This window comes from Salvelinus alpinus, chromosome 18 (genome assembly GCF_045679555.1).
Source record: "Salvelinus alpinus chromosome 18, SLU_Salpinus.1, whole genome shotgun sequence".
Lineage (NCBI taxonomy): Eukaryota > Metazoa > Chordata > Actinopteri > Salmoniformes > Salmonidae > Salvelinus > Salvelinus alpinus.
The window spans coordinates 19,753,358-19,857,391 of NC_092103.1; the positions used below are offsets into that span (position 1 = coordinate 19,753,358).

Consider the following 104,034-nt stretch of genomic DNA (forward strand, 5'->3'; position numbering starts at 1 on the left):
GCTAACATTGTGGTTGATAGAGGCCTACAGCTAACAGTGTGGTTGATAGAGGCCTACAGCTAACATTGTGGTTGATAGAGGCCTACAGCTAACATTGTGGTTGATAGAGGCCGACAGCTAAGCTAACATTGTGGTTGATAGAGGCCTACAGCTAACATTGTGGTTGATAGAGGCCTACAGCTAACATTGTGGTTGATAGAGGCCTACAGCTAACATTGTGGTTGATAGAGGCCTACAGCTAACATTGTGGTTGATAGAGGCCGACAGCTAAGCTAACATTGTGGTTGATAGAGGCCTACAGCTAACATTGTGGTTGATAGAGGCCTACAGCTAACATTGTGGTTGATAGAGGCCTACAGCTAACATTGTGGTTGATAGAGGCCTACAGCTAACATTGTGGTTGATAGAGTGTTCTGTTGTGTATAGTGTACAGTTGAACCATTGTTTGCGCATGAATTACACTTTTTCTACATGTATTTATTGTCTGTATATGTCCTTTGTCTACGGTATCTCCGATTATGTGTTATGTATGCACAGAGCCGGAACCCAAATTACCCCATGGGGATAATATAGTAATTATCTTATCTTTACACCCTGCCCTCATTATTCAGCTTCGTCCGAATCACTGTCACTTGTCCGTAGTTCAACATTTCTGATTGACGTGATCTGTAGTGAAACATAACATACACGAAGAACCATATTAGTAAGCAATAAAAACACTTCTGCTTGATTTTTCTGGTCCAAACTATATAGCACAATTAAGGTCAGCATCAAGCCAAATGCGATTAATTCATTTTGTGTGAGCTACTGCTATACTGCTAAACAGGGGTCAATAATCAGATCTCAGAAATCAAACAGGTCATCAGATAGGTTGTGATGGCTGATATGCTATAGATGCTGGGATTAGGTTTAGGTATAGAGCTGAGGTTGGGTTTAAGGTTAGGGTTCTGGATAGTAGGTAAGCAATTTGTTGATAGTTAGTCGAACATTTAGGCACAATCCAAATACTGTAAAGAACCTTTTTCAGTGTTTAAGTTTTAATACGTCTACATGTAGCTAAGCCTTTGTCTGTGTACATACCGATTAATTGCTGCACTTCTCTTTTGGGTCTCCCTGACAACGACCTGGTCGTGTTGGATGCCCTCCTCCCATTCAGCAAATGTGTTACCAACATTTGGACCAGTGGTTACATTATAAATGGGTTTACCTGATTTGGACCTAGTAGGTGTATGGATGAGGACGTTCAGTGTAATGTGATGTGGGCTACTGATTTCAAGTCCTGATAGCTGAATGCCTCTATATGCTGGTGTTAGTACATCCATCTATCTACAGTACACCTTCAGTTGCCGTATCATGTGACTATGGACTGCTGCTGGCATCACGTTTACATGGATTGATTTATCCTATGTCGCTGAAAATGGCACACATTTTGTAAATTACTCATAAATTGAGTAATAGATGGGGATTGACTGTCAAAGAAGAGGATTATTTCAGCTACTTCTACAGGCGTTTGAATCAGCAACCTGGAGGATAAACAGTATACAGTACAACACACTGCTTCAAAATTGAACACTTATTCAGACAAGATCAGAGCCATTTCCATGGATACTGGTAGTAACTTGGCAACGACCGTGTCTGTCTGTTGTCATGGAAGCATATGTCTCATTACATCTGATGTACGCTGCTTTTTCTGCAAGTAATGACTGGGATACAACTCAGTCATCGTCTCTCTCGCTCTATCTCTATCGCCTCTCTCTCTTTTACACATACGCATGCACGCACAAGCAAGCTTGTGTGTGCATGTGTGTGCATGAACGTGTGCATGCATGTGTGTGTGTGAATGCAATAAATGTATGTTTCACCAACTTGCACTTTAATATATCACCTATTCCAATACATGCACTATTAAAGCAGTAAAGGGTAGATGACGTACCTTAGATTAATATGGCACAACCAGCTCTTCATTTGGGAACAAAGTACCAGTCCCATTTCAGCTTGGGAGCTCAATCTCTCCAGGACACTTTTATTATTTTCTCTAAGAGCTGAGAGCTATAAACATCACATTCTTCTGCTCAGAAGCATAATTGAATCTGGGCTGAGTAGGACAAATTGATGATGTCAGCAGCATGTAGCTACACTCTGGAGATGGGGATTTCCCTGCTGTGTCTCGTGTCTAGTGATGTGGGGGTGGGGATGGATGGATGAATGGATGGAGAGAGGGGTATCCCACCATCCAGTGTTTGATGTATCCTTAGGGCTTAGGCTACTACTGAGTGGATGTGGTCTGGGAGCTCAACTCAATCAATGACTGGATGTCTGAGAAAGAGTTGTAGCAATATAGAATAATGCAAAGAAGGCCAATGTTTGGTAGCTAAAACTGGCTACTACTGTAGATACAGTGTTACCATAATATCTACACTGGGATGTGTACTGTGAACACGTCAAGATGGCCTAAACACAAAGACCTAAATAACCAAATATTTACATTATGTGGTGCGTTATGGAAGAGTACCAACCTTGAATAGATTCAATGTATCCGCATATAATTTTTAAATAATGGATCAAATATTGTCGTAATGACGTCACTGCCACTGGAAACTAGGTGTAGTGCGTGCTGCAGCTGGGACTAGAGAGCTCTGTCTGCTCAGCTTCCATTCGGCGGTAGACGGTTACCTCGCGCACCACTAAGCGCTTTTTGTTGTGAGACGCAGAGGGTTGCGGAGTCATGGGTAAGCTTAAGGAATTCGATATTACTTTCACCAACAACAAAGTGGTCTACAGCCCTGGCGAATCCATAAGTGGGTCTGTGAAAATTACAACCGGTACCTCACTGCAATATAAAGGTAAGATTACATCTTTTTTTGTATGTATCACTGGCTCAATGAAGCGCATCAGGGTTCGATTTCGGTGGACGAACTGAACGGGAGGAGAGGAACTTTTCCTCTCTTTACATGGCCTAAACAGAAGATAACGTCCTTAAAGTGTTCTATTGTTCGTTCTATTTGTATTTTGTCATTCAAAATAGGATTGAAGTAGCCTATATTTATGTTTGATACATATTGCGCATTGGTGCTGGGTTAAGTGGACATGCCTGTTCTTGACTGAGACAGCTGCTGATTTCAGATGTTTACGGCAGTTTTGCTAAGAGATCAAATCAGACAGTAGGCTACATACTGTAACGTTACCGCATCCTGTTTAGTTCTAGTTTAGTATGACCTGTAGCTTAGTGTTCACAGTTTCACATCTGTTGCTAGTTATAACGGTATGCCGTGAAGCAAAACCACGATCATAGAAAGTCAACAGGTGTGGTTGTGTAGTGATTTTCTCATTTTAATCTGGTCAATTGTTACTAAAAAATACCGAATATTTTAGGACTTGCATAGATATGCTGTTTTTGATATGGTAGATTTGGACCAACAGTGGATGAACAGTTCTAGAGAAGGTAGGTTAGGCAAGGTGGAGGGCAGCTTGTAAGGTTTCCATGGCGTTACACAAAGAATCTATTGTTTATATTGTGTGTGTAGAAGTGATCTTAGACTGGATTCATGTCAGATAATAGGGGAATGCAATCAGTCTATAGCCAGAGACACCTTTCACATAAGGTCTATGTACAGTTGAAGTCGGAAGTTTACATAGACTTAGGTTGGAGTCATTAAAACTCGTTTTTCAGCCGCTCCACAGATTTCTTTTTAACAAACTATAGTTTTGGAAAGTCAGTTAGGACATCTACTTTGTGTATGACACAAGTAATTTTTCCAACAATTGTTTACAGACAGATTATTTCACTTATAATTCACTGTATCACAATTCCAGTGGGTCAGAAGTTTACATACACTAAATTGACTGTGCCTTTAAACAGCTTGGAAAATTCCAGAAAATTATGTCATGGCTTTAGAAGCTTCTGATAGGCTAATTGACATAATTTGAGTCAATTGGAGGTGTACCTGTGAATGTATTTCAAGGCCTACCTTCAAACTCAGTGCCTCTTTGCTTGACATCATGGGAAAATCAAAAGAAACCAGCCAAGACCTCCAAATTGTAGACCTCCACAAGTCTGGTTCATCCTTGGGAGCAATTTCCACACGCCTGAAGGTATCATGTTCAACTGTACAAACAATAGTACGCAAGTATAAACACCATGGGACCACGCAGCCGTCATACCGCTCAGGAAGGAGACGCGTTCTGTCTCCTAGAGATGAACGTACTTTGGTGCAAAAAGTGCAAATCAATCCCAGAACAACAGCAAAGGACCTTGTGAAGATGCTGGAGGAAACAGGTACAAAAGTATCTATATCCACAGTAAAACGAGTCCTATATCGACATAACCTAAACGGCCGCTCAGCAAGGAAGAAGCCACTGCTCCAAAACTGCCATAAAAAAAGCCATACGGTTTGCAACTGCACATGGGGACAAAGATCGTACTTTTTGGAGAAATGTCCTCTGTTCTGATGAAACAAAAATAGAACTGTTTGGCCATAATGACCATCGTTATGTTTGGAGGAAAAAGGGGAATGGCTTGCAAGCCGAAGAACACCATGGTTACTTGAAATGCAAACCCTTCCCAGAATCCCCATTAATGTAGTCTGACTAATGCAAAGTATTCTGCAAGCATCCATCATATGACTTCCCAAGTTCTTCTTCAATCTATGTTTGCTTTCTTGGTGAGCACTTGTACATGGATCTGATCCAAATTTGAAATCACATTATTCTACATGTGTTATTCAGGTAACTTATTAGTAAGTTTGAATACGAATGTTTTCCTGTCTGAATCATGTTGTGTGACATGGTGAATTCAATCCAACATTTCTTAGTGTCCTTGACTGTTTGAGTCTGACACACCTTGACATGTCTATGTATGTATTACTGGATTAAGGACCGTCCTATGTTTGCAGACCTGTGACAGATGGTATTACAAGAGTTGTACAATATTTACTGTGATATGTTATGTGAGGTCATATTAGACCTGAGTGTGCACTTGACATCAGAGGCACTCACCATGCTCCGGCCCGGCGAGCACACATCCCTATGATGACTGATGGGACTAATAAGGGCGAACTCTGAGGACACAGACACTTAGGGGGTAGTGTTAGTAGGGAGGTGTTGTCATCAGCCTAGCACCCTAACCCTCTCATGTCACCCAGCGTTGTTGGCCTAATGACCTAATTTCACTTTTATTTAACCAGGTAGGAAAGTGGAGAACAAGTTCTCATTTACAACTGCGACCTGGCCAAGATAAAGCAAAGCAGTTCGACAAAAACTACAACATAGAGTTACACATAAACAAACGTACAGTCAATAACTGTCACGCCCTGACCTTAGTTATCTCTGTTTTATTAATTTATTTTGGTTAGGTCAGGGTGTGACTAGGGTGGGTATGCTGGTTTTGTATTGTCTAGGGTTTTTTGTATGTCTAGGGGTTTTGGTAGTCTAGGTATATGTAGGTCTATGGTGGCCTGAATTGGTTCCCAATCAGAGGCAGCTGTTTATCGTTGTCTCTGATTGGGGATCATATTTAGGTTGCCATTTTCCCTTTTGGTTTTGTGGGTTCTTGTTCTGTGTTTAGTTGCCTGTCTGCACTATCCATATTTGCTTCACGCTTCGTTTTGTTATTTTGTTCGTTTTGTTCAGTGTTTCGTTCTTTAATAAAGAAGAATGTACGCTTACCACGCTGCGCCTTGGTCTCCTCCTTACGATGGCCGTGACAATAACACTATAGAAAAATCGATGTACAGTGTGTGCAAATGTAGAAGAGTAGGGCGGTAAGGCAATAAACAGGCCATAGAGGCAAAATAATTACAATTTAGCATTAACACTGGAGTGATAGCTGTGCAGATGATGATGTGCAAGTAGTGATACTGGGGTGCAAAAGAGCAAGAAGATAAATAACAATAAGGGGATGAGGTAGTTGGGAGTGCTATTTACAGATTAGCTGTGTATAGGTACAGTGATCGGTAAGCTGCTCTGACAGCTGATGCTTAAAGTTAGAGAGGGAGATATAAGACTGGATCCAGCTTCAGTAATTTTTGCAATTCATTCCAAGATACCTCATTGCTTCGGCAGTTTTAAGTAGATAGTCTATGAATACACACAAAGCACTCACATTAGACTTCTACTGTGAAACACGTGACCAGACCATGGTATCGCCTCAGTGTGATATATGGTACTTCCTTGCTGAATGCAGACTCTTTAGGTTAAGATATTCTGGCTCCATTTCAGGCTCTTTCTCAGCCAAGACATCATACTTTAATGTAAATGTTTAGCTATGTGATCAATGAAATCATCCTTTTAAATGCAATGGCTGCCCTATTTGATTTATGGCATCATCATCCGTTAAATGCCTTGGCTCTAAATTTGATCAATGACAGACTGTTTTAAATGCCCTGTCTGTGACCTGAGAAATTGTCTTGATTTGCTTCCAGTAGTAATGCCAGTCATGTTTTTCTATACAGTGATTGGTGAAACATTGCGACCTGATGAATAGGGTCCAGGAATACTCTGTGTTCCTATCAGAGGCTGTACATTCAGAAGAGTCCTATTCCAATCCCCTCACTATCCATCTCATAACACCATAATAACCTTTTTTTTAATCCAACCAAATCCATTTAGATTAGTGAGAGAAATACATGATGTTTTTCCTGTGTCCTATCCTTAACATTGAGATTCACATTAGGAATGCCAGTGTTAAAATGTATGACACATGTATCCCATCTTCTCTTGATATGGTTGCTGCTGCCCTACTCTAAAGCAATGATAATAACCCTACTGTCCATTGTGACAAATGTCAGCACTCAGTCTTATCTCTCCCTCTGAGTTTTTTTCCACTATGGATGTTGCCTATAGAAGCTCCACTCCTCAGAGCGAGAGGAGGGAAAATTGGGTGAAATTATTCTCTTTCTTCTTGCCGCACCATTGTCCGTGAGCTGCCTATTTTCTACACAATCAGCCTAGTCTCCTCTCATTTAGTCAGTCTGCATGAAGTCTGTGAGGCCCTAGGAGACAGTCCTCAAGAGCTTTTAAAAAATTATTCTGCTGATGTGTAGCCAAGTCTATTTCGCTAGCCAGCCCTAGCAAGCCCTGAATCGTGTTGAGGAACATCAGACACTGGTTCTTGTATTTCATTATGCCATCGTCACTATAGGCAACAGGACTGCTGTGAGGATATTTTAGGAGATCGATCTGATTAAAGTCACATGGGTGCGTCTTTTCTGTGGGTAAATATGTGTATCTGTGTGTATCAGGCACTACAGTGTATGCTATATGTGTACCATTATTACATGCATTACTTCATCATATGAGCTATATGGATTTGCTCCATAGCCGCCATGTATTTACATTGTGATCTGAGTGAGGTGTATACAGTTACCCAGTATTGTACTGCAATAAATAGAATAGTAAGTTTGGTGGCGTCTGCAGCCCCCCGTGTGTCTGCTATAGTTCGTATGTAGAGCTGGACAATGGATGATGAGGGAGATTAAGTTGCCAACTGTATTATTGATGAAGAGTAGACCATTGGTCTGTATTTCCATTGATTAGCTAGCAGAGGAAGACAAACACAAATAAACACACACAAATAATGCACCTGTTATAACAATTTGTTATTATTTAGTTGTGCATTTCTAGCCATATCTCCAAAAAACATTAGGTCTGATTCTTTGCCATTAATTCAGCACAAGTACACATACAGGCTAGCACCGGTACACCAAGGCTTTACATTTTTTGGTGTATTAAACTTAGCATTCATTCAGTGGCAGGGAAACCCGCGGAGTCAATAATAAGAGTGTGACCTTCCCTTTACAGATCTGACGTGGTGGCTGTGAGAGTCAGGGTGTCTATTCTATTAATTGTGCTGTTCTGTGTTGACTGGAGCTTCCTCTGGGTGAGCAGCATAGTGGGCCCCAGTCTGAATATAGACATCTGATACAGTAAGGTAACACCACTGTATTGATACTGCTGCTTTCAACAGAAAACAGGTTGTTGTCAGAATATATCATTGGCTCTTGCAGCTGATCCATCTGACAAGGCCTGATTTCTGCACTTTCAATGTGCTGTTAGTAGTAGGGCTTTAGCGAGAGTAATACTTAAAACACAGATACATAGTAAGGAAAAGAATGTGTCCAAAGGTGAGGCTTGAAGGAAATGAAACCTAACATTTCAGGTAAAAATGGCTCTATCAGTCTATCTAATCACCTCTTGGAACTAGGCCTACATAGATAAACCAGAAACAAAACAATGCAGGCCTATAGTAGTTACTAGCATCTGGAATGTTATTCTCCTGGAGTGAATAATAATGCCTGTTTGGGTTAACTGTACAAGCCTAAGCATACTGCAAACAGCAAGGTGGGGAAATCAGGCTTGGACCTATTCAGCCTGTTTGTTTGTAGCTGGCTGATAATGGATCTCGGTTGAGCTTGTGCAAACAGAAACAGACAAACATTTACAGTAACCCAACGCTCATGAACCGTACCAGAAACCACTGCCCTCACTAAAAACACTCTTTACCTTTCCATGTCATGTGGTCCCGTGTGACTCAGTTGGTAGCGCATGGTGCTTGCAATGCCAGGGTTGTGGGTTTGATTCCTAAAGGGGACCAGTATGAAAATGTATGGACTCACTACTACTAAGTCACTCTGGAAGAGAGTGTCTGCTAAGTGATTAAAATGTAATGACTGACTTGCTTGTTTCAGTTTGCCCTGTAAGACCCACAAAACACAAGGCTTTCAAACACATGTTGTTGGGATGGTGAGGTCATGTAATCAGTTTGAACTTTTATGGTTCATTCCCTGGTGAGGAGTAGTTGGCTGGGTAACCACTAACCAGCATTAACCTTGATGACTCCCGTCTCACACCCACTTCAGCAAACACTCCCTGCCCCTGCATTCCTGGCTGTAAATGGTTGTGAGTCACAAAGAAAGACTTCCCCACAGGACCAGGGTCTCAGTTTCTCCCTGGTCTGTCTAGACTGAGGAGTTGAACTAAATCATGATATAATCATAGCTAGGTCTGGCACAATTACTGTATAATCATGTAACCAAAGATTATGGATGAAGACCATCATGAAAATACAATAACCTCCAATAACTGTAAAAAACAAACACAGCCGGGCATTCGTGCGGTTGAGTCTTTACAACCTGATGAAACTTTGTTGCGGCTGGCTGAAACAAGCAAGGTGTTGTAGCGATGCCCCCTCCCTGCAGCAGCAGCACATTCAGGGCCTATTCCTCTGCCCAGGTGTTGCTGACGCTTGCCAAATCTTACAACACCTGGATAGGTATTTTACCTATAAGCTAACCGCATCCTATGTTATAGCAATCTGGTGTCCAACGGCACAGTCGACGATGTGGCACGCAACCATTGGTTGATGCATGCAACGTCTTTGCAGGGGATGGGCACCTATGTCAGGAGCGGAGGCGATAAGAAAATGTACGTATTTAAAAAAACAAATGCTATTCAAACTATTTTAACGGTGACCACGGTCATTTGTCAAACCAATAACCTATGATTATTCTATGATCGTTACAGCCCTAATCATAGCCCTGAAGGAGTGTGGAGGGAAGGTTGTTGATGATTAGCTAGATGTGTCAGACTTTTGAGGCAAAAGGCCCAAGCATTGCTTTGCCTCAGACGTTGATGGGATTACTTACAATGGTTAAAAAAGCTTCATACAATATTGTTTAATTGCTCAGTCCTGGCAGCATTAACAGCCACCATCCACTACCTCCCCCTTTGGCTTAGACATATGATTGGACCTTTTCTGACCTGCCTACCCCAACTCCCTCATAAACCTCTACTCTATCAGAAGCCCTCGGTGGAAGCCCACCCCTTCCTCACCTACCACGCTCCTTTCTTTTCTCCTCTTCCCTTAATCTCTTCCTCTAACAGACAGCCAACAGGACTTAGTTCCCTAAAGTTATATTTGCCTGGCTAGTCTACTTGGCTGCACTGGAGACAGGGGTTTGTAGTTGATTTCCTTTCTTGACAAGTGTAAGCAATAAGCTGATGCCAATCATTTGACTGGCTTTAACTTGTTCAATTGTTACAGATCAGTGCAGACAGGTAGCTAAAGATCAGACTCTTCCTGGGTGGGGATGGATGAGCCACCTACCACTCATGCATTGTGTAAGAGGCAGGAACATTGGTATCCTGCTTTGAGATACAGATTACATTTTTATTGTCATTATCTACCCACCAGCTAGAGTTTCCATTTAGGGTGTACTGTTATCTGTTGTGACACAATGTCACAGGCGATTGGCTGTTTTATTGTTTACTAGTACTGTATAAGCTCACGAAACTAACTGATTTCCTCTAACTGACTGGTTTCCTTTAACCACCCCCTTGTTGTGGGTGGTGTGGGGCTGGAAGCTCCTCTGGAATGTCACACATTCCACCGTACCACTCTCTACTGCTGGACACTGAGTGGAAGGTTTGATGGGTCTGAGCTGACTACCCAACACACAAGTCCACTACCTGAGACAGGTCAGAAGCCTGTGTGTGTGTGTGCGTGTGCGTGTGTGTGTGTGTGTGTGTGTGTGTGTGTGTGTGTGTGTGTGTGTGTGTGTGTGTGTGTGTGTGTGTGTGTGTGTGTGTGTGTGTGTGTGTGTGTGTGTGTGTGTGAATTTAATGTGTTGGTTACCATGCCAGCAACTTAAGATCAGTGGCCACTGGAGAGAGGGGGTTTCTACCCTCCCTCCTCGCCTCTCCACCTGTAATAGTCTAGGTTAGTTTCCAGGTGCCCTTTCTCACTCTGCCCCTCCCCTCCCCTCTCCTCTCAAAACAAAGGCTCCTCTGGCCTCAGGAGTTTCTCCATCTCCCTCTAGGTTACGTCATCTCACACAACAGTTTATGCTACTCATATTCAGTTGTTTGGTAATGGAATCATGTTGGAAATCCATTTATCAGGTCACAGATTTCTCTATTTGACCTAGTTTGCTGTGTCAGATCAAGTGGAAAAAGGATTTAAGGATTTATCACAAAATGACCCAAACTGATTATGGTTATTTCCTATTTGGCACATGGGTAAGCAAGAGTAACAACATTCATATCCCCCGTGTTTGAACTGCTCAGGATTCTAAGAAATGCTCTGAAGTAGTTAAACAAATTACTTTAATGAGTCTTTGAAAACAGGGCTTAATATAGAAACACATTGATGTGCATAGATTTCACAGATTTCCACAAATTACAATCTAATCCTTCCACACTAATTCAGCAGATCCTCCAGCTCAATAATGTGTAAAAGGACCAATGAGCACCAACATGTGAAGTTCATAGGAGCATGTACAATTCGGTGTCAAATGAAAGCTAAGAGTTCATATTCTTGAGAAATTAAGGCAGATCTACATTTTCCAACCATTACATCCTAAAAATCCCAAACATTTGGAATAAGCAAAGGCTCTGATTTCTGGTCTAACAGATGGAAAAGGGAACTTAGAAAACATCAACTAGAAAAAGTCTTAAAAGGTATTAGAAATACATCAAAACATAATGTTGAAGTAAAGACCCCGGCCAACTAATATCAACACTTATATTTAGTTTTGGAGACATTTGTCTGCCTTCTGTAAGTTTAAGAAACATTGCCTTGTGCCTTCAAATTCAGTTACCAAAAACCCACGTATCTTTCAGATATTTTCACATTTCTCTCCCTGAGATAATGAATGTTCACAGAAGTAACAAGTTAAGGTAGACCTATCAATTAGTTATAGTGTTTTTACTGGTATCAATTTTGTTAATTAATTATTAATGATTAACTTCTGCAATTGAATTGGCTACAATGCGAAATCATAGTAGTCACAAATCACAGTTGGGTTCACAAGTTTGGACAGCACAGTACAGCACAGTAGAGTGCAGTAAAGAAAGGTAGAGTACACAGTAGTTCAGCAGAGTAGAGTTCAGTACAGTACAAAGTAGAGCACACTAGAGTTGAGTACACTATAATGTATTGTACTGTACTGGACTCGACTGTACTCTACTGTGCTCTGCTGTACTGTACTAAACTCGACTGTACTGTACTGAACTCTACTCTACTGTTCTGTGCTGTACTTTGATGTCTATGATTGGTTCAGATTTGGCCCGGTCTTGTTTGGGGGCAGAGCTCATTAAAATAATAGCCAGTGTGTAGAATAATACCCGAATATGCAAAGGAGACTATTACATACCTTTGTGTACCTATTTAGGATACAGCATCATGAAGAGAATGACATTCATATCCATAATTATGCATTTCTGTGTAGTACAGATCAGGGACCTGTGATGAAATGCCATTAATGCAATTCTATTACTGGGTGTAAATCCATTTCACTTACTGTAGTTCAGTAAGTCAATGTGTCATTTCATAGCTGACACCCCATTCTTTCTGCAGACATCGTTGAATCTTAATTCGGAGCAGATATTTAATAGACTTCATGGAAAATGTGGACACATAAATCTGAGGGAGATTTTACAGATATTCTGTAACCAAACTTTGCATCTGCACAGTTCTTCCAGTAAATGTGTTTTTGTAAAATGTTCAGTGTAAATTGTTAGAAGTAGTCCTTGTGCATAAAGTTGTATGGTTTATTAAACTTTGAAATTAATAGGTTTTGGTTAGCATACATTTTAAGTGAAAAACCTGAGTCTCTAACTTCATTCATACTGGACACAGGGACATAAAAATGGTGTCCACAAGTTCATCTGACTCTGGGGAAGTAGATAAAGGGCCTCATTGCCAAAAACCTGATGTATCCCTTTAATATTAAAGAGATAAGCAGATAATGGGAATCAGTAACAATACAAAAAAAAGTAAACTGTGCCTTTTGGTGGCTGATTTTACATTAGGAATACTGAGGAGGAAAGAGATCTCAAGGCCATCACTGGGGCATATACTCATCCTTCTGTTGGCTTATCTTTATGTACACAATCAAAGCAGATGTCCCCATATTTCAAATACATGTATATTTCTTACAAATAGCCCCCATAAGCAGGTGTGAAAGTAAGCAGGAATAGTCGGGTACGGAGTACCGGCAAAATAAATAGTGGGGGTACACCGCAAATACATGTATATTTCTTACAAATAGCCCCCATAAGCAGGTGTGAAAATAAGCAGGAATAGTCGGGTACGGAGTACCGGCAAAATAAATAGTGGGGGTACACCGTGCCGGTAAAACATGAGCCTGTAGGCTATTACACTATTTATCATTACCACATGTACTGTAAGTCGCATGACAAATATACGAATAAACTTGAAAACTTGGGGAATACACTCCAAAATGCGGTGTGGTTCAATGATAACACTGACATTTTGCCAGAGATGAGACGGAGACCCACGAGGACAGCAGTGTACACATCAATTCAATTTAAAAGACCTGTGTGGGCCTAATGAATGACAATCACCGAATGTCATTCATAACACTTTTGGGTGTTTTGTAAGTGATGTCTGTTTGCATTATTTTAGAGTGGAGTAGTCTAATAGTTGGAATAGTAACTGAAGTCTGGACACGGACTGCAGCCTGTTATAATATTAACTCCTGCAGAATTAAGTGTTAATCACAGTAAAATGACAGATCAAATGTTAATTTTGTCTTGGAAACAGTAGTGGAGAAATATTATTTCTTTCTTTCAGCATTTTGAGAGAATACAAATGCGAGCTTAGGGACCTGTTGTGTTGACTAAACGTGTAATTTATTTTAATTTATTTTAGCTACATAAAAGCGGACAGTATTTCATTTTCAACTACATAAAATATGCATCCAAGACGTGCTGAAATACTATCAGAAATATGTTTGATCGTTGTCACAGCTTTCCATTTCCTTAAAACTGGTCAAACTGATGTCATTTGTGGGCCTCCCGAGTGGCACAGCGGTCTAAGGCACTACATCGCAGTGCTTTAGGCGTCACTACAGACCCGTGTTTGATCCCAGGCTGTGTCACAACTGGCTGTGACCAGGAGTTCCATAGGGCGGCGCACAATTGGTCCAGCGCTGTCCGGGTTAGGGGGGGTTTGGCCAGGGGGTGGCTTTACTTGGCTCATCATGCTCTAGCGACTCTTTGTGGCAGGCCAGGCGCCTGCAGGCTGACTTCAGTCATCAGTTGAACAGTGTTTCCTCTGACACATTGGTGTGGCTGGCTTCCGGGTTAAGCGGCAGGTGTTAAGCGGCGCGGTTTGGCATGTCATGTTTCAGAGGACGCATGACTCGACCGTTGCCTCTCCCGGACCCGTTGGGGGAGTTGCAGCGATGAGACGATCGTAATGGGAAATTATGTCATTTGGAAATCCTCGCTCCGTGAGAAAAGCAGAAATGAAAGAGAAAACTTTACCGATGTAAACTAGATTGTTGATGATGCGTTGATCATTCTATAAATATATGACATTATTCTGGTGATCAAGGCTTTATTTATACTGAACAAAAATACAAAAGCAAATTGAAACAGTTTCAAAGATTTGACTGAGTTACAGTTCATATAAGGAAATCAGTCAATTTAAATCAATTCACAAGGCACTAATCAATGGATTTCACATAACTGGCCAGGAGTGCAGCCATGGGGGGGCCTTGGAGGGCATAGGCCCACCCACTTGGGAGCCAGGCCCAGCCAATTATAATAATTTTTCCCCCACAAAAGGGCTTTATTTAACGACAGAAATAGTGCTCAGTTTCATCAGCTGTCGGGTGGCTGGTCTCAGACGATGCTGCAGGTGAAGAAGCCGGATATGGAGGTCCTTGGCAGGCATGGTTATACGTGGTCTGCGGTTGTGAGGCTAGTTGTATTGCCAAATTCTCTAAAACAACATTGGAGGCAGCTTATGGTAGAGAAATTAACATTCAGTTATCTGGCAACATCTCTGGTGGACATTCCTGCAGGCAGCATGCCAATTGCAGGCTCTGTCAACTTGAGACATCTGTGGCAATGTGTTGCGTGACAAAATTTGACATTTTAAAGTGGTGTTTTATTTTCCCCAGCACAAGGTGCACCTGTGTAACGATCATGCTGTTTAATCAGCTTCTTGATATGCCACACATGTTAGGTGGATGGATTATTTTGGCAAAGGAGAAATGCTCACTAACAGGGATGTAAACAAATTTGTGCACAAAATCTTGAGAGATGTAAGCTTTTTGTGCGAATGGAACATTTCTGGGATTTTTTTTCTCCAGCTCATGAAACATGGGACCAACACGTTACATGTTGCGTTTGTATTTTTGTTCAGTGTAGTATTTTAGGCACATAGAGATCTACTTAGGCACATACATCTACTTTCACCCCTGCCCATAAGTATTTCTCCAGTGGTGTCTTTGCTAATAATCTCAGTGATCACTGTCCAATTAGAGATACCAAACAGATTAACACTGATTCTCATATAATTATGAAGAAAAATGTTCCCCCCACAAGCTTTTCTTCATGATATGTATTACTCTGACTTCTCCTCTATCAGCTGCATGCCTGACCTTGAATTAGCATCTATTTTTATCTCTCTGGCAAACACGCTCCCTTTAAGCGCCTTAGTGTATAAAATAGAACAAATCCTTGGTTCTCTATAGAACTTTCAGATGTTGTTATGATGAGTAATCAGGCCTGGGCCAAGGCTAGAAAAACTGACTCTGTAGCTGATTGGCAGATTTTCCAGATATTGAGAAATAGATGCACTTCCTCAATCAAGAAATTTAATCTAGCTACTTTCTAAGTTCTTTCTCAGACTCGGCTGATGTTAAACAGTTAATGCGCTGAAGCGTGGAAATTCCTCTCCTTCTCTGGCTAAGCAAGTTGTGTCAGACTCTGGCATCATTACTGAGAAAAATGTGATAAGTGATTCTTTGTAATAAGCATTTTATCTCAGCTTTTTCTTTTAAAGAAATGATGGTTTAATTGACCCTGGTCAGCCAGTCGGCTGCTTGCCCCTCTCCCATTTCAACAACTTTGTACTTGTGATGTGTTAGACGCCTTGCCCAAGACTGAAAAGAAAATCCACTGATTTGCTTGATAATTTCTTGCAGCAGCTTTCTGCTCCTCTGATTGCAGAATCTTTAACAAATATTTTTTATCTTACAATTCTTTCTGGTACCATCCCCAGGGTCAGGAAAGCGGCCCATATACTCCCCCTTTACAAAGGAGGTGGCCCATGTGACCTAAATAATGATCGTCCCATTTCCAAACTCTTTTGCCTAGCAAATATTGTAGAATCCTTTGTAAATATCAAATAACATTTTATTCGTCATTTTCGGTGAAACATAAGATATTACAGTTTTTAATGTCCCATTGGTAGGATAGTCTCGAACTTAGATCATCCAGTTTATTTTCCAGTGATTGCACATTGGCCAATAGAATGGATGGTAGCTCGGGTTACCCACGAATTCTAACAAGGCAACCCGATCTCCACCCCCTGTATTTCCGTCTTTTCTTCACACGAATGACAGGGATTTGGGCCTGGTCTCAGAGAAGCAGTATATCCTTTGCTTCAGACTCATTAAATAAAAAAATCTTTGTCCAGTTTGAGGTGAGTAATCGCTGTTCTGATATCCAGAAGCTCTTTTCGGTCATAAGAGACAGTAGCAGCAGCATTATGGACAAAATAAGTTACAAACAATACAAAAAAAAACACACAAAAGAGCACAGTTGGTTTGGTGCCCGTAAAACGGCAGCCATCCCCTCCAGCGCCATTGTCTACTAAAGTTTTGAAATGCTTTAACTTCGAAATGTATTCCTTTTAATTGACCTGTCTGAAGCCTTCGACACTGTGGATCACCCATTATTTATTCAGAGGCTTTCATCAACTGGCCTGGACCAGGCTGCGTGTAGCTGGTTTGAAAATTATTTAAAGGACAGAACACAGTATGTATTTACTGATGGTGTTAAATCAGGTTTTCTGGACATAACAAAGGGTGTCCCACAGGGATCGATTGTTGGTCCAGTTCTCTTCTGTAACGTACAGTGCATTCAGAAAGTATTCAGACGCCTGCCCTTTTCCACATTTTGTTACGTTGCAGCCTTATTCTAAAATTGATTCAATAAATATTTTTCCTCATCGTTCTACAACAATTCTACACACAATATAATGACAAAGTGAAAACTGTTTTTTTGAAAACAGAAATACGTTATTTACATAAGTATTTAGACCCTTACTATTAAACTCGAAATTGAGCTCAGGTGCATCCTGTTTTCATTGATCATCCTTGAGATGTTTCTAAAACTTTATTGGAGTCCACCTGTGGTATATTCAATTGATTGGACATGATTTGGAAAGGCACACACCTGTCTATAGACGGTCCCACAGTTGACAGTGCATGTCAGAGCAAAAACCAAGCCATGAGGTTGAAGGAATTGTCTGTAGAGCTCTGAGAAAGGATTGTGTCGAGGCACAGATCTAGGGAAGGGTACCAAAACATTTCTGCAGCGTTGAAGGTCCCCAAGAACACAGTGGCCTCCATCATTCTTAAATGGAATAAGTTTTGAACAACCAAGACTCTTCCTAAAGCTGGCCGCCCGGCCAAACTGAGCAATCGGGGGAGAAGGGCCTTGGTCAGGAACAAGAACCCAATGGTCACTCTAACAGAGCTCCAGAGTTCCTCGTTGGAAATGGGAGATCCTTCCAGAAGGACAGCCATCTCTGCAGCAATCCACCGATCAGGCCTTTATGGCGTTCACACCTCCTCTGAGCGTCGTAACCACTCGTCCACTGCAGGGGCCCGTCTGGCTCGGAGTCCATGGAGCCAGGACCGGCTGATATCCCAGGACGCCCTGGAAGGTAGTCAGCCCGGTGGAGGAGTGAGTTCTGGGCGTATTCGGCCCAGGGAAGGAACCTGGCCCACTCCCCCTGCCGGCCCTGGCAGTGACTCCTTAGGAACCTCCCCAGCTCCTGGTTGGTCCTCTCCACCTGTCCGTTGGAGAGGGATTGGATGGTGCGGGTGATACCTGGGTGTCCAGCGGCGAGGGATGTGTGTGCCCAGGTCAACAGCCAATCTCTCACCCCGTGGGGACGTAGATGCGCTCTGGAGGGCAGGTAGCAGGAGCGGGTTCCCTCTCCAGAGCCTGGCGGATATCCACATCTACGTCCCAACACACAGGGCCAACAATTCAGGAGGACAGATTGATAGACTGGAGGGGACTCACAGGACCCTCCACCAACGTGGGTGCGGGAAAGCAGGTCCTCCGGGAATTCTGGTCCCCAGGCGGTAAGTTTAGGGAGGAGGCAATGGCCTGGTCGATGAAGTTCCCAGCGGAACCGGAGTCCACTAAAGCTTTAGAGATAACACAGCCAGTCAGTGAAATGGGAACCAGAAAGGGTTTGGTGGAAAACGATGATAATGGAATACTCATGCCTACCATGGGAGACGGATGGTCATGGGGCCACCTCTCTGCTCTAGTGGAACCTGGGTTGGGACACACTGGACACCGCTGAAGCTGGTGCTCCTCCTGGCCAAAATAGGGACAGAACCGCAGCTGTCTCCGGCGATGCCCCTCTGCCGCGGAGAAGTTTGGCCCCTACCTCCATGGGTTCAGGCTCTGCGCCAGGACAGCCAAAGGAGGGAGACGAGGGACGAGGTGGACACCGGCGCTCCCGAAGAAGGTTATCCAGACGGATGGCCATCGCGATGAGAGTTTCCAAGGATATGTTGTCATCCCGACATGCCAACTCCTTCTGGACCTCCTCGCGCAGTCCACTGTGGAATAGAGTGCAGAGCGTCGGCACATTCCATCCGCTGCCACAGTCCGAAAGGTGAAGGTGTACTCTGTAGCGGTCTGGGCACCCTGCTGGTCGCTCACCTCCCTCTCTGCCCTCTGGAGGATGGTTGAAGGCCGCCCTGAACAGAGCCATGAACCTCTCATAGGAACCCAGCTCCTCCTCTCCTCTGTCCCAGACGACCGTAGCCCACTCCAAAGCCCGTCCGGTCAGCAGGGAAATGACCGTGGCAACCTTGGACATCTCAGTGGTGGAGGCTCCTGTCTGATAGGCGAAATAGAGGGAGCACTGGAGTAGGAAGCCACGGCATTTCGATGGAGTACCGTCATACTTCTCCAGAAGGGACAGTCGGGCATGGTTGACCTGGGCAGACGGCTGGGTAGGCTGGGGGACTGGTTCACTGTGACGACGCGTGGTAGGAGGCCCTCCATCATAGGTATGGAGAACCTCGCTGGTGGTCTGGAGGCGGTGGAGAACATGGAGGAATTATTTAATGGTCATACCCAGTAGAGCCAGCTGGTCGTGGTGTTGGTGTAGATGACAGGCAGTACTCTGTATTGTATACGCAGGGAGTCAGGAAGCAGATGCAGAAGGTGGGTTTAATAACAAGAAACATGAAGATTAAAAAAACAGGAGTAGCGTACTGAACGTAAACAAAACCAATACTGCCTGAAGACTGAGGCTGCTGAGGGCTAAATAAAGGGGAAGTAATCAAGTTAATGATTAAGTCCAGGTGTGCATAACGATGGGGAGCATAATGTGGATAATGTGGGCTGCCAGGTTCGGTGGTTAGTAGACCGGCGACGTCGAGCGCCGGAGAAAGGGAACAGGAGTAGGCGGGACATCTTCACTATTTACATTAACAATATTGGTTCATCTGTAAAAAATAAATACTTGTATGCAGATGACACTGTAGTGTATTCTATTGCCCCCACAGCTGAAAAGACTCTGTCAGAGCTTCAATCTTCCTTTATTGCCCTGCAGAAAACCTTTGTTTAGTTGAAATGGGTACTTAATGCAGTTAAAACCAAGTATATGTTATTTTCCAAATCACGTAAAAATGTATCTGATGATTTATGCATACGTACTTTGGATGGTGCCCTCATTGATCATGTCCTATAAATAGTTGTGCATCTGGATGGATGAAACGCTATCTTTCAAAAGGCATGTTGATGAGTTGGTTAAGAAATTAAGAATTAAAATAGGCTTCTTCTATAGGGACAGGTCCTGTCTTTAGTTAAATAGCAGAAAACAAATCATTCAGTCAACATTCATTCTAGTTATTGACTATGGCGATATAGTCTATATGAATGCAGCTGCCACTGTATTGAAGCCTTTGAACAGAGTTTATCATAGCGAATTTGGGTAACTACAGGTTCAGTACACATCATTTCATTTTGTATCAGAAAGTAGGCCAGCCCTCCTTAAAATCTTGTAGATCGATGCATTGCGCTCTTTTTGTCTATAAAGCTCTCTTGCATAAACTTCCGCCATACCTTACCTCTTTGTTAACCTTCAGACGTATAAGTTACCAGACCCGGACTCAGGGGTGGCTAACCCTGAAGATCCCTTCAATCGCCACCGAGTCAGGTAAATCTGCTTTTTGTTTCTTTGCTCCTTTCATCTGGAATGATCTCCAAAAGTCCTTAAAGTTGGTGGAGTTGGTGCCTCTAGGGAAATTTAGGGGGATGTTAGAGGTCCTTTTACTGAAGAATGTGTTTGTTTCATGTGATTCTGTTTTGTGTTTGCTTTTCATGTATTTTATAATAGACATGTAGAGCGTAATAGTTGTTTATTGATGTGTATGGTGGGCTCATCTGCAAAAGAGAACGTGGTCTCAGCATGACTCCCTGCTTAAATAAAGGTTAAATAAAATAAAATACAAATTATTTGAACTCTGCAAGATGGTTGGAGGCAATGTACAAGACCTCTACATGGTCTTAAAAGGAGGCCAAGAGTTTATGGTACATCGTATGTGCTGGCAGTAGTGGTGACTTGGTGAGATGCTCTGTGGGCTAGACGGTGGTTCAGACAGAGGATGTATGTTAGGGAAATGTGTTGAGGGGAACTTCAGGCCAAACTCCTACGGTAATGTACTGTATCTGTCTGTCCTGCACTGGTGGATGTGAGACTGACTGGACAAAGGAGAAGACAGACAAAGCAGCTTTTCATAATGACTAAGCATAAACAGCCCTCTGTTGAGATTATAGTGGTCAGTAAGTGCTCTCTCTCTCGCTTCACTCCTAACTCTGACTCCTTGTCTGGGTCTGGGTCTAGGTCTGGGGCTAGGTCTGGGTCTAGGTCTGGGTCTAGGTCTGGGGCTAGGTCTGGGTCTAGGTCTGGGGCTAGGTCTAGGTCTGGTTCTAGGTCTGGGGCTAGGTCTGGGGCTAGGTCTGGGTCTAGGTCTGGGGCTAGGTCTGGATCTAGGTCTGGGGCTAGGTCTGGGGCTAGGTCTAGGTCTGGGTCTAGGTCTGGGGCTAGGTCTAGGTCTGGGGCTAGGTCTAGGTCTGGGGCTAGGTCTGGGGCTAGGTCTGGGGCTAGGTCTGGGGCTAGGTCTGGGGCTAGGTCTGCTAGGTCTAGGTCTAGGTCTGGGGCTAGGTCTGGGGCTAGGTCTGGGTCTAGGTCTGGGGCTAGGTCTGGGTCTAGGTCTGGGGCTAGGTCTAGGTCTGGGGCTAGGTCTGGGTCTAGGTCTGGGTCTGGGTATGGTGCTACAGCGGGAGCACGCAGAGAGAAAACGATAAACCTGTAGCATTATATAACCTCCCCCAGGCTAAGCCTCTTATGCACACTAAACATGCAAGCACACACGCATTCACACACATACACACACTTTGAATGCAAACACAATGATTCGTCACCCTACTATACTAGTAGGAAATGGTGTATGCAAAATACCTTAAGACACAATCAACCATCTGGTAGTACCTATTACGCTGAATAAAGATGCTCTTGGTTACTCTAACCAAAGGCTTATCCAGGAGGAATTGAACTTTAAATGCAAATCCTAACGACTGGACTTGTCTTTTGAGAGAAACTACCCCAAGTCCTGTGTTGCCTTAGCTGAACCAACAGCTTCTGCAGTCCTGTCGGTGCAGGACTCGCTTACAGGCATTTTCACTTCTAAATAATTAGATAAACTGTCTGTGTGCTCTTTGAGTGTTACTGAGAGACAGTGAAAGGGAGTAGGAGGGAGAGCACTAAGAGGAAAGCAAGATTCTCTCTACTTGTTTGCAGCGCTTTAAGATTTAATGGGGATAGTGAGTGTGGCATTGTATTACTGGAGTGTCTGGATGAGATGTGTTGAGAATGCCTACAGTAAGTAGTGTCTGGATGAGATGTGTTGAGAATGCCTACAGTAAGTAGTGTCTGGATGAGATGTGTTGAGAATGCCTACAGTAAGTAGTGTCTGGATGAGATGTGTTGAGAATGCCTACAGTAAGTAGTGTCTGGATGAGATGTGTTGAGAATGCCTACAGTAAGTATGGGTGATCTCTGCACTGCTAATAGGCCTAATTTAAAACTGGAGGCTACCAAGGTTTTCTTTGTGGTACCTTTATATGTGACATATGCTGTGCATACAAACATTAAAGTCATCTCACCAGGGCTTCAGAAGCTGTCCTGTAGTATGTTACACTGTTATGAGCACAGCAAACACCACTATGAGTGTGGTAAACACCACTGTAGCTAAGGGGAGTCACTATAGATTTGGCTCCGTGAAAGGTTACACCCTTTTTATCTAAGGGTGCTTTATCTTAGAGGAATTTATGTGCATGTGTCTATTCACTTGTGTGCTGGTGTGTAATGCTACTGTTGACGTCAGGTTCCTCTGAGACCATCCATGGAATGTTCTTCCTGGTTTCCCAACAGATTCAGCAGACGTTCTTAATCTGCTCATTAATACTCCTGGCCCAGTTGTGATGAAACCCCAGCCTCTGGACAGGCACAATCTTCCCCTTGTCTGAGCCACTGTGTCCGGCTGTCTGCCTGCTCCATGTTTTGACTGGGTGATAAAGACCTACCTCTGTCTGTATTGTTCTCTTAAAGGCCGGACATTAAACAAACTCGCTGTAGCTCCTCTGTTTTTAGCCCCACCAGTTGGAACCCTACTCAGGGTGCACGTAAACAAGGAAATATCGTTATCAGAGGGTTAGTCTGTCTATCTGCCTCCCTGCCAGTTCCTCCTGCCTGGCTCACATGCTGACTCATTGTTGCCATGCAGTGATGTCACTAGGAGTCATGTTCTGTAAATGCATTTCTTTATATCATTGCCCTGATTGGTTACACAGTAAAGGCTAGGACAACCCTCTATCTGTTACCAAGGAGTTTTTTCCCCCATTAAAGATGTTTGGATTGCCCTCCTAGGCATGTAACAAAAGATGAACTAGGCCTATAGCATGAAGCAAATGTTTAAACAGCCATGTCCATTCACAGGGGCTATAGTATCTTAAGTTAGAAAGAACACAGACACATTATAAACAGTAATGCAAAATTGCATAACAGTTTCCATGAAAGTGTCTGCTAAAGATAGACATTCCTGTGGGAAGAGAAGAAAGGTTGGAATGTCAGGTATGAATAGGCCCTTCATACATAGACAAAAAAAGGTATTTCAAACCTACAGGAAGAAGTGTGAGAAAAAGAATGAGTGAAAATGCGAACTATTTGAAGCTCTTGACTGAGAGTGGATATAGTAAAACTGTTTGTCAAAGGTCCTGATCATATTAATAGTCCCAGTATTGGAGAGATGGAGTATCCTATGCTGTCTGATCCTTCTGGGATCAGCTGTAATAAAAGAAGCTGGTGTTCTCCACGCCTACAGCCATGTTTCTCTGACACACTTATTGAACCGTGGAAGGCTGAAGAGGCCTTGGAAAGACTCCAGTGTATTTGAGTGAACACAGACACTCAACAAAGACACACTTTTTCAAATCTCGTCGCTCCCACCCAACAATGCATTCAATGATCATTCTTCGTGGTTGTTTGACATGCAGAGGTTGTAATACTTCATGGGTAGTCTGGTGAGAGATGACTTAAAGCTGCTAAACTCCTGTTCACATTACTATGTGTGAGTGATCCCTGTGGGCACTGCTTGTAGGTGTGTGAAGGAATATAGTTCTGTGGACAATAGACATGCTGTCACTCACTGTAATTTGATGACAGGAAGTCATATGATGCCTAGTATGCAACGTAGCTAGCTGCCTTATCTGAGTTACGGTGGCCTGTTCATTAGACACGTGTAACTTCCTGGCATTGCAAACATTTGAGGGCAAAGGCTTGACTTGCTCTAATGCTTGAAATGCTACTGTAAATTCCCCCTAAACTTTGGTTTAACAGCACTTTACTGTAACAGTAATGTACTGTTAAACCAAAGTTTCTCAGGGATTTACAGTAACATATCGTACCTTTTTACAGTAACTTTTAGGTAACTAACTGGCTTCCAGTAAGTTACCGTAAAAACAACAGGATGTTTTTACAGTGCAGGTTAGTGATGGGAAAAACATTTACATATCGTGATATTATTTTTGACAATATATCATATCATTTTGACAATATCACAATATTATTTTTGCGCTTGTTAGCTGTACCTGTACTAAGTATTTTTCCTTCATAGCTTGATCTCCATTTTCTTTTTAAATAGGGAGCCAATTTGTTTTCAGTACTTTTATTTCCATGACTGATCAAAACTTGTTTTCTCATGGCTCTCTCTTGTCCCTCTGCAGCAGACATATGGTGAGCAATATGTTTGTAACATGGAATCGCAATAAAATTACAGTATTGAATCGCAATACATATAGAATCGTGATAATATCGTATTGTGAGGTCCCTGGCAATCCTAGCCCTAGTGTAGGTCCGAATACAGTAGCTGGCTTTTGTAGTTTGTATTGAAGATGAAGATGAACAAAGAGGGGGGAGTTGGAAGCTTTATTACTCTTGAATGATCCAGAAGGAAATCAAACCGTTTTTTAAGAGCTTGGGCCTGTCTTAGGTCCCCTTGACTTGGTGTTGGAATAGTGCTTCAAGTCTTAGGAAGGCTTCAACACTGCCTGATGTGAATTTAGGCAGCCGGCATCTGCTACATATTAACACATATTGTGGTCTCTGCCTTAATGCCTTGTTCTCCTGTGTCATGATACCATCAGACAGACTCACACAACAGCTCCATCTGTTTCAGAGTGGCACTGGAGATACCGATCCATTGCAGCCATCCAGCTTCTCTGCCAATCTGCCCCTTCTCTTACCACAGGGTTATTCACCATTCAAACCAACTGCTGCCTGACAGTCTTTCTGCTGTGGTGATGGGGATAGCAGATTAGAGAAAGCTAGCTAGCTAACTCTACTGTCAAGAGTGATTACCCAACCTTTTACTGCCATTTACTATATTTGTCTCTACAGGGGTTTGTAAATACTGGCCAGCTGCTGCTGCTAGTTATGTTTGTGTACAGTGTACAGATATTTAATGCCCCTCCCCTTTACAAATGTGACCGACCAGCTCAATTCGGTCTTATGTAGCAACATTTTAAATTTTATTTTTTACATAGGATAAAAGTAGAGACTCAGAGCTAGAAAACTGTATATCATGCACTGCTGTTAAGGAACAATGGAAAAGTAATTCTGCTCTGAAAGTTTATAAACTTGTAACCTCACTTTTGAGAAAATGGACCTCAAATGTTTTGGTAAACCTACTGGAGAGCTCTTCTTTGTCTACACCAGGGGTGTCAAAGTCAAATGGACGGAGGGCCAAATAAAAAATTTAGCTACAAGCCGAGGGCCGGACTGTTCGAATGTTCATTGAAAATTTTTTAAATGACGCATATAGTCTAGTGAACCTAATTGAACCTACTGAAAACCTAACAAATATATTCCAATATGATCAGATAAATAAAGCAATATTTTCTTATGGCTCTGTCAGTAATCTTTAATTTTCAACAGACACAAAAGACAAATTTCCTTTATATAAAAATCCCCATAACATGAACATTAAATGAAAGAAACCGGTATTCAAGGCACCATCAGTAGCCTATATTTTCTATTTTAGCAAAAGTGGGCTAAATTTACATCAAAGAAAAAAACAATAATAGCAATTTTCTATCATCCACTCAACTGAAATATTTTTAAAATATAATTGGATTGAAATACAATAAAATAAAGTGCAAAAATATATTAATCAAAAACAACACTTTGTTTAAGGAGAAGTAACATGCAGTGAAAACAAATATTAAACTTTAACTTTTAAACTTGAACTGAGTAAAAACTCTAAATATGTGATTGCACAGTAATGTTCACTTGTTTGAGGTTGAGGGTGATACTTGGTGGTGTCCCATCTTTTCCACAAGTTCATCAATGTTCGGGGTAAGGCTCTGAGCTGAGGAAATCCTCAGAATTGAGTGGAGGTGTTCAGCAGTAAGTCGACTTCTGTGTGATGTTTTGTTCAGGTTCATCAAAGAAAACAGTTGTTCACACAGGTATGTGCTGCCAAACATAGACAACGTTTGAGCAGCCTGGATGCGCAGCTGGGGCATTGTGTCGGGGAGGAAACGGGCGAACTCCGCAGCACCCACTGCCGCATATTTTGCCCTCAGTGCATCATTGCATTGGAGGTCAATCAACTCCATTTGGAGGTTTGGTGGTGAGCTTTCCACGTCAACAGCAAATGGGTTACCGAGCAGTTCCAACCTGCTTTTTTGTGCTTCAAAGTCAGCAAATCGGCGTCGAAAGTCAGCGGCAAGCATACCTATTTTATCAGCCAACTGTGCGCTCGGGAACGCACTGGTAGAGAGCTTCTCTTTCATGGTCTGGCAGCTGGGAAAGTGGCTCAAATTTTCTTTCCGCATCTGCGTCTCCCACAGAGTCAGTTTGGTTTTAAATGCCTTCACTGTACTGTACATATCAGAGATGACATGATCCCGACCCTGCAGCTGCAAGTTCATTGCATTCAGATGACTCGTAATGTCACACAGAAAAGCCATTTCACACAGAAACATTTCGTCTCGGAGTTGTGTTGTGTCTTTCCCTTTGCTGTCCAAGAACAGACAAATCTCCTCACGAAGCTCGAAACATCTTTGAAGCACCTTTCCCTGGCTTAGCCATCGCACCTCTGTGTGATAAGGCAAATCACCATGCTCCGTTTCTAACTCCGTCAGAAATGCCTTGAACTGGCGGTGATTCAAACCTTTGGCTCTGATAAAGTTAACTGTGCGCGTGATGATGCTCATTACATGCTCCATTTTCAAGGCTTTACCGCACAACGCTTCCTGGTGTATGATACAATGATAAGCTGTCAGCTCACCTGTCGCGTTTTCCTCTTGCATCTTTTCCCGTATCTTCGCCACCAGTCCGCTCCTGTGTCCACACATCGCAGGTGCTCCGTCGGTTGTCAAACCCACGAGTTTTTCCCAAGGCAGCTCCATCTCATTTACACAGCAGCCTACTGCTCGGTGCGTCACCGTTGCATTGTGGGAAATGTAGTATTGGTGCGTGTAAAAGATCTGCGGGCTGCCGGCTTGCTGCGGTCTGCGGGCCGGTTCTAATAATAAATCAAGATCATCCCAGGGGCCGTAAAAAACCTTCTCGCGGGCCGGATGTGGCCCGCGGGCCTTGACTCTGACATATATGGTCTACACCAATTCAGCATTATTCACACCCTCTTAAGCCTTAGCCCCACCCATCTCTTTAAGGATTCACATGTGCTTAAAGAGATGTGCTAAACAGAGTAAGGTAGTGTAGTAAATAACCTAAGATTTCAAGACGAAAAGTGGTGAAAGTAGTAACAAAAATGCACTTTATCTAGTCCTATATCCTAATCTGACTTTGGTGCAGGTCATGTTGTTCTTCACATTACCGGTAAACACACACTATATCAAATCAAATCTAAGTTGCACATGCACAGGATTTTATATTTAACCAGGCAAGTCAGTTAAGAACAAATTCTTATTTACAATGACAGCCTACCGGGGAACAGTGGGTTATTTGCCTTGCTCAGGGGCAGAACAACAGATTTTTACCGTTTCAGCTCGGGGATTCGATCCAGCAACCTTTCAGTTACTAGCCCAACACTCTAACCACTAGGCTACCTGCTGGCCCAGATGGTGTAAACAGTACAGTGAAATGGTTATTTGCATATTTGCATAGTAGCAATATCAAAAATAGACAGTGTCCAGATAAATATTGTATAAATATTTTATAATTATTAGATGATTCTTACCCAGACACACTTGTCAAAATTAATGGTCCATGTGAAAGAAATGCTATAACCACCCCCTCAGCCACATCCAGCTAAGTGGATGGGTCACTGTTGTCTAGACATGTACAGATGTTCATGAAATACAATAGATTACCGTAATCACCCACAGACACACATGGCTAACTTGATGGGTCATGTAATCATCTGGCGAAGCAGAGTCTTTTGTTGAGACATGTAGCTTGCTAGTTAGCTAGCTAAACAATGAACCTAATGGTGCTTTCAAGACAACTGGGGAAATACGAGGTCAAATCATGACGTCAGTGATTTTCAGGTCGGAAAGTTGTGGCTCTAGAAAGAGGCCCGAGTTCCTGAGTTTGAATTCCGAGTTAGATTACTATTCAAAATTATTTTTCCCAGTATTTTTCCAAGTTCCCAGTTGTCTTGAACGCACTGAAGTCGGAAGTCAGAGATTTCCAAGTTCCAGAGTTCCCAGTTGTTTTGAATGCGCCAATAATCCCAACCCATGCTACTAGCAATACAAACTGATTGTCATAGCTAGCCACCATGCATGAATCTGCAGGTAGCTAAAGCTAACCAACTAGGTTCAATGTTAGCTAGCTAGCTAACATTAGGCTATAATTAGCAATGCAAATGGTTTCATCCATCTCCTTAGCTATCATACTCTGCTTCCACTGGGCATTCCAGTGATTTCAAAACTCAGTCAAGTTCTTCCGTGACAACCACACTGTTGATCGCCGTTTCAGAAGACTCTACGATGTACAATGCCAATTTCTGGTTAATTGAAAATGTTTTGACCTATATCAGGGATCGCCTGATTCATTTTCAGTCAGAGAGAGTCAGCATGGTAGGATCGTCCTCCAGAAGCTGGAGAGCTGTAGCAACACTTTTGCAGTTCTTCATGATATCTTTCAAAAAAGGCGCGGTAGAAACGATTACCTACACATTCTGAGTAGCTCATGCTATAGACAGAAGCATGCTACATGGCAGACCAATCGGAACTCATCTCTCGGCATGTCCAGCCCACCCATTATCTCATGGCTAGCGAGAAGGTTCCTGGCTTTTCCGTGGCTAAACCAACTAGGCCCTTAATTTAACAATGTTAAATGTATTTACACGTTTGTTATTAAGGCACATGAAAGTTCACATGTTCAAGAAAGCATTTCTGCCCAAGAATGCATTTTGATAAAAAAATATATATGTTTTGTTCGAATGCCTTTCCTGTGAAGTAGGAACAGGCTCCCGATTGGCACAGTGGTCTAGGGCACTGCATCTCAATGCTAGAGGCATCACTACAGACCCTGGTTCAGGTCCAGGCTGTATCACAACCAGCTGTGATTGGGAGTTCCATAGGGTGGTGCACAATATTGGCCCAGCATTGTTATGGTTTGGCTGGGGTAGGCCCTCATTGTAAGTAAGAATTTGTTCTTAACTGACTTGCCTAGTTAAATAAAATAAATAAAAATGCCTAGTTTCTTAAACAAATGTGTTGATATCAAATGGGGTGAGGGTGAAGAGAGAAGTGTGTAAATGCATTATGCTAAATGGGGCAGATAGATTGAGAAACAGATTGCATGGTTTATTTAATGCCCACATGATGGGCCGTTAGTTTCAAGGGCGCTGGTCTTTTCTGTGCACTGTGAATTTTGCTGTTGTTCTCCCAGAGCAGAACAGAAAAGCTCTGCCAGTGGAGGGGAGCCATCTGCTACTTGTGTGTGTCTCTGGTGCCAACGCGGGCTTCTGCATGGGTGTGGGTGTGAGCCTGTGGTCGCTCGGTCACACAGTCCATAACTGCACAGTGTCATATGCCACCACTTCCGTCCCCTGCACAGATCTCTCTTCTCTAAATCTGACCTCTCTCCCTCCCTCAATTTCTGACAATGTGATGCCATGAGGGAACATGATGCTATGGGGATGCAGGTTTCTGTAAGAGATGAGGAACGTGACCTTGTGTGAACATCGTGTTCAACTGCCCATTATCAAAAGGTTTCAGTTCCTCCTTAGAGAGAGAGGAAGGGGGGAGGAGAGACAGATGATAGATAGATAGATAGATAGATAGATAGATAGATAGATAGATAGATAGATAGATAGATAGATAGATAGATAGATAGATAGATAGATAGATAGATAGATAGATGTAGATGCTGTAGTTGTGTTTGGTGAATTGTGGCTTCAGACAATCTCCCAGGCTTACCCAACTTGTTACATAATCGTCTCAACACTCAAACATGGCTGAACACAGCAGGCTGATGATGGGTTTAACAGTAGTTAAACAATACATTTTGTTTTCCAGGATGTTTTTTTCTAACCATCATTGAACACAAAATGGCGGCCATTCGACACCGGTTTCACATGAATATTGGCAGCACTGATACTGTTTCTCCTCTTTCCTCCACCCTCTCCATCTGTTGATAACTACACAACACAATCAAGTGTCTGTTTTCTAAGATTATTTATGACCAAGAGAGAATAGAGCTCCTTTGCCCAACTGCAGCAGCCGCCACTAATGACCAAAGTAAGGCATCATGCTTTGTGAGGGTCTGTGGTGTGCCTCGGGTAAGGTCATTATGATGCTAATAAGTCTGCGGCATTCGCTGTTTTTCTCTCCAACGGTATGGAACTCAACACAAAGGCCTTTAAACCACACAGACCCTCTCCATACATCACCCCACTGGGCACAGACATCAATTCAACGTCTATTTCACATTGGTTCTATGTCATTTCAATGAAATTACATGGGAACAACGTTGATTTAACCAGTGTGTGCCCAGTGGGACGTCATATGTTTTGTGACCGCTGTGTGCAGTCTGATCAAACTAACCCTCTGGGTCATTCTCAATGAAGGAGATAGGAGCTTATCACAGGACATCAGATTAGTAGTGGCTGCATGTATGCTGCATCATGAAACATGATCTAATCTCCTGGTACATATCTAGGTTGACCTTTACTTACATAATGATAATATTACCCAGGAAACATCTGGTTCATCTGAAGTTTGACGTAGATGTAGAGTCTGCCTGTCCCGATGGGGCAAGGCTGGCTGGCTCGCCCCATCAAGGCTAGCTATTGGATTTGACTTGCATTAGCGTCTCAGCAACATAATCGATAGCCCCATCGAACAGGTGAGCGGCGAGGCTAATACAGTCTGTGATTCAAATAACTCTACAAACCCATCACTATTGAATGTTGAGTGCTGCTGTTTTTATACAACACAGTGAACACACCAGGACTAAGGGTATTCTCTCTAAAGGGAATACTCTCTGAACATTGGGCTTCTAGTCAACAGAAAAACATATTTATAGACACCATTCATTGAAATCTCTGGTATTCGGTGTTTGTAGCATCCATACCATTTATGGGCTCTGTTTTTTATATCAGCTCATTGCTTAGATAAAAAACCATAGCGAAAACTACCATTTTAGAGAGCAATGGATGATAGACTAAGTTAGTAAACTGTGTACGGTTGATTGACTCTTTTCTTTCTTTCCATTCCAGCCATTAAGGTGAACTGCCTGGGATCATGTGGGGTCTCCAACAAAATGAACGACATGTCATGGACACTGGAAGAGCAATACTTCAGCAGCACACTGTCTGTAGCTGACAAAGGTGAGGACTATGGAAGCCTTTTTGGGGCTACTGATTCAACATGTATAGAGTATAAGGTATAGAATGAGAATCTAAATAGAGGCTCTTCAGTGGCCGTGTTGCAGCCCTCTTCATTTCTGTTGATTATAAAATGTATGATAATGTAGCTTTCTCCCTCTCGATTGGGTTTTTGTTCTCAAGAGCGGTTTTGCATTTATATTGGTGATCACTCTAAGGGATAATTAACATTTTCCACAGCTCTTGTGACAAAACTAGTGTTCCTGCACTAAATGTTCTGTCTGCCCTCTCAGATGAGAAACATGGCTGTGCCTAACAATTACTGATCAAGAGAAGAGATGTGCTGTGCTCCACAGATCCCATCTGTTTAACTGTCTGGTGGTGCTCTGTCCTAGTACTGGTCAGGGAGTTCAGTATGTGATCTGTGGAGAACGTAATTTATGCTGGTTAGATTAACGTACCACCAATATGTTGCTTAATATTTAACTCCACCACCTCTCTCACCTATAGACCCAGTGTTTTTACCAGAGAGCAGTCTGTTCAACTCTGTTTTCTTTCTTCCTGTCTACATATATAGTATAATCCATAGTCTTTCCTTGTTATTTTTATATATTCTATATCCATACTGATTCATTAACCCATAACTTGTGTTGAAAGCACTTAGCTCCGACAACCCACTAAGCCGTCTGAACCGCACAATTACAGTCAAGAGAGCTGATTTAATCTTTTTGATGTTATTTAATAATACAATCGGGGAGGTAGAACTTCTAGGCAGAATTCCTGTGTCCAGTGTCTGTGTTCTTTTGCCCATTTTAATATTTTATTTTTATTGTCTGAGATATTACTTTTTCTTTGCAACTCTGCCTAGAAGGCCAGCAACCCGGAGTCGCCTCTTCACTTTTGACGTTGAGACTGGTGTTTTGCGGGTACTATTTAATGAAGCTGCCAGTTGAGGACTTGTGAGGCGTCTATTTCTCAAACTAGACACTCTAATGTACTTGTCCTCTTGCTCAGTTGTGCACCAGGGCCTCCCACTCCTCTTTCTATTCTGGTTAGAGCCAGTTTGCCCTGTTCTGTGAAAGGAGTAGTACACAGCGTTGTATGAGATCTTCAGTTTCTTGGCAATTTCTCGGCATGGAATAGCATTCATTTCTCAGAACAAGAATAGACTGACGAGTTTCAGAAGAAAGGTCTTTGTTTCTGGACAAAAAAAATGTTTTTCTTTAAAAACAAGGACATTTCTATGTGACCCCAAACTTTTGAACGGAAGTACTGTACATATATATACAGTATCAGTCAAAAGTTTAGACACACCTACTCATTCAAGGGTTTTTCTTTATTTGTACTATTTTCTACATTGTAACTATGAAATAACACATATGGAATCATGTAGTAAGCAAAAAAGTGTATATATAAAAAATATATTTTAGATTTTAGATTCTTCAAAGTAGCCACCCTTTGCCTTGACAGCTATGCACACTCTTGGCATTCGCTCAACCAGCTTCACCTGGAATGCTTTTCCAACAGTTTTGAAGGAGTTCCCACATGTGCTGAGCACTTGTTGGCTGCTTTTGCTTCACTCTGCGGTCCAACTCATCCCAAACTATCTCAATTGGGTTGAGGTCAGGTGATTGTGGAGGCCAGGTCATTTGATGCAGCACTCCATCACTCTCCTTCTTGGTCAAATAGCCCTTACACAGCCTGGAGGTGTGTTTGGTGATTGTCTGTTGAAAAACAAATGATATTCCCACAAAGCGCAAGCAAGATGGGATGGCATTTCGCTGCAGAATGTAGTGGTAGCCATGCTGGTTGTGTACCTTGAAAACTTACACTGGCCACCACTTTATCTGTCTGTGTATGTCTGTCTGTCTAAATGTGATTTTGCTTGTCTGTCTGACCAAGTGATCTCTCTCTTACAGGTACCCTGGCAGCTGGCGAGCACAGCTTCCCTTTTCAATTTCTCATTCCAGGTATGTTTGGAATTAGTCTGGAAAACCTGTTGAATTGCATTCCACCATACTGAGGTCAATAAAAAAAAATAACATCTTTACAGTATACCAGAACTGTTGTTAGTGACGTTGAAGGAAACTGGTAAAACAGATAACCACTGATAACGTGAAGTTTCTGAACAGGCACAGTGTTTGTTGCCTTTGTAGTATTGCCTAATGCCCTTGGCTCTTTGTCTAACAATGAAACAATTGGACTGAACATAATATATTATTGTGAATAGAGAAAGAACATTCAGTACAGTTTGTTCAGGTAAATAAAGAGATGCCTTTTCATATCACAGGTAGAGCACACTATTGACTCTAATGTCTCTGCCCTTGTGCTTTATGCACTTCACCTTAAAGGGGGGCTGAACTTCCTGATTTAGCCTCGGTTTCAATTCCCCTCATTAGGAAATGCGACTGAGAATGAGATTTGGGTTTTGGAGGTGTGCTTTGATGTGGGTGTCTTGTGTGTACGGTCAAACATGGGAAGTGTTTGTACGGTCACTGACAAAACAGTACACAGTTACAGTCACTCACCCTTCTCAATAACTTGAAACAGTTTAACCAGGTCTTGTGTCTGGAAGTAGCCTAGGCAAGCTAGCCAACTTCTTCCCCCAATTAGCTTCAGCCAGCCGGTGTGCGACTGTGGCAAAGTTGGTTTGACTTTGGATAGCCTATCTCTGGAGCTAGTTAGAGACCATCAATAAATTACACAATGTAAATGAGGCAATATTTTCATGTTGCCCAGTTTTTAGTTGTCTCATTAAATGCTTTAAATATTTGTATATGAATTTCTACAGTTTATAGGTGGTTTGAGTTTTTTAAAATATTGTCCCATGTACATTGTGTAATTTACTGGTGGTCCCTAACTAGCCCCCATAGGGATATCGAATGTCAAACCAAGTTGACCATGGGTATTATGATCGGTGCGCTCCGAATTGATGATTGCCAGGTGTTGCCAGCTGTAAGCATGTGGGCAGGATTGAAATCAACCCAACTCAAGAAAGACTTTTACGGTACCCTTCATTCCATGACATACATTTTTTTCCTAATTATCTCACAAATTGCCATTTTTGACGAGACTGACTTCATAACCAAATTCATCCTATATACACTTTGTCGTCAATTTTGACTCTAGAATGTTTTTGACTCATTGACACCACGTAGGCCATTTTCAAAAGGAGAAGTTGCTTATTACGTTAATGTATCACTATCTATCACTCCAGTGTTTAATTGCTATATCATAATTACCTCGCCTGTAACGTTCGTCGTCAGAATTTGACCAAAGCGCAGCGTTGAAAGTGTTCATGATTTAATGTTCACAAAAAACACTCAAACAAAAGGAGAAAATGAAAGCGCACAGTTCTGTCAGGGGAAACAACCTAAACAGAAAACAACACCCCACAAAACTCAAATGGAAAATGACAACTTATATATGATCCCCAATCAGAGACAACGATAGACAGCTGCCTCTGATTGGGAACCACACACGGCAAAACAACAAAGAAATAGAAAACATAGATTTTCCCACCCGAGTCACACCCTGACCTAACCAAACATAGAGAATAAATAAGGATCTCTAAGGTCAGGGCGTGACATCGCCACTATGGCCTATTTATTGCCTTACCTCCCTTATCTTACCTCGTTTGCACACACTGTATATAGACTTTTTTCTACTGTATTATGTTTATACTGTATGTTTGTTTATTCCATGTGTAACTCTGTGTTGTTGCATGTGTCAAACTGCTTTGCTTTATCTTGACCAGGTCGCAGTTGTAAATGAGAACTTGTTCTCAACTAGCTTACCTGGTTAAGGTGAAATAAAGGTGAAATAAAGGTGAAATAAATTAATTAAAAAAATATAAAATTTGCTCTTTAATCGTAAATGCTTCAGTCAGCCAATATCTCCTGTCTAAGTGGGTGATATATGTCAAAGTCGGCCATGTAAGTCATCCCCGGCCAAGGACAATCACAAAGGTAGAGTTAACAAGTGCCAGTAGCCTAGAGAGCCATATTGTGTCCTCACAGACACACCCCTGTGTAATAACACATGACATTTAGAATGCTTCTTTTGACTGGACTGTGAACTCGAGTACATGCAGGTGTGATGTCACAGACAGTTCAGTGTCTGTCCATTAGGCTCCACTCTGTCTGCGCTCGGTGGGGTGAGGAGGGATGTCTATATATAGTCCTTTAGTTCTGTCAGTGTTTAATTGCGCCTTGTGGGCCCCCTGCCATCCCCCCGCTGTTCCTCCCACCCTCGTCTACAGAACAGGCAGAAGACATGATAATTCCAGAGCTGATGACGGGATCATCCAGGCAGGCTCACTGAGCCCCGTGACCCAGTGACAGTGCCCCCTGCTGGTTGTCAGGTCAGGGGCTGACAGGGGAGGCTTTAACATCTAGGCTCTAGAGCTCCTCCAAATAGGATGCTACATTAAAACTGCTGTTCATGCTGTGAGGATTGATGGATGTACTTAAACACTGACAAGTAAAGACTTAAAAACAGGAGCCCTTGGTTCTGTGGAGGAGGCTGGAGAAGAGATAATGGAAGAGCTTTTTGTCAGGCCCATAGACTCAGTCAGACAAGTGTCCCTGGTGCTGGGTTCCCTCTGGCCGCCTGTCTGTGTCTGTTCTGCCAAGCCTTTTACACCCAGCCTGCTGCTCCTCACTAATCCTTATTGACAGCAGGAAATTCCCCTGTGCAGCACCCACTACTGACATTATCATTTAAATGAGTAGGAGTGCAGAATTAGAATGGATAATACTGAGAAGTCCAGCGACTTGTTTATTTTGTGTACACCTTGAGAACTCTACCATATTGAATCAATCTATTTATTCCAATGATTTATAGGAATGTACAATAATGTGTTTGGTTAAAGGCCAATGGGTAAATCATAGCATGACAGTGGACACAACGCATTCTAATTTGAATGTATCAGCACCTGTCATGCTTTAAGGCATGAGCTGAAAACAAAAGATGGACATTTCTATTACACAGTATGACCTTTGTAAATGTATTCGGATTGAGGATATACTGTAGACGTATCTCTGTTTGTCCTGAACTTCATCCTGTAATTCTCCATTCCTTCTCTCCATCCAACCTCTCAGAATTGTTATTTTTGTCTTTCCCTTCTTCAGTTTCCTTTCCTCATTCCCTTCCCCTCCTCCTTTATCATCGGTCCTTTCTGGACTGTGTTAATAAACAGTGTCCTCCTCCTGTCCTCTTAGGAGGGGATTTGTACAGCTCAGACAGATGAGCACAGACACTTGGTGACAGCGCTGCTAGGAGCACTGAGTATCTGTCCCCCTGATCTGATCTATCTGCCTCCCACTGCTCAGACCAAGCACTGACTGGCATTTCTCTGATAAAGCACACACAGTGACCAGACATCATTTTAGACTGCCAGTCTGTTTTAGTCAGAATCTCATATCCTTGTTCATAGGATTCACCTGCAGACAGCACTGGCTTTATGAAATAAATGGTTAATGTCGATGCAGTTGCTGTAGCACTTGATGTCGTGAATTATTTATCTCCATGAGTACATTTTTGTATACAACCTTAAACTTTCTGTGGTCAATCTTGCACTGTTTAATAGCTGTATTTCTCTCTGCCCAACCAAGTGGCTGCCCCGACCTCCTTTGAAGGGCCCTTTGGTAAGATTGTTTACCGTGTGAGAGCCGTCATAGACACACCTCGCTTCTCCAAGGACTACAAGGCCCAGAGGCCCTTCTACCTACTTAACCTGCTCAACCTCAACCAAGTGCCCAACATTGAGGTAAAGACCAGTCAACACGGTCTCAACAATATAATTCAATTGTTTTGTATTGCGGTCATTTCAATGGAATTACCTAAAAAAATAACTAGATATAGTACTTGGCTAGAGACTGTCTACTGGAACAGTAGATCATGTCTGAAGAGGACAGTGGACTACTCGTAGAGTGCCCACTTATTTGATCATGCCTTATTTAGTTTGATAGTTATGAGATTTGATTTCAGCACAATGAGCGCAGCACAACCACTATCTTGTCTTTTATTAAATATTACGAGAGGACTCCTCCTTAACCCCAGCTCTAATTTCTCTGTTTCTATGCTCTGTTCACCTGTCCGTTGGAACGGCTTGTTTTATCCTTCCTATGACTGCTTCTCCCCAGCAACCCAGTTATGCTGTGACCACTAAGAGGTTCAGCTACCTCCTGGTGAAGACGGGCACCCTCATGATGAAGGCTTGCAGTGACCAGAGGGGATACACACCAGGCCAGATCATCAGACTAGCCACTGAGATCCACAACAAGTCAGGCAAGGACACGGGCTGTGTGCTGGCCAGCCTCATACAGGTACCCAAGACCTCTTTAATGTCTCATGTGCTCTTGTTCCTTTACTATTTTGTCCTACAAAACAGATAGTCTGACTGGTTTATGGGCAAATGCTGATATACCGTATATTGTGATGTGATGTGATGCTTTGCTCTGTATTGTCTGATCTGTATGTTGGTCTGATGGGCTTCACTCTGATGACTCTCTCCTGATCAGAAAGTGACTTATAAGACCAAACGGGCTGTGTTCGACCTGCGGACCATAGCAGAGGTAGAGGGGGCGGGAGTGAAGGCGGGGAAACACGCTGAGTGGCGGGAGCAAATCATCGTACCGCCCCTCCCCCAGTCTGGCCTGGCCGGCTGTAGCCTTATAGAGATCGATTACTTCATCCAGGTTAGTAACACCCTCAATGAAGTGCACTTGTTGGGATCCCCTCAATGAATAGTGTTGTTCACAAGTGGTGCTTCAGACTTGTAGCAGTTGTACAGTGTTTTTTCTATAGTTGTAGTTAAATAAAGTTGTAATATAAACCAGACACTGTTTCTCATACAGTATCATAGTGCTGTAATCCTCTCATTAACCCAATGCACCTGTGATGTAGTGTGCTGTAAGTCATTCATGCTCAGTCTCAGATGTCTCTTTAGTGAGTTCAGGGATTATAACTGTAGTAATCTCTTGCTCCTAATACAGTATGGCAAAGCTATTTTTGTCAGTACAGTCCTTAAAGGCCCAGTGCAGTCAAAAATTTGATTTATCTGTGTTTTATATTTATATATATTTATATATCTATGAGGTTGGAAAAGTACTGTGAAATTGGGTAAATGATATAGGGCTGACCCCATTTAGTCGACTGTTCGATTGTTTGGTCAATAGGCTGTTGGTCGACTGAGATTTCTTTAGTCGAGCAGTAGCAAAAAAACAAAAAACATGGTGTACAAGACACCTGTCTGAGTGGACTGATCCATTCTGGAGGCTGTGGGGATGGCCCAGTCCATCAGTCTTAAGACATGTGCTACTGAAATTGTATATGGTTATAATATGTAAGAACAATGGTGCAACAGAAATAAAGATTTTATTATTTTATAACACATGCGCTTTCTCACGTTGAATAGAGGTCGCAGTCCGCGGTTCTGAAACACATCAATATTGGTGTTGAAAACAATGCGGCGGAGGCAACAGCAGAGTTAGGAGATGAGAAAACAGCCCTTGTCTTAATTGTCTAAAAAAAGTGAGGAGAGCGGAAACACCAACTTAATTAGGTCTATAATCAATCGCCTAACCGTTAAATGTGCCTGGCTTTATAAATCATCCATATATATCTACAGAAATAAGACAGATCCTGCTTCTGTTGCCTGTTTAAGTGTTTGGTTGATAGCCTACCGATTCCGTGAGCACCAAGGCTCACGCAACAATTTAACAAATTGGGCTGTTTTTAATCTTTGCTATGCTCTAATAAATTTCCTTAGAACAGCCTCTCTGGTGTTATTTGTAATTTATTTAGTGTTGTTTACACTGTTCCAAATTGTCCGAAATTATTATTTATAATAATAACAACCCTCCTTTTCCCTTGAGCTCCTTATTATTATTATTATTATAATAAGTGTCACGGTCATCGTTGCATGAAGAAGTGGACCAAAGCGCAGCGTGGTAAGTGTTCATGATTTATTTTCAAAAAAACACTCGAACAAAATAACAAAGAGCAAAACGACAACGAACAGTTCTGTCAGGTGCAGAAACACAAAACAGAAAACAACTACCCACAAATACAGGTGGGAAAAGGCAACCTAAGTATGGTTCTCAATCAGAGACAACGATAGACAGCTGCCTCTGATTGAGAACCACACCCGGCCAAACACACAGAAATACAAATCATAGAAAAAGGAACATAGAATGCCCACCCAAATCACACCCTGACCAAACCAAAATAGAGACATAAAAAGCTCTCTACAGTCAGGGCGTGACAATAAGTAATGTCATTATCATTAGTAGGCTTAGTATAGTAGCCTTGTATAACCACCGTAGGCCTAAGAGCGCATCCTGTTTAGTCTTAATATCGTAACTTACTTAGGCCTATAATTCAATAGTTATATAGGCTACTGTATCAATTAATCATTCATTCGTTCATGTCATCACACAGCATACGAGTCATTCATGATGTGAAATGCAATCAAGCATTTTAGTTTTAAAATAAAATAAAGCGATAATTTGAATAATTAGCGTAAACAATAAATAGGCTTAAAACGTTCCATTTCAGAAATTGCATTCGCGAATGAATGCGACTGTTTTTAGTCTTTGCTGTAATAAAGGCTTTAGAAAAAAAAAAATAGAATTACAACAGACTCTCTGGTACGCTAATAATTTATTTAGTGTTGTTTACATTGTTACAAATGGTCAGAAAAATTATATTGTAAACTAACAGCGCCTGTTACATAGGCCTAATATGCACGCAGTGCTTGCTCCTTATCTTATTTTTCTTGATCTCCAGTATTTTCCACAACTAGTCAAATTTATTCCACACATCTTCCCCTTTACCTCCTGCGCAACCAGCAACCTGCTTCGAGTTTATTTGTCCTCTGCATCCATTATGCTGTCACGTGTTACAGTGTTCAGAGTTTGTTATAACCAATTTATTGATGTGATTATGATATGCTATAGGTCAGGTCCTATTGGTCACGTGCATTCGAAGCATACATGTGTCACGTAAAGAGCAATGAGGGATTTCGGTAACAGAACTTTTCAGTCAGAAATGGGTGTAATTATGTTGCAGCTTCAGCAACATGGACAGTGCGATACACACTGATGTTCTATGGTGCTCGCTGCAGCAGGGAAGAGAGAGAGAAAATGGATGCTAGTCACACAGTCACTGCTCTCTTTTTTTCTTTTTACACAGCGCAGCAAGTCTGAGCCAGATGGCACAATCAAATGAATTGCCGTCGGATTCCCTCTAGTCATTTGTGTCTCTTAATTATTTCATCAAACAGTTTGCTTAAAGCATTAGACAAGCTCAGTGTATATAGTTGATTTGATTAAAACACAGGATGTGTCTATATATGGAAAAATGCATGTTTAAAAATGTCCAATCGATTGGTCGAAAGAACAGACAACTCTTGGTCGACCAAGATTTTGTTGTTGTTGGGAACAGCCCAAAAATTATGACAATGCCCTTTTACTGTAAGAGCTGTTTGAAAAAACCACCAGAAATTTACCAGCCGGTAAATTAGTTAGTAGACCAATAAGAAAGAGCATCCCAAACCGCTCTGCCAATAACAGCTAGTTTTCAGTTTTCCCCTCCCCACTCAGACCACTCCCAGACAGTCCTAGCCAAATTCTTGCTTGAGAAATTACTCTTTACTAAGAAGCTATTTTTGTTTCTTTTTTACAATTTTAATTGAAAACAATCACAGTAAGGTACTTAATTGTTAACCATAAATGGTTTGATATTGAGATGAGAATAGCTGCATTGGTGTGTTAAAGGAGCATCTTGGAATGATAGGATATTTAAACACATTTACATTGTATCTTGTGACCGCTGCAGGTATCACTAAAGTCCCCCGAGACAGTTGTCACTTTACCCATCTACATCGGGAACATCGCTGTCAACTTGATCCCGTCACGACCTATGCCCTCAACTCCAGCCCCAACAACCATCAGCCCCAACCCCGGCCCAGAAGGGGTTACCCCGAGCGCGCCCCCGGCTGAGGAGGACTTGGAAGAGGTGTTGGGTGCCGGGGGTTCAGTCAGCGAGGAGATCCCCACAAAGAGTCACTCCCAGCAGGACCAATCCGGCCAGCCCCCCACCATGTCCCCCAGTGCATTCAGCTACGCTCCCGGTGCAGCTTTCCCACCCAGCCAGCGATGTGCCAATGACACCTCGGCGCCTCTGTTCTGTGTGTCTACTGGGGCCACCATCCCCTTCTTCACAGAAGGAAACGCCACCCCAGTACCCACGTCCTGTCCTCTCATACTCCCGCCTGAGTACAGCACCTGGGACTTCACACATGGTGAGTCACCCCCCCCCCCCTCAAAACGGTGTTAGTATGATGATCAATGATTAGTGAACAATGGCCTACTATATAGTCTGACTTTCTCTGGTTTGTCTGTGTATCTTACAGAACCCCCTCCCACATATGAGGAGAGCTGCAGCAGTAACAACTCCAGCTTCAACAACAGCAGACCGCAGGAGTGAGGACTGAGCATAATGCAGCTCACAACCACAATTACACTCCCTAAAGGACCAATAGGATACTGCAACCCTTTCTCCAAGTGCACAGAACATGCTCTCCTCCTAAATATTACTTAAAAAAAATGTTTTAAAGGGATCATATCAGATTTTGTATTATAGTTTATACACCCTTCTCCCTGGCTTAAAGGACCTGCTGTTATATAGATGGAATGAGAGCGCAAAGTCCCTGTGCATAACAGGAGGACTTCAGAGACAACTTCTAGAAGGTAGGATATTCCATAATTGGAGGCTATTGGAGACTAAACGTAGTGGGTAATACAAATTGTGAATATTCTTGATTTGTTGACTTGAAATTGTTGTAGGCCTGCTACTATATCTCCTTTTCCATCCTTCAAACACAACCAAAATCTGGCCTTTATTGTAGTTTCCTTCCAAATGTGCATACTACTGTAATTCCGATCCACTTCCACCGCAGTGGCTCCCTCTTTTGATGAGTGGAGTAGGGGTGGCCTAGCTGGACATGAGGTCCTTAGCATGTCTACCCCCTGGTGGCCATTAACGGAAGAGAATGGAGCCTATTGGAAAAGCTTCAGACCTTCACTAAAGTATTGGAGTTCAATGATGCCTGCTGACGAAGAACATACTCCATCAACCTGTGATCTACTGACAAGGGACTTCTGGAATTTGCATCTTATCTTGTCACACCTCATCATCCTGAAACAGACAAGCGGGACATTGTACTCTTGGGTATGCAGGGGAACTGACGTAGCAAGGGTTGATATGCATTTATGACATCTGATGCAAACACCAACTTTTCTTTCACCTTCTTTACCCTGAATTAATGGAGATGATCTGTTGATTTTCCCCATGTGGCCTTAACTCATTCTGTTCTACCTACATTACTATGTGCTGATGAAGACAGTTGTCTTCAGGGTTGCTGTTGCTTTTGAAATGGCAGTCAATGCTGATCAAATGTGTTGGTGTGACAACCAACAGTGTTAAATGTTCAAGCACAAGACAGCACTTTTTGACAGTTTGAAAACTGCAAGTATATGTTTTTGTGTGTGAATGTGTATAAAGTGTACCAGTTTGTGTGTGGCTGATCGCCCCTCCTGTCTTTGATAGTTGATAGCGTTGGACATCTCAATTTGAAAGCCAAACATCAGGCAATATCATCCACTCTGTTTGTATGACTGTTTGTTTTGTATGTCTGTCTTGTTTCTGTCTCAATTACAGCATCCTTTTTTATTTATAAGCCAATCTCATTGTGGCTTATGTATTCACAGAGTTGCATGAAACAACCTTTAGCAACTGCTGTGGGAATACATGTACCGTCATCCCTCCTCAAATGGTAGCCTATGTAGTACAGTCAGCCTTTAATACCAGAAAATAGATTGCAGATGATATTGGGAATTGATCTGTGGTTCAGACCACTCCTCTATACTCATTTTTTATTTGTATTTTACCTTTATTTAACTAGGCCAGTCAGTTAAGAACAAATTCTTATTTTTAATAAGGTATCAGCTCTGAAAGAACCATAGAAATTACACCTGTATTTACCATGTGCTATTCCGTTATCTCCAAGATTGCTACGGCAGCTTGGTTCTCGAGTCATTTCAGGCTGCCTTTATCAATCCTGCCCCATTGTTTGTATTTCTCTTCACGAAAGTACAATAGCTTTATAAACTCCGACATGTTTTTCATTGTACATTCTTTTCCCCTCACAAATGGGTGTGTGGTTTTGTATTTTTCTATTTGTAAACAATTTTCTGGTGCATATGGTAGCCATTTGAGAGAGAAAAAATATCCTGAAAAATAGTAGCATCCTGGTTAATCAATGTAATATTTCAACTTGTTGTAAATCCAAATTGTACAGTGTACCAATAAAATTATCTGCCATATCATTTGTACTGGTTTTGTAAAGGAAAGTGGTTTGTTGGGCCCTATATTTAAGAAACCTGTCCCGAAGTACATAGATAGTTAGGTTATGAAGCTATAAAAGTGGTTGGCTAAGGAGAATAAAAAGGTGACCTCAGGTGCCGTCAAAATAAATGGGTTTATCAACCATGTGCGCTCTGCCAGGGATTTTTTTCCATCCTTTATGCCTCATGCTACAGAAACAGGAGACAGGCTCTTGGTCCTATGAGCCATTCCGGCTTGTGCAAGGCTACTTACTCACATGTCTTGGTGTGACTATTATACACTATACTTTAGCTGCCTTCCTTATAATGCTTTGACAATGGTATGATAGCCAAGACAATGTCCAGTAGCCAAGATAATGGGCGCAACAGGGGAGAGCGTGAGAGGAGCAAGGAGGAACCAGCCTGATCGTCTCAGGGCTCACCACTTCACTGTTTACTGCAGCTCCGCTCTTCCTCTGTTGCCATAGAAACTGCTTAGCCCGACTCCATCATCCTCCCTGTGTTACACAAAGACATGGACCACAGAGCTTATGTCTGTTTGCATACATGCCTTCGGATGGAGGGACTATAATCTGCAAGGGCAACATAATATCACATAATTTCCCATAATCTGTGCTCTATCACTGCATAATACTCTATGCTGGAATGAGTATCCCATGCTGAGTTTGTTCAGGTGTCATGATACAAAAGCTACACTGTTGGATCTTTTCTAAGGGAAGAAAATATTAGGGCCAACTTCTATACTCTGTATTGCTTTGTCCTGAGTGCCACCATCTGCTGTGATGACACCGACCAGGTGTGTGGACTATAGGCCTTTATCATTATCAGGGGATAGCCAGCATGAGGGTTTGCACTCAGGCCAAAATGGAAGGCTGCCGGTGCGTAGGAGACACACCTGCTGCGTAATAGATGCAACAAGTGCAAACAATTTATGAGATACAGTTGAATCTATATATCATTATTAACCACATGAGGGAGATAGAGAGCCAATAGTGGTGCATTAAAGCGTTTCTCTTGTTTACTGCTAAACTGTTCACCACTTTAATTCACAACATAATCATTTAATTGTATTTAAAAATAAATGTACATCCGTTTGTTAATCAATCAGAAATGACTGAAACAGGCTTTAAAAACGTGTTTACTTGGTTTTTAACATTGTGCAATAACTATAATGTTTAGGCCTACAACAAATATATTTGTAGATGTGTTTAAAATATTTTTGCATTAATGTAGTTTATTAAATCCAAAATTATTGTGCAACAGGCTTTAAAAATATATATTATTTAGTGTCAAGCTCTCCCTCAAATCGGCAGACCTGAAAAGATGAGAGTTGGAGCCAACATTTCTGTCAATAAGGCCCAAAATGATACCAGTCCTCCTCAGGCTGAGGCTGTGAAAGAAGGCAAGGGGAGGTTCAAATTCCTCCCTAGAAAGTTAAGGATTAACCTCAAGGTACACCATCAATGTTTCTATTTTCAAGCTAGAATCCTTAGTTGTTACATCATTTATTTTTTTTAAACTTATGAATGAATATGTTTATAAATTCCTCATGAGCTTAGTTCGACTGCCGTACCCAATCGGAACCCAAAATATAAACTTGTTTTAATCCAATGTTGGTAAACCATGCAGATCAGCTTGTCTAGTTGTCCGGTCCTCTGAGGCAGAGCAGCTTGTCTAGTTGTCCGGTCCTCTGAGGCAGATCAGCTTGTCTAGTTGTCCGGTCCTCTGAGGCAGATCAGCTTGTCTAGTTGTCCGGTCCTCTGAGGCAGATCAGCTTGTCTAGTTGTCCGGTCCTCTGAGGCAGAGCAGCTTGTCTAGTTGTCCGGTCCTCTGAGGCAGATCAGCTTGTCTAGTTGTCCGGTCCTCTGAGGCAGAGCAGCTTGTCTAGTTGTCCGGTCCTCTGAGGCAGAGCAGCTTGTCTAGTTGTCCGGTCCTCTGAGGCAGATCAGCTTGTCTAGTTGTCCGGTCCTCTGAGGCAGATCAGCTTGTCTAGTTGTCCGGTCCTCTGAGGCAGATCAGCTTGTCTAGTTGTCCGGTCTTCTGAGGCAGATCAGCTTGTCTAGTTGTCCAGTCCTCTGAGGCAGATCAGCTTGTCTAGTTGTCCGGTCTTCTGAGGCAGAGCAGCTTGTCTAGTTGTCCGGTCCTCTGAGGCAGATCAGCTTGTCTAGTTGTCCGGTCCTCTGAGGCAGATCAGCTTATCTAGTTGTCCGGTCTTCTGAGGCAGATCAGCTTGTCTAGTTGTCCGGTCCTCTGAGGCAGATCAGCTTATCTAGTTGTCCGGTCCTCTGAGGCAGATCAGGACCAGGGTCCCATGAGGATGAAAATGTGCAAAATACAGATAAGCATTGATGTTTCATGTGTTAGGTTCTTATTTTTCAGAGTAAATAACTCACGGACCCTAGAGAAGCTTTAGCCAAGTTTAATTCTGCCCAAAGGTTCTGTACAGCTGTAATTCAGACAGCAAAACATTTCTCACCATCACAGTTATATACATCCCACTTAAGACACTCCTCCTTCTCTCCAATCCTTACATGTTATGGTTCAACAAGAAACGGGTAACAGGATACCAAACCCTTATTACTCCCTTAAGGGGATCTGACCTCACCTCCTGACCTTACCTAATCCACAGATGTCCATCTGTCTTTCCTGTATCAACACGGTGCTCTCCTCCCATCCCCCAACACATCCAAAGCCACTCTGTCTTTCTACAGATCTCACTCCTTAATATAATATGCGTCTGATCTATCATGTCTTTAATATCTCAATGTTCAAAATGTCAAATCCAACACATTTGATGAACACAAACTATGTAGGTCTGCTGATATTCATATTACCTTTCTCTCTCTTGTCTCAACCACCCTGCGAAGTGCCAAAAAATGTCACATTTACACTTGAGTCACATTAACACTTCGTTCTAAACCCGAGGAGAAGAAGCACACACTATATTTTTCAGGATGTTGTCTGCTATCAGCAAAGGCTTGCAGAATCCCTTCAAAACGTTCCATCAACAAGAACGTGTAACATTTATTAATTAAAAACAATGCATTCAAATCCTTTCCATTGTTTTAATCCTTTATTTCTCCTATTTCACTGAGGTGTAACCCATATGGTTAAAATAAATTCATTGTAAAACAAGTCACATATTCTCCCAATAATTTCATGGGTAAACCTAATAATCAACGTTTCGGGGAATGCAGTGCCTTCTAGAGAGTAATTAATTACAAAGTATGCTGCTTGAGTGGAAACCCTGGAACAGATCACCAACCACTGACTCATTTAATCACTAAACGGACTGTATGTTGAAGAGGAAGTAATTCACTGATCGGAGGTTCAACAAGCTGTTTAATCTATCCATGTGCATTTTGTTCAGCCTCACCAATTTGGAGTTGTTATTGCTGGTCATTCACCACATTTGAGTTGGCTAATAAAGCAAAAGAATTAGGGTTAATTGAAAATCACAATAAATTTAATGAGTCATACTTCTGTGAAATATGAACATTATAAAAAGGCAACTTAAAAAATGTTTTTTTTATGTGTAAACAGAACAAAAATATTTGAATTTAAAACACATTAATCAAAGTTGTCACGGTGACTCCACTGTCGGGAACTGGCAGGATCTATATCCTCATCTTCTCATGATTGAGTTAAGTTTTTCCCGCATCAGTTGAGCTTGCCTAATCTGCATGACAACTCCCAGGACCTTCTTCACTCTTGGGTCTGCACAGTACTTCCTCCCATTGGCATGTAATCTACAGTACAAGAAGAGAGTGGGACGTCGAGGGTGCAGTCCAGATATAGGTACTTCTCTGATCTTTACAATGCCTGGAGAAGTATTTTGCATCTAAACAACCCCATTAATATGATAATGGAACTCTAATCTGTATCTGGAATGCACCCGCACCAGTCTTATGGTTATTGGCATGTGTAACAGAAGAAGTGAATAGGGAATCTTGAAAGATAAGACCAGAAGTGTCATGCCCATAGATCTGCTCAGATTTGTCCATATGTTTTTCTCCAGATGTTAAATGATTTACTAAAATTCATTTTAAACCCACGTTTTATAATTGTTTATAAAAAAAGATCTGTCAGCCGTATTTTGCAGAGGGGGCACAATGACTGGACCAGGCAAAGAGTACATCCCCCACCCATTCTCCCCAGTAAGTGGTTCTTTCCTAGGTGCACCACGGAGCAAAGATATGGTAGACAGGACGCTAGACACTATAGTGTGTGCAGACCACAGGCGGCCGGTAGCACCTTAATTGGGGAGGACGGGCTCATAGTAACGGCTGGAAAGGAATATGTGGAATGGTATTGAAGACATCAAAAACATGGTTTCCATTTGTTTAATACCATTCCATTTACTCCATTCCAGTTATTATTATGCGATGTCCTCCCTTTAGCAGCCTCCTGTGGTGCAGACAGTATCATCAGTGGAGGAAGAGAAAGAGTTTGAAATTATTTTAGCTGCAAGTGATGGGCAGGATTCACAGGAGGTATGTTTGTAAATTAATTAGAACAAGCCATGTACAGTAGCCTATTTATTCCTTCATGATAAATACATTTAAAAAAACAAATGTTTCTGTATAATACAAGCCACCTAGCAATTTTATGAAGTTGGCTTTAGGTAGTCAGGTACTCAATCTCCCAACCTAATAACTAGCTACCAAGCCATTTCAGGATAATCAAGTTAGAGTAGCTTGTCTATCTTTTCTGGCAAGCCTATGGGGGTTGTTGTGTTAGCAAAGACAGTAGCCTGCCCTACATGCAGTGGTGTACTACTACTTAAGTAGTTTGAGGTATCTGTACTTTACTTTTATATTTTTGCCAACTTTTACTTCACTGCATTCTTAAAGAAAAATAATGTACTTTCCACTCCATATATTTTCCCTGACACCCAAAAAGTACTCATTACAGTACATTTTGACAGGAAAATGGTCAAATTCACACACTTATCAAGAGAACATCCCTGGTCAACTCTACTGCCTCTAATCTGGCGGACTCACTAAACACAAATGCTTCGTTTGTAAATTATGTCTGAGAGTTGGAGTGCACCCCTGGCTATCGATCAATAAAAATATATATATATATTTTAAAAATTGTGCTGTCTGGTTTGCTTAATAAGGAATTGTAAAGTATTTATACTTTTGATACTTAAGTATCAAAAGTAAATGGAATTTCTAAAATGTACTTAAGTATATTTAAAACCGAATACTTTGACTTTTACTCAAGTAGTATTTTACTGGGTGACTGAGTCATATTCTATTAAAGGTATATCTTTACTTTTATTCAAGTATGACAATTGAGTACTTTTTCCACCACTGCCTACATGCAATCTATATGCACCATTTTCTTTAGAGAAATTGTGACATTACAGGACAAGTGGTGAGGACTCACACAACAGCGCTGATCTCACATGCACCATGGCTGTGTTGGACATCATATCGCTCCACTCGCATTAGTAAGCTCAAAGGAATGTTCCTGGATGTCCCAACACAACATTTTGGAATGGCTCCTGGAAGAGGCAGTTATATAATTACAGTAACCATGTCAGAACTACACAAAGATCCAGAATTAACATGATATTCCTGAGTAACAGATGAATAACCAATCCCCAAAAATGCCTAATGAAAATCCATCAATACTGAATCAATTAAAAACCAGCAAGATCACACCCCTCAAGGACTGGAGTTGTGCACACAGTATTTTAATAAAATGTTCACTGGTGCATCACATTACCATGGATGGAGTAGATGGTGAGACACAGCACAAAAGCCAGAACCCTGAGATCCATCAAGGAGATTTGGAGTCCTACAGTATCAGGTTGATTAGATCTATGTCCCAGTGTCAGACTCCTGTTTGCCTGTTGTGATCTGTCTACTACTCTGAATGTGGTCACTGGATGGAAATATATCAGTTAAAAAACAAAACCACTCCTCTCTACAGGTCTGCGTGCCTATTGGCTTATTCTTTAACGGTAAAAAACTCACTGATGACTGAAGTGAAAGAGCCATGATGTGTTAACACCGAAGCATTTTCATGCAGATTTTATTATGATGGGGGGAGAAGAAAAAAAACTTGACAACCAGATATCTAAAATGTAAACAAATAACAATATTCAGTAAATCACAGAATGTAAACATTCCCACTGCATAATTTACATTTAAATAAACATATAAAACAACAATACAATCAGAAACATAAAACCCCTTAACACACGTAAATTAAAATCGTTACAAAATAAAACATAACAAATAAAATACTAGTAAACAAGGAAATATCTCCTTACAATTTGTTCATGGATAAAGCTTAGACAGAATAAGACCCAGTTAACTCATTCAGTTGGGGGAAAACAACAAATAGCATTAACTCCCTCCATCCCATGGGTTATGAATCTGCAACAGACACAAAAATAGCATAAGTCAGTGTAAACCACTGCTTGGCTAAATACTTGATTCTGCTTGAAAAGGTGTTGGTTATTTATATGTATATAAAATACATGCAAGAAGAAAGGCGTGCACACTCAGACTTGCACAACATTATGGTGTGTTGGGTTTTGGGAGGCAGCGTGGGAGCGTAATGAAATGGGAATGAATAGAGCTGACATCATTCCCTATTCTATATGATAAAGACATGTCTAAAAACAATATATTGCACAATGTTATGCCCTGCCCAGAACTATGACCTACCGGTCCTCCTCCAGGAGGGGTTGGTGGTACTGTGAGAGATAGAGGGGCTCTGATCCTGGCCATCTGGAAAATGCTGCAGAAACATTTGACCCACGTTAAACAATTTAAAAGGCAATGCTACCAAATAATAATTGAGTGTATGTAAACTTCTGACCCACTGGGAATGTGATGAAAGAAATAAAAGCTGAAATAAATCACTCTACTATTATTCTGACATTTCACATTCTTAAAATAAAGTGGTGATCCTAACTGACCTAAGACAGGGAATTTTTATCAGGATTAAATGTCAGGAATTGTGAAAAACTGAGTTTAAATGTATTTGGCTAAGGTGTATGTAAACATCCGACTTCAACTGTATATATATCACGGTCGCAAGGCATACGAACTAACAGGTTATAGAGCAAACACAATTATCACAATACATAGGTTGTAATATGTTTTTTCCCCCAGTGATTTTCCCCACACCGCTATTGTTCATAAAGTCAGTGTCGTCCAAAACAGAGTTTGGTAAGTGACTGCGACGCTTTGCATGGCCCGGTACCCTGGGCAGGCGGACACATCTCCTTAGGAGGACCAATAGAATGGTCAAAAATCAGTAAACCCCCAACCACACGGGGCACCGGGGTCACTCAAAGCAAACTTGCCGACTGGAACCTCTTCCCCAGACAAGACGTGTGGTTAGTACTTGCCCTTTCTTGGGAAATAGCTACTCTAGTGAAAATGGGATTCCATAAAGTTATTCAACAAACTTGGACAGATTGCCAGGATATGGATTACATCCGACTAGTTTCTACTTGGGCTGTCAACCAATCAAACCTGAGACTGGTGTGTTGTTGGTAAGTAGCAGTGGTGTAGTGGCACCTGGGGAAGTGGGTATACTCTAACTTTGCCAAAATTTCCCCAAACGGCCCGCCCAGCGAAAGAAAGGCGACCTCTTATTAATTAAAATGAGAAACCTGGAGGTTTTACTTCATATTATGAGGCATGTCTTACCTTGCTTCAAAGTAGCCTATATCCAAAATGCACCATAGAAATGTGGAGACAATTATTTTATAAAGACTTTCTCATATGCATTCTCCTGTTCTATTGGTTTTCTTTCATTGTCTATCAGTCAAAGGCATTATCCTAGTTATATTAGCAACCCATGATGGTTGTTGCATCTTTAGATCTCCCCTCTTTCTACATTTCCATCTCTGTCCATGAAACCGCTCGCATGAGTGGTGTGCATTTTAGAACGGTATTTTTCCGCAAATGTAATTTTGGAACATTTGCGCGCAGGTCTACCGCCGTGTGCACATTGCTGCTCCTAAAATGTGAACACTGGAGCATTCTGACCTGCTCCATCAGCCTTATTAGGGCTCCCGAGTGGTGCAGCGGTCTAAGGCACTGCATCTCAGTGCAAGAAGCGTCACTATAGTACCTGGTTCGAATCCAGGCTTTATCACATCCGGGCATGATTGGGAGTCCCATAGGGTGGTGCACAATTGTTCTTAAGTGACTTGCCTAGTTAAATAAAGATTAAATAAAACAAATACAAATTTGAGAGGAAGATAGGCATAGCTAACATTGTACCTGAAGACAGGTTTGCTCCCTGTTAGCTAGCTAGCTCATAATCATGCAAACCTGATGATATGTTTGATGCACGTTGCCAGCTTGCTTTCAATAATGTTTCAACTCAAACTGGTTAGCTACTGTCCTTCTGTTGTGATTGAATGGCAAAAGCACCCAAGAAACACCCACATCAAACCACACCCACCAAGACAACTCTTGTTTGCCTTCAGTCATGGCCGCTGGCATTTCTTAATGAGCATTGATGCAAAACGAGGTCAAATCAGGAAGTGCAGATGCCCTTTAATGGTTCAACAACACCATATAATGACTGCTATCTATACGCAGATGTACCTACACCAGTTCTAGCAATAGACCAAAATGTACCCAATCAGTTCTATAGACTGACATTTGAAGGTGTGTAATTTCATTGATAAACAATGATAACCTGGATCCAGCATTAATACATAGGCCATTCAACTCGACACCATGTGTCCAACCACACATTAAAGTCTGCCTCTACATCTCTCGCTCCCTCCATTTATCCCTCTTCCCTCTCCTCATCATTGCCTCTCACCTGTTGGATCTGCTGGATCTCCCTCATGGCCAATCGGATGGAAGGATACAACCGGGGGAATGACCTGCTCTTGTGGTCAGTCTCGTCCTCCTCTTCTTCCCCCTCTCCTCTCTCCCCTCTCCTCCCTCCGTGGGCCTCCCCTCCTCCAGCCACGGCCCGGTGTCTTCGGTCAGATATCCGCCTGAGGACAGGTGGTCTCTGGGTCTCCAGGCTGGGGCTCTGCCCGGGGGGCAGGAAGAGCCGCTGGAGCTCCAGGTGGACGGGGTCAGGGGTTGACTCGCCCTCCTCCCCAGACTTGGGGCTCCCGTGGTTGGCTGTAGCCAGGAGGTCCAGGCCCTTCAAGTCCTCGTAGTCTGTGTTCTGGTTACATGTCTGAAACAGCCAATTCAAATTTGCTTACATTAAATCTGGAACAGTCCATGCATGTAGATTGTAAAATACTTGCTATAAGCTTTCTGAACAGCTTATGGCTCTTCCCAGACTACATAAAATGCATAAATGTTTGATGATGCATTGTTACTGTTCAGTATTGCACACAGGTCCTGGCAGACCCTGTTCCAACTGTGGGTATATTCAAGACAGTATTTGACAGGAGCCAGACCCTAAAAGGGGTTTGACCCGATGCTGACCTGTCCACAGGGAGTGCTGAGCAGCTCGTTGAAGGGCTTGATGCCCACCTGGCTGTGGTGTTGCACCAGATCAGGCAGGGAGGGATGAGCCTTATCCTCCCCCAGGATCACATACTTCCCATTAGACTGCATCTCAATCATAAAGTGCATGCAGCGGTTCGCCCCCCTGACAGCGGATAGACGGAGAGGCCAAGGTCAGAGGGTAAAGGGTACACATAGGTCACAAAGGATGAGGTCCAAACGGGAGGTTAGGGGTTTAATGTCTTGTGTCATTTGGTGGATGAATCTGTGTTTAAATCCAGTTTGTCATCCTCAGTCTTACTTATATGTTAGTGTGTAGCCCTCCCGGCTCTGTCCCACACGAATCAGAAAACAGCCCACAGGCTTGTCCGTCATCAAATCCTCTGCTTGTCTGTAGAGGAGACATACACAGAGAGACTTAAAACCACAATGAAATCTGAATGAGAATTTGCGTACATGTGCATTTGACATCCTCTCTTACTGACCTGCGTGTAATCATGCCATGGAACCAGCAGGGGAAGGCTCCATTGTGGACCACCTTGCGGGCCTGCGTCTCCTTGAACCAGCGGATGGTGTTCTTCCTCTTCTTGCTCCTCTCCCTGGCTCGCTCCTCTCCCCCTACCTGGCCCACCAGCTCAGCCAGTTCAATATGCACCTCCAGGTTGTCAAAGGGAGTGGCCTGGGAGAGACAGAGGGAACCGTAAATCGTAGGGTCGTTTAAGGCTCAAATTTAGTCATCAAAGACTGGGAGTGGATGTCAGGGTATAGAGTGGGAGATCGATTGCCGAAGGGTACAAGATCAGTCAATAGCATGGTTCCCACCAACATGCTGTCTGTGGGCTAGCCAGTGCTGGCTAGCATCAGAGATATTTAAAACAGAGAGGCTCAACATGAGATGACTTCCTGCAAATTACTTCTTACAGTTCTCAATTAAAATCAAGGTTACCAGTGTAGACTCTTGAGTATGGCTCACCTCAAACTGTTTGCTGCGGGGCCGTGGGACAGGAGCCAGGTGGGTAGCAGTGGGCAGGATAGAGCGAGGCTGGGGCTGTGGCTTCTTTTTCCTGGGTAGGGGCACGGGTGGAGAGAATGGCCCTGAGACACACACACACCCCGGTTAACACAGCACTCAAAGCTACACTGGCTGTACAAAACATTAAGAACACCTGCTCTTTCAATGCCATCGACTGACCAGGTGAATCCAGGTAAAAGCTATGATCCCTTATTGATGTCACTTTTTAAATCCACTTCAATCAGTGTAGATGAAGGGGAGGAGACGGGTTAAAGAAGGATTTTTAAGCCTTGAGACAATTGAGACATGGATTGTGTATGTGTGTCATTCAGAGGGTGAATGGGCAAGACAAAAGATTAAAGTGCCTTTGAACGGGGTATGGTAGGTGCCAGGCAGGCTGGTTTGTGTCAAGAACTGCAATGTTGCTGTGTTTTCACGCACAACAGTTTCCCATGTGTATCAAGAATGGTCCACCACCCACAGGACTTGACACAACCGTGGGAAGCATTGGAGTCAACATGGGCCAGCATCCCTGTCGAACACTTTCGACACCCCTGATTAATTGAGGCTGTTGAGGGCAAAGGGGGGTGTAACTTAATATTAGGACAATGTTCTTAATGTTCTGTACACTCAGTGTATTCATACAATGAGTGACAAGGATCATTACACATTCTTGAATGCTGAATTATTGATTTGAGTCAGACTGAAATGTGTTTGTCAACGTGCACAGAGAAGTAGAGAGAGTTTGGAGAAGGGTGGAGGTAAAGAACAAAAATAGAACAGCGTTAGGGAGAAACAGAACAAGTAGGTGAATGTCAGTAAGGGAGATACAGTGCATTCAGAAAGTATTCAGACCCCTTGACTTTTTCCATGTTTCAGCCTTATTCTAAAATGAATGAAATGGTAATTTCTTTCTCTTCATCAATCTTTTGGCAAACGCCAAGCAGGCTATCATGTGCCTTTTACTGAGGAGTGGCTTCTGTCTGACCACTACCATAAAGGCCTGATTGGTGGAGTGCTGCAGAGATGGTTGTCCTTCTGAAAGGTTCACCCATCTCCACAGAGGAACTCTGGAGCTCTGTCAGAGTGACCATCGAGTTCTTGGTCACCTCCCTGACCAAGGCCCTTTTCTCCGATTGTCAGTTTGGCTGGGAGGACAGTTCTAGAAAGAGTCTTGGTGGATCCACATTTCTTCCATTTAAGAATGATGGAGGCCATGGTGTACTTGGAGACCTTCAATGCTACAGACATTTTTTGGTACCTTTCCCCAGATCTGTGCCTTGACACAATCCTGTCTCGGGGCTATACGGGTATTTCCGTCGACCTCATGGCTTGGTTTTTGCTCGGACATGCACTGTCAACTGTGGGACCTTATATAGACAGGTGTGTGCCTTTCCAAATCATGTCCAATCAATTGAATTTACCACAGGTGGACTCCAATCAAATTGTAAAAATATCTCAAGGATGATCAATGGAAACAGGATGCATCTGAGCTCAATTTCGAGTCTCATAGCAAAGGGTCTGAATACTTATGTAAATAAGGTATTTCTGTTTTCAATTTTTTTTATAAAAACATTTGTTTTTAAATACATTTTAGAATAAGGCTGTTAACGTAACAAAAAGTAGAAAAAGGGAAGAGGTCTGAATACTTTCCGAATGCACTGTAGGTGAGTAAGAGGGAGAGAGGAATATTCTGCTTCCTTACTCTTGTTCTCCTGCTCCATGTCCAGTCGCCTCATCTCCTCCTCCAGCTCCTGCTCCCTCCTCTTCTCCTCCTCCTCCTCCTCCCTGGCTTCTCTCTCTACCCTCTCTCTCTGGGCCTGCCTCTGTCTGTGCACTTCCACCAGCAGGGACAGGTACTTCCTCCTGCAGCGCAGTGAACGGTAGTCTGCAACAGTGAGAATGTGAAGAGAGAGAGATGCAGTGACGAGACATAGAAAGGAGAGACGTAGGAAGGAGAGAAACATTACTAATGAATGGTATTTGTGATAAAGGACCACATTACGATGCAAAATGATGCTACAGTAAGCACAGGCCATGGAATCAAGATGCCAGACAGTATGCCAGAGAAATCATCATCTATCTTGCAGTGGGGTGAGGGGTCGCAACGCAAAGACTGAAGGTAGCCCTTAAAACTGCATGCATCTTCCTGATGGTAATGTTTGTTTAATCATGTCCCATCATGATTTATTTCATTGTTTACTTCAATGATTATAACCTAGTCTACAGACCTGTCAGGGTTTTTACCCTCAGGCCTGAGTTCAAAAGCAGCAACATCTCACAGATGCTAATTAAATTACTTTGACAGACATTTGAGATATTATGTTCCAGAGACTACAGTTTGTGACCCTTACCTTTCTGGATGACAAGTGCTGCCTTGCCAAGTCTCTCTAACAGCCTGGCCAACTCCTCCTGGTGCCAATACTTAAAGAACATACGAGACGAGCTGCCACAAAAAGAGAGAGACAGTTTAAACAATGTTTATAGATATTGAGCGCTATTTGCACAGGGAATTGTTGCATAAAGCACTGTTAAAACAGAGAGAAAATTAGAGAAAGAAAGATTTCCAATCAACTTCAGTACTGTCATTAAGCCATATTCATACACTATATATACAAAAGTATTTGGACACCCCTTTAAATTAGTGGATTCGGATATTTCTGCCACACCTGTTGCTGACAGGTGTATAAAATCGAGCACAAAGCCATGCAATCTCCATAGACAAAACAAACATTGGCTGTAGAATAGCCTTACTGAAGAGCTCAGTGAATTTTAACGTGGCACCGTCACAGGATTGTCAGTTTGTCAAATGTTTGCCCTGCTAGAGCCGCCCCGTTCAACTGTAAGTGCTGTTATTGTGAAGTGGAAACGTCTAGGAGCAACAACAGCTCATCTGTCATCTGTCCTCGGTTGCAACACTCACTACCGAGTTCCAAACTGCCTCTGGAAGCAACGTCAGCACAATAACTGTTTGTACGGAGCTTCATGAAATGGGTTTCCATGGCCAAGCAGCCGAACACAAGCCTAATCACCATGCACAATGCCAAACGTTGGCTGGAGTGGTGTAAAGCTTGCTGCCAATGGACTCTGGTGCAGTGGAAATTAGTTCTCTGTTGTGATGAATCACTCTTCACCATCTGGCAGTCCGACGGACGAATCAGTTTGGCGGATGCCAGGAGAACGGTACCTGCACCAATGCATAGTGCCAACTATAAAGTTTGGTGGAGGAGGAATAATGGTCTGGGTCTGTTTTTTCATGGTTTGGGCTAGACCCCTTAGTTCCAGTGAAGGGAAATGTTAACGCTACAGCATACACATTGTAGACGATTCTGTGCTTCCAACTTTGAGGCAACAGTTTAGGGAAGGCCCTTTCATGTTACAGTATGACAATGCTACCGTGCACAAAGCGAGGTCCATACAGAAAAGGTTTGTCGAGATCAGAGTGGAAGAACTTGACTGGCCTGCACACAGCCCTGACCTCAACCCCATGGGATGAATTTGAACACCAACCGCGAGCCAGGCCTATTCGCCCAAAATCAGTGCCTGACCTCACTAATGCTCTTGTGGCTGAATGGAAGCAAGTACCTGCAGCAATGTTCCAACATCTAGTGGAAAGCCTTCCCAGAAGAGTGGAGGCTGTTATAGCAGTAAAGGGGTGACCAACTCCATATCAATGCCCATGATTTTGGAATGAGATGTTCAATGAGCAGGTGTCTACATACCTTTGGTCATGTAGTGTAATTTTTGGACATTTCTAAAGAGCCACACAGCAGGAGAAAGTAAGAGCGGGGACCGAGAGGGTGAAAGACTGCAATTGAGATAAAGATCTTTACTCAATATAAACCCTGAGCTGTCCTCACAAGCCAAAGACAACATAGCTGTTAACTGAAGAATGAGCTGTTTTTGACGGACCGATTTTCAGTTGACAGTTTTATAAGACTGAATTTTGCACTAGGCGAGTTGGAACCTGGGAGAATTATTAGTGATGAGTGTTCCCATGTCTCAATGGAGGCAGCGATCCAAATATATTGAAACTGAAATCTAGATCAACTATTCACTGACTTGTTCCTTCCAGCATAAAAACATGAATCATCTGATTGAAATACAGCCTGAATGACATGCTTGGATGAAGTTATGAAAGCTTAGTTACAGGAAGATTCAGCAGTAAGTAAGTTAGTCTTCTCAGACTGATTGTGGCAAATCATTTTCTAAACCAATTCATTGAACACAACAAGAGCAACTAATGAAGCCTTACCCACACTTCCAGCCATGTATCTCAGTAGTGTTGAGGATGGACATGCAGCTGAAAAAGACACCAACCACACAGGTTAAATTTAATAAGACGGACAAATGTCTACGAAATCACCTAACATGATGTTGGTGTATGTAATCTTTTTTAAATTGCAGGAATGAGTGCAAGTGTCTTTATACATACCTTTCCTTGGTTAGTGGTAAATCTGGCTTTATCAGCAGAATGTTGTACCTGAAGAGGGGAGACAGAAGATTTTAGCATGGTGTGCTGAAAATAAAACTGCAGTGCACAGCAATATCATGCATCCAATTTTTTGTGTTGGCCAAGATTGCAGTAGCCATGTTACAATTAATGCACACACACCTCTGAGCAAATTCTTTGAACGACGGTCGCCAGGAGAAGCCATCTCTTCGTATCCTGATGGTTTCCAGCAGGCCGTTGTATCTTAGCTGGAAACATTTGAATTATCCTTTGTTGTCATATAATATATGTTCCACATACCCCAAGCAGAATCAGGTGTAATTGATGCCCATATCAGAGACCTACTGAACTTACTTTAACAACTAAATGCAATGTCAAAGCTGAACAGCAGGTGGCGATGTAACAAAGCACAGTTATGATGGTGATAAGGGGGAGGGATTGTATTTTTAAAAACTATTTAACATAGTCTTAACCTAGTCTTGCTTATGGAGGGCAATAGAGCTACAGCAGAGAGCTCAATGATGAACATTGTAAACATCATGCCATTTTAACCACATACATATGTAATGAATAAGAAGTTAAATCAGCTTTAACACAGACTACCCACCACAATTTCACAGTTATTAACCATTGTTTCTGTTAAACCATTGTCTACCCAACCGCCAACACTGCATTGTACTGTTATATCAGTTCAGGCCTAGACAAACATTTAAAAAGCATTGATTATAGATGAGAGAGGGAGGGAAGACCCCTGCTGTCAGATTAGACAGCAGTGTTCAATGACGGCAGGGTATTGACCAGCTTCATTGTTTCATCAGGGCTATACTAACCCTCCCCTGGGGCCAAATCCACTTCCTGTTAACACGCCACCCGTCAGTCAGTCAGACACTGACACACTAACCTAGTGCCTAGAAGCTGCTGCTTAGCCAACCACTGATTACCATACTGGGGACTGGGTCTTGTTCATTAGGGCACACTGAAGCAAAACGCTTTGCAAAGTGTTTCTTATTGGTCAAGTTCAGATAGTTTCAGTCCATTTTCTTCCATTTCATTTTCTTCCATTTCATGTCTACTGAACACAACCCTCTCTGAAGTTGGCCCAAACCACAATATAGACCGATACTGTGTTAATACAACTTTTCGCATTGAAAACTGTGCACTGTTCACATACACTACCGTTCAAAAGTTTGGGGTCACTGAGAAATGTCCTTGTTTTTGAAAGAAAAGCAATTTTTTGTCCATTAAAATAACATCAAATTGATCAGAAATACAGTGTAGACATTGTTAATGTTGTAAATGACTACTGTAGCTGGAAATGGCTGATTTGTAATGGAATATCTACATAGGCGTACAGAGGCCCATTATCAGCAACCATCACTCCTGTGTTCCAATGGCACGTTGTGTTAGCTAATCCAAGTTTATCATTTTAAAAGGATAATTGATCATTAGAAAACCCTTTTGCAATTATGTTAGCACAGCTGAAAAAAAATTCCTGATTAAAGACGCAATAAAACTGTCCTTCTTTAGACTAGTTGAGTATCTGGAGCATCAGCATTGTAGGTTCGATTACAGGCTCAAAATGGCCAGAAACAAAGAACTTTCTTCTGAAACTCGTCAGTCTGTTTTTGTTCTGAGAAATGAAGGCTATTCAATGCGAGAAATTGCCAAGAAACTGAAGATCTCGTACAACGCTGTGTACTAATCCCTTCACAGAACAGGGCAAACTGGCTCTAACCAGAATAGAAAGAGGAGTGGGAGGCCCCGGTGCACAACTGAGCAAAAGGACAAGTACATTAGTGTGTCTAGTTTGAGAAACAGACGCCTCACAAGTCCTCAACTGGCAGCTTCATTAAATAGTCCCTGCAAAACTCCAGTCTCAACATCAACAGTGAAGAGGCGGCTCCTGGATGCTGGCCTTCTAGACAGAGTTCCTCTGTCCAGTGTCTGTTCTTTTGCCCATCTTAATATTTTATTGGCCAATCTGAGATATGTATTTTTCTTTGCAACTCTACAATGTAGATATTCAACAAAAAAATCTGCCGTTTCCAGCTACAATAGTCATTTACAACATTAACAATGTCAACACTGTATTTCTGATCAATTTTATTTTCATGGACAGAAAATGTGCTTTTCTTTCAAAAACAAGGACATTTCTAAGTGACCCCAAACTTCTTAACAGTAGTGTAGCTTTTGTAATGTACCATTTCCTTAGCTTTTGAAAGCATTGATTATTCTGAAAAAGGGGTCAAACTGTAAATGCACAAAACGACTGGTGTTATTTCAGGCTTGTGCATCCAGCATAGGAAATAATCTAGCTAAAGGAAATACTGCTACCGATGAAGGCTGCTACCGTCATCGCCAATGTAAGATAGACATGCCTACAGTACATCTAAAATAACATATTAAATATTGGTTCTCACCTGGTCCATGACTATTTTGTTGTCCACCTGATCAGGAAGCTTGCTGCCGTTAGGTTTGATGCAGCGGACAAAGTGAGGACTGGCAACAAACATCTTCTCCATCAGCACAGCCAGAGAGTGCTGAAGGTATGACACACTAACCATTATCTGTGCATATTTATTTTACAGCAGTTCAGTCTATAGGTAGGCATATTTACAGGGGTTTTCAGTATTGTTCATACATCATTTTGAAATCTAACACTCAGAAATAAGAAATGTATAAATCCAGATGTGTAACAAAGTCCGCCTTACCTTAAACTGTGCCCCCACCGACTGTTTCCTAGTTGAGTTAAAGTTGTCATCTGCCTTTTGCATGAGCTAAAAGAAAAAATATGTTTAATAATTTAAACCCACATTCTGGCTGTGACTTTTGCACTGTAAGAAAGGTCCAAATATGACCCTGGCTGTTTGGAACCAAAAGTAATTCATTCTACAGAATCTACTGTATATCATATTCTGTTACGTTCGGTGAATTTTTTTCAAACTAGACTTCTGAATATTTTATGATCTACAGTGCCTACCTTGGCTTTGCGTGGCATCAAGGTGCCTGTTCTGGAGATTGTGGCTGAAAAGACATCAAATATGAATCATAAGTGAATATTTGATGCGAGATGCCAGACAGTGATCAATGTTTTAAACTAGAACAATTCTCAAACTGAGTCTGTGAATGCTGTGTTGAGATAAGAGTACCCATTTATTATTTTTTTAAATCCTACATAATTTTCTAAGAAGAGGTCAGGGGGTGTATTTGTCCACAAATCCACATTGGAAACAAGCCCACGTCATTGTGTGTCAGCTCTGATCCATGTTACACATCTTTACAGAACTGATTTAATAGCTACAGTTCAACATTCACGGTGTACACAGACGTAGAGTACCAGTCAAAAGACACCTACTCATTCAAGGGTTTTTATTTATTTTGACTATTTTCTACATTGTAGAATAATAGTGAAGACATAAAAACTATGAAAAAAAACACATATGGAATCGTGTCGTAACCAAAAAAAAAGTGTTAAACAAATCAAAATATATTTAATATTTGAGATTCTTCAAAGTAATCACCCTTTGCCTTGACAGCTTTGCACACATTTGGCATTCTCTCAACCAGCTTTATGAGGAATGCTTTTCCAAGAGACTTGAAGGAGTTCCCACATATGCTGAGCACTTATTGGCTGATTTTCCTTTACTCTGCAGTCCAACTCATCTCAAACCATCTCAAATTGAGTTGACATCGGGTGATTGTGGAGGCCAGGTCATCTGATGCAGCACTCCATCACTCTCCTTGTTGGTCAAATAGCCCTTACACAGCCTGGAGGTGTGTTTTGGGTCATTGTCCGGTTGAAAAAGAAAATTATAGTCCCACTAAGCGCAAACCAGATGGGATATCGCTGCAGAATGCTGTGGTAGCCATGCTGGTTAAGTGTGCCTTGAATTCTAGATAAATCACAGACAGTGTCACCAGCAAAGCACCCCCACACCATCACACTTCCTCCTCCATGCTTCACGGTGGGAACCACACATGTAGAGATCATCCGTTCACCTACTCTGCATCTCACAAAGACACAGCGTTTGGAACCAAAAATCTCAAATTTGGACTCATCAGACCAAAGGACAGATTTTCACTGGTCTAATGTCCATTGCTCATGTTTCTTGGCCCAAGCAAGTCTCTTCTTCTTACTGGTGTCCTTTAGTAGTGGTTTCTTTGCAGCAATTTGACCATGAAGGCCTGATTCATGCAGTCCCCTCTGAAAAGTTGATGTTGAGATATGTCTATTACTTGAACTCTGAAGCATTTATTTGGGATCCAATTTCTGAGGCTGGTAACTCTAATGAACTTATCCTCTGCAGCAGAGGTAACTCTGGGTCTTCCTTTCCTGTGGCGGTCCTCATGAGAGCCAGTATCATCATAGCGCTTGATGGTTTTTGCGACTGCACTTGAAGAAACTTTCAAAGTACTTAACATTTTCTGGATTGACTGACCTTCATGTCTTAAAGTAATGATGGACTAATTTCTCTTTGATTATTTGAGCTGTTATTGCTATACTATGGACTTGGTCTTTTACCAAATAGGGTTATCTTCTGTATACCACCCCTACCTTGTCACAATACAACTGAATGGCTCAAAAGCATTAAGGAAAGAAATTCCACAAATGAACTTTTAACAAGGCACACCTGTTTGTTGAAATGCATTCCAGGTGACTACCTCATGAAGCTGGTTGAGAGAATGCCAAGAGTGTGCAAAGCTGTTATCAAGACAAATGGTGGCTACTTTGAAGAATCTCAAATATATTTTGATTTGTTTAACACTTTTTTGGTTACTACATGATTCCATGTGTGTTATTTCATAGTTGTGATGTCTTCACTATTATTCAACGAGGTAGAAAAAAGTTCAAATAAATAAAAACCCTTGAATGAGTAAGTGTGCCCAAACCTTTGACTGGTACTGTACATAAATCAGCAATTGTGAAGTAATAAAAACATGGGTCATTTCTGGCAAAGTGCAGAGCTGTTGAATACAGAAACATTCATATTCCCTCATGTACCTGCAAAGAGGAGACTGAGTAGGGGCGTGACACTGTTAATGAAGAGGCTTCTGATGCTGGCTGGGATGGTGTCTCTGTTCTTCTCTAGGAAGCCTAGTCCATTATACTGGACCTGGACACAGAAAGGAGAGAATTAGCTATGCTTCATAACCACACTCATAATGAGTTATAATGCAGTATAGTATAGTATAGATGCAGTTATAAACACACATAACTCCTAGTGCATTATACAAGTAACTGTCCAGTGAAAATCTCACTTTTAAGAGTTAATATTAAAATGTTAACTCATACACAAATAATGTTGTTGACTCATCCTATACTCGTATTTGTGCCCAGAGCACAAATCCTGAGAAGGATGAGCTGGCCAATCAGCGGTCTACTTGAATATTTGCATGAATATTTTTAAAGACCGATGTGCGCCCACATCATTACATTTGCAGAAAAGCTGCTTTTTAACATAATTAATTACAGATCAAATTTAATAGAAAACTGGAAACACTGGACAGTTAGATGAACTATTATTATAATAACGTAATGTATGAATGTAACCTCACCTTCCCAGCATAGTGAACCACAGTAAAGAGGGGGCTATGACTACGGACCACCTCATAGTGGGCGCTGCTTTTAAATTTACTGTTCAACTTGTCCACAAAGTCTCTGTCTGATGCCTGAGGGCACAAATATTGAAAAGAAATTAGAATGAATACATATACATTAAGACAAAGATGTGGGGAAGGGTAATTTCCCAAAAAACTGTATGGAGACCAGTTAGGTACCTGGGGAAAGGCACTCTGCTCATCCAGGAGAGAAAGGATTCCAATGGGTTTAGTGAGGAACAGGTCCTGCGGGAGAGAAGCACATCAAATTAATTTGTTGTATATGAGACAAGGAAAAACACCTAAACAAATACATTCCTTTACTGTGAAAATTCATATTTGAGTTAATCTTGCCAACTGTTAACTGGATGAAACATGGTACACAACTACATGACTTTAAAACATGCCTTCTCACAGTACAAGGATAATATATTTTAGTCCTATCCTGAAAACCTTGTTCCCCGATCTTTATTGACTATGGCCCCTGCACTGTAAAATGCTCTACAAGTTGTATAGTGCTCTGTAGGCATTAAGACAGAGTGGGTACACAGAACAGGACCCGTGGATCCAGGTTGTGCATTACTCACCCTAGGCCCAATCCTAACTCGAGTTAGAATCCTTCCCACAACAACGAATGTGTCCATCTTATCCCATAGCTTACAGACTGGCTGTACTCATACCTTCAGCATTGGACAGGGACACTATTCTCAGCCAAATTAAACCAGTGGCTTCCATATAGACAGATGATGATGCCACAGGCTAAAAGCAGAAGTGCCCATTAAGCTCCTGGTATGTGACTGAACACTGCCCCGTCAGCATTACCCCTTCCTGGGGTCTCGGTCACTTTGTTCTGTTCTGTCTGGCAGACTCACACTGTGTTTAAACAACCAGTCTGTGTTATTACTGAGAGAGGTGGGAGGGAAACGGAGTGTGTAAAAGGGGGACAGAAAAAAGGTTGAGAGAGAAAAAGAGTACTAAGTGATGAGAAACGAGAGGAAATGTATTTACCAGGATAGGCTTGTTGTCTTTGAAGGAAATGGATTCCCACTCGATGCCCTCCTCCTTGTATTCATTCTGTTCCATCAGAAAGATGTGCTGCAGGACAACAAATACATACGAAGACGTATGAACGAAAAATAAAATTACAACAGGTATTCACACTTTCTTTCAGAAGTGCTTTGGTCACAGGAGAACATCTTCATAGGATCAAATCGGCTTTGCCTAATCATTTCATTAGAAGATGGCACATTCAATTGTGTGTGGCCTTCAGTCACAAAATTGCCATAAGAAGCCTTATGCATTTAATTACACTGAACCAAAATATAATTGCAACATGTAAAGTGTTGGTCCCATGTTTCATGAGCTGAAATAAAAACACCCAGAAATGTTCTGTACGCACAAAAAGCTATTGCTCTATTTGTTTATACCCCTGTTAGTGAGCATTTCTCACCTGACATGTGTGGCATATCAAGACGCTGATTAAACAGCATGGTCATTACTCAGGTGCACCTTATGCCCTCGACAATAAAAGGCCACTCTAAAATGTGCAGTTTGTTATACAACACAATGCCACAGATTTGTCAAGTTTTGAGGGAGCGTGCAATTGGCATGCTGACTGCAGGAATGTCCACCGGAGCTGTTGCCAAATCATTTTATGTTAATTTCTCTACCATAAGCCACCTCAAACGTTGTTTTAGATAATTTGGCAGTATGTCCAACCGGTCTCACAACCACATGTAACCACGCTAGTCCAGGACCTCCACATCCAGCTTCTTCACCTGCGGGATCATCTGAGACCAGCCACCCGGACAGCTGATTAAACTGAGGGTTTGCACAACCAAAGAATTTCTGCACAAACTGTCAGAAACCATCTCAGTGAAGCTCATCTGCGTGCTCATTGATCTCACCAGGGTCTTGACCTGACTGCAGTTCAGTGTCGTAACCAACTTCAGAGAGCAAATGCTTACCTTCGATGGCCACTGGCACGCTGGAGAAGTGTGCTCTTCATGGATGAATCCTGGTTTCAACTGTACCGGGCAGATGGCAGATGTGGGCGTCATGTGGGCCAGCAGCTTGCTGATGTCAACATTGTGAACAGAGCGCCCCATGGTGGTGGTGGGGTTATGATATGGGCAGGCATAAGCTACGGACAATGAACACAATTGCATTTTATCGATGGCAATTTGAATGCACAGAGATACTGTGACGAGAACCTGAGGCCCATTGTGGTGCCATTCATCCTCCCCATGTCCACATGTCGCAAGGATCTGGTCACAATTTCTGGAAGCTGAAAATGTCCCAGGTCTTCCATGGCCCGCATACTCACCAGACATGTCACCAATTGAGCATGTTTGGGATGCTCTGGATCGACACGTACGACAGCGTGTTCCAGTTTCCGCCAATATCCATCAACTTCACACCGCCATTGAAGAGTAGTGTACAACATTCCACAGGACACAATCAACAGCCTGATCAACTCTATGCGAAGGAGATGTGTTGCGCTGCATGAGAAAAATGGTGGTCACACCAGATACTGACTGTTTTTGTGATTCATGCCCCTACCTTTTTTTAAGGTATCTGTGACCAACAGATGCATCTCTCTTTTCCCAGTCATGTGAAATCCATAGATTTGTTTAATTTGACTGATTTCCTTATATGAACTCTAACTCAGTAAAAAAATTGAAATTGATCCATGTGCAGTTTATATTTTTTGTTCAGTGTAAATAATGTAGTCCACTCCAATAGAATGACAGCACAAAACATTAAGAACACCTGCTCTTTCAATGACATAGACTGACCAGATGAATCCAGCTGAAAGCTATGATCCCTTGTTGATGTAACTTTTTAAATCCACTTCAAATTAGTGTAGTTGAAGGGGAGGAGGCAGGTTAAATAATGATTTTTTAAGCCTTGAGACATGGATTGTGTATGTGTGCCATTCAGAGGGTGAATGGGCAAGACAAAATATTTAAGTGCCTTTGAACAGGGTATGCTGCTGGGTTTCTCGCGCACAACAGTTTCCTGTGTGTATCAAGAACGGTCCACCACCCAAAGGACATCCAGCCAACTTGACACATCTGTGGGAAGCATTGGAGTCAACATGGGCTAGCATCCCTGTGGATCGCTTGATACCTTGTAGAGTCGATGCCCGGACGAATTGAGGCTGTTCTGAGGGCAAAGGGGCGGTGCAACTCAATATTAGGAAATTGTTCTTAATGTTTTGTACACTCAGCGTATAATGCAGTGTAGTGATCCGACAATGATAAATAATCATAAGCAGATTTCTACCTCCACCCCAGCGAAGCATTCAAAAGAGTGGAATATGTGCTGCCATTTGAGAAAGCAGAACAAGAGATTAAACACAGATCCCCTATCATATAAATATTTTGTATACCAAAAAGAACAGGGGTTAAGGGAGATTTCATGGCTGGTGGTGATGAGGCCTCACGTTTCAGTCCTAAGGGAGAAAGTAAAACCGTCGCTTCCTGATCTGGTGTCATGTTGATCAATGTGCAAGTCAAGTATATCAGGAAATCTACTCAAAAAAGGTTTGTGGGCATTTGTTGGATTTTTTTCTTCTTGTGGCATTTGTATCAAATACTGTTTGTGGGACTTGTGGACAATACTTTTGAACCAATATACTCAGTGCTCACATGGTTCTGAAAAAAGGCTCAACAGTTAAATTGTGTAATATTAACTAGTAGAGCATGGTGCTCCAAACTACAGCAGCATGACTAGTAAAAATAAGCTTTAACTCTTTAACTCCAGAATCACATGCATATGTACAGTGTCTTCAGAAAGTGTGCATACCCCTTGACTTATTCCAAGATTTGTTGCGTTACAGCCTGAACTGAAAATTGATCAAATATGTTTTTTTCTCACCTATCTACACACAAAACTCAATGTTTGCAAATGTATTAAATTAAATACAGAAATAGGACATTTACATACAGTGGGGAGAACAAGTATTTGATACACTGCCGATTTTGCAGGTTTTCCTACTTACAAAGCATGTAGAGGTCTGTAATTTTTATCATAGGTACACTTCAACTATGAGAGACGGAATCTAAAACAAAAATCCAGAAAATCACATTGTATGATTTTTAAGTAATTAATTTGCATTTTATTGCATGACATAAGTATTTGATACATCAGAAAAGCAGAACTTAATATTTGGTACAGAAACCTTTGTTTGCAATTACAGAGATCATACGTTTCCTGTAGTTCTTGACTAGGTTTGCACACACTGCAGCAGGGATTTTGGCCCACTCCTCCCTACAGATCTTCTCCAGATCCTTCAGGTTTCGGGGCTGTCGCTGGGCAATACGGACTTTCAGCTCCCTCCAAAGATTTTCTATTGGGTTCAGGTCTGGAGACTGGCTAGGCCACTCCAGGACCGTGAGATGCTTCTTACGGAGCCACTCCTTAGTTGCCATGGCTGTGTGCTTCGTGTCGTTGTCATGCTGGAAGACCCAGCCACGACCCATCTTCAATGCTCTTACTGAGGGAAGGAGGTTGTTGGCCAAGATCTCGCGATACATGGCCCCATCCATCCTCCCCTCAATACGGTGCAGTCGTCCTGTCCCCTTTGCAGAAAAGCATCCCCAAAGAATGATGTTTCCACCTCCATGCTTCACGGTTGGGATGGTGTTCTTGGGGTTGTACTCATACTTCTTCTTCCTCCAAACACGGCGAGTGGAGTTAGACCAAAAAGCTCTATTTTTGTCTCATCAGACCACATGACCTTCTCCCATTCCTCCTCTGGATCATCCAGATGGTCATTGGCAAACTTCAGACGGGCCTGGACATGCACTGGCTTAAGCAGGGGGACCTTGCGTGCGCTGCAGGATTTTAATCCATGACGGCGTAGTGTGTTACTAATGGTTTTCTTTGAGACTGTGGTCCCAGCTCTCTTCAGGTCATTGACCAGGTCCTGCCGTGTAGTTCTGGGCTGATCCCTCACCTTCCTCATGATCATTGATGCCCCACGAGGTGAAATCTTGCATGGAGCCCCAGACCGAGGGTGATTGACCGTCATCTTGAACTTCTTCCATTTTCTAATAATTGCGCCAACAGTTGTTTCCTTCTCACCAAGCTGCTTGCCTATTGTCCTGTAGCCCATCCCAGCCTTGTGCAGGTCTACAATTTTATCCCTGATGTCCTTACACAGCTCTCTGGTCTTGGCCATTGTGGAGAGGTTGGAATCTGTTTGATTGAGTGTGTGGACAGGTGTCTTTTATACAGGTAACGAGTTCAAACAGGTGCAGTTAATACAGGTAATGAGTGGAGAACAGGAGGGCTTCTTAAAGAAAAACTAACAGGTCTGTGAGAGCCGGAATTCTTACTGGTTGGTAGGTGATCAAATACTTATGTCATGCAATAAAATGCAAATTAATTATTTAAAAATCATACAATGTGATTTTCTGGATTTTTGTTTTAGATTCCGTCTCTCACAATTGAAGTGTACCTATGATAAAAATGACAGACCTCTACATGCTTTGTAAGTAGGAAAACCTGCAAAATCGGCAGTGTATCAAATACTTGTTCTCCCCACTGTAATTATTCACACCCCTGAGTCAATACTTTGTAGAAGCAGCTTTGGCAGCAATTACAGCTGTGAATCTTTCTGGGTAAGTCTCTAAGAGCTTTCCACACCTGAATTGTGCAACACTTGCCAATTATTATTTTCAAAATTCTTCAAGCTTTGTCAAATTGGTTGTTGATCATTGCTAGACAACCATTTTCAGGTCTTGCCATAGATGTTCAAGTGGTCACTCAGGAACATTCACTGTCATTTTGGTAAGCAAACCTAGTGTACATTTGGCCTTCGGTTATTGTCCTGCTGAAAGGTGAATTAATCTCCCAGTGTCTGGTGGAAAGCAGACAACCAGCTTTTCCTCTAGGATTTTGTCTGTGTTTAGCTCCATTCCGTTTCTTTTTTAATCCTGAAAAACTTCCCAGTCCTTAATGATACCCTTAACATGATGCAGCCACCACTATGCTTGAAAATATGGGAGACTGGTACTCCATATGTGTTGTGTTTTCCCCAAACATAAGGCTTTGTATGCAGAACATAAAGTACATTTCTTGGCCACTTTTTTTGTAGTTTTACTTCAGTGCCTTATTGCAAACAGAATGTATGTTTTGGAATATTTGTATTCTTTACAGGCTCACTTCTTTTAGGTTAGTATTGTGAAGTAAACACAATGTTTTTGATCCATCCTCAGTTGTCTCCCATCACAGCCATTAAATCACAAATATAATTCCACTGACATTATGGGGTATTGTGTGTAGATCAGTGACACAAAATCTACATTTTAAATTCAGGCTATAACACAACAAAATGTGGAAAAAGTCAAGGGGTTTGAATATTTTCGGGCCTAATTCATTTTTCTGAAGCCTTTCACTGAATATGCATTTATAGCCATTTCAAAAAGCAGAACCTATTGTAGACTATGTTCACAATTTTCCTGTTCCTCTACTAATACTAAATAAAGAGACAAGCTGGCCACATGTTTCTGTTAAATGTTTGGTTCTCAAGTTAATAAACCCTACAGGCTGTCATTTTATGGGACTTAAATAGAGAAACACCCTAGATACAGGGCTACTTCCTTGTGGCAATGATATTTACACTTACATGGTTAAAGAAGTACTGCAGCTGTTCATTGGCCAGGTTGATGCAGAGCTGCTCAAAACGGTTAACAGCAAAATTCTCAAACCCAAAGATGTCGAGGATACCTGTATTATAGAACAAGAAAATAGAACAGTCAATCTGACATCGACCATCTCTGCTTGCGATGAAGAAAACATATGAAGAGTTTAGGAATTTTATTACATTTGAAGCCTTAAGTTTCCCTTGAAACTCACCTATTTCACTGAGCTCAACGTCAAAGTCAACGTTGGGAGCCAGCAGTTCGTTAACTTTACTGACGATCCAGCCGAATACTCTCCCATAAGCCACTTTGGCGATGGAGTCCCTGGCATCTGCAGACAACATATTAATGGAGTCAAGCGCTCTTGAAAACATTAATAGCATTTCCATATTGAGCTTTTTTTCCACTCCCATTGATGCTAAAAGCTGTCTCTATTTGCACTAGTTGGTCAGCCAAACATGGGCCTTATTTAAACACTCTAGGAGGAAGTTGTGGTCAGCTTACCCTCCCTAAATCCCAGCCTTAACCATTAGGGTGAAAACTCAAAGCTGTCCAAGTACCTCAAGGACATGCCTGGTTGGCACTAGTAATAAGCGCTAAAGACACGGCACATTTATTGTACAAAACCGTATCCTGTTATGTTCATACTTGTGTTCTAGCATTGTCAGGTATGTAGCTACATAAACATTGTGTTCTCCAGTTTCATGGAAAGACCCAGTGAAAGAGGAAACCGGACCCACTATTAACCACCATGGAACAGTTAGTATCCATGGTGGTTAATAGTAACCCAGGCCCTCCTTCGTAATGGCTAAGGTGATGGTGGTAGGGAAAGTTGATCCCGGACCAGTGCTTGAGTGTTTTTCTCCTTACCCTCAGCCTGCTGCTGGTTGTGCAGCCTGCGGATGGCCTCTCCTCTCGTCACAGACAGAGTACAGGTCAGACTCCTCAGCAACTCCTCCTCCTGCACCCCAAACTGACCCTGAGAAGGCAAACACACACAAATATTAATCACACAAAAACATAGACCAAAATAGAAAGTGCACAAAGCAGACAAGTTCTATTTTACACAACAACAAAAAAACACCCCAAAAATAAAATCACTGCTAGGTTCATAAATTAACACTTAAACGTTTAGACCACTGATATAAAGTGATACACTGGTATAGTGAGTGACTCACATTTCAACCAAAAGCAACCTCCATGCTAGCCCCAAGGCCCCTCTAACCCAGACGTGGCCCTACTGAACATGCAAAGCTAAGGTCATGGCAATGCTAGGCATGCAAAATTCCTGCCAGGTATCAAACAAAGGCCATCCTCAGACAGCAATACTTTCAATTAATCAATGTCAAAAAGGGGAAACAGACCAAGTGCTGTAGATTTCACAATGCGGTACTACTTTATTACTAATTAGCCCTCAAAATGTATGGTTCAATCAAAATATACATTCGGCTCATATCTGTATACCCAGTAGTAGTCAGTGGACCAGAGTCAGCAACCCAACATTTTGGGTTTGTCTATATTAGCAACAGTTTAGCATTAGCATCACGAAAGGAGAAACAATTACAGTGATCGGACACCTGCTGCTAGCATGCTCTAATCACCCCTGCTGCTAGCTGCTAAAATCTGGATCCCTACAAATCAGCTGGGCTAGACAATCTGGAACCTCTAAAATTATCAGCCGAAATTGTTGCAACCCCTATTGCTAGCCTGTTCAATCTCTCTTCGTATCGTCTGAGATCCCCAAAGATAGGAAAGCTGCCGCGGTCATCCCCCTCTTCAAAAGGGGAGACACTCTAGACCCAAACTGTTATAGACCTATATCCATCCTGCCCTGCCTTTCTAAAATCTTCGAAAGCCAAGTTATTAAACAGATCACCGACCATTTCGAATCCCACCGTATCTTCTCCACTATGCAATCTGGTTTCCAAGCTGGTCACGGGTGCACCTCAGCCACGCTCAAGGTCTCATAAGATATCATAACCACCATCGATAAAAGACAGTACTGTGCAGCAGTCTTCATCGACCTGGCCAAGGCTTTCGACTCTGTCAATCACCACATTCTTATCGGCAGACTCAATAGCCTTGGCCTCTCAAATGACTGCCTCGCCTGGTTCCCCAACTACTTCTCAGACAGAGTTCAGTGTGTCAAATTGGAGGGCCTGTTGTCCGGACCTCTGGCAGTCGCTATGGGGGTGCCACAGGGTTCAATGCTCGGGCCGACTCTTTTCTCTGTATATATATCAATGATGTCGCTCTTGCTGCTGGTGACTCTGATCCACCTCTACGCAGACGGCATCATTCTATATACTTCTGGCCCTTCTTTGGACCCTGTGCTAACAAACCTCCAGACGAGCTTAAATACCATACAACTCTCCTTCCGTGCCACCAACTGCTCTTAAATGCTAGTAAAACTTAATGCATGCTCTTCAACCGATCGCTGCCCGCACCCTCCCGCCCAACTAACATCACTACTCTGGACGGTTCTGACCTAGAATATGCGGACAACTACAAATACCTAGGTGTCTGGTTAGACTGTAAACTCTCCTTCCAGACTCACATTAAGCATCTCCAATCCAAAATTAAATCTAGAATCAGCTTCTTATTTCGCAACAAAGCCTCCTTCACTCATGCTGCCAAACATACCCTATTAAAACGGACCATCCTACCGATCCTTGACTTCGGTGATGTCATTTACAAAATAGCCCCCAGCACTCTACTCAGCAAACTGGATGTAGTCTATCACAGTGCCATCCGTTTTGTCACCAAAGCCCCATAATACTACCCACCACTGCAACCTGTATGCTCTCGTCCAGTTCATCTATAAGTCTTTGCTAGGTAAAGCCTAGCACGCGCTACAGCAGGTATATTGCACTGGTCATCCCCAAAGCCAACACTTAAAAAATTGTTTTTTAAATGTATTTAACTAGGCCAGTCAGTTAAGAACAAATTCTTATTTTCAATGACGGCCTAGGGTTAACTGCCTTGTTCAGGGGCAGAACAACAGATTCATTTTTTTCTTTTCTTTACCTTGTCAGCTCGGGGATTCGATCTTGCAACCTTTCGGTTACTAGTCCAAAGCTCTAACCACTAGGCTACCTGCCGCCCCAATTCTCTGCTGCCAATGACTGGAACAAATTGCAAAAATCACTGAAGCTGGAGTCTTAGATCTCCCTCTCAAAATTTAAGCATCAGCTGTCAGAGCAGCTTACCGATCACTGTACCTGTACACAGCCAATCTGTAAATATCACACCCAACTAACTCATCCCCATATTATTACTTACCCTCTTGCTCTTTGCACACCAGTGTCTCTACTTGCACACCAGTGTCTCTACTTGCACATCATTCATCTGCACATCTATCACTCTAGTATTAATGCTAAATTGTAATTATTTCGCCTCTATGGCCTATTTATTGCCTACCTCCCTACATTTGCACACACTGCACATAGAAAATAAAAATATTAAAAAATATTGTGTTATTGACTGTACGTTTGTTTATGTGCCACTCTGTGTTGTTTTTGTTGCACTGCTTTGCTTTATCTTGGCCAGGTCGCAGTTGTAAATGAGAACCTGTCTCAACTGGCCTACCTGGTTAAATAAAGGTGAAATAAATCACCCCTGCTGTTAGAGCTAGAATCACCTCAACAACCAGGATTTGTGAAGTTGTTTTGCTCATATTGAAACTGGGCAAAGGGCAGCTGATCCTACGTCAGTTGGAAGTACACCTAGCATTGTGAGCAATACCTCTCCATTCAACTCCAAATATAGCACCTCGTGACCTTTAACAAGCACTGTGTCTTATCTGAGCTGGCCAGATGTCGGCTCAGCCCACCACCGCCAGCCTGCCTGCCTGGGAGGCCTGCTTATGGGGGAGTTACTGTGGAGGGGGCAATCATTCACCTGTTTAAATAGAAGGCACACGTATGTATGCACACACACACATGCCACTATCACCTGTGGATCTGTGAATCTATGCATGTGGATCTATGCATACACAAACTAACGGACACAGTAGAACGTTTAAATATCATGCACATACACACGCAAACTAGTTGAACAGCACACCAAGACACACACACCCTTTTCGCTAAAAAAAAAAGTGTCTACACTGTGTCTCCAGGAGCAAGCAGCTGCCCATGTTAGAACAGTCCATGGTCATTGTGTGAGGAGAGGACTGTAGCAATTGGCTCAACAATCCCCTTGTTTATTTTACTATGAATGCTCAGGACTGACAACACTACAGTTTTTCCCCCAACCGTAGTCCTTGGACCCCTCTCTTCTGCTGTTTAAACCACTATAATGGATCAGTGAAACAGCCTAAGCTGAGAGCTCCTGTACATACGTATGTAAATATACAACTTCCTGACTGTTGCCAAGTTAAAATATCTGACTGGTGGTCTTGACTAATGGAGTTGCTGGACTAGTGGCAAATCAGTTTGTTTGTTTGGATTGGCTAGCTAGCTGACTGGCTACGCAATCATTTTAAATGACGCAACAACACAGCACCGGCTTTTTGTGCCATCTGCCCCGGTTTCTAGAAGGCTGTGGCCTGCAGTGTGAGGGGATGAGAGGTTCGCCTAGTCTTCTGCCGCTTTAACAATTGCCGAAGCTTCACCCAGCTGGTTGCTACAATTTCGTTAGTTAATGAACCAGCCTACCTACGTAGGAGGAACAGGAGACAAGGTGCCCGATGAAGAGCTCCGGACCGGACCGATCTCCCTCCATCCCGCTACCATCGCAGCTCCCGCCACTCAAGCTAGGCCTACTGCCCTTCTGAACTGCCTCAACCTTTCATCTGAAGTTGTGGAAGACCATCGTGCAATAACTACCAGAACGCTATATTTGTTTATTTTGTAAGGGACTTTGAGATGCTCATTGTAATGAAAGGCACTATATAAAATAAATATATAAACACAACATGTAAAGTGTTGGTCCCATGTTTCATGAGCTTAAATAAAAGATCCCAGAAATGTTCCAAATGCACAAAAATATTTTTCTCAAATTGACCACAAATTTGTTGACATCCATTAGTGAGCATTTCTCCTATGCCAAGACAATCCATCCACCTGACAGGTGTGTCATATCAATAAGTTGATTAAACAACATGATCACAGGTGCACCTTGTGCTAGGGACAATAAAAGGCCACTCTAAAATGTGCAGTTTTATCACAACACAGATGCCTCAAGTTGAGGGAGCACGCAATTGGCATGCTGACTGCAGGAATGTCCACCAGAGCTGTTGCCAGAGAATTGAATGTTCATTTCTCTACCATAAGCTGCCTCCAATGTCGTTTTTGAGAATTTGGCAGTACGTCCAAACGGCCTCACAACCACACCACGCCAGCCCAGGACCTCCACATACGGCTTCGTCTGAGGGGGTGCTTCGAAGTATTTCTGTCTGTAGTAAAGCCCTTTTGTGGGGCAAAACTCATTCTGATTGGCTGGGCCTGGCTCCCAAGTGGCCCACCCATGGCTGCACCCCTGCCCAGTCATGTGAAATCCATAGATTAGGGTCTAATTTATTTATTTCAATTGACGGATTTCCTTCTATGAACTGTAACTTATTAAAATCTATTATTATTAGTCCAACAGATGGACACTTCTACTGTTGGAACTGTTCTTGAAGTCTCTCTTTTGTTATGTCAATGTCAGGGATGAAACAATTATGGAGGAAAACAAGCTAAATGTTAATTGCCTATCTGGAAAACACCCACAGGTTAATAAGGAAATTGTAAATGTTAACAGACGTTGCTTCTGTAATTACTGTAGATAAAGAGAACCATTAACAAACAAGGACAAAGGTGAATAAATTGATACAAAGGACAAAGGTGAATTTTCCATAAACATAAAAAAGAGATCATACTCAAGTTGGTAATAATTGAGACAGTATCTAAACCATGGCTCTCCAACCCTGTTCGTGGAGAGCTACCGTCTGTAGGTTATCTAGCAATTAGCTGGTTGGTAAGCTGAATCAGGTTATAGCAACTGGAGCGAAAACCTACAGGAGGGTAGCTCTCCAGGAAAGTTGGAAAGCCCTGATCTAAACCATTTTGTTAAGTAAAATAAGACGGGATGAAAGAAAAGGAGAGGAGGCTGTAGAGTAGACTCACGGCTGTGGCTTTGAGCCAGCCCATGGACTTGTCGGTGACCCTGAGAGCGTCGGTCTCTGTGGGTTCAAACATGATGTTTCCCAGAGAAAGGATCCCTGCTAGAATAGTCATCATGTCTACCTTCTCCTGATGACACAACATATACAGTATATATATCAGTCCATCTGTCAGTCAATCAATCAATCATCAAATCAATTGGTCAATTATCTTTTGGTTAATCAGCTTATTCATCAACCCATTCGTTTATCAATCAATCAACCAATTAGTCGAACATTAAAGTACATTCAGATGTTCTACTCATGGAGAAAATGTGAAATCCCAGCCCATGGCAATACGGACAATATGAGTTTGCTTTTATGACTGATATACTGTAAGAGGATGAGAAAGACAGTTTTCCAATGAGAGGTCTTACCTGTTCCTCAAATCCCACCATGTCCATGGCGTTACACACCTCACTGTACTTCTCCCCCCATTTCCTTACTATGTCCTCTGAGCCGTACCGCCCATTCAGATACCTGACAGACACATAGCCACAGAAACACATTTATACAGATCTGATGGGTAAGCACAGATAACTACACACACACATAGGCTTCATATGAAGGAATGAGGGCAAATACATTATGCATATCTGATAGACAAACACTTTGAGGCTTCTACATTGGTGCACTGTATTGTAAAGGTTGTACAACATAGTAGGGCACAACCAAAAAAGACAGTAATATTAGACATAGATAGCAGAGTTTCAAAACAAACACCGTGGTTTATGCCAGGAAAAATAATGAATTACTTAGACACACTTACAGGTACAGCTTGAAACTGTGATAAGAAAGTGACAAGATGAAAATACGGCATATTGTATCATATTATATGGGTTATTACAGGAAGATAGTCAGCTTAATCAGCTTGGGCTCCCGAGTGGCACAGCGGTCTAAGGCACTGCATCTCAGTGCTAGAGGCGTCACTACAGACCCTGGTTCGATTCCAGGCTGTATCACAACCGGCCGCGATTAGGAGTCCCATAGGGCAGCGCACAATTGGCCCAGCCTTGTCTGGGTTAGTGTTTGGCCCGGCTAGGCCGTCATTGTAAATAAGAATGTGTTCTTAACTGACTTGTCTAGCTAAATAAAGCTTGAATTTAAAAAATTAAGTCAGTATCTCACCCTGCTGACAACATTACAGTAAGATGACATCATGGCTATTAGTGATTATAGAGAGTGTGTGAACTATGACACCTTGATGACAGTGTGGTATTTTTTAACTGATTCCCAGACCACACCCACTGTACTGTACTGTTGAGGAAACGTTGCAGAGTGATGACATCACAGTCGGACCCACCTGTACTGCGTGGGGTCCAGGAGTCCATACATGTCTTTGTCGTCCGGGGAGATGCCCGCCAGCATGCAGTAGAAGATATGGAAGTTCCTCTCGCCCTCATCCTGGTGGACTACACGAGACTTCTCCAGGAGGTACTCGTTGATCTTAGCTCCTTTGACTGTTAGATCACAGCACCATACACATACAGGTTCAGTGTTACAACACATTATACGCTAAAATAAGTCGTGCTGCATCTAAATGTCTTTGTCGTATCAATGTAATCATCACGTAATTCACAGGAAATTATTTAAGTGTATAAATAAACTAATTTTAACATAAGCACACACCAATAGATGATTAAAAAACGTCACACACATACACACCTGAGGAGTTGTGGAAGCGCAGCTGAATATACTTCCCGAAGCGACTGCTGTTGTCATTCATCACAGTCTGGGCATTGCCAAAGGCCTCCAGCAGAGGATTCACCTAGAAACACCATACAGTACAAGATTAGTACAGCTCCAGAACTTACATGATAGTGATCCTAAAATGGGGCCAGGAGTTTGTCGTGACCAAGCCCTAATCATAAAGACATAAATAGATTCTTGACATCCATTTGCAACCTTCCATGAGGCACCAACAGTACTAGAGTAATTCACTAGCCGTGTCCCTGACGACATTACATCAGAGGAGAACATTGGCCAGCATCTGAGGCTAGGCATCAAAACACACTGAGGGTTTATTATCTGATACACAGGGGAGAATTAAAACATTGTAGTCTGGATGCAATACAATATGAAATTCATGACCAGTGTCTCTTGTTTCTTTACTAGAAACAACCTTTAAGGTAAAGGCTGTGTTAATATGAAACCACAATACCAGAGCAGCAACATCAAGAGTTCACCACTTTGCATGGAGGAAATGAATACCCAAGACAAAGGTCATTGGATTAATTAGGAATTAATTATATCTGACACCTCAGGAGAATAGAGGAAGTGGAAGTTGAAAGTAGAAGACAATACATGCTCTTATTCAGGGACAAACAGCAGGCTCATTGTAGCTGTAAAAAATAAATAAATTGACATCTCCTTTTACTCGATATTACAGGTCATGTCAGTGTGTTGAAATCTAACAGGCCATTGGAATTGATGAGGTGGTGAGGACTTAGCCTGTGTGCAAAAGTTAACAGTAAGCCTGTGTGCAAAAGTTAACAGTAAACATTTGCAAACATACAGAAGAATGCAGTAAGAGCACTAGACTTGTTTTTTCGACAATATTGTAAAACAAATTATAATGCAACCAATGTCCTAGCTGGCTGTCCCTACACTGAGAGGATCGCATGCTGAGATATGAGTTGTTTTTTCAACCCAGTGGCAAATCAATGACACAGGACATCCTCTCAACATACAGTATATCACCCTTATAACTTCACTTCTAAATGCTCACTTCCTCCATCCCTTCAATTACACGGCCAACTGTTGAGAACAGTCAGAGGGTAGAAACTCTACTATATTTGGATCAGTCAAGTGAGATTGTAAATAACATTTACTTGTTCCAGGCAGCACCTTTATAAAACAGAATTGTATGAACAGTGTGTTATGAAAAATAGTTTGTATCATTTGCATTATGCATGTTTATTTGGACTCGGTGACCCTAAATTAGTCTCAAACTCATCAGAAGAACGCAAGAGAACAGCAGGAGGAAATGGAAGATGTAAAAGTCTGGAAAAGATGTTGTTTTGACTGCTGGAACTCTCTGTGCTCCCTCTACGGCGCTTCCAATTCTCCCTGCTCTGCTCAGCAGACACACACAATTGTGTGGCATAGAGAAAGTAGTGACTTTGAACATGTGGCCATGTCTGGCAAAGCATATTTCCATTCTTACTGTATGTTGTCTAGTATTGGTCAGTTAAACTACATTTTCCACTCTTCCAAAAAGGTGTAGAATAGTAGAGAGAACATGCATCTGTAACACTTTTGTGTAAGATAATAAGTAGTGAATGTACATGGACCTAGTACTACAGAATACTGACTTAAGAAATACTGATATTTCTGATAAGATAATCAACTCCATATCTACTCTAATCACATCAATACTGTATGTACCCTTGAATAACATTAGTGTAATATAAAGTTGTCAAACACAGGCTTTCTCTGAACCCTTTCTCTAAACCCAAGCTCATAGCTCAGAGCCAGCCAATCACTCCCACCAAGTCCCAGAGATACAATTCCCTAGAAAGGCTGGCAGAATTTCCCACACTTCCAGGAATTTTCCTCAAGACCATCAGTCTCATCCCATCTCCTCTCGTCTCCCACAGAGAGCTTCTCGAGCGTGAGAGAGGAGAGACCAAAGAAAGACATCGGTCACGTCTGTTTGTTTACCATTATACTCATCACAGTCGGGACGCCATGAGGATGTAACACAAGGGGGAGAAAAGTAATGATATTTAATTTGTGTTTCCAAAATGGTGGGAAGCAAGTTTCTCTTGTGTTGGTTGTGGCAGAAAACCAGAAACATGGTTTCATCACCAGAAACATGACTAATTAGTGAAAAAAATATCAGAATTGGGCAGCCTGTGTGAATGTAGCCTTAGGGCCAACTGAACTTGCCGAGTCTTGCCTGCGGCAAACAATAGGCAACCGGAGACTAGTGCCTACGAGAGGTGTGCAATGAACTGAGGTCTATGCTAATTGGTTAATTTCCCAAGTGTGGGTCTCTGCATAGTGCATGGTGTGCTCGGTTTGTTGGAACAGAAGGGTGAACACTGGGACTCGGGTAATCTAACCTGTTCAAGATTATTATACCCTCTAGAACACACACACACGTCTTTATCACTGCTACATCCTCTGACTAAACAGTGGGCAGGCCTATGATAATACAACAATCAAGGCAATTTATATATTTTTTTATGCAAACATTACATGTCATTGTTTCTCTCCTATAAAAGCCACGTCAACCTGAAGGTGGGACCGTAAAAGAACAAAGTAGGACAATAAATGGCCCGTTTCCCACTGAATGACTTACAAAAATGGCTGACTCACAGACGTTGGAATGAGTGTTATGAGCAGGTCACGAGTCCCCGGCCAACCCTATATTTAACTGCACACAGAGATGAGCATCAAGGTGGTGATGTCATCAAGGTGTGATCACACATTCTTCATGTGCCAGTGCTACGGTTGCTGTATACAAGTTGACAAACTGGATCAGTGTTTGGGGCAACCTCATCCAACACCCATTCAGCTATGCTTGAGGCAAAAAGAAGAATGTTCCATTCCATGTTCATTTATTCAATTGAGGTATGAGAGCAAGCCTGAGGTGTGGTAGAAGGGTTGTGTCGAAATCAGTCTGCTCTGTTAGCTGCAGTATCGGTCTCCCATATCTGCAGCACTCAACCCAATTGTTATTGCTGTTATTTGTCTGATATACACTGAGCATACAAAACATTAACATGACAAATCAAATGGTATTAGTCACATGCGACGAATACAACAGGTGTAGACCTTACAGTGAAATTATTACTTACAAGCCCCTAACCAATAATGCAGTTTAAAAAAATATATGGATAATTAATACAAGTAACAAGTAATTAAAGAGCAGCAGTAAAATAACAATAGCGAGACTATATACACAGGGGGGTACTGAGGTAATATGTGGGTAGAGTTAAAGTAACCACGCATAGATGATAACAGAGCGTAGCAGCGGCTTAGGGGGGGGGGGGGGGGGCTGGGTAGCCATTTGATTAGGTGTTCAGGAGTCTTATGACTTGGGGGCAGAAGTTGTCTAGAAGCCTCTTGGACCTACACTTGGCGCTCTGGTACCGCTTGCCGTGTGGTAACAGAGAGAACAGTCTATCAACTAGGGTGGCTGGAGTCTTTGACAATTTTTAGGGCCTTCCTCTGACACCACCTGGTATAGAGGTGCTGGATGGCTGGGAGCTTGGCCCCAGTGATGTACTGAGCTGTAGTGCTCAGATGTAGTGCCTGTAGTGCCTTGCAGTCAGAGGCCGAGCACTTGCCATACCAGGCAGTGATGCAACCAGTCAGGATGCTCTCGATGGTGCAGCTGTAGAACCTTTTGAGGATCTGAGGATCCATGCCAAATGTTTTCAGTCTCCTGAGGGGGAATAGGTTTTGTCGTGCCCTCTTCACGACTGTCTTGGTGTGCTTGGCCCATGTTAGTTTGTTGGTGATGTGGACACTAAGGAACTTGAAGCTCTCAACCTGCTCCACTGCAGCCCCGTTGATGAGAATGGGGGCGTGCTCGGTCCTCCTTTTCCTGTAGTCCACAATCATCTCCTTTGCCTTGATCATGTTGAGGGAGAGGTTGTTGTCCTGGCACCACACGGCCAGGTCTCAGACCTCCTCCCTATAGGCTGTCTCATCGTTGTCGGTGATCAGGCCTACCACTGTTGTGTCATCGGCAAACTTAATGATGGTGTGTTGGAGTCGTGCAGTCATGAGTGAACAGGGAGTACAGGAGGGGGCTGAGCACGCACCCCTGAGGGGCCCCTGTGTTGAGGATAAGCATGGCGGATGTGTTGCTACCTACCCTTACTACCTGGGGGCGGCCCGTCAGGAAGTCCATGATCCAGTTGCAGAGGGAGGTGTTTAGTCACAGGATCCTTAGCTTATTGATGAGCTTTGAGGGCACTATGGTGTTGAACGCTGAGCTGTAGTCAATGAATAGCATGCTCACATAGGTGTTCCTTTTGTCCAGGTGGGAAAGGGCAGTGTGGAGTGCTATAGAGATTGCATCATCTGTGCATCGGTTGGGTCGGTATGCAAATTGGAATGGGTCTAGGGCTTCTGGGATAATGGTGTTAATGTGAGCCATGACCAGCTTTTCAGACGTGAGTGCTACCGGTCGGTAGTCATTTAGGCAGGTTATCTTAGTGTTCTTGGGCACAGGCATAGAATGATCAGGTGAATCCAGGTAAAAGCTATGATCCCTTATTGAAGTCACTTGCTAAATCCACTTTAAATCAGTGTAGATGAAGGGGAGGAGACAGGTTAAAAAGCCTTGAGACAATTGAGACATGGATTGTGTAAGTGTGCCATTCAGAGTGAATGGGCAAGACAAAATATTTAAGTGCCATTGAACAGGGTATGATAGTAGGTGCCAGGCGCAACGGTTGTGTCAAGAACTGCAACGCTGCTGGGTGTTTCACGCTAAATAGTTTCCCGTGTGTATCAAGGGTCCACCACCAAAAGGACATCCAGCCAACTTGACACAACTGTGGGAAGCATTGAAGACAACATGGGCCAGCATCCCTGGCTCAATATTAGGAAGTTGTTCCTAATGTTTGCTATACTCAGTGTAAGTGAGCATTATTATAGATATAATAGAGCTCTATCTTACTGGCAATATATGTTGCTCCGTGTTAGCATTAGATAAGAGAATTATACATTTCTTTCTTGACATATATTGGGGTAGGTATGAGGTCTTACCTGTAATATCTGTTGCTCCAGCTGAGAGTTGGCTCTGCACAGCTCCATGATCTGTCTGAGCAGCAGCTTGGTGCTCTCCGTCTTTCCTGCTCCACTCTCCCCACTACGGTCACAGTAAAAGAGTCCATTATAAATAACTGGCAGTGTATCATTTGAGTTATGTAATACGGCTGTAGTATGACATTGAATATAGACATTATCAATTTCTCAAATGTAAAGGGAAAAAAAGCAGTGTATTGCCATCATACACAGACTACCAAGATACAGTGTGCTCCACTAATATTGACATGCTTGGTAATGAGCACAACGGGCTGTGATCTAAATTGTTTATCCTCTTGGTCTTTCATTCAAAATATTCAAAAATATAACCTTTATTAAAAGTAAAATAATGTTAAAAAAAAGTTATCATAAAACAAATATTTTTCTCAAATATATGTGTACCACAACTATTGGCACCCCTTCATTCAATACTTTGTGCAACCTCCCTTTGCCAAGATAACATCTCTGAGCCTTCTCCTATAATGAGTAATGAGGTCGGAGAACACATGGCAAGGAATCTGAGACCATTCCATACAGAATCTCTCCCGATCCTTCAAATTCTGAGATTTCCCATTTGTGGACTCTCCTCTTCAGCTCATCCCACAGGTTTTCTATGGGGTTTAGGTCAGGGGACTGAGATGGCCATGGCAAAACCTTGGTTCTGTGGTCAGTGAACAATTTGTGTGTTGATTTGAGGTGTGCTTTGGATTATTGTCCTGCTGGAAGATCCAACCACGGCCCAGTTTAAGCTTTTTAGCAGAGGCAGTCAGGTTTTGATTTAATATCTGCTGGTACTTGATAGAGTCCATGATACCATGTATCCTAACAAGTTGTCCAGGTCCTTTGGAAGAAAAACAGGCCCACAACAACAAAGATCCACCACCATACTTCACAGTGAGGATGTGGTCATTTTCTGCATGGATATATTTTTGTCTACGCCAAACCCACCTCTGGTGTTTGTTTCCAAAAAGCTCTATTTTGGCCTCATCTGACCATAGAACCCGGTCCCATTGAAAGTTCCAGTAACGTTTGGCAAACTGTAGGCGCTTGAGTTTGTTGTTTGATGACAGCAAAGGCTTTTTTTATGGCAACCCTCCCAAACAACTTGTGGTTATGTAGGCGTCGTCTAATCGTAGTTTTGGAGACTTTCTGACCCCAAGACCCAACTAACGTCTGCAATTCTCCAGCTGTTTTTTGGCCAATCTAACCATCCTCTTCACTGTGCGTGGGGTCAATATAGACACACGTCCTCTTCCTGGCCAATTGTTAACATCTTCAGTTGCTTTAAACTTCTTAATTATTGCCCCGATAGTAGAAATGGGTATATTCAACCATTGAGCCATTTTCTTATAGCCATTTCCTGATTTGTGCTGCTCAACAACCTTTGTCGCACATCATTACTGTATTCTCGGGTCTTTCCCATACTGATGGATGACTATGGGAACTTGGCCTGTCGCACCTCATATTTATACCCTAGTGAAACAGGAAGTCATGGCTTACCACTTAAGTGTTCCTAATCACTCAGGTGAACATAAAATATGAATGGGAATATACTTCAGTTAGATTTTACTCATAAGAATTTGTAGGGGTGCCAATAATTGTGGCACACAAAAACTTTTCACATTTATTTTAATCGTTACACTCCAATTAAAGGTTAGATTTTTGTGAAAATTTTGAATGAAAGACCAAGAGGACAAACAGCAAAGATTTTTTTTTTCACAGCCCGTTTTGCTCATATTTACCAAGTGTGCCAATATTAGTGGAGGGCACTGTATACCTTTTTAACACTGACTGTAAGATAAAATTTGGCACAGATAACACAATATCACTACAATATCAGCTCAGAACGTCATCCTACATTTTCAGGTTTCTAGTGAGAAAGAATTAGAAAGAAATTTGGCAGCCAAATTGCAGGAGCTTGATATGTCTCTACCAAATTGATAAGCTGTACAAATGAGTAGTACTTGAAAACCAGTGCAGGGTTTTGCATGAGCAATAGGACTTGCAAATGTGCATGTGCTGCTGATCTTCACTGGATGTAGTCTACACTCTGTTGATGCCACCATGCTGCTTCCTGCCAAGGGGAGAAAGCCAAGCATGGCCTAGGGCTTTTGTGATAAGCTCCGATTGCAAATGGCATTTTACTAATAGATGTTTTTAAGCCTTTTTTCATTTAAAAGCTGGGCATGTTTCCATGACATCATCGCTGGTTGTTTTTCCAGTATAGCCTCAGTCTTGACTTTCTGCATGATGTTTGCTTCAGAACTCTCTACATTCCCCAACTGCAAGCCCAAGAACTACATTCATAGTTCAAAATCCTGGGAGAACTGATAATGCCTGGCTGTTGAATGAATTTCTTCCTTATCCCCATTTAGAGTCTAGACTCCTTGCAACTCTTTAGCATGTTTATTGGCCTCCAATGAAGCGAGATAAACACCCATGTTATAAAATAGATATATTACCTATGAGACATGCATTCCCTTTGACCCGGTCTCATTGTTAAAAATAGAGGTGTTATTTACATGCTAATGTGTGGGTATACCTACGCATTTAGGTGGGTGTTCTCTCCCTATCATTGTATAAGTCATGGTACAGTCAGTTGTCAATCACATTCTTTCCTTGTTACTGCAAGCAACTATTGGCCTCATTCAGCCCCTCCCACCCTGACTGGCTGACCGGCTCATTCATCAGTGACAGCGCTGTAACACGGGACGACTGGTCCCATTCAACCACTGCGGAGGCTGCTGGTAGGCATGTGCTTGAAAAAACAAACGGACAAATACTATACAACCAACAACCGTACACAAGTCCTTCCAATCTTGCATTCATGTATTTATATAAGCACCAGATGGATCCACAAGCTTCCATGGATGTGAAACAGAGCAACATCTCACTTTTATTGTAGGTTCTATATGGTTTCAACAAAATCTTATCCATCAACCTGTCACGCTCAACAGTTTCCCGTGTGTATCAAGAATGGTCCACCACCCAACGGACATCCAGCCAACTTGACACAACTGTGGGAAGCATTGGCGTCAACATGGGCCAGCCTCCTTGTGGAATGCTTGACACCTTGCAGAGTCCTTGCCCCGACAAATTGAGGCTGTACTGACAGCAAAAGAGGGTGCAACTCAATATTAGAAAGGTGTTCCTAATGTTATGTACACTCAGTGTACATCCTGTAGATGTCAGCAATACCAGTTCTGCAATTTCAAGCACATTTTATCTTAGAGAAAAGGGATAAGACGTGGCTTTTGACAAACGTTAAAGATGAAACATTAACATGAAGGTTGCATATGTTTCACTTTCATGGAAATGACTAAGTGTTTGAAATTACAGTATTAAAATCCCTACACCTACATTTAAAAAACAGGGAGACGCTGTAGCCTGCAGCAGTGGAGAGCAAACATCCGCAAAGTGCACTACAAAATATCCTCCACTAGAATGATTGACAGGACTACATTACAGTTAAACTCCTAAACTTCTGCTAAACACATTGAGGAGAACCTCCCTCATGTAAACCAAGTTTACTGTAGGTTTATGCCGGGGCAGACCCAGTGTAAATTAATTCCTTAGGGAGCAATCCATATTACTGTAGTGGAAACCTCTGTAGCTTGATACCGAAGGCTGCAGTGATCTGACCATGCTCCATTGATATAGTGGTATTGTAAATATGGATCCCAAATCTGCTCAAAAATCTTTTCCATGAGATTGTTTTGTGATAACTACAGAAATCTAGGATACCACATTGGACTCCTGAGGAGAGGGGGTTATGAGAAAAACTCAGAGGGGATTTGCAGGGAGAGAGAGAGAGAAAAAGAAAAGGAGAGTGATATGAAAGATGGCGCCAGAAAGGATGGCTGCCGTTTGATTGGCTCTTCACATCTGTAGGATAGGGGGCAGCATTTTCACGTTTGGATGAAAAGCATACCCAAATTCAACTGCCAGCTACTCATCCCCAGAAGATAAGATATGCATATTATTAGTAGTTTTGGATAGAAAACACTATGAAGTTTCTAAAACATGTCTGTAAGTATAACAGAACTTATTTAGCAGGCGAAACCCAGAGGACAAACCATTCAGATCTTTTTTTTTTGAGGTCACTCTCTTTTCAATGGATTTTCATTGGGAATCCAGATTTCTAATTGACCTTCTTGCAGTTCCTACCGCTTCCACTGGATGTCAACAGTCTTTAGAAATTGGTTGAGGTTTTTTCCTTTGTGTAATGAAGAAGTACGGCCATCTTGAACTAGGGTCACTGGAAGTGTCCTGTTTGTTAGAGGCGCGTGACCAGAAATCTAGCTACAGTTTGTTTTAATCCTCTATTGAACACAGATCATCCCGTCTTCAATTTTACTGATTATTTACGTAAAAAAATACCTAAAGTTGTATTACAAAAGTAGTTTGAAATGTTTTGGCAAAGTTTACAGGTAACTTGAGATATTTTGTAGTCACGTTTCGCAAGTTGGAACCGGTGTTTTTCTGGATCAAGCGCGCCAAATAAATTGACATTTTGGATATATATCGACGGAATTAATCTAACAAAAGGACCATTTGTGATGTTTATGGGACATATTGGAGCGCCAACAACAGAAGCTCGTCAAAGGTAAGGCATGAATTATATTTTTATTTCTGCGTTTTGTGTCGCGCCTGCAGGGTTGAAATATGCTTCTCTCTCTTTCTTTACTCTGTTGCTATACTCAGATAATAGCATCGTTTTCTTTCGCCGAAAAGCCTATTTGAATTCTGACATGTTGGCTGGATTCACAACAAGTGTAGCTTTAATTTGGTATCTTTCATGTGTGATTTCATGAAAGTTTGATTTTTATAGTAATTTATTTGAATTTGGCGCTCTGCATTTTCTCTGGCTTTTGGCCAAGTGGGACGTCCCACATATCCCAGAGAAGTTAACCAACCGTGCTATTTTGTTTGTTTTTTCGCATTGTTTGTAACTCACTTTGAACCTAATGTTGCTGCTACCATCTCTTATGACCGAAAAGAGGTTCTGGACATCAGAACAGCAATTAATCACCTCGAATTGGACGAAGAATTTTTCTTTAATGAGTCGGACGGGAAGGATATACTCCAAACACCCGAACAGGCCCTCATCCCCGTCATTCGCTGGAGAAAGAAACTGAGATTTCACAGAAGGAGATTGGGGTGAGGATCAGGCGACGAGTGGCTAATCTGCCTTTGCCATCCGTACTATTAGCTAACTAATATTATATTAGCTAATAAATGGGACGAACTGAAAGCACGTATATCCTACCAACGGGACATTAAACTGTAATATCGTATGTTTCACCGAGTCGTGGCTGAACGATGACTATTAATATCATACAGTTGGCAGGTTATACACTCTACTGGCAGGATAGAACTGCAGCAAAGTCCCAGGGCGGGGAACTATGTATATTTGTAAACAATGGCTGGTGCACGATATCTAAGGAAGTCTCGAGGTTTTGCTCGCCTGAGGTAGAGCATATCATGATAAGCTATAGACCACAATATCTACCTAGAGAGATTTCATCTGTATTTTTGGTAGCTGTCTACATACCACCACAGACCGATGCTGGCACTAAAACCACACTCAATGAGCTGTATACCGCCATAAGAAAACAGGAAAATGCTCATCCAGAGGCGGTGCTCCTAATGGCCGGGGATTATAATGCAGAAAAACTTAAATCAGTTTTACCTAATTTCTATCAGCATGTTAAATGTGTAACCAGAGGGGGGGGAAAAACAACAAGAAAAAAACTCTAGACCACCTTTACTCCACACACAGAGACGCGTACAAAGCTCTCCCTCGCCCTCCATTTGGCAAATCTGACCCTAATTCTATCCTCCTTATTCCTGCTTACAAGCTAAAATTAAAGCAGGAAGCACCAGTGACTTGGTCTATAAAAAAAAGTGGTCCGATGAAGCAGATGCTAAACTACAGTACTGTTCTGCAAGCACAGACTGAAATACGTTCCGGGATTCTTCCGATGGCATTGAAGAGCACACCACATCAGTCACTAGCTTCATCAATAAGTGCATCGATGACGTCGTCCCCAAAGTGACTGTACGTACATATCCCAACCAGAAGCCATGAATTACAGGCAACATTCGCACTCAGCTAACGGGTAGAGCTGCCGCTTTCAAGGAGCGGGACTCTAACCCGGAAGCTTATAAGAAATCCCACAATGCCCTCCTACGAACCATCAAACAGGCAAAGCGTCAATACAGGACTAAGATCGAATCTCACTACACAGGCTCCAACGCTCGTCAGATGTGGCAGGGCTTGCAAACTATTACAGACAACAAAGGGAAGCACAGCCGGGAGCTGCCCAGTGTTACGAGCCTTCCAGATGACCTAAATAACTTATATGCTTGCTTCGAAGTAAGTAACACGAAAACATGCATGAGAATATATGCTGTTCCGGACGACTGTGTGTTCACGCTCTCCACAGCCGATGTGAGTAAGACCTTTAAACAGGTCAACATTCACAAGGCTGCAGGGCCAGACCGATTACCAGGACGTGTATTCCGAGCATGCGCTGGCCAACTGGCAAGTGTCTTCACTGACATTTTCAACCTCTCCCTGTCGGAGTCTGTAATACCAACATGTTTCAAGCAGACCACCATAGTCCCTGTGCCCAAGAACACTAACGTAAAATGCCTAAATGACTACCAACCCGTAGCACTCACGTCTGTAGCCATGAAATGCTTTGAAAGGCTGGTCATGGCTCACATCAACAGCATTATCCCAGAAACCCTAAACCCACTCCAATTTGCATACTGCCCCAACAAATCCACAAATGTTGCAATCTCTATTGCACGCCACACTGCACTTTCACACCTGGACAAAAGGAACACCTATGTAAGAATGCTATTCATTGACAACAGCTCAGTGTTCAACACCATAGTGCCCTCAAAGCTCATCAATAAGCTAAAGATCCTGGGACTAAACACCTCCCTCTGCAACTGGATCCTGGACTTCCTGACGGGCCGCCCCCAGGTAGTAAGGGTAGGTAGCAACACATCCGCCACACTGATCCTCAACACGGTTGCCCCTCAGGGGTGCGTGCTCAGTCCCCTCCTGTGCTCCCTGTTCACTCATGACTGCACGGCCAGGCACGACTCCAACACCATCATTAAGTTTGCTGATGACACAACAGTGGTAGGCCTGATCCTCGACAACGATGAGACAGCCTATAGGGTGGAGGTCAGAGACCTGACCGTCTGGTGCAAGGACAACAACCTTTCCCTCAACGTGATCAAGACAAAAGGACATGATTGTGAAAAGGAGGACCGAGCACGCCCCCATTCTCATCGACGGGGCTGCAGTGGAGCAGGTTGAGAACTTCAAGTTCCTTGGCATCCACATCGCCAAACAAACTAACATGGTCCAAGCACACCAAGACAGTCGTGATGCGGGCACGACAAAACCTATTCACCCTCAGGAGACTGAAAACATTTGGCATGGGTCCTCAGAACCTCAAAAGGTTCTACAGCTGCACCATCGAGAGCATCCAGACTGGTTGCATCACTGTCTGATATGGCAACTTCTCAGCCTACGAACGCAAGGCACTACAGAGGGTAATGCCTAAAGCCCAGTACATAACCGGGGCCAAGCTTCCTGCAATCCAGGAGCTCTATACCAGGCAGTGTCAGAAGAAGGCCCTAAAAATGTCAAAGACTCCAGCCACCCTAGTCATAGACTGTTCTCTCGGCTACCGCATGGCAAGCGGTACCGGAGCGCCAAGTCTAGGTCCTTCTAAAACAGCTTCTACCCCCAAGCCATAAGACTCCTGAACAGCTAATCAAAGGGCTAAAACAGACAATTTGCATTTCCCCCACTCCCTCTTTTACACCACTGCTACTCTCTGTTATCATCTATGCATAGTCACTTTAATAACTCTACCTACAGTTGAAGTCAGAAGTTTACATAAACTAGTTAATGACTCCAACCTAACTGTTTCAACCACTCATTTCTTGTTCACAAACTATAGTTTTGGCAAGTTGGTTATGACATCTACTTTGTGCATGACAAGTAATTTCCCCAACAATTGTTTACAGACAGATTGTTTCACAACTCCAGTGGGTCAGAAGTTTACATACACTAAGTTGACTGTGCCTTTAAAAAGCTTGGAAACTTCCAGAAAATGATGTCATGGCTTTAGAAGCTTCTGATAGGCTAATTGACATCCTTTGAGTCAATTGGAGGTGTACCTGTGGATGTATTTCAAGGTCTACCTTCAAACTCAGTGCCTCTGTGCTTGACATCATGGGAAAATCAAAAGATATCAGCCAAGACCTCAGAAAATAAATTGTAGACCTCCAGAAGTCTGGCTCATCCTTGGGAGCAATTTCCAAATGCCTTAAGGTACCACGTTCATCTGTACAAACAATAGTACGCAAGTATAAACACCATGGGACCACGCAGCCGTAATACCGCTCAGGAAGGAGACACGTTCTGTCTCCTAGAGATGAATGTACTTTGCTGCGAAAAATGCAAATCAATCCCAGAATAACAGCAAAGGACCTTGAAGATGCTGGAGGAAACAGGTATAAAAGTATCTATATACACAGTAAAACGAGTCCTATAAAATCAACATAACCTGAAAGGCCGCTCAGCAAGGAAGAAGCCACTGCTCCAAAACCGCCATAAAAAAGCCAGACTACGGTTTGCAACTGCACATGGGGACAAAGATCATACTTTTTGGAGAAATCTCCTCTGGTCTGATGAAACAAAAATAGAACTGTTTGGCCATAATGACCATTGTTATGTTTGGAGGACAACGGGAGAGGTTTGCAAGCTGAAGAACACCATCCCAACCGTGAAGCACGGGGGTGGCAGCATCATGTTGTGGGAGTGCTTCGCTGCAGGAGGGACTGGTGCACTTCACAAAATAGATGGCATCATGCGGATGAAAAATTATGTGGATATATTGAAGCAACATCTCAAGACATCAGTCAGGAAGTTAAAGCTTGGTTGCAAATGGGTCTTCCAAATGCACAATGACCCCAAGCATACTTCCAAAGTTGTGGCAAAATGGCTTAAGGGCAACAAAGTCAAGGTATTTGGAGTGGTCATCACAAAGCCCTGACCTCAATCCTATAGAAAATGTGTGGCTTGTAAGTAAGTATTTCACTTCAAGGTCTACACCTGTTGTATTCGGCGCATGTGCCAAATAAAATTTCATTTGAATATAACAGAAATACAATATAGATACAAAAGTATGTGGACACCCATTCAAATTTGTGGATTCGGCCATTTCAGCCACACCCGTTGCTGATAGGTGTATAAAATCGAGCACACAGCCATGCAGTCTCCATAGAGAAACAGTGGCTGTAGAATGGCCTTAGTAGGGTTGAATATTTTCACAAATGTTCCATCCAAAGAATAAATACATTTTCTCCCAGGTAACCCTGTATTTCCCGCCAAAACCGGACGTTTCATTCAAAAGCATTATAAACCATATAAATAGGGATTTGATTAGAGCTTTGATCAAAAATTCAAGCCTGATGCCACATGAGCCATATATTAAATACGTTATGAGCCCTACATTAAAATAAATTTATGGAGCCCAAGCCCAAAAAAGGCCAAATGATTGTGCCTTTATCCAATACATATGGTATAGGCTACTGCACATTACACATGACAGAAAAACATTAAAGCCCATAGATGTAGCTAGCTGCAGTATATGCTCTCTTGGGTAAATAAATGAAATAAATGTGAATTACGCACATCGTTCAAACCATGATAAAGCAGAAGAGAACATGTGATTCTGGTGCAGCACATGCGGCCTACAAAGTTACAAGTATGGCTAGCGATTTTGATTTTGGAAATATAATAGGGCCTATTTGTATAATTAGTAGGCTGACGCATATATACACCTTTCATAATATTTCCCCTGATGTTATTAGCCTACCTCTCTCTCCATTGTTGCTTCATTCCTTCCTCGCTTTCAACAGTTAAATGAAATAAGTTCTGTTGTCCTTATCTTCACCATTAGATGCAGAAGGCTTTGACTTCTCTTCACGAAGATTGAATGGTTATGGGTTTGAATAAAAGACTATAGCCTACCGTCATTGCGCGTTCACTCTTTCATACTACCTGTGAGTTCTATTGGCTGCTGTATTTAACATTTAGCAAACAAGAGCTTGCATCCCTCTTCGAATAGTCTATTGGTATAAGAAATGATAAAACATTATGTCCAGCAAGCGAATGTAGTGTAGCTTTTCCTGCATGGGACTCCAAGAGCGGAGCCCAGGTGCGGAGCCCAGGTGCATGCCTATTGCGCAAAAGACAGAGGCTAAAATTAGAAGCTTATTATGCATAACCCATCATTAATTAGCTAAATATAAGCTAAATACTGCATTGTATGTTTTACCTGAAAAGAGGTAGGCTAGGACATTTATATATAGGGCTATATATCAATCTAGAACAGGATGATCCATTTTAGATGCAATTTGAATGGAGTTGATGGAGAGAGAGAGAAAGACTGCGAGAGAGTGCTACGACATTCGAGTGACAGGCTGTTTTTAAAACTCCGCAGCTGCAATTTAAAAAGAAATCACTACAATAAAATAAAAAAATAAGGTGACCCCAGAAAGCCAGATGGAGATGGGTAAATTAGTCACGCATTCGGTCTACATATTACTGTAGCATGGACTACGCTGCAGCAAATGCAGGCCTACCTATCACAAGAAGAAAAAAAGTTACCATGATGTATTGTGAACTGCGCTCCATACTGAGATGGTCTGTCCCAACCCTGAGAGTTAATGATTCATTGTGCAGAGGCCGCAGAAAAGCCAGATTAAGACAATGTATATAATTTAACAGTTCCATTTAACGCCATGCTGTTCAAATAAATAATGTATTATCATTTACCAGTTTCTCGCAGTCATTTATCCCAGGAAAACCCTAGGCCTTACTGAAGAGCTCAGTGACTTTCAACGTGGCACCGTCATAGGATGCCACCTTTCCAACAAGTCAGTTCGTCAAATTTATGCCCTGCTAGAGCTGCTCCGGTCAACTGTAAGTGCTGTTATTGTGAAGTAAGGATGCAACGGTACACAGTATGTTATCGAACCGTTCGGTTCAATATGCACATGTGAACTGCGGAATTACGATATGCCTGTCATTTTCCTATAATTTCCAAAACGTGCTTATTGCGCTGCAGACTACATGCACGTTGTACATTCAGATCCACAGAACCAGACGCGCAGCTTGAGCCGTTAGGGGGCTAACAAACTTTACTCCACAGCAATGTCTCACAATGTGGCAACCGAAGTGACCGCAACCCCCTCCCCCTTAAACAACCAATGGATGATTTGCAATGACATCTCAGTAGGAAACTTCCCTAAAGGGGAGAGTGGAAACTAAAAACAAATATTCTCTCAGCTCCAATGTGACAATGACGAGTGCTCGCGAGACCGAGAGAAGCAAATTTGAACAGCAATGTCTCACAATGTGGCAACCGAAGTGACCGCAACCCCCTCCCCCTTAAACAACCAATGGATGATTTGCAATGACATCTCAGTAGGAAACTTCCCTAAAGGGGAGAGTGGAAACTAAAAACAAATATTCTCTCAGCTCCAATGTGACAATGACGAGTGCTCGCGAGACCGAGAGAAGCAAATTTGAAGAAGCACCGCCGTCTTTCAAATCCGCTGTGTGGGAATATTTTGGATTCAGCGTTCAATGCGATGACGAGGGTAAGAAGACCGTAAACAAACAAAATACAGTCTACAAGCATTGCTTGTCACTGTCGGCTACTTGAGTGGAAACACTTCTAACATGTGTCATTTACGTCGCCATCACCCGGCCGTATCCCTTGCAGATGGAACTGGAGCAAGGAGAGTCCACTCGTTAGTGAAAACACAATCTCTCGCTGCTGCCTTCCAACAACAATTTATGACAAATTCTGAAAAACATGAAGAAATAACAAAAGCAGTGGGAGTATTCATAGCCAAAGATTTGCAGCCCTACTCAGTGGTTACTGACTCGGGATTGTGTCACCTGATGAAAAAAATGTAACCGCGTTACAATGTCCCCTCCCACACACATTTCAGCAGTAAAGTAATTCCCAAACTTTATGAAACATCACAGAGAGCCATTGAAAATAAATTGACACAGACACCCTATCTAGCGCTCTCCACTGATAGTTGGACCTCCAGAGCAACCTCACTGTGACGGTTCACTATGTACTGGATCAGGAGATGAAGAGCTACTTGTTGCAAACTCCTCCCCTGTATGAGTCATACAAGTACATAATTAGCCCTAGAATGAATGAATGCTGTGACTTAGTGGAAGCTAGAGAGACCAAATATCACAATCCCAGCCACTACAGATAACGCACAAAACACTGTGAATGCCAAACGTGAAGCTGATGGGTTTGGGCCCCACGTCGGATGTTTTACACACATCCTGAACCTCGCAGCCAAGAGGGCAGTCTCTCTCAAGGCAGTGTCCCACCTCCCGGGGGAGGGCAGAAAAACTGTGACTTTTTTTCTTCACAAAAGCACCACCGCTCACCAAGTTGACAGTCAAGCAAGAGACACTAGATATACCAAAGGACAAATTAATCCATGATATCGCAACCCGTTGGAATACTAATCATGACATGCTGGAACATTATGTGGAACAGCAACCGGCCATCTACTCTGCTGTATTGGACAAGGCTGTGAAGAAGTTAATCCAAGATATAGCCATGCTGACTGACAGTGAACTGAACCTGGCAGAAGAACTCATTCAGGAACTCAACCCCCTGAAAACAAAGACACTCTCATGAGCAGTGTAACAAGTCCCACCTCAATGATTCTCCCTCTAAAGACAATGATTCTCAAATCCATGGCACCAGGTCCTGAGGACGGTGCAACCATCAGGGAGGTCAAGGCAGAAATCTCTCAGGACTTGGAGAGAAGATACCCAGACCCGGATCTTCTAGACTACCTTTACAGAGCTACAGCCCTTGATCCAAGGTTTAAATCCCTGCCAGCCTGCTGTGACAGTCTACAGTCGTGGCCAAAAGTTTTGAGAATGACACAAATATAAATTTTCAAAGTCTGCTGCCTCAGTTTGTATGATGGTAATTTGCATATACTCAAGAATGTTATAAAGAGTGATCAGATGATTTGCAATTAATTGCAAAGTCCCTCTTTGCCATGCAAATGAACTGAATCCTACCAAAAACATTTCCACTGCATTTCAGTAAAGTCATTTTCTCCTTTTCTCCGGAAAAAAAACTTGTCCGGAGAAGACAAGGTGAGCGCTACCATCAGTCCTGTGTCATGCCAACAGTAAAGCATCCTGAGACCATTCATGCGTGGGGTTGCTTCTCAGCCAAGGGAGTGGGCTCACTCACAATTTTGCCTAAGAACACAGCCATGAATGAAGAATGGTACCAACACATCCTGAGACCAACTTCTCCCAACCATCCAGAAACAGTTTGGTGACAAACAATGCCTTTTCCAGCATGATGGAGCACCTTGCCATAAGGCAAAAGTGATAACTAAGTGGCCCGGGGAACAAAACATCGATATTTTAGGTCCATGGCCAGGAAACTCCCCAGACCTTAATCCCATTGAAAACTGTCAATCCTCAAGAGGCGGGTGAACAAACAAAAACCCACAAATTCTGACAAACTCCAAGCATTGATTATGCAAGAATGGGCTGCCATCAGTCAGGATGTGGCCCAGATGTTAATTGACAGCATGCCAGGGCATATTGCAGAGGTCTTGAAAAAGAAGGGTCAACACTGCAAATATTGACTCTTTGCATCAACTTCATGTAATTGTCAATAAAAGCCTTTCACAGTGAAATGCCTGTAATTATACTTCAGTATTCCATAGTAACATCTGACAAAAATATCTAAAGACACTGAAGCAGCAAACTTTGAGAAAATGTATATTTGTGTAATTCTCAAAACTTTTGGCCACGACTGTACAAGGATCTCGTCAAAGAAATTGTGGAGCATGAACATCAGGTATTTGATCTATTTTTAAATGATTTTTCATTATATTTTTTATCGTTTTGTTATCATGTGCGTTAAAATGTGATGAGATATGTTTTTTTGATGAGATGTGTGTCACTAACACTTAATAATACCTTCGCCATTTTTCTTGCAGTTTCAAGCAGTGCTAGCAGGGCCATTCAAAAAGGAAGAAACTCCATCCTCATTATCCCCTCAAAAGAAGACCACCATGTCAGAGTTATTTGGGGAGCTTTTCAAAGCAGAGGAGCAGACCAAGCCCTTTTCCAAAATTATTGAGGAGGTGGTCACCTCATACAATGCAGCAGGTTGCCTTCATGTTGATCCTTTTGTGTGGTGGAAAACAAACCAGTCAAAGTTCCCCCATGTTGCAAAACTTGCCTGAGTGTCCCAGGAACCTCTGTTGCAAGTGAAAGTTTCCACCACAGGGGACATTGTCAGTGCAAGTCGTTCTCGTCTTCCTTCAGAGAATGTTGACATGCTTATCTTTTTACAGAATAACCTCAACATAAAAGGAATAGATACCTCATATAGGGTACCAACTTGATGTTGCACTTTGTTATTTTTACATTTAACATTGCCTATACAAGTGCGTACCCTGTTTATTTAAAATAGAGAAGGCAAAGCACCTACAGGTAGTCAAAGCTAAGAAGCACTTTTAATTTGAATGTTTTTCTCCCCTTGATTTCCTACAGTAGAGACAGAAACCAGGCCTGGTGCTGACATTTTTCGTAATGGAAAGTTTTATTTGTCAAAAGGCAAAATAAAGAGTTCATTGTTTAAAGGGTGATGTTTTTATTTTTTTCTTAAATATAAAGACACCGAAACAGTACCGTTACCGTGGCCCACAAACCGTGATACATACCGAATCGTGGGCCCACTGTACCGTTGCATCCCTATTGTGATGTGGCAATCTCTAGGAGCAAAAACTGCTCAGCCGCGAAGTGGTAGGCCACACAAGCTCACAGAACGGGACTGCTGAAGTGTACAGCTCGTAAAAGTCTTCTGTCCTCGGTTGCAACACTCACTACCGAGTTCCAAAATGCCTCTGGAAGCAACGTCAGCACAATAACTGTTTGTCGGGATCTTCATGAAATGGGTTTCTATGGCCGAGCAGCCGCACAAAAGCCTAAGATCACCATGCGGCAGCTGGAGTGGTGTAAAGCTCGTCACCATTGGACTCTGGAGCAGTGGAAATCCATTCTCTGGAGGGATGAATCACACTTCATCATCTGCTAGTCCGACAGACCAATCCGGGTTTGGCGGATGACAGGAGAACGATACCTGCCCGAATGCATAGTGCCAACTGGAAAGTTTGGTGGAGGAGGAATAATGATCTGGGGCTGTTTTTCATGGTTCGGGCTAGGCCCCTTAGTTCCAGTGAAGGGAAATATTAATGCTACAGCATACAATAATGTAAAAATCTGTTGTTCTGCCCCTGTACAAAGCAGTTAACCCACTGTTCCTCAGGCGCCGCTGATGTGCATGTAGATTAAGGCTGCCCCCCGCACCTCTCTGATTCAGAGGGGTTGGTTAAATGCGGAAGACACATTTCAGTTGAATGCATTCAGTTGTACAACTGACTAGGTATCCCCCTTTCCCTTACAATGACATTCTAGATGATTCTGTGCTTCCAACTTTGTGGCAACAGTTTGGGGAAGGCCCTTTCCTGCTTCAGCATGATAATTTCCCCAATACAGAAATGGTTTGTCGAGATCGGTGTGGAAGAACTTGACCTTAACCCCATCGAACACCTTTGGGATGAATTGGAACGCTGACTGCGAGCCAGGCCTAATCACCCAACATCACTGCCCGACCTCACTAATGCTCTTTGGCTGAATGGAAGTAAGTCCCCACAGCAAGAGTGGAGGCTGTTATAGCAGCAAAGGGGGGGATCAAGTCCATATTAATGCCCATGATTTTGGAATGAGATGTTCGAAGAGCAAGTGTCAACATACACTACATGGCCACAAGTATGTTTTTCTTCTCTCTGCAATAAAAGGGTTCCATATTTCACGCTAGATGAAGGTCACCAGAGGCAGACAAGGAAATCTGTGTTCTCACCAGGAGGCTACACAAGACCTATTTACTGCTACAGTGTAGAGCAGCAGGGTCATGCTGAAATGATGCAAGCCTGGGCCTGCTGGTCTGCAGGCACAACAAACACAGGCTAACACAGCTAAGCAGCTGCTGTACTGGGACTGGCATGTCAATGTGAGAGAAAAAAAGAACCGCTGACCTGAGCAAAGCAGACACACCTGACACTGGTGTCTGTTGCCGTTTGTTAGGGTGGTGTTCAGGAAACCTTATACCTTTTAGACAATCGTGCCAACCCAAACTAAACTGTGCTGGCATGGATATTTTTGGTTCACATTATCCTTTATAACATGTTTCCAGCAACTATTATAGTGGATGTGTGACAGGCTGGTGCAGTACAGCTTGGCTCAGTAAAGTACTACTGTAGACTGATAAAACATCTTATGGCTGCAATCCCATTAACGGGATGATATGACAACAGCCAGTGAAAGTGCAGGGCGCCAAATTCAAACAGAAATCTCATAATTAAAATTCCTCAAACATACATGTATCTTATACCATTTTAAAGGTAATCTTGTTGTTAATCCCACCAAAGTGTCCGATTTCAAATAGGGTTTACAGCAAAAGCACCACAAACAATTATGTTAGGTCACCGCAAAATCACAGAAAAACACAGCAATTTTTCAGCCAAAGACAGGAGTCATAAAAAGCAGAAATAGATAAAATGAATCACTAACCTTTGATGATCTTCATCAGATGACACTCATAGGACTTCATGTTACACAATCCATATATGTTTTGTTCGATAAAGTTAATATTTATATCCAAAAACCTCAGTTTACATTGGCGCCATGTTCAGAAATGCCTCCAAAATATTCTGAGAAATTGCAGAGAGCCACGTCAAATAACATAAATACTCATCATAAACTTTGATGAAAGATACATGTTTTACATAGAATTAAAGATACACTTGCTCTTAATGCAACCGCTGTGTCAGATTTTTTTTAAACTTTACGGAAAAAGCAAACCATGCAATAATCTGAGACGGCGCTCAGAATTTATTTTTATTTTTTATCCGCCATGTTGGAGTCAACAGAAGTCAGAAAAGGGAATATTTATAATTTACCTTTGATGATCTTCATCAGAATGCACTCCCAGGAATCCTATCCTTTTGTTAGCGCGTTTAGAACACAAATCCAAACGCTCGTGCAGGTCCAGCCGAACGTCGGACGAAAAGTTCAAAAAGTTATATTACAGGTCGTAGAAACATTTCAAACTAAGTATAAAATCAATCTTTAGGATGTTGTTATCATAAATATTCAATAACGTTCCAACCAGAGAATTCCTTTGTCTGTAGAGAAGCAATGGAACGCAGGTCGCTATCATGTGAAACGCGCGTGACCAGGACCTGGCTCTCTGCCAGACCACTAACTCAAACAGCTCCCATCCGGCTCCACATCACAGTAGAAGCCTCATTCAAGGTTCTACAGACTGTTGACATCTAGTGGAAGCCGTAGCAAGTGCAAACAGATCCATATCACACTGTGTATTCAATAGGGGCTGGGTTAAAAATCGACCAAGCAGGCCGTTAACTCTGGGCACCTCTGGGCACCTTTCATCCAAGCTACTCAATACTGCCCCTGCAGCCATAAGAAGTTAATGGACCCACCTGATCACAATGCATTGGTTTCGGGGTCCTGTGGCTAACCGTCCCAGCATGGACTGGTAGGCCCTGTCTGCCACAGCAAATATGTGAGGAGGTAGCTTGGTCTTCTCATGGTACTTATAGCTCTCTGATACCTGAACAGATACAAGGAGGAACATCTCTAAAGCCACTGTCTACAAACAGTTTAGTCGATTTTTCTAAAGATTACTGGTCAGTTATGTTGGTTAAATCCATAAGGCAAGCTTAAGTGTAAAAGCCTTTGAAAAGCCTTGGTGGAGCTTCCATGTTTTCCAGGTCATAGTGAGTCATTGGACAGCTAGGGCAGCTTTTAGGACAAAGTCTGCCAGCACAGCTGAATGCTTATTTGTCTTGTAGGAGTACTTACCTCTTTCTCATAGAGAGGAAGGTATTTAAATGGATTTATGGCCACCAAGATGTCCCCAATGTAGGTCTGGTAGAGATAGGCAGGGGAAGAAAGAGAGCGAGAAAGAGTTTACCATCAATGACAAGGTTAAACTGGTTTTCAAGTGTTTTCCTTTCAAACTGAAGTCAACTCATGTTGTTAGCCTCCACTGTTAATGAAACCTCCCTTACACATTAGCAGAGTAAACCTGTTTTCCTTACTTGAAAATGGAAACATCTCAAAATAAATCAGGCCATTTATATCCTAATCTATTTCATGTTTCACCGAGTCGTGGCTGAACGAAGACATTAAGAACATACAGCTGGCGGGTCATTAATGTGTACTGTACATTCAAAGACAAACACCACTCGTGTCACTGCACAAAGGTCTTTGTTCTGTCAGCCAACAATGACATGAATTAAAATGGCATGTTGATATATGACTGCATCAGCGGAGGCTGCTGAGGGGAGGACGGCTCATAATACTGGCTGGAATGGTGTGTTTGATACCATTCCATCTACTCCATTCCCGGTCATTATTATGAGCCAGCATCCCCTCAGCAGCCTCCACTAGACTGCATATTTGTGTTATTCCTCGATCCCAACCCTTCAACATTGTTGAGTTTACTGCCGTGTCAAGTAATAAAATACATTGAAACAGATTTAGATAATCTATCTGTTCTATCAGTATGTTGAGGGTTGAGGTATTTGATTGGTTGGGATTTGTTGCAGATTAAAATACATCAAATTACAGGGATTTTTACAGAGTGCAGAGTCCTGTGTACACATGGGTGACGTGGTAGAACATGGGGGGAGGTTGCAGGCTGACAGAATCGTGTCCAGGGATTGTACTGTAGTGTCAAAGTGATATAACCTGAAGCACAGCAATGGTCTCGTAACAATAACAAAACAGTATCAGTGTTAACATTTAATCATTGGTCAGATACAATGTTCCCCCATTACGAGGAAATGTTGTATATTTTTCACAGCAGTCACATGCACATAAATCTGAACTTTTAACGTTACTTACATAGATGCGATCTTGTCTGAACCGTTGACTCAGGGATTCGAACAAACTTTGTTCATCCAAATCTGACAAAGCTGCCAAATCCTCGTTGAGGAGCACCTCCATTTCTTTCAAAATCGTATTTATTCAATAAAACGTGGGTGCAATATTATATGTACTGGACAATACTGAAGCTTGATAAAAACCAATTGACTTCCTTGTTTTTCTGTCGTTAAAATCCAACCTATACTAAAAACGACAAGGTTGCGCCGTAATGTTTATGTAAACACTGTGACAGCAGAGCACACAGCGTATGTGAGCTGAGTTTACTCTATTCCCAGGGGAGTACTGAATTTAGAAGGCTTGCAAGCAAGGGTTCTCTCTCCCCTCCCCTTTCTTAGAGAGAGAAGTTAACTCCTGCCTCTCCACACCCATGCTCGGCATGCGTCAGTCATCAGAATTAAAAGTGACTTCTTTCTTTTTTAGAGATTAGAGATTTACTCAAATGCAGTCATGTAGTTTATATGCGATACCATACTGCATGGCAGTAGAGATAACATGTTAGAATATCTGGATATCTTTCCAGATTAAATGCTTATAGATGATAATCATGTATGACCAAAGCTGCTTACACCATTATATAACAACATTATATAAAATCTCTATTCTCTCATATTACTAAAATGTCTGTCACCTCCATTTTGTAAATACTAATTGCCATCCTGTGCACGTTACTGAGGGCAAAGCAGTGAAATTATTGACTGAGGCAGAATGAACAATGTACAGTTGAAGTTGTACAGTTGGAAGTTTACATGCACCTTAGCCAAATACATTTAAACTCAGTTTTTCACAGTTCCTGACATTTAATCCTAGTAAAAATTCCCTGTCTTAGGGCAGTTAGGATCACCACTTTATTTTAAGAATGTGAAATGTCAGAATAATAGGAGAGAATTATTCATTTAAAGCTTTTATTTCTTTCATGGTAGCATTGCCTTCAAATTT

The 104,034-nt window shown here is 42.3% G+C and overlaps 2 protein-coding genes and 1 long non-coding RNA gene across 6 annotated transcripts; 1 reads left to right on the forward strand and 2 right to left on the reverse strand.

Annotated features, from left to right (window-relative positions):
• Positions 1-2,639: 2,639 nt before the first annotated feature.
• LOC139543963 (arrestin domain-containing protein 1-like) lies at positions 2,640-43,831 on the forward strand. 2 transcript variants are annotated; one of them, XM_071350567.1, is made up of 8 exons: positions 2,640-2,843; positions 31,332-31,442; positions 33,359-33,409; positions 37,055-37,209; positions 37,586-37,768; positions 37,964-38,140; positions 41,283-41,748; positions 41,860-43,831. In XM_071350567.1, exons 1-8 carry the CDS (start codon positions 2,726-2,728, stop codon positions 41,931-41,933), a joined length of 1,335 nt encoding a protein of 444 aa, XP_071206668.1. In that variant the 5' UTR covers positions 2,640-2,725; the 3' UTR covers positions 41,934-43,831. The 2 variants fall into 2 exon arrangements, with proteins under 2 accessions (XP_071206668.1, XP_071206669.1); XM_071350568.1 differs by lacking the exons at positions 2,640-2,843; positions 31,332-31,442; positions 33,359-33,409 and adding an exon at positions 33,431-34,446.
• A 2,429-nt stretch (positions 43,832-46,260) lies between these two features.
• LOC139543965 (uncharacterized) lies at positions 46,261-49,605 on the reverse strand. The gene is made up of 3 exons (XR_011668778.1): positions 49,589-49,605; positions 49,247-49,364; positions 46,261-47,601 (listed from the first exon to the last, which is right to left on the reverse strand). It is a non-coding gene; the product is annotated as an uncharacterized lncRNA (long non-coding RNA).
• A 260-nt stretch (positions 49,606-49,865) lies between these two features.
• Positions 49,866-103,381, reverse strand: LOC139543964 (myosin-IIIb-like). 3 transcript variants are annotated; one of them, XM_071350569.1, is made up of 30 exons: positions 103,057-103,381; positions 102,010-102,075; positions 101,628-101,758; positions 83,904-84,006; positions 78,840-78,942; positions 78,478-78,634; positions 77,552-77,654; positions 77,140-77,265; positions 71,900-72,008; positions 71,244-71,360; positions 71,014-71,114; positions 65,385-65,471; positions 64,557-64,622; positions 64,335-64,448; positions 63,781-63,892; positions 61,759-61,802; positions 61,490-61,555; positions 61,199-61,318; positions 58,941-59,026; positions 58,761-58,808; positions 58,581-58,628; positions 56,680-56,771; positions 56,031-56,213; positions 54,287-54,408; positions 53,799-53,992; positions 53,615-53,704; positions 53,293-53,458; positions 52,664-53,035; positions 50,539-50,611; positions 49,866-50,244 (listed from the first exon to the last, which is right to left on the reverse strand). In XM_071350569.1, exons 1-30 carry the CDS (start codon positions 103,156-103,158, stop codon positions 50,237-50,239), a joined length of 3,309 nt encoding a protein of 1,102 aa, XP_071206670.1. In that variant the 5' UTR covers positions 103,159-103,381; the 3' UTR covers positions 49,866-50,236. The 3 variants fall into 3 exon arrangements, with proteins under 3 accessions (XP_071206670.1, XP_071206672.1, XP_071206671.1); XM_071350571.1 differs by lacking the exons at positions 101,628-101,758; positions 102,010-102,075; positions 103,057-103,381 and adding exons at positions 100,696-100,835; positions 101,085-101,588; XM_071350570.1 differs by lacking the exons at positions 101,628-101,758; positions 102,010-102,075; positions 103,057-103,381 and adding an exon at positions 94,819-95,187.
• Positions 103,382-104,034: the final 653 nt, after the last annotated feature.

Coding starts and splice junctions, on each gene's coding strand:
- LOC139543963 (XM_071350567.1), top strand. CDS start 2,726: ATGGGTAAGCTTAAGGAATTCGATATTACTTTCACCAACAACAAAGTG. Junction 37,210..37,585: donor ACCAAGTGCCCAACATTGAG/GTAAAGACCAGT, acceptor GCTTCTCCCCAG/CAACCCAGTTATGCTGTGAC. Junction 37,769..37,963: donor TGCTGGCCAGCCTCATACAG/GTACCCAAGACC, acceptor TCTCCTGATCAG/AAAGTGACTTATAAGACCAA.
- LOC139543964 (XM_071350569.1), bottom strand. CDS start 103,158: ATGGAGGTGCTCCTCAACGAGGATTTGGCAGCTTTGTCAGATTTGGAT. Junction 101,759..102,009: donor TTCCTCTCTATGAGAAAGAG/GTAAGTACTCCT, acceptor GTATCTGTTCAG/GTATCAGAGAGCTATAAGTA. Junction 64,623..65,384: donor AAGACAACAAGCCTATCCTG/GTAAATACATTT, acceptor TCTCTCCCGCAG/GACCTGTTCCTCACTAAACC.